The 144,179-nt window shown below is 43.7% G+C and overlaps 4 protein-coding genes and 1 pseudogene across 9 annotated transcripts; 2 read left to right on the top strand and 3 right to left on the bottom strand.

Annotated features, from left to right (window-relative positions):
• Positions 1–732: 732 nt before the first annotated feature.
• Positions 733–2,111, bottom strand: LOC115173232 (DNA-directed RNA polymerase I subunit RPA43; the record flags this gene model as incomplete). The annotated part of the gene is given in 6 exon segments (XM_075074271.1): positions 733–1,122; positions 1,124–1,282; positions 1,520–1,693; positions 1,695–1,723; positions 1,954–1,982; positions 1,985–2,111. Coding segments are annotated over 6 exon segments (834 nt in total), but the record flags the coding sequence as incomplete, so codon positions are not given.
• Positions 2,112–29,174: 27,063 nt separating this feature from the next.
• On the top strand, positions 29,175–66,040 carry snx13 (sorting nexin 13). Of its 5 annotated transcripts, none has more exons than XM_029732373.1 (27): positions 29,175–29,339; positions 47,340–47,452; positions 47,636–47,738; positions 47,861–47,950; positions 48,511–48,632; positions 48,724–48,845; positions 48,972–49,076; positions 49,722–49,810; positions 51,727–51,810; positions 51,984–52,122; positions 53,905–53,993; positions 54,127–54,226; positions 55,736–55,926; positions 56,070–56,177; positions 56,322–56,454; positions 56,765–56,802; positions 57,103–57,172; positions 57,339–57,452; positions 58,043–58,185; positions 58,677–58,784; positions 58,883–58,993; positions 59,443–59,604; positions 60,696–60,767; positions 60,894–61,039; positions 61,120–61,188; positions 61,273–61,385; positions 61,470–66,040. In XM_029732373.1, exons 1-27 carry the CDS (start codon positions 29,328–29,330, stop codon positions 61,703–61,705), a joined length of 2,982 nt encoding a protein of 993 aa, XP_029588233.1. In that variant the 5' UTR covers positions 29,175–29,327; the 3' UTR covers positions 61,706–66,040. The 5 variants fall into 5 exon arrangements, with proteins under 5 accessions (XP_029588233.1, XP_029588232.1, XP_029588235.1 ...); XM_029732372.1 differs by having other exon boundaries at positions 58,043–58,191; XM_029732375.1 differs by lacking the exon at positions 57,339–57,452.
• A 5,041-nt stretch (positions 66,041–71,081) lies between these two features.
• Positions 71,082–120,871, top strand: LOC115173885 (serine/threonine-protein phosphatase 6 regulatory ankyrin repeat subunit A). 2 transcript variants are annotated; one of them, XM_029732371.1, is made up of 28 exons: positions 71,082–71,286; positions 95,422–95,505; positions 97,696–97,774; positions 100,217–100,287; positions 100,446–100,646; positions 101,203–101,290; positions 101,770–101,912; positions 102,966–103,073; positions 103,150–103,254; positions 103,741–103,819; positions 103,932–104,046; positions 108,913–109,059; positions 109,209–109,277; positions 109,490–109,627; positions 109,703–109,814; positions 109,915–109,941; positions 110,057–110,131; positions 110,276–110,477; positions 110,598–110,685; positions 110,803–110,920; positions 111,254–111,473; positions 111,604–111,691; positions 112,011–112,094; positions 113,452–113,600; positions 113,686–113,768; positions 113,870–113,952; positions 114,097–114,188; positions 119,538–120,871. In XM_029732371.1, exons 1-28 carry the CDS (start codon positions 71,263–71,265, stop codon positions 119,843–119,845), a joined length of 3,180 nt encoding a protein of 1,059 aa, XP_029588231.1. In that variant the 5' UTR covers positions 71,082–71,262; the 3' UTR covers positions 119,846–120,871. The 2 variants fall into 2 exon arrangements, with proteins under 2 accessions (XP_029588231.1, XP_029588230.1); XM_029732370.1 differs by lacking the exon at positions 71,082–71,286 and adding an exon at positions 82,848–83,344.
• An 856-nt stretch (positions 120,872–121,727) lies between these two features.
• Positions 121,728–125,773, bottom strand: LOC115173884 (biotinidase-like; annotated as a pseudogene).
• A 14,795-nt stretch (positions 125,774–140,568) lies between these two features.
• Positions 140,569–143,972, bottom strand: LOC115173883 (biotinidase). Its single transcript, XM_029732369.1, has 6 exons — positions 143,712–143,972; positions 142,842–142,991; positions 142,572–142,738; positions 142,048–142,225; positions 141,322–141,966; positions 140,569–140,879 (listed from the first exon to the last, which is right to left on the bottom strand). The coding sequence occupies exons 1-6, from the start codon at positions 143,949–143,951 to the stop codon at positions 140,613–140,615; spliced, it is 1,647 nt and encodes a 548-aa protein (XP_029588229.1). The 5' UTR covers positions 143,952–143,972; the 3' UTR covers positions 140,569–140,612.
• Positions 143,973–144,179: the final 207 nt, after the last annotated feature.

Below are 144,179 nucleotides of genomic sequence, written 5' to 3'. Positions count from 1 at the left end.
CCCCTCCCTGTATAAACGTCCAGATTGTATAATAATAACTTCCTGGTAAACAATGTGACAAACTGTACAACATGTAACAACACACCCACTCAGGTGACTTGGGGAGGTGTTTTTGAGGACATACAGTACATCCCTCAATGACCAGCCACATCTACAATTATAACTGCTATCTTCTACCACACAAACTCATGAAAGGCACACAACACAGTCACTTCCAAATCCATAATTATTTAACGAATATAAACACTTTTCTCTGCTTTACTGAAGCCTTCAATGTGGCACCTATACAAACGTAGAAGGGCTGGACACTAGCAACATGTTTCCCTCTTTCTGAGACCGTGAGGAAAACGGCATAAAACAACAAACAACCTATCCAAAATGGCATTCTACATAATGCACTACTTTTGGCAAGGGCCAGGCTCTATAGAATAGCCCAATGTGGCCCTGGTCAAAACTAGTGCACTCCATAGGGAATTGGCTTCCATTTCAGATTGAAGATTGACATGTTTAAGACACTGGTTAAGACTTGTTGAACAACCCTACAGCATGTTGATGTGCTCTAGTGATAGCTAGAAGGGTAAAGCTGTAGTTCTAAAATAAATTACTTCTGCAGGTTTCTATAGGAAACAATGTAAACAGCTGTGAGAAGGATCACCCCAACAACATGGGAGTCCTGGGGCTGTGATTAGCTAAACAAACAAAGTCACCAGGTCTACTTAAGGCATTTCCTTATAGTCGTCATCATGGTCATCATCACCATCTTTTAATGTTCATTCAGTTTCACAAAATAATCTTGCTTCAGTCTTTTAGTCAGTGTCACAGTCATATTTATTTTTCTTCTTCTTGGTTTTGGGCGTTTCAGAATCGCCATGGAGACAGGACACGATATCATCTCCCCGTTTTCTCTTCCTGTTTAGCTTGTCACTATGGTAACCGCTGGAGTTTCTCCCCTTCAACTCCACGGGAGACCTCCACTCCACTGCCCTCTCCTCGTCTTTCTGTCGCGTCACATTCTTTTCCTTCTTCTTCTCCTATATGTGGCTGTTAGTGCCGCTGTCCTTTGCTGTTCCAAACACAGCGCCTCCATGCTTGTCGGGTGTTGTTACTGCAGTCTCCTCCTCTGTTTTTCTTTCTCCTCCTCTTGAGTTTCCCAGTGGCGTCGGGCAAGTCCTGGCTTGGTTCCAGATCAGGTTCTAGAGCAGGTTCTGTGTCTGGTTCCTCCAGCTGCTCTGCAGGATCGTTGGGATCAAAACTCTCTCATGCTGTCATCAGCTCCTGAACCCTGAGAGTGAGAAAACACAACACACACACACACACACACACACACACACACACACACACACACACACACACACACACACACACACACACACACACACACACACCACACAACCAGCGCAGGCACACACACACACTTTAGTATTTATTTGGGATACAAGGTCATTTCTTGACTACTAATTCTGTGCAGGCCAGTCCAACATCAATATAGTCCATCTCAGACACACACTCTCTAACCTACTGTTTCCTGTCCATTCGTCCTCTGATCAGCAGAACTCCGACTGTGTCTGAGTCCAGCTGACAGACCTCAAACTCCAGCTCCGCTCCTATTCTGGGCCCTGCCTCCCTCCAGGTCTCCATGGTGACGTGGGCTGGCTTCGGAATACTGGCGTTAAAAGAGCTGTGGATCAGACTCATGACTCACACCAAGCTTATTTACTCTACCCTGGAGAGGAAAGGAAGGGGAGAGAGGGGTAGGGGTAGGGAGAGGGGACGAGGGATGGGAGAGGAGAGAGTTAGCTTCAACTAGGCCTTTCAGAGCAGTGTTTCTGACCCTTTCCATATGCACTATGTTATCATTGTAACTAACTACAACATATCCACACTGCAGACTTCTGTAAGTCACATCTGTTCTGTGTCGATTTCATGTCACACACACAGTTACAAAGCTCTCACCAGTAGTTTCTGTCCTCTCTGGGGGGGGAGATGACAAAGTTGGCTTGTATGTCGAGGTGAATGTATCCGTTATCATCGTAGATGTCTCCATGCTGCCCCAGCACACAGACGTCATCATTGGTCAGAGGCACACCCTTCAGATTGCACAGGTAGACAGATAGGCAGTGTCATATTAATTAGTGCACTGCACACTGTAGCAAACTAATTCAGGTAGGTCCCTCCCCATTTCGACCAGTTTGCTTCTGTTTGGGTCCTAGTGAATATGACCCAGGTGTGTTGTCAGCAGAGAACATTGGGAGTGGTGCATGCCAGATACACAGATATGTGCAAGCCAGTGGCGGCTCCCTCAGAGGAAGAAGGGAAGGCCAATCCTCCTCAGTGAATTCCATTTAAAAAAAAATCCACCTCTGCCCGCCGGTGTAACTGCTAAAGTGCTTGTTGACTGTAGAGGGCAGAGGGCACGAAAAAACCTACTCAGGAGACTGAAAAGATTTGGCATTGGTCCTCAGATCCTCTAAAGGTTCTACAGCTGTACCATCGAGAGCATCCTGACAGGTTGAATCACTGCCTGGTATGGCAACTGCTCGGCCTCCGACCGCAAGGCACTACAGAGGGTAGTGCATACGGCCCAGTACATCACTTGGGCAAAGCTTCCTACCTTCCAGGACCTCTATACCAGGCGGTGTCAGAGGAACGCCCTAAAAATTGTCAAAGACTCCAGCCACCCTAGTCATAGACTGTTCTCTCTGCTACTGCACGGCAAGCGGTACCGGAGCGCCAAGTCTAGGTCCAAGAGGTTTCTTAATTCTACACCCAAGCCATAAGCCTCCTGAACATCTAATCAAATGGCTACCATTCCCCCTCTCTTTTACACCGATGCTATTCTCTGTTATCATCTATGCATAGTCACTTTAATAACTCTACCTACATGTACATATTACCTCAATTACTTCGACCAACCGGTGCCCCGGCACATTAACTCGATACCGGTACCCCCATATATAGTCTCGCTATTGTTATTTTACTGCTGTTCTTTAATTACTTGATACTTTTATTTCTTATTTGTACTGCATTGTTGGTTAGGGGCTCGTAAGTAAGTATTTCACTGTAAGGTGAATACCTGTTGTATTCGGCGCATGTGACTAATACAGTTTGATTTGATTTGGACTTGGTCTTTTACCAAATAGGGCTATCTTCTGTGTACCACCACTACCTTGTCACAACACAACTGATTGTCTCAAACGCATTAAGGATAGAAATTCCACAAATAAACTTTTAACAAAGCACACCTGTTAATTGAAATGCATTCCAGGTGACAACCTCATGAAGCTGGTTGAGAGAATGCCAAGTGTGTGCAAAGCTGTCATCAAGGCAAAGGGTGGCTACTTTGAAGAATTTCAAATATAAATATATTTTAATTTGTATAACACTTTTTTGGTTACTACATAATTCCATGTGTTATTTCATAGTTTTGATGTCTTTGCTTTTATTCTACAATGTAGAAAATAGTAAAAGAAAGAAATATCCTTGAATATGTAGGTGTCCAAACTTTTGACTGGTACTGTATGTTGACTATGACTTTAGATAATATGGTGACAACCATGTAGCGTTTAGCGGTTATGATATGAAGATTTGGCTTGGAAAGGTGCATTCATTCCGGAAAGTTGTATTCAGGGTTGTATTCATTCCGCCGATTCTGTTGAAAAAAAAACATCTATCGATGTTACATTGAGCTGGGTGAATGGAATATGAATGACAGTCATCCAATATGCTGAAATAGAAATAACGCCATGCTCATAAAATAAATTATCGTCCCCCTCATCTTAAACGGCACCGACCACCACTGGTGTGCGCCTGTGCTGGTTAGAAGAACAATAGGCCTATATGTATCGGCAACCACTCATTGTGTTTAGCTGTTATGATCATCAAACTGTTGTGATTCTGTTCTCGTGCTCAGGCACGCAACATCAAGGATATTCTAAATAGTAGCTATTTCGGAAAGATATGCATTTGATCTGCAAAGTAGATCGTATGCTAGCTCTGGTCCAGGGTGTCATTTAGCTGCACTCTCAATAACAAATTGTTCAGGGGAATTTTGTTTAGTGACTGGCATCAATATATAGCCTTGCTACTTTTGTAGCTCACGAAAGTAAAGATTATGCTAGAGTGGCGAACATTTCTCTGTATGCACAGGCTGTCAGTTCTCCAAAATACGAAATAAAGTACTTTTGAGCACTTTGTTTACCTCCAAACTACCTCTGGTGCACATGCATCCGATCTGTAGTACGAGTATTCAGCAGATTCCTGCCCTACCGTTAGGCTTGTTTACACTGAGCTGCCCTGGGGTAGGAACGCCATCATGGTTAGTTGGCTCAAAACAAAAGCAAATTAATTAAGCAAGTGGAGTGATGAGTAGGATACTGTTTTCACATACAAAAGTTATTGCTTTTGATAAAAACACATTATCTGCCTTCCCAAGGAATATTCAACATTTATTTAATGGAAAAGTGATTTGTTGCTGGATGATGCACTTTGTTGATTTGCCTTGTTGATTTTAAATGATACAATGACTGAGGTTAAAGTGCAGACAGTCATCTTTAATTTGGGGGTATTTTCATCCATAGCAGTATGTGTATTAAAGTAGTAAAAAGTTAAGTATTTGGTCCCATATTCATAGCACGCAATGACTACCTCATTTGCACACACTGTATATAGACTTTTTCTCTATTGTGTTATTGACTGTATGTTTGTTTATTCCATGTGTAACTCTGTGTTGTTGTTTGTGTCGCACTGCTTTGCTTTATCTTGGCCAGGTCGCAGTTGTAAATCAGAACTTGTTCTCAACTAGCCTACCTGGTTAAATAAAGGTGAAAAAAATATATATAAATAAAAACTACATCAAGCTTGTGACTCTACAAATGTGTTGGATGCATTTGCTGTTTTTTTTCTTTTTTTTTCTTTTATAGATGACCTGGAGCCAATGGGTTTGGCGACGAATATGAAGCGAGGGCCAGCCAACGAGAGCATACAGGTTGCAGTGGTGGGTAGTCTATGGGGCTTTGGTGACAAAACGGATGGCACTGTGATAGACTGCATCCAATTTGCTGAGGAGAGTGTTGGAGGCTATTTTGTAAATGACATCGCCGAAGTCAAGGATTGTTAGCATAGTCAGTTTTACTAGGGCATGTTAGGCAGCATGAGTGAAGGATGCTTTGTTACGAAATTGGAAGCCGATTCTAGATTTAATTTTGGATTGGAGATGCTTAATGTGAGTCTAGAAGGAGAGTTTACAGTCTAACTAGACACCTAGGTATTTGTAGATGTCCACATATTCTAAGTCAGAACCTTCCAGAGTAGTGATGCTGGACGGGCGGCAGGTGCTGGTAGCGGTTGAAGAGCATGCATTTAGTTTTACTTGCATTTAAGAGCAGTTGGAGGTCATGGAAGGAGAGTTGTATGGCATTGAAGCTCGTCTGGAGGTTAGTTAACACAGTGTCCAAAGAAGGGCCAGAAGTATACAGAATACAGAATGGTAATGTCACGCCCTGACCATAGAGAGCCTTTGGTTCTCTATGGTATAGTAGGTCAGGGCGTGATTGGGGGTGTTCTATGTTGCTTATTTCTATGTTGGTGTGCTTGGTATGGTTCCCAATCAAAGGCAGCTGTTTAGCGTTGTCTCTGATTGGGGATCATATTTAGGCAGCCATTTCCCCACTGTGTTTTGTGGAATCTTGTTTTTGTGTAGGTGCCTATTTGCACTTCACTGTCTTCACGTTTCGTTTGATCATTTATTGTTTTTGTATTTTGCTGAAGTTTCACGTTATAATAAAGATGCTACTCACGCTGTGCCTTGGTCCAATCATTACGACGAACATGACAGAAGATCCCACCACAACAGGACCAAGCAGCGTGCCCAGGAGGAGAGTGTATCCTGGACTTGGGAGGAGATCCTGGATGGGAAGGGATCCTGGACTTGGGAGGAAATCCTGTCAGGACAGGATCGTCTTCCTTGGCAGGAGCGGCAGACGGAAGGTTATGATGGAGGACAGCAATGACGCCGGGGTTCGGGGCCACATAGAAAGCCCAAAAAACAGCCCGAAAATATTTTTTTTTGGGGGGGGGGGGGGGGCACAAGGGGTGGTCGGCGGAGCCGAGGAGTGAACCAGAGCCAGTCTGGGAGAAGAGGGAGAAACTGGAGGAGAGTGAACGGAGAGAATCAGAGACCGTCAGTGAGTTGAGGGAGAATTTGGAGGAGAGAGAAATGACAGTTATTGAATTGGTGGAGGATGCACAACATTTGCCCTAAGGAGCGTGTTATCGGTTTAATGCCACCTGAGTCAGCTCTCCGTACTCGTCCTGAGGAGCGTGCTATCAGTCTGGGGAAAGTTGTGCCGGCTCCACACACCAGGTCTCCAATACGCCTAACCAGCCTTGTACGTCCTGTGCTAGCTCTCCACACTCGCCTTGAGGAGCGTGTCATTTGTCCGGTGCCATGTGTGCCGATCCTACGCACCAGGTCTCCAGTGCGCCTCCACAGCCCAGTACGTCCTGTGCCAGCTCCACGCACCAGACCTCCAGTGCGCCTTCCCAGTCCAGAGCTTCCGGCGACAGTTCCCAGTCCAGAGCTTCCGGTGACAGTTCCCAGTCCAGAGCTTCCGGCGACTTTCCACAGTCCAGAACCTCCTGAGAGGGTCTACAGTCCGGAACCTCCTGAGACGGTCCACAGTCCGGAACCTCCTGAGACGGTCCCCAGTCCAGAGCGTCCGGCCACGGTTCCCAGTCCAGAGCTTCCGGCGACGTTCCACAGTCCGGAACCTCCTGAGACGGTCCACGGTCCGGAACCTCCTGAGACGGTCCACGGTCCGGAACCTCCTGAGACGGTCCACGGTCCGGAACCTCCTGAGACGGTCCATGGCCCGGAACCTCCTGAGACGGTCCACGGTCCGTAACCTCCTGAGACGGTCCACGGACCGGAACCTCCGGCAACGGCCCACGTTCCGGAACCTCCTGAGACGGCCCACGGTCCGGAACCTCCTGAGACGGTCCACGGCCCGGAACCTCCTGAGATGGTCCACGGCCCGGAACCTCCGGTGACGGTCCACGGCCTGGAACCTCCGGCGACGGTCCACGGTCCGGAACCTCCTCAAACCCTTCACACCTGAAATAGCTAAACTACAATTAACCCAGAGACTCAGGAGTAAACCTGCTCTCTGCTGTACTGAATGATCCACTCTGTGAACTGGAGAAAATCAGGTAAATAATAAATATGTGGTGGGCTGAAATAATACATTTGTTTTATACGGTTTACTTTATACACTTTCCATACTGGTTGTGTATGTCCATACTCAGTCTGTTCTTCAGTTTCATTAGCGTGGACCATGATGGAAAGGGCAGGATCAAACCTGGGCTTATGAAATGTAAGTCATCATGACTTCTGTGGAGAGTTAGTATGCATTTTAAGACAAGAAGGAAATGCAGAGTATTAACAGAGGATCAATGCAACTACATTTCGGCTGGAATTCTATCAAACCCGTCTTTGTTACAAACGACTGCACTTTCTATCCTGAAAACATCTTGTGAGGTGAGTCTACCAGGTCGTAGTAAAGGGTTTTGACTCAAACCCATTCTGCCATTTCACCACGAGGAAAAGGGCTACTGCATAGATATTGTGATGGGGCTACAATTGAACTGAGCGCGTGTTGATAAGTTTGTGAGTTTTGTACATTCGTATGAGTTTTATGACATTGTAATATTGATTTTTCTATTCATTTTGTCTTCTCATTCTCATTCAGATGCCAGTGAGCTCACTCTGGACCCAAACACAGCACATACAGTAAATACCTCTCTCTTTCTGAGGGAAACAGACGAGTGACACGGATGTGGATGCAGCAGCCCTATCCTGATCACCCAAAGAGATTGAAGGTCTGGCTACAGGTGCTGTGTGGACAGGGTCTGACTGGGCAGTTACTGGGAGGCAAATTGGATTGGGAGAAGGGCTTATATAGGAGTGGCATATCAAGGAATCAACAGGAGAGGAATTGATGAAGACCATTTGCTTGGATACAATGACAGGTCCTGGAGTCTGAACTGAGATGATGACAGTTACTTTGCCAGGCACAATGGGAAGAGTACTGCCATACATGTCCCCCACTCACACTCCAACTCTCTTGGAATGGATCTGGACAGACCAGCTGGCTAACTGTCCTCTGAAAAACTGACCCACCTGCACACATTCCACTCCACATTCACTGAGCCCCTCTACCAAGGGTTTGGATTGAATCTTCTCTGACTTTGTGCCATGCTTGAAATTCATTCAAATAAACTCAAATGTAACAGAGTGACATGATATAATTTCCACTTACTGTCAGAAGAGGAGTGGTGTGTTTTCCCATGCGCGGTTGGATGTACAGCTGTTCCCTTTCCTCGATGTCAAGGGGTAGGCAACCCTGGTCCTGGAGGGCCGCAGGCACTTCGTGTTTTTGATTTAACTGACCTGGAAGTCCAGGTGTGTTGAATTTAAGCAATCACTGAACTGATCAATTTGCTCAGTTGGCCAGGGCTTCGTTCTGTACATAAAAACAGAACAGAACATTCAATTGAACGGAAACGGGGGTGTAAGGAATGACTAGTTCACGCCCCGGCACTAAGCCACACCCCTGCACACCCACTGAATGGAGCAAACGTATCTCAAAGTCTGTTCAAGAACGTACAAGAACGTTTTGGGAAAACATGTCATTCAGTACAAATTGTGCCCAACATAGCAAGCGTTCAAGCAAACTGAATGCACCCCTGGTGTGGAAGCTAGTTAGAACAGAATCCTGCAGTACCTGCGCCACTCCGGGAACAGGGTTGCCTACCCCTGTTCTCTTTAGTGGGTGGGATGATCAAACTATTCTGCTTGTACAAAATGTTATGCTGTTTCCAAATGAAACAAAATACCTTTCTCTTGTTAAAGCTTTTATAATTGATTTGTTTGTCTATGTGCTCATGTGCAAAAGAGACATTGACCTCAGCATGACTCCCTGTCAAAATAAAAAGTTGAATAAAAAAATGTAGTCAGTTTCATTTGAACCATTCATTTGAATTATTAGATGGCAGCGTCCTGTATAGAATATGACTCCAGCTTGGCTCTATTTTAAAACATTAGTCCTGTTACTGTGTATGCCCTCGCTCTGGATTAGAGCAGTAGGTAAATTACTTAAATATAAATTCAAACATGCAATTATTTCTATTTCAGAAAATAATTATAAAAATTTAATAATTACACTCTACAAAACTAGAAATGCATTTAGAAATGGACCCATTCTTCACTGTTGTACATCAATAAATACATAGTTATTTCAGAATCCCAGGAGAAAAAAAGGAGTATAACTTTGTATAAACTTGTGGATACAAAAACTGATACTTCATCTGTTTCCAATCCCCATGGGGGGAAATAGTGTAGAGGTCACTTGGTGCAGTCTGCCAGTCTGTGTAAACACTTGGTGCAGTCTGCCAGTCTGTGTAAACACTTGGTGCAGTCTGCCAGTCTGTGTAAACACTTGGTGCAGTCTGCCAGTCTGTGTAAACACTTGGTGCAGTCTGCCAGTCTGTGTAAACACTTGGTGCAGTCTGCCAGTCTGTGTAAACACTTGGTGCAGTCTGCCAGTCTGTGTAAACACTTGGTGCAGTCTGCCAGTCTGTGTAAACACTTAGTTAATTGGTTAATTAAATCATCATCGTAACAGTAGGTAGCCTACCTTGTTACCGCATGGCCAGTTTGAGCGTCTGCATCTTGCTGAGTTTGTCTGAGGGCAGCGCAGGGAGGATCTATCGTGGTGAGGCGAAGGCCTGGTTGAGTGACTGGGTCCTCTGTCGCTCCCATACGTTGGCCATGACACACTGACTCTGCACATCCTCCATAGATCTGGGTGGGCTGCTCACGCTGCTGACATCCCTCCCATCACTTCTGTCACTTCATCTCCTCCTCTTCCATCTCTTCTTCACAGGGTTGCAGCTTTTCCGGTTCCCCTCTTCTTCCTCTTTGTCCTGCACCCTCGGTCTTCTTCAGCTTGCCCACTGTTTTCTGGTGCCTCTCCAGGGCCTCCGGTGTTGATCTGTCTCCTCCTCGCTGTTCCCAATGCTGTAAACCGGAGACTGACAACCCAATGGGGAAAGCATCAAGTCCCCAAACATCACCTGATCACTAACCCTTAATCCCTGACCAATGTACTTAGACCCTGACCCAGGTCACAGCATTGGTACACAGCCCCTGGTAACCTAGTGGATCCTTTCCCTTTAACAGAGGAGTAAAGATCTGTATTTTTCTCTCTCTCTCTCTCACTCCCTACTTCTTTTCTCTCTCTTTCCCTTCCCCTCTCTCTTTTTCTTTCTTTCACTCTCCCATACAGCTTTGTCCCTTTCAGAGAGGAGTGTAGATAGTTAACGTTGATCCAGTCTGGCGCCAGCTCCGTGCATCAAGGAGGGGATTCTCTGCCAGTTGGAGGTCTTTATAACAGTGAAGCGTGCCGCGCGGAAATTTTGGGGAGCGGTGTGATTGGGTGAGATCATAATGTGACAGCAGGAGGGGGTGGGTGGGTGGGAGGAGCAGGAGGAACATTTCCGTTATAAGAAACTAATCTCGCTCATGGTCCATTATGCCTTCTGAGCCAAAAACACCAGAGTGCCCAGAAATTATTTCAGAATGTTTTATGTTTTACCAATGCATAGTTGCACATGGGAAGTTTGGGAAAGACTGATTTTAGAAAGTAAAAAGTGCATATTTTGATGTATTCAAAGCTGGCAAGGTTAATAGGAGAGATGTAGCGGTGCTTGTCAAATCTTCCTCTGTGGGTTCTACACTAGGGCACAAATGCGCAATTTGGTGTTTCCAAAAGACCATTCAAATTAATTGGATTTCTTTAAGCAAATCAGTCAGGTTTAATTTGTACAATTTACCTTAACTCTTGTAAAGGTCATGAAAACAGTCATAGCCAAATGATAAGTATAGTTATTTGCAGATAATAGATGTAGCCTTCCAGCTAGCACATAACGTTCTGAGAACCATATGTTTCTTAGAGCTTGGTGAAAGCGTCATTGTCCTAGGGTTATTTTGCATACAACTCCACAATGTTCTGGGAATGATGCAGGATACCCAGCTAGCACATCAGGTTCTGAAAACTATATGTTTCTTAGGTGGGAATTTCAGCACTTAAGCATTACGTTTTCTACAGGTTTCCTCATGGTTCTATTTAAAGTCATGTTCTCAGAACATTCAGAGAACGTTAAGAAACAACCTTCTTCTGTAGGAATTTCAGTAGATCAGCATAACATTTTCTGCAGGCTCTCAGAACATTAGGAAAACTCCATAAAAACCACGAGAAAACATTAGTAAAGTTTAAAGAAAATTTGAATCATTTTATTTAAAAACACACATTTCCTTCTCAGCGTCAACAAAACTCTCTCAACCCTTGTTAAGTGTGTTCAGATGTGTTGGCCGCACCCACTAATTGGCCACACCTGGGCCTGCATCCATGAAGCGTCTCAGAGTAGAAAATTGGTCGTAAGTGCTGAGAATAGAGACATTTTACACCTACTCTTATGGGTAAAAATAAAAGCTAAGCCTCTTTAGTCATAAGCGTCTCACCTAGTCAACAGATATTTAGGACACCTCAGGAGATGTCCTAACCAGTAACGAGTTACCAGCAGGTGTCTTGAAAATAGAAAAATGCAGCAAGTCAGTGGTTGCTGCGCCACATGAAATTGCTTTGGAGTTGTTAAAATAACTGTTTGATATTTGTATATCATCAATCCATAATCTAGATTAGAACTACGTTACAGTATATCATGCTATCCAAGATGGCGCTGCAGTAGGACGTGTGTATCTGTCTTTGTCTTATCCAGTGTCTTATCCTGTGTCTTATCCTGTGTCTTATCCTGTGTCTTATCCTGTGTAAATAGCCCGTCTTTTTAGTATATATCTTAATTTCACTTTCTATTTACGAACTAAATATTCTTTCCTACAACCCGCCTCACCCAATGTGGTATGGATCTGCTATTTTTATTCCTTATAACTAGGACTTCCATCGGGAGCTAGCCAGCTAACTAGCTACTAGTCTTTGTTAGCCACAACTAGCGGTCCTCGCCTTTTTTCCCCGTCATCAGCCAGCCTTAGCTCGGACAACACTTGCCAGTCTGCACAGCACGATATCAACCCAGAGCATATCGCACTACTTCTCTGTACCATATCACCGGATTCCTGCCGCTCTGGATCATTACACCGGATCATTACTCCGGATAATTGCAGCTAGCTAGCTGAAACGAGTGACTACTGTTAGCTAACACCTCTGTCCCGAAGAAAGCACCAGCTAGCCTTGAGCTAGCCTCAAGCTAGGCCCATATACCAGCTAATTCTAGGGCTACAATACCTCCTTTGCCAATTGGCCTGGACCCTTTATTGTTGACACGGAGCCCCGCCGATCCATCATGACTGGACTGCCGACATGATGGCCCGATGTGGTCTCAACAGGCTATTCTGTTACGATGACGCCGAAGAACCATCTACTAGCCCCGGCCCGCTAGCTTTTCTGAACGCTGTGTCCCCTGCTCGCCTAGCGTAGTAGTGACTACCGAACAGCACCCTGACTCACCTATTGCTGCTCTTTTGACCCTATGATCACTCGGCTACACAGCTGATGCCCCCTGGACTGTTTCAATAACACCTCATTTTGTTTACCTGTTGGCCCCAGCCTCGAACTCAGGTCCTGTATGTACCTAACTGACCCGATTTGCCCATTCTTCGCCATTTATCCGTTGTTGTCTTAGCTCTCCTGATCAACACCTGTGATTGCTTTATTCCTCTCTCTAATGTCAATATTCCTTGTCTACTGCTGTCTTGGCTAGTTTTTACTGTTTTATTTCACTGTAAAGCCTTCCGTCCAGCTCAAAATGCCTTAGATAGCTCTTTCATACCACCCCACACACATGCGAAGACCTCACCTGGCTTAACTGGTGCCTCCAGAGACGAAACCACTCTCAACATCACTCAACGCCTTAATTTACGTACACTGTACTCACATCCTACCATACCCTTGTCTGTACATTATGCCTTGAATCTATTCTACCACACCCAGAAATCTGCTCCTTTTATTCTCTGTCCCCAACACACTAGACGACCAGTTCTTATAGCCTTTAGCTGTACCCTTACCCTTATCCTATTCCTCCACTGTTCCTTTGGTGATGAAGAGGTTAACCCAGGCCCTGTAGCCCCCAGTTCCACTCCTATTCCCCAGGCGCTATCATTTGTGACTTCTGTAACCGTAAAAGCCTTGGTTTCATGCATGTTAACATCAGAAGCCTCCTCCCTAAGTTTGATTTATTCACTGCTTTAGCACACTTAGCCAACCCTGATGTCCTAGCCGTGTCTGAATCCTGGCTTAAGAAGGCCACCAAAAATTATGAAATTTCCATCCCCAACTACAACATTTTCCACCAAGATAGAACTGCCAAGATAGAACTGTAGCTCAGTTGGTAGAGCATGGTGTTTGCAACACCAGGGTTGTGGGTTCGATTCCCACGGGGGGGCCAGCACAGGAAAAGAAATGTATGAAAAAATGTATGAAATTGTATGAAATGTATGCATTCACTACTGTAAGTCGCTCTGGATAAGAGCGTCTGCTAAATGACGTAAATGTAAATGAGTTGCAATCTACTGCAGAGATAGCCTGCAGAGTTCTGTCATGCTATCCAGGTCTGTGCCTAACAGTTCAAGCTTCTACTTTTAAAAATCCACCTTTCCAGAAATCAGTCTCTCACCGTTTTCACTTGTTATAGACCCCCCTCAGCCCCCAGCTGTGCCCTGGACACCATATGTGAATTACTTGGCCATCCCTACCCAAATCCAGATGTTGGGTGAAGGAGAAATGGGGGAGGCTTGGGCAAGTTGCTGTGGGGGGTGCAGAGCTGTTGACCGGGTTAGGGATGGCCAGGTGGAAAGCATGGTCAGCCGTAGAAAAATGCTTATTGAAATTCTCGATTATCGTAGATGATGTTCTGAAAGAGCTGCAAAATCTGGACCCCTACAAATCAGTTGGGCTAGACAATCTGGACCCTCTCTTTCTAAAATTATCCACCGCAATTGTTGCAACCCCTATTACTAGCCTGTTCAACCTCTCTTTCGTATCGTCTGAGATCCCTAAAGATTGGAAACCTGCGGCGGTCATCCCCCTCTTCTTAAATGGGGGAGACACTCTAGACCCAAACTGTTATAGACCTATATCTATCCTACCCTGCCTTTCTAAAGTCTTCGACAGCCAAATTAACAAACAGATCACCTACCATTTCGAATCACACCGTACCTTCTCCACTATGCAATCTGGTTTCAGAGCTGGTCATGGGTGCACCTTAGCCACGCTCAAGGTCCTAAATGATATCATAACCGCCATCGATAAGAGACATTACTGTGCAGCCGTAGTCATCGAAATGGCTAAGGCTTTCGACTCCGTCAGTCACAACATTCTTATTGGCAGACTCTACAGCCTTGGTTTCTCAAATGACTGCCTCGCCTGGTTCACCAACCACTTCTCTGAGTGTTCAGAGTGTCAAATCGGAGGGCCTGTTGTCCGGACCTCTGGCAGTCTCTATGGGGGTGCCACAGGGTTCAATTCTCGGGCCAACTCTCTTCTCTGTATACATCAATGATGTCGATCTTGCTGCTGGTGATTCTTTGATCCACCTCTACGCAGACGACACCATTCTGTATACTTCTGGCCCTTCTTTGGACACTGTGTTAACTAACCTCCAGATCAGCTTCAATGCCATACAACTCTCCTTCCGTGGCCTCCAACTGCTCTTAAATGCAAGTAAAACTAAATGCATGCTCTTCAACCGATCGCTGCCCGCACCCGCCCGCCCGCCTAGCATCACTACTCTGGATGGTTCTGACTTAGAATATGTGGACAACTACAAATACCTAGGTGTCTGGTTAGACTGTAAACTCTCCTTCCAGACTCATATTAAGCATCTCTAATCCAAAATTACATCTAGAATCGGCTTCCTATTTCGCAACAAAGCCTCCTTCACTCATGCTGCCATATCCTCGTAAAACTGACTATCCTACCGATCCTTGTCATTTACAAAATAGCCTCCAACACTCTACTCAGCCAATTGGATGCAGTCTATCACAGTGCCACCCGTTTTGTCACCAAAGCCCCATTACTACCCACCACTGCGACCTGTATGCTCTCATTGGCTGGCCCTCACTTCATATTTGTTGCCAATCCCACTGGCTCCAGGTCATCTATAAGTCTTTGTTAGGTAAAGCCCCGCTAGTATCTCTACTTGCACATTCATCTTCTGCACATCTATTACTCCAGTGTTTAATTACTGAAGGCATGTAGGGCTTATGTTACTATGGATTGTGTTCAATGAGAATGATAGACCTTTCAAACATTGAATGCAAGATTATCAGCAAGTGACTTGATACCTACTGTGCCAAAACTATCCAGAGTTGTTAAACGGGAGTGACAAGTGTGTTGATATAATGGTAATATTGTCAAAATTCTGCTTTTAACAACCATGATGTGAGGCAGTTTGGAACTCAGTAGGAAGTGTTGCAACAGAGGACAGGAGATTGTTATGTGCTATGCGCTTCAGCACTTGGCGGTCATGTTCTGTGAGCTTGTGTGGCCTACTACTTCGCTAGCAGGGCAGAAATTTGGTGCCATGTTGAATGTCACTGAGCTCTTCAGTAAGGCCATTCTACTGCCAATGTTTGTCTATCGAGATTGCATGGCTGTGTGCTCGATTTTATACACCTGTAAACAACGGGTGTGGCTGAAATTGCTAAATCCACTAATTTGAAGGGGTGTTCACATACTTTTGTATATAGAGTGTATTAGGCAAGAATTAAGCGTAGGCAAAGAGATTGTGTTAGGCGAAAATTATATCAAACGTTTTACCATTGCAACATTTGATGTACAGTCACATTCACTGTGGTTGTCTGAAGCGTGCTATAGAGCTCACAGCTGGCAATGCCTTACCCATCATTCAATGTTTTACCTCAAATTATCGTGATTACCAGCTGAGATAAACTTTAATGAGTTGATTTTACTCCTGGCTCAAAGTTTGTCTGGGCAGTGTCTTAACATCATCTTAAAACCTACTCTGAGCTGGGAGTTGTTTTGTTATTGTCGTAAAACAGGTTTTAAAAGGATTGCTAGGACCTTTTCTGAGATGCTTTGTCGATACCGGCCCAGGATGGAATTATGTGATCCTTCCTTAACCCATGGGAATTCCCACCTAGCTTACTACTTTAAATGGTGAAAGTCCTCAATGGCGCTGCCCATGCTAAAACTGACTTATGGGCACTAGTCCTCTATCTATCGCTATGGTTTAAACCCTTTTTGTCTGTGTTGACATGACGCTTCACAGGCCAGCTTTTTGTGTCTCCAGTTTCAGGTTGTGTGTGTGTTGTGGTGGGGATGGAGGAGAACCACACAACAGGAGCAGAGACAGAAATAGCTCTGTATCTCCTGAGGAAGGAGGAGATCATTTATCCTCTCCCCCTCACCCACCCAGTCTCAAATCCTTCACCATCCTTCCCTTCCCCCGTCTCCTTTTCCCCCCTGCCACTTTCTCCATCTTTCTGTCTCTCTCTCTCTGCTCCCTCTCTCTATCTTTGCCTCAGTTCTACAGACACACACTGGTAGGAAAGACCAGTCTGTAGTCATTAGTTAGAGATGACCACTGTCTAAACAGCTCAGCAGTCTGTGGGTCAATAAATCAAATCAAGTCAAATTTTATACGCCACATGCGCTGAAAACATCAGGTGTAGACCTTACAGTGAAATGCTTACTTACAAGCCCTTAACCAACAAGGCAGTTTTAAGAAAAATAAGTGTTAAGTAAGAAATAGGTATGTAAAAAATAACAAATAATTAAAGAGCAGCAGTAAAATAACAGCAGCGAGGCTATATACAGGGGGTACCGGTACAGAGTCATTGTGCTGGGATACAGGTTAGTTGAGGTAATTGAGGTAATATGTACATGTAGGTAGAGTTAAAGTGACTATGGATAATAAACAGAGAGAGACTGATACAGACTGATGGTCAGGTTAAAATGTGCTTTTCAAGTGGATTAATATAAATCTATGTGTGTGTGTCCTTGGGTTTTTATTTCTTATTTAAGACCAATATTTACCCAGCAGCCCCAGGGTGAGATTACCTCATATCTTAGTACAGCTGTGCTTTCACAGCATTTCCACGACTACCACCGGAATGTCATCGTTTACCCTCCTACCAGGACAACAGAGAGAGAGAGAGAGAGAGAGAGAGAGGAGAGAGAGAGAGAGGAGAGAGAGAGAGAGAGAGAGAGAGAGAGAGAGAGAGAGAGAGAGAGAGAGAGAGAGAGAGAGAGAGAGAGAGAGAGAGAGAGAGAGAGAGAGAGAGAGAGTGTGTGTGAGAGAGAGAGGTGTGGGGCAGGTCTTGGGGAAGGGGTTAGAGATTAAGGAGAACCACTAAACTTTGCTGTTTAGTGCTGACATACATGCACCTGAACACACACACACAATGGTGGAAAAAGTACCCAAATGTCATACTGTAGTAAAAGTAAAGATACCTTCATAGAAAATGACGCAAGTAAAAGTCACCCAGTAAAATACTACTTGAGTAGTATTTGGTTTTAAAGATACTTAAGTATCAAAAGTAAATGTAATTGCTAAAATATACTTAAATATTAAAAGTAAAAGTAAAATTTTAAATAATTTCAAATTACTTATATTAAGCAAACCAGACGGCATCATTTTATAGTTTTTAAAAATTGATGGATAGCCAGGGGATGACCAGGGATGGCAGTAGGGATGACCAGGGATGTTCTCTTGATAAGTGTGTGAATTGGACCATTTTACTAGTCTGACAAGCATTCAAAATGTAATTGGTACTTCTGGGTGTCAGGGAAAATGTATGGAGTAAAAAGTACATTATTTTCTTAGGAATGTAGTGAAGTAAAAGTAAAAGTAGTCAAAAATATAAATAGTAAGGTAAGATACCCCCAAAATTACAGATTGTACCCTTTTTTCCAATTTTCGCTTAAAATGACATACCCAAATCTAACTGCCTGTAGCTCGGGACCTGAAGCAAGGATATGCATGTTCTTGATACCATTTGAAAGGAAACACTTTGAAGCTTGTGGAAATGTGAATTGAATGTAGGAGAATATAACACATTAGATCCAGTAAAAGATAATACAAACCAAAAAACGTCTTTAAATTTTTTTTCCGTAATCTTTGAAATGAAAGATAAATGCCATACTTTCAGATAGGAGTATAGGTGTAATTTAGATTTTGGCCACCAGATGGCAGCAGTGTATGTGTGCAAAGTTTTAGACTGATCCAGCGAAGAATTACATTACTTCACAATATTTTGCCAGGAGTTTGCCCAAATGTGCCGAATTGGTCAATTTATACATTTTCAGGTACATAACTATAGAGAACAAACAAAAATGCTATGGTAATGCAAAATTTAAGTTTACACACTCCCAGGAATGTCATACATGATGGATCATTAGCTTATACACTAACTTTCACACATCTAGATGGCCAGGCGGGGTGGGTGGGGAGCCAGAGACATTCCTACATTTTATCTCTGGGACCCTCAGAATGACAAATTAGAGCAAGATTACTGAATGTATGTACATTATTTACCTTCAGAGGTGAATGTATCAAACCAATTGCTGTGATAAAAGTTTTTTTGTTGTTGTGCACTCTCCTCAAACAATAGCATGGTATTTTGTCACTGTAATAACTACTGTTAATTGGACACTGCAGTTAGATTAACAATAATTTAAGCTTTCTGCCGATATGTCCTGGAAAGTTGGCTGACGTATACAATGTCATTCTAGTCACATTAGTGAAAATTAGCAACAACCGTCCTGGTTTGGGGACACCCATCCCGTAGAGGTTAAGTAGTGCTTTCAATTATTTTTACTTAAGTACTTTACACCACCCCACACACACACACACAGTTGTAATGTTGCTCCCCCAGACCCAGACTGTATGGCTTTTCTGGGACTGTGGTATGGATGATGTTGCTTCTTTAGTATGAAGTGTTGTGAGTTTTGTGAAGAGGGTTGTGAGTTTGCACCCCAGGTCATGATGAAATTTCCCACAGTGTTCCAGTGTGAGTAAGGTCCATTCCCGAGGACCCCTAGTTAAACCTTGGCCTTCTCTCTTTCTCTCCTCTCCTTCTGTACTTCTCTCCTCCTCTCCTGTCTTACTCTGGCCTCTCCTCTCCACATCTGGTCTCCTCTCCTCCTTTGGTCTATTCTCCCTATTTCCTCCTCTCCCTCTCCTCCACTCCTCTCTTCCTTTCATTCTCTCCTTCTCTCCACCTCTTATCCTCTCCTCCTCCTCTCCTCTTCCCTGGCTTCCCATCCAGGCCCATACTGTTGTGTGGACACTGTCCTCCTACCATGGGAACGAGCAGCTATTTACACTAATTTGCAACAGAAAGCCTTGTGGAGGATAGCGACAGTTGGGAATGTACCATTTGGTGTCTTTCCCTCTCTGGCCTGTGTAAGTGGTAGAAGTGTCATTATTTAGCCTATGAAGCGAAGGAGAGAGAGGAGAGCAAACAGGACTGAATGACCCTCGGGTTGGACTGGCTCTCCTCTTCACTACCTCATTAAAGCTTGAAGCGTTCAGACGAACAACACATCAAATGGTGGGCCCGACCTTAGGCTACTACTCTCCTATCCTACCCAGCTCAGTTCACTTCCATGGAGACTAGCTCACAGTTAACTTCTGAAATGGACTCCGTTTAGAAGTATAAGGACATGAAAGGCGTGGCGCTGGGGGAGAGGAGAGAAGGGATTTATTAAAACAGCAGGACAGATGACGGTTGGCGGTTGGACTCGAGCCAAAGAGGAACTCGGAACGCACCCATTCGCAGCCTGACAGGATTTGGAAACCTCAGGTGGGGAGTGGACTAGACAGCTATTCAAAAATCATAACAAGAACATTAAACAAGATTGGTGTGTCTTTCATCCAATATTTTGGCTAAAAGATTTTACTACACTTTTTAAATTAAACTCATGATCCTTTGGCCCCAAATGCCTACATAGGATTTGAAAATCTGGAATAATGGTAGGAGGATTGATGTCTTCCACCACAACCAAGGCAGGCGACTGTGTCCGGTTATCATCAGGCTTAAAGTGAATGGTGTTGGAGCGTTTACCTTCATGGAGCCAGACCCTAATCTAGTCACGGCTCAGATTATAGATTATTGTGCTTGACTGAGTTCCTAAAGTAACAGGACTATATATTCATTAAATGAACTCTCCCTCCAGACAGAGAGGCTGCTGAAGCCTTGAAGACTCTTGAGTAGGTGTGTGTGAGGTGAGTGCGTGTGTGTGTGTGTGTGCGTGTGTGTGTGTGTGTGTGTGTGCGTGCGTGCTTGTGTGTGTGTGTGTTTGTGTGTTATAAATGGAGAGGCAGGGCCGTCTTGGGGACTCGGCACTGTATGACTTTGTCAGTGATATAAACCTCATGGAGATTCACCCAAAGTCCACTTCGGGTTCAAAACAGCTCATGGACAGCTTTCTCCCAGCCACTGGCTACCGGGGCCGGTACTACAACCTCTCCTATGTTAACGGGAGCCACCGGGAAACAGGTACAAGCGAGGGGGAACAAACCAGACATGGACATCCCCTGCATGAGATGGCCACAGAGAGCACATCTGCCTACACCTACTACAGCCCAGGCTCTTTCTCACACACATCTCACACACACACCTCAGACACACACACCGGGCGGTCGAAGCGGAGGCGTGTGATCAATGTGGGCCAGCGTCAGGCGGCGAACGTCCGGGAGAGGAAGAGGATGTTCAGTCTCAACGAGGCATTTGACGAGCTGCGGAGAAAAGTGCCGACCTTTGCTTATGAGAAGAGGCTGTCACGCATCGAGACGCTCCGCCTCGCCATCGTTTACATCTCCTTCATGACGGACCTGTTAGAGAACACCTGACATGATCAGGATCACATAGATCCATCAGGGTGATCAGAGCCAGGTCAACTAATCAGACTGGTGAGTTTGATTGATGCTTCACCTCGGGCATCGTTTACAACTCCTTCATGACGGACCTGTCAGAGAACACCTGACCTGATCTATCAGGGTGATCAGAACCAGATTGATTGATTAATTGGTTAATTGATCAGATATTCAGTTCATGGCGGACCTATACTGGTAAACAGCTGATCAGGATCTATCTGAGTGATCAGATATCAGATTGATTACATCGATTATATCATATGTATTTATGGAATATAAAGTTTTAGAATGGGGCTATGGTTGTAAACATATATACATTTAATAATATCAAGTAGCTATTTATGCTGTTTTTATAGTGTTGTAGAAATTTGTTATTAACATTATTCCAAGTGAAATGATGTGTGCCGGAGCAACAAAAAAAACACTTGTTTTGTTTTAATAGGTAAAACTGGGTTGATTTTCATGGATTTAATTATAATGGGAAATCAAAGAGATTAGAAAACTTAACTGATGTTATAAAAAAATATGTGCGTTAGGGGAGGGAACAGGATCCAACCCAACGAGGTTAGTCTGTGCATAATAAGGGGATCCAGATAGGGACAGATTTACTTCTCATGTTTATGTATCTATCGAGGTGCTAATATTATGAGAGGGTTTCAGGGTAGAGATAAAAATGTTGGGTAGGAGAGTGATTAGAGATATTTACCCAGAGGAGGCTGGTGGGAGGAGCTATAGGAGGACGGGCTCATTGGAATGGCTGGCATGGAATCAATGGAACAGTATCAAACACATCAAACATATGGAAACCACGTGTTTGACTCCGTTCCATATATACCACTCCAGCCATTACAATAAGCACATTCTCCTATAATCCTCCCACCAGCCTCCTCTGGATTTACCACTTAGGGAAAAGTTACCTCGTCAGACCCCACTGTGTGTGTGTGTGTGTGTGTGTGTGTGTGTGTGTGTGTGTGTGTGTGTGTGTGTGTGTGTGTGTGTGTGTGTGTGTGTGTGTGTGTGTGTGTGTGTGTGGAATTCCCGGGTCAGCGACTTAGCCCTCCCTCCTCCTTTTATAGGAGAGAGTTCGCCACCTAATGGCCAATACAGTTCCTTTAGAAAGTATCACACCCCTTGACTTTTTCCATATTTTGTTGTGTTTCAGCGTAAATTTAAAATTGATTACATTTAGATTTTTTTGGTCCCTGGTCTACACACAATACCCCAAAATGTCAAAATGGAATTATGTTTTTTCAAAATGTTTACAAATTAATAAAAAATGAAAAGTTGAAATGTCTTGAGTCAATAAGTATTCAACCCCTTTGTTATGGCAAGGCTAAAAAAGTTCAGGAGTAAAACTTTGCTTAAGAAGTCACATAATAAGTTGCATTGACTAAAAGAGTGTTTAACATGATTTTTTAATGACTACCTCATCTCTTTACCAAACACATACAATTATCTGTAAGGTCCCTCAGTCGAGCAGTGAATTTCAAACACAGATTCTACCCCAAAGACCAGGGAGGTTATGGGTATGCTTGTAATCGTTAAGGACTGGGGAGTTTTCCAGGATAAAAAAGAAACGGGATGGAGCTAATCACATGCAAAATCCTAGAGGCAAACTTCAGTCTGCTTACCAACAAACACTGGGAGATGAATTCACCTTTCAGCAGGACAATAACCTAAAACACTAGGCCAAATCTACACTGGAGTTAATTACCAAGAAGACAGTGAATGTTTCTGAGTGGCCGAGTTACAGTTTTGACTTAAATCTACTTGAACATCTATGGCAAGATCTGAAAATGGTTGACTAGCAATAATCAACAACACATTTTACAGAGCTTGAAGAACTTTGCTAAGAATAATGGGCAAATGTTGCACATGTGTGTGTGTGTGTGTGTGTGTGTGTGTGTGTGTGTGTGTGTGTGTGTGTGTGTGTGTGTGTGTGTGTGTGTGTGTGTGTGTGTGTGTGTGTATGAGTGTATGAGTGTGTGTGTGCGCGCGCTCACGTGGGTTAACTCTCTGTGCCTTTCTCCTCCACGCACCTCCAATGTTTGCCATCCACCGCATCAGTGACCTGCTGTGAGCTTGGAACCGCCCTGGAACTCCCTTGGCCGACTTGCTTTTTAACCTGATCCACTCTGCCGGGGTCCCAGAAGGGGGGTCAGAATCACTTAGCCGCATACCTTAGAACTAAGCAAAATAAACAGCCAAACTTAGGCTATGGAAAAATTGCTGTTTACCCTCCTCTGTTCCTATAGAAATGGCTGATATTCTCCCTGGCTTGTCTTTTAGTACAATGGTGCAGAATAGGTCATATCCAAAAGATAAGCACATTTGGTTCCTTGGAAGTTGTGGGAACGTAAGTGTTTGGTTTCTCATTTGTTCTGGGAACAAAGCTACACGTTTCCTGACCAGTGAACCCTAACATTTTGAGAACGAAAGTGAAAATGTCACCTGTTCTGGGAATTTTTAGGTTACAGGGAGGTTCTGATTCCCTGAAAGTTCTCCTGGAAGGTTTTATTAACTTTCTGAGAATGGAAATTATAGGTTATTTGAAAGTAATTAAATAAAGTTCTGAGAGCATGTTTAAATAAGACTTTTAATAACACTGCTAGCTTAGTTTGGGCTAAATTTTTTGAACTCCAATCACAGATAGAACACATGGAAATGAATTTTCTCAGGCATTAATCATGCAAACATTTATTGTGGCACGGCATCAGTGAGAATCAAATCAATGATCTCCTGTTCTCTATCCATGGAATCAGTCCACTATGCCACCAGGATGGAGCTAGCATTGCATGTTTGTTTTTTTACTCATACAAAGCTGTTTATTTTAGTCTATTCAAACAGACCCCATTTCAAAGGAAACAAGTCCTCATTAAGATCAGGGCCCGTATCAGGGCCCAAAGCATCTCAGAAAAGGTCCTAAGAATCCTGTTAAAACCTCTTTTAAGACAAAAAAACTCCCAGCTCAGAGTCGGATTTAGGATGATGAAGACACTGCTCAGACAAAATTAGAGCTAGGAGTAAATCAACTCCTAAAAGTTTATGTCAGCTGATAATCACGACAGATTGAGGTACGGCAAAGGAAAGATAGGGATGACGCTCACTGACATTGTTGCAAATGATTGGGAATAACCAGTTGCCAGCTGTGAAGTCTAAATAGCACGCTTCATACAACGCAGTGAATTTCACTGTAGATAAATGTTGTAATGTTTCTCCTCCCAGTGTGTGTCTGTAAAACTGAAGGAAAGATAGAGAGAGGGAGCAAAGAGAGAGACACAGAAAGATGGAGAAAGTGGCGGGAGGTAGAGAGGAAAAGACAGAAAGAAAAAGATAAATATTGAGTTTCCTAAACCCTCCCCTGCTTTCTGAGTTAGATCGGTGTGTGTGTGTGTGAGCTGCAGACTGCTGTGTGTCAGCAGAAGTCTTAGGGGGTGGGGGGGGGGGAATGGTGAACGATTTGAGACTGGGAGGGTGAGAGGAAAAATTATCTCCCTCTTCCTCGTGAGATTCAGAGCCATTTCTCTCTCTGCTCCTGTTGTGTGGTTCTTCTCCATTCTCAGAATAACACACAAAGCCTGAAACTGGAGACACAAAAAGCTGGCCTGTGAAGTCAACTCAGATGAAAAAAAAACGACATTTGTTCTCCTCTGTTTTTCTCCACCTATATATTGTGACGCTCCTTGTAGAGAGGAGACCAAAGTGCAGCGTGGTAAGTGCTCATGATTACATTTTATTTATACTCAGAACACTAAACTAACAAACTAACAAACAAACAAACAAACAAACAAACAAACAAACAAACAAACAAACAAACAAACAGTCACTTTCTGCAGGCGTTCATTGAGCTGTACAAAAACAAAATCCCACAACTGAAGGAGGGAAAAAGGGCTGCCTAAGTATGATTCCCAATCAGAGACAACGATAGACAGCTGCCTCTGATTAGGAACCATACTCGGCCAAACACAAAGATATACAAAAACTAGATTGCCCACCCCACATCACACCCTGACCTAACCAAACTAGAGGAAATAAAACGTCTCTCTAAGGTCAGGGCGTGACACATATTCTCTTCCTCTCTTTCTCTTCTTTTTTCCTCTCCTTCATATTGCTTTATATCCTGCTACGGCAACCATCCTGTTTTCAATAAAAGTATTCAAAGAAAAAGAGAAGCCTGATTTTAATAAAGTAAAGGCTTGCAGGGTTATCCCTGCACTGTGCTCCATTCAGACTCAGCTGAGATTGTCCTAATATTGTCCTGAGGTTATCCTAACATTGTCCTGAGGTTGTCCTAAAAAACATTCCCCAAACAATCCCTGAAGATTTGTGGTATTCCTACACACAGCGCCCCCGGGCCTCTTACCAGTTTTTTTCATATATCTATGAAGGGCAAGTTTATTATTTTTAATTACAGATTTTTACCTTGTCAGCTCAGGGATTTGAACCTGCAACCATTCAGTTACTGGCTCAACGCTCTAACCACTAGGGTACCTGCCACCCCAAGACAATTTGAGGTAAAACAAAGATCAGGATGACGCTTATTGACATTGTTACAAATGATGGGAAATAACCAATCACGGTAAGGCATCGCCAGCTGTGAACTCTATAGCATGCTTCAGACAACCACAGTGAATGTGACTGTACATCAAATGTTGCAATGGAAAAACGTTTGATGTCATTTTTGCTTGACACGATCACTTTGCCTACTCTTAATTATTATCTGATATGTTGCCATGCATAACCTTTTTTTTAACCAATTGTGATGTTTGTTACAAGCGGAATTTGGACAATATTACAGTTATATCAACACACTCAACACTCCCGATTTAACAACTCTAAATTGCTTTGACACAGTAGGCATCAAGTCACTTGCCAATAATGCTGCATAAAACGTTTCAAAAGTCTATCATTTTCATCAAACTCAATCAAAGTTAACAGAACCCCTAGATGCCTTCATTTGCCAAATGTATAAGCATGAGGTGTCCTAAATATCTGTCGACTAGGTAGGACTCTTATGACTAAAGAGGCTTCATGCATTGTTTTGTTTTTTTTACCAATAAGAGTATGAGTAAAATGTCTCTATTCTCAGCACTTAAGACAAATGTTATACTCTGAGACGCTTTGTGGATACGGACCCAGGTCACCAGGAGGGATCAGCCAAAGAATTATACTTGTGAGGAAATATTCCATAACTCCAGGTAGCAGTAAATCACCAACCTTGGCTTTATACCTGTGCAAACAACACACTCTAGGTGGCAGTGTGCACCCTTTTAGTTTGTTTGACAACTCATAGAAATAGTAGAAGAACAGAATTGGAGACGGACTCATTACAGTTCCACAGTATGAGTCGTAATACCCATAAAACCTAACGGTCAAACAGGGAAATGGTTTCAATCATTTTTTCACCATAAAATTTTCCCATAGGGGATTTTAGAAACACTTCAAATAAGGGCTGTATTTCGTTTAGACTGACCCTGGTGTGATGTTTTGATAACTGTGCAAATCTCTCTAGGATATGGGGACTTTTATCAATGTATTCGCCTGTATTTACCCCCCCCCAAAAGAAAATGTAAATACTAATTAGTTGCTAATGTGGGTGTCATAAAGAACTACAAATGCCATGATGATCTGGACCAGACTGCTGAATCGAGGCAAAGATAAGAATCTCTGGGTTAACTATCTAATGTTAGCTAAATGTAGTAATTAATAAATTGGCTAGATTTCTTTAAATTGACAATTCTGTGAACTGTCTTGTGCAAGTTGTAAATTGACAGAATACCTGTTAGCAAAGGTGTCAGCTAGAGATTATGTGCAGGAGCTTATAGGGATTTGTAGTTTTGCATGACATCTACTTTGACGCTAATTAGTGTGTGGCTTACCTCCCTGATGCTGGCAGCAGAGCCTGGGACTATATTCAACTCTACCCCTGCTTACTGTGTGACCCTGCTGGGGCCCTGCCCACTTGGAAAGAGGTAAGCATCCTCACTCTATTAATTCAATTAAATTGAAATGGCATTATTGGCATGGGAAAAATATGTTTACATTGCCAAAGCAGGTGAAATAGATAATAAACAAAAGTGAAATAAACAATAAAAAATTAACAGTTAACATTACACTCACAAAGGTTCCAAAGGAATAGAGGCATTTAACATGTAATATTATGTATATATACAGTGTTGTAACAATGTGCATATAGTTAAAGTACAAAAGTGATAATAAATAAACATAAATATGGGTTGTATTGACAATGGTGTTTGTTCTTCACTGGTTGCCCTTTTCTTGTGGCAGCAGGTCACAAATCTTGCTGCTGTGATGGCACACGGTGGTATTTCACCCAATACGTATGGGAGTTTATCAAAATTGGATTGGTTTAAAAAAAAATTGTGGGTCTGGGTAATCTGAGGGAAATATGTGTCTCTAATATGGTCATACATTTAGGAGGAGGTTAGGAAGTGCAGCTCAGTTTCCACCTCATTTTGTGGGAAGTGTGCACATAGCCTGTATTCTCTTGAGAGCCAGGTTGGCCTACGGCAGCCTCTCTCAATAGCAAGGCTATGCTCACTGACTGTGTACATAGTGAAAGCTTTCCTTAATTTTGGATCAGTCACAGTGGTCAGGTATTCTGCCACTGTGTACTCTCTGTTTAGGGCCAAATAGCATTCTAGTTTTCTCTGTTTTTTTGTTAATACTTTCCAATGTGTCAAGAAACTGTCTTTTTGTTTTCTCATGATTTGGTTGGGTCTAATTGTGTTGCGCATCTCCCTGTCTCTGTGATCTCTCTCTCTCTCTGACTCTCTCTCTCAATTCAATTCAATTCAAGGGCTTTATTAGCATGGGAAACATATGTTAACTTTGCCAAAGCAAGTGAAGTAGATAATAAACAAAAAGTGAAATAAACCATAAAAATGATCAGTAAACATTACACTCACAGAAGTTCCAAAATAATAACTGTATTTCAAATGTCATATTATGTCTATATACAGTGTTGTAGCAATGTGCAAATAGTTGAAGTACAAAATGGAAAATAAATTAACATAAATATGGGTTGTATTTACAATGGTGTTTGTTCTTCACTGGTTGCCCTTTTCTTGGGGCAACAGGTCACACATCTTGCTGCTGTGGATATTAGAGATAGATATGGGAGTTTATCAAAATTGGGTTTGTTTTTAAATTCTTTGTGGATTTGTGTAATCTGAGGGAAATATGTGTCTCTAATATGGTCATACATTGGCAGGAGGTCAGGAGGTGCAGCTCAGTTTTTCCTTCATTTTGGGTCAGTCACAGTGGTCAGGTATTCTGCCACTGTGTACTCTCTGTTTAGGGCCAAATAGCATTTTAGTTTGCTCTGTTTTTTTGTAAACTCTTTCCAATGTGTTAAGTAATTATATTTTTGTTTTGTCATGATTTGGTTGGGTCTAATTATGTTGCTGTCCTAGGGCTCTGTTTGTGTTTTGTGAACAGAGCCCCAGGACCAGCTTGCTTAGGGAACTCTTCTCCAGGTTCATCTCTCTGTAAGTGATGGCTTTGTTATGGAAGGTTTGGGAATCGCTTCCTTTTAGGTGGTGCTAGAATTTAACAGCTCTTTTCTGGACTCTCTCCTCTCTCTCTCTAGTGCCAGCATACAAAGGTGTAAGGTATAGCCAATGTTACCAGTGGCACCCTGAATAATGCATCTATGTGGTAACTGGTCAGTCACTGGTCAATCATGTGATTCTCTCTCTCTGCAGGTTAGATGGCTAGTTGTCAACAGAGGCTGGTAATATGTTTGATACGGTTCCATTTCTGCCATTACAATGAGCCCATCCTGCTATAGCTCCCACCTGCCTCCTCTGGCTGTCAACCACGTGTCAATCATGCACTTGATAGTTATTTGTAACTTTAATTGATTTTATGTTGAGAGAGAGATAGGCTTTACTACATTTTCTTAGGCAGCTGTCATGTATGCAGTCCATCAAACAATGCTGTGGGCCCGCCTATCTTCAAAACAGTAGCAAACAATCTATGTTAACTTTCCCCACCGAATATAACATACAATCATAAATGTTGATTATGTGTTTCAGAGAAAGTATTTGGCTCAGTCGCAATTGTTAAAGTAGTAGATGAGAATGTTTGTAGAATTCAACAACACTTAGTCACGGGTGTGTTGCTTGCATCGTAACAATTTTCAGCCAATCAGAGAGCGACGTCGAGAAAAGGGGTGCCGGAGACGTAAAGCTTGTGCAACATGGCGACTCTCCGAAGAGACTACGGAGAGTGGAGATACAACCGCTTTTAAACCAGAAAATCCATATATTTGTGCCTTGTACAATGTGGCGGGTTTAGCCCAAGCTACGACATCTACAACATTGTAAACGATGTTTGCAGAGGTAAGTTCATACTCGCTTCAAGGCGAGTCTATAGTTTGTTTTCCGCGCTGGGCAGTGACAGCGTTGAGTGACAGCAGCCAAACAGCTAGCTAACCGTTTAGCATCCGACCACAGGTAAACATTGGACGATGCGCACCTACAGGCTTGTCTGTTTTGGAAAAAAAACAAAAAAACTCCTTGCTCTGTCAGTTAGTCCAGGATTAGATGGCTAATACGATGAGCTGAAGTTATCCTTGGTGACAATACCGTGCTGGAATTAGCTCTCTGGCTAGGTGGAATAACCAACGTTATGCGTTTACATTATTATGAGTAACGACGTTGCTAACAGGAGAATCTCTTCAGCTCAACTGATTCAGGTGAGAATGGAATGGGCGCGTCCCAAAGTAGTTATTAACTAGCTGGCTAGTTAGGTGGTGGCTAGCCCATTCAATAGTACATTCTTGGGCTAGGTGGCTAGCAACATCGATGTCAATTGCTCCATTTGCTTCCTAGCAATATAACTTAGCCTGCTAAATACTAGTAACGTTAGCTAACTTTAGTAACGTTAATTAGTAACGTTAACTAATGTTATAGCACAACCTTATCAGAGTTCGCTAACTAGCTATGTGTCTTTCTGATTTGACATATTTGACTAACTTACTAGCTATCTAAGTAGTTACTTGTTACTGCTCTGCCCTGTTCTATGTGTAACATTAGCCATCCATTTTGATGTTAGGCAGCTACATTTTGGTAAATACGTGACGTTTAGTCCGTCTGCCCCATCATTACATTATCTGGCTTACACCTGGAACTGTCACCAGTCAAGTTTCTGGTACCTTCTGTCAGAAATTCTGTTATGTAGGCTAGCTATGTGTTCCAATTATGCCTATGTGGTTGCAACTACATTTCCTATGGTGTTATTTAATTTAGCTAACTAGCTACATGCAAAGTAGCTACAGTTCTCATCAAAGTGGTAATAAGTAAGAGTTTCTATCCAGCCCCACTTCCTGTTCCTTTAAATGGGGCTAGTCAAGTTTCTATCCAGATCAGACCAGTGTCTGAAATGGATGTGTGAAGAACATATGACTGCCTGTCATGTGGAATTGGGAGTTGTGTTAGTTCAGCAGTACTTCTCATTACTCTAATCTGTATTGTCTCAACTGACAGTGTTTTCCATTCCAAGGGTTTTATCTAAAGATAATGCTCTACGCCCATTGAACCTGGTCTGTTTGACTAGACTACTTACCGGTAATGTAGTTATAACTGCTTATAAAGCAACTCTCTCTATATAGGCCTCTACAGTTCTCTGGTAATTAGGCCTACCTACCAGGTCAATATCCAACAGTTTTACCCTAGTATCAAAGCCCTTCCTATGTTGGAGACCTATGGTGTGTTGCTCTCTGCCCAGGGTGGTAGGCCTAATCTAATGTTAGACTATATCTCCTAGGTCTCTGCTGGGAGAGGTATTTTATAGCTCTACTGCTTATAGTCAGTCACTATCCTAATATATGTATGTATGTATGCATGTATGTATGTGTGTGTGTGTGTATATATATATTAGGCAAGTCAGTTCAGAACAAATTCATATTTACAATGATGTCCTACCGGGGAACAGTGGGTTAACTGCCTTGTTCAGGGGCAGTTCAACGGCAGATTTGTACCTTGGCAGCTGGAGGATTCGATCCAGCAACCTTTCATTTACTGGCCCAATGCTGTAAATAGTAGTCTACCTGCTGCCCCCTAACTCTGAATACTAGCAGGTCTATATGACCTCACTGGGGTAAGTTTAAGTTGTGGCTGACATGGCACATTGTCTCCAGTTAATCTGGTATGTTATGGAAGAAAGAGGGCATTGTGTTGTGCTAGATATCACACCCTAGTATAAAACAGTATTCTTGTCTCTAACCTTTAGAGTTAACCAGTCACAACCTGAACACAACCTGGAGCACAGTAGCCAGCCTGACTGAAGGGAGCTGGCTGTTGTGGAGTAACTGGTCTTACAGTGTAATATGCACCCTCAAGGATATGTGTTTCTCTCACAGCTAAATCTCATTAGTATGTCTTAATCAAGGCTTAGTGACAGGAAGGCGTCAGTCCATCAGAACTGCTCCGCCACGCACGCACACGCGTCCTGCATCAGTCGAAGGTCACCCTAATAGGGAACTTTAACTGGCCCAGGTCACAGTGCAATTCTATGGGAGCAGGAGGAGCACGGAGCCCAGTATCCATCATACTGAGGCCCCCCAGCCCCGCTCAGCCCAGCTCCCTCACTCCCCTCTGGGAGATCCACTCACTTTCTCAGAGGAGAGCTTTAATGTGCTGAGCTAATCCTTCAACTACTAACCCCTCACTCATTAAACCCTAACCCCTCACCCAATGTCAGTAACTCCTGACTGTTTTTGGGGCCAATGGGGCTGTGCTGCTGACAAAGTTGAAACATATATTCGCTAACCCCTGACCTCTTATCCAGAAGAGGACTGGCCACCCCTCAGAGCCTGATTCCTCTCTAAGTTTCTTCCTACATTCCTGCCTTTCCAGGGAGTCTTTCATAGCCACTGTGCTTCTGTATCGGCATTGCTTGCTGTTTGTGGTTTTAGGCTGGGTATCTGTATAGCAGTTTGTGACAACTGCTGATGTAAAAAGGGCTTCATAAAATACATTTGATTGATTCCCCCCTTACCCCTCAGTCACTGCCATTGGTCACAGGGGCTGTGGTAAGGGAGGGAAGTGAAACCTGTATGCCTGCCTCACTGACATACTGGGCATGGGCTGACTTCATGTGGCAGGGAGTTGTGCAATGTCCTACATGTCCTACTTTTTTTAGGGAGTCTACAAGGAATGCTTTGTGCTGCTTCAGTCTGGAACCCTCAGCTCTTGTCCTGTGATAGTTTGTGTTTGTGAACACCTGTGTCATCCTCTCCAGTCTCCACTAGTCTGTAGTCTAGTCTGGTACAGTAGTATACTGGAGAGTGGAGGCTCTCTAAGCCAGTGGAGGAGTGGGTCAGCTAGCTCAGTCTGTAAGTAGTAGAAGTTAACCCTGTAGTGGTTTAATAAGCCCTGTCATCCTCTAGCTCAGGGTTTCTTAAACTATGGGTCGGGAGCCAAAGTGGGCCCTGGGAACTTGAGGTGGGTTGCGAGTTATGAGAATACATCTAGATTTGCACACTATTTCATCTTTGGGTCATCGGAGGACGATTAAGGTCCCGGGAGGACTGTCAGGTTGAATGATGGACATTATACAGTGGAGTGTATGAGAGACTGGACAGCCAGGCATGACTACAGGCAGCTATAGGGCAGACTCTTCGCAGCTGTCTGAGGCTATGGTGGGCAGAGAGGAGTTTTATTAAAACGTCTGACCCCTTTCTGTTGGAATGCTTTTCCTGAACCTTCTTGCTACCGTACATTATCACAGAAGACAAGCATAATTTGTGACGTGTTGTTTTGTTGTGGCTGGTGAGCTGTCGTTTTGTATTCTCTCCCACTAGTCTCTGTCTGTTTCTCTGTTTCTCTGTCTCTCTGTCTCTCTGTCACTCTGTCACTCTGTCACTCTGTCACTCTGTCACTCTGTCACTCTGTCTGTCTGTCTGTCTGTCTGTCTGTCTGTCTGTCTGTCTGTCTGTCTGTCTGTCTGTCTGTCTGTCTGTCTGTCTGTCTGTCTGTCTGTCTGTCTGTCTGTCTGTCTGTCTGTCTGTCTGTCTGTCTGTCTGTCTGTCTGTGTCTTTCTTTCACCCTGATAAGGTTAGCCTCTATCAAAGTAGAGGGGGCTAGCCAGTAGCCATATCATAACTTGGCCTACCTGTCTGTCCCTATATTCAGACAGTGATTGTTCCCTGGCGGCTCCACTGTGACGCTGGTGCTCTGATAACCCTAGCCCAGGCCCGCTCATATGGGCCCTCTAACACCGTGTGTGTGTCGAGTCAAGGACGTCTGCTAGCAGCCAGGCACCTCGTGAATGAGGAGAGGCCTCCTTATCCCTGCTGTTGTTAGTAGTATAAAGACCCTGATTGACTGAATACCAGGCGGGTCTAACAATCAAGTGTGTGCGGTATAATGTTCATTCCTCAGTCAGGGTGTCTGAGTAACATTCTGTAGGTTGTGTCTCAGATGATACCTGGCTAGTATGCTGCTTCTCACTAGAGCTAGTCTAGGGAAGAATTTGTGATTTAGCCTGAAATATAGGCCTAGATGTGACAGCCCATCCTCTTAGCTACTGTAGTATATGTATGGTACAGCGCATGCTAGTGTTTCTAAATCCCCCTGTTTGTAATAATGTAATGTAATAGGCTGTGTAACACAGAGGTCAATAACCTGCAGTAGTCAGTCAGTGCCATGTGTTGTTGTTTGGCCATGATGACTCTGTTGTTTACTCTCAGGTGAATGTGTTAGCAGCAAGGGACTGACAAGCCTGTTCGATTATGTGAGCGAGGGGAAACGCTATGTGTGTGTATTGTGCACTTGTACAGTGTGCAACTTTGCACACTAATATGTGTGTGTGTGTGTTGGTGATATAAAGTTGTGTAAGGGATAGCCCGGCTCTATCCAGCGTGGTTGATTGGAACAGATGGTGTATGTTAAATCTGTGTAAGCTGGAATGATTCAGAGTATGCTGCTGCTAGTTCCAGCCTAGTGTGACACTTATAGCTGTAATACTGCTGCACTACTCAACACCATCACCCTGACCCCTGGAAAGGTCAAGACATATCCAGTGTGTGTGTGTGTCCTTATAGCTGTAATACTGCTGCAGTACTCAACACCATCACCCTGACCCCTGGAAAGGTCAAGACATATCCAGTGTGTGTGTGTCCTTATAGCTGTAATACTGCTGCAGTACTCAACACCATCACCCTGACCCCTGGAAAGGTCAAGACATATCCAGTGTGTGTGTGTCCTTATAGCTGTAATACTGCTGCAGTACTCAAAACCACCATCAGCTTTTACACAGAAGCGTGAGTGACCTGACCTCTGGAAATGTGCTCTCCCCTCAATCTTAGCTAGCTAGTTAGTTATACTGTATCTAAACGAAATCTGGCAAGGTAACAATGATGACAAAAGCTTTTCCTACTAATTATTTGCCTCCTTCTGAAATGTCATTGTGTTTCCAAGCCACAGTAATGCACTTTTCACTAAATCTTCATCAGCACTAGTGATGCACCGATATGACATTTTTGGCCAATACCGATATCCAATATTTTTCTTGCCAAAAAAAAAACTATACCGATATTTAAAATGTTAGCGTCCTTTTAAGCATTCTAGTACAGTTAAATAGTTGAAACACACATACTGACCAAAAAGTTATTTTGTTGCCATTTACGTATGTCCCCATTACCAGAAAAACAAAATCAAAACCTATTTCTTTCACTTACTTGCTGTGCTGTTTCGTTGTTCATTTGTTTAGTCTCAACCAGGATTTTGTCATACATGTCAAACAGTTAAGTTTCAGCTCTGTCTGTCCGTGGCCTCTCATCCTCTGTGCACACTGTCACTGTGTCCATTTCCATCTTGTCCAGCTGTCTAACATTTCACGTACACCCTGTTCCTTGTCTGCGTCCAGGTAGCGGTCCTTGTACCTAGCATCGAGCATGGTGTCGACACAGTAGAGGCTCAGAGAGAATGCCACCGAATCGCTTGTTCACAGGCTCTAGTAGAGTACTTTTCCAAGTTAACTCCACGGTCTGTGTTGGCATTTTTGTTGAGCAGGTGTTTCAATGCCATGACAGGGTATCACGTCTGATGCAGTTGAGCTTATTTCTCCAGTCAGTTGTTCGAATGGACCTAGGAGTGTTCATGTTTCAAACATGTTCTCAAATGCCATTGAAATGGCAGTAGCGGTATGAGAAACCAGCATTCTTGAGCATGCAATACGGCTTTCCTCAGTACGAAATCCTCGTCGACCCACTGTGCTGTCAGACTCATGCTCATGGGGCTGACATCGCTGGTCCAAATGTCAGTCGTAAAGCTAATAGCAGTGACGCCCATAGCAAGTAGCTCATGGATGTGAGTTTCAACAATACTGTGTAACTCCGGTAGGGCAACATCTGAAAAATATTGCCTACTTGGTAGTGTGTACCGGGGCTCGAGGTGCCCGACCAGTCGGCAAAAGCCAACAGCCACGACAGAGAACGTTTGATTGTCAAAGGCAATGAATTCCATTATCTTGGCATTCATGGATTTCGCATTTGAGTTGTCTCGCTGAAATGTTCTTACTCTTTTTCAAATGACTGCTCGACTTGTTGACTGCTCGATCCACACAGCAGACATTGTGGGCTAGATTAGGAATGCTGTGTTGCACGTGTAGCGCTATATACGGGTCGGCAGGTAGCCTAGTGGTTAGAGCGTTGGACTAGTAACCGAAAGGTTACAAGATGGAATCCCTGAGCTGACAAGGTAAAAATCGGTTGTTCTGCCCCTGAACAAGGTAGTTAACCCACTATTCCTATGCCATCATTGAAAATAAGAATTTGTTCTCAACTAACTTGCCTAGTTAAATAAATAAATGCCTACGTTTATATATGTATGCATGTCAGCTTTGACATGGGTTTTGCACATTGGCGTTTAACTAGACATCGGGCAGATGCCGATTTTGGCATTTTTAGCGAACATCGGCTGATTCCGATATGCTTACCGATATATCGTGCATCCCAAATCAGCACCCATTGAGACTAAATGCTCAGCTGGACATCAGTCCTAAAACAAAATTTCAAAACAATGTTGTGAAGAAATGTGCAACCCATGAATAGGATTAATACTAGGGCCTATTGTTGCTATGAATGAGGAGTGGCCATGTTTCAACACATCCTAGAACACTGTTGCTATGGTTCTGACAAACTGAGTCATGTTCCCAACTAGTCTAGTAAGTGTCTGCTGCTCTCTAGTCGGGTCATGGCTAGAAGGGATATAGCTTTTGTTAAATTGAAGTCACAATTTTTTGTTGTTACATTTTAACTAACCCTTTTCCTAACATGAACCTATTTTCCTAACCTGCTATGTTAGTTCTAACCTGCTACGAAAAGTCAAATCTGACAAAGGCTGTATCCCATCCAGTCAAAACCCTGTAGTTGGACTGGTTCTACCAAAGATATAACTAACCCAAGAGTTTGTCTGGGTCATTTTCAATGGAGCAAATGAAGCAAAGTGGGCAGAACAAGCAAGGAGGTGGCCAGAGTCAAACACGAGCTAGTGAGATCCTAGTATGTATTTGGATATTTCCGGTAGGGAACGCCTTCTCTGTAAAGTATGCAAATTCTCCCTCCTTGTAAACAACACGATTTCAGAATTTTTTGTGAAGGGTCACGCCTACAAAACTTATTGTACTCTGTTTGTAACAGATTGTAGTTTTGGGAATAGAAAACTGTATTGAGGTTGGGCTTTTCTTCGATGAGAAAATCTGCAGAATGTCGGCCCAGTTTCATCTCGCTCCATACTCTCCCACTGCAGGCCACTGGGCTTCCTCTCCTCATCATATTTGGTGGGTAGTGGAAATTCTAACCGGATGCTTCAGATTTATACATCCGGTGAAACATCTGGCTCCTTGTTTTACCATCTCTCCTCAACGATGGGCTCTGGTCATTCCTGAAAAAGATTAAAGCCAACTGAAGTTAATGTCGGTGGTTTGATTGGCTGCTGGGAACTGATATACGATTGGCTCTGGTCATCCCATCATATGTCACTGATATTAGATTGGTCCAGCATGTTATGTGACGGGCTAATCGTACGTGTCTGATATAATACGATTGGTAGTGTCTCGTCAACCAACTACCTATCTAACTGTAGTATGTATGTTGGTTACTGATATACAGGTTTGCACTTGTCTATTGTTATGTATCAGAGTGAGAAAACAATACCTAAACTCAGCAAAAAAAGAAACTTCCCTTTTTCAGTACCCTGTCTTTCAAAGATAATTCGTAAAAATCAATTTTAAAGGGTTTAAACACTGTTTCCCATGCTTGTTCAATGAACCATAAACAATTAATGAACATGCACCTGTGGAACGGTCGTTAAGACACAGCTTACAGACGGTAGGCAATTAAGGTCAGTTATGAAATCTTAGGACACTAAAGAGGCCTTTCTACTGACTCTGAAAAACACCAAAAGAAAGATGCCCAGGGTCCCTGCTCATCTGCGTGAACGTGCCTTAGGCATACTACAAGGAGGCATGAGGACTGCAGATGTGGCCAGGGCAATGAATTGCAATGTCTGTACTGTGAGACGTCTAAGACCACGCTACAGGGAGACAGGATGGACAGCTGATCGTCCTCGCAGTGGCAGACCACGTGTAACAACACCTGCACAGGATTAGTCCATCTGAACATCACACCTGCGGGACAGGTACAGGATGGCAACAACAACTGCCCGAGTTACACCAGGAACGCACAATCCCTCCATCAGTGCTCAGACTGTCCGCAATAGGCTGAGAGAGGCTGGACTGAGGTATTGTAGGCCTGTTGTAAGGCATGTCCTCACCGGCATCAACGTCACCTATGGGCACAAACCCACCGTTGCTGGACCAGACAGGACTGGCAAAAAGTGCTCTTCACTGACAAGTCACGGTTTTGTCTCACCAGGGGCGATGGTCGGATTCGCGTTTATTGTTGAAAGAATGAGCGTTACACCGAGGCTTGTACTCTGGAGCGGGATCGATTTGGAGGTGGAGGGTCCATCATGGTCTGGGGCGGTGTGTCACAGCATCATCAGACTGTGCTTGTTGTCATTGCAGGCAATCTCAACGCAGTGTGTTACAGGGAAGGCATCCTCCTCCCTCATGTGGTACCCTTCCTGCAGGCTCATCCTGACATGACCCTCCAGCATCACAATGCCACAGGAATGTCAATGTTCTGCCATGGCCAGCGACGAGCCCATTGAGTACGTCTGGGACCTGTTGGATCGGATGGTGAGGGCTAGGGTCATTTCCCCCAGAAATGTCCGGGAACTTGCAGGTGCCTTGATGGAAGAGTGGGATAACATCTCATAGCAAGAACTGGCAAATCTGGTGCAGTTCATGAGGAGGAGATGCACTGCAGTACTTAATGCAGCTGGTGGCCACACCAGATACTGACTGTTACTTTTGATTTTGACCCCCCCTCCCTTTGTTCAGGGACACATTATTCCATTTCTGCTAGTCACGTGTCTGTGGAACTTGTTCAGTTTATGTTTCAGTTGTTGAATATTATGTTCATACAAATATTTACACATCTTAAGTTTGTTGAAAATAAACGCAGTTGACAGTGAGAGGACATTTGTTTTTTTGCTGAGTTTGTCTTTATAAAACTTCCTCCTGTATTGATGGTTCTCAGCCCCTTTATCTATCTAATGCAGATGAGCTGATAGACATACAGCTCACAGTGTTATCCTGATCACTATCAGCAGCATGGTGACTCTACAGTGAGAGGGATCAGCAGCAGGGTGGCTCTACAGTGAGAGGGATCAGCAGCAGGGTAACTCTACAGTGAGCAGGGTGACTACAGTGAGAGGGATCAGCAGCAGGGTGACTCTACATTGAGAGGGATCAGCAGCAGGGTGACTACTGAGAGGTATCAGCAGCAGGGTGACTCTACAGTGAGAGGGATCAGCAGCAGGGTGACTCTACAGGGAGAGGGATCAGCAGCAGGGTGACTCTACAGGGAGAGGGATCAGCAGCAGGGTGACTCTACAGGGAGAGGGATCAGCAGCAGGGTGACTACAGGGAGAGGGATCAGCAGCAGGGTGACTCTACAGTGAGAGGGATCAGCAGCAGGGTGACTCTACAGTGAGAGGGATCAGCAGCAGGGTGGCTCTACAGTGAGAGGGATCAGCAGCAGGGTGGCTCTACAGTGAGAGGGATCAGCAGCAGGGTGGCTCTACAGTGAGAGGGATCAGCAGCAGGGTGGCTCTACAGTGAGAGGGATCAGCAGCAGGGTGGCTCTACAGTGAGAGGGATCAGCAGCAGGGTAACTCTACAGTGAGCAGGGGGACTCTACAGTGAGAGGGATCAGCAGCAGGGTGACTCTACAGTGAGCAGGGGGACTCTACAGTGAGAGGGATCAGCAGCAGGGTGACTCTGAATCAGATCATGGACAGATCACTTTCTTTTTATTTCTTTATTCCCCTGGGGTCCTCCTTCCTTTCACACAATACTTTATAGCAGAGCTCTCTGAACCTGTTCCTGGAGACCTACCGTCCCAGGGCTCTACACTGAACTCTTTTACAAGGAGCATGTGTGCCCCAAAGTTGAAAAATGTGGGCACACACAAATAAATGAGATTCTCCCCATGGCCTAATTCTCCCTTCCTTCCTGCACCTGGAGTGCCCGCTTCCTTGAGTGACGCACACACTCACACACACAGTACCATTCTCACCTCACCTATTGCGATCTTCCTTCCTGCACCTGGAGTGCCACATTCCACCTGAGTGCCCCCTCTGTGACTGTCACACTCCTCTGTGGGTGGACACACACCTGCCTCACCCATATCACTTCACCTAGCACTCCTGGAACCTTTAGCTCTCACAGCAAACATCTGAAGAATGTAAACAAATGAACTGTGATCTAGACCCTGGTAGACAATCCTCATGCAAAATAGATTCCGGACCAGCTTTAGCTGTTAACCTGGCTGTCTTTCAAGTAGCCTGAAGAATCCCTCAGATGTAGGCTAATGACCTGAGGTAATGAATAAACCCATTGTATCTTGTTCGCCTATGTGATGTGTGTCAGTGTTGGCTGGAGACTGGGTTACGTACAGAGTCTGCTAGCATAAGCTTGCTAGTGTTAGCCTGCATTTAGGCTGTGTAAGACTTCAGGATGCAGTGAGAAAGCTAGCATAGCATTAGCAGTTAGCTTGTAAGCATGAAACTGGTTCACCGGTAGCTAAGCGACTTACCCTAGAAAGGTTATGTGGGAAGTGGAATCCCGTGGCGCGTTATTCAAATACCTTAGAAATGCTATTACTTCAATTTCTCAAACAAATGACTATTTTACACCATTTTAAAGACAAGACTCTCGTTAATCTAACCACACTGTCCGATTTCAAAAAGGCTTTACAACGAAAGCAAAACATTAGATTATGTCAGCAGAGTACCCAGCCAGAAATAATCAGACACCCATTTTTCAAGCTAGCATATAATGTCACATAAACCCAAACCACAGCTAAATGCAGCACTAACCTTTGATGATCTTCATCAGATGACAATCCTAGGACATAATGTTATACAATACATGCATGTTTTGTTCAATCAAGTTCATATTTATATCAAAAACCAGCTTTTTACATCAAATCAAATCAAATTTATTTATATAGCCCTTCGTATATCAGCTGAAATCTCAAAGTGTTGTACAGAAACCCAGCCTAAAACCCCAAACAGCAAGCAATGCATGTGAAAGAGGCACGGTGGCTAGGAAAAACTCCCTAGGAAAAACTCCCTAGAAAGGCCAAAAACCTAGGAAGAAACCTAGAGAGGAACCAGGCTATGAGGGGTGGCCAGTCCTCTTCTGGCTGTGCCGGGTGGATATTATAACAGAACATGGTCAAGATGTTAAAATGTTCATAAATGACCAGCATGGTCAAATAATAATAATCATTGTAGTTGTCGAGGGTGCAACAAGCACGTCCGGTGAACAGGTCAGGGTTCCGTAGCCGCAGGCAGAATAGTTGAAACTGGAGCAGCAGCATGGCCAGGTGGACTGGGGACAGCAAGGAGTCATCATGCCAGGTAGTCCTGAGGCATGGTCCTAGGGCTCAGGTCCTCCGAGAGAAAGAAAGAAAGAAAGAAAGAAAGAAAGAGAGAAAGAGAGAATTAGAGAGAGCATATTTAAATTCACACAGGACACCGGATAAGACAAGAGAATACTCCAGATGAAACAGACTGACCCTAGCCCCCCGGCACATAAACTACTGCAGCATAAATACTAGAGGCTGAGACAGGAGGGATCAGAAGACACTGTGGCCCCATCCGATGATACCCCCGGACAGGGCCAAACAGGCAGGATATAACCCCACCCACTTTGCCAAAGCACAGCCCCCACACCACTAGAGGGATGTCTACAACCACCATTAGCATGTGACGTTCAGAACTAGCATACCCACCGCAAACTTCCGGTGAATTTACTAAATTACTCACGATAAACGTTCACAAAAAACATAACAATTATTTTAAGAATTATAGATACAGAACTCCTTTATGCAATCGCTATGTCCGATTTTAAAATAGCTTTTCGGTGAAAGCGCATTTTGCAATATTCTGAGTAGATAGCCCAGCCATCACGGGCTAGCTATTTAGACACCCACCAAGTTTAGCCCTCACCAAAGTCAGATTTACTATAAGAAAAATGTGATTACCTTTGCTGTTCTACGTCAGAATGCACTCCCAGGACTTCTACTTCAATAGCAAATGTTGGTTTGGTTCAAAATAATCCATAGTTATGTTCAAATATCCTCTGTTTTGTTCGTGCGTTCAAGACACTATCCGAAGGGTAAAGAAGGGTGACGCGCCCGACGCGTTTCGTGACAAAAAAAATCTAAATATTCTATTACCGTACTTCGAAGCATGTCAACCGCTGTTTAAAATCAATTTTTATGCCATTTTTCTTGTAAAAAAGCGATAATATTCCGACCGGGAAACCCTGTTTTAGTTCAAAGACAGAGAAAATAAAAACATGGGGTCGCCTCGTCCACGCGCCTCAGTCTCATTGTACTCTGATCGACCACTTACCAAAGGCGCTAATGTTTTTCAGCCAGGGGCTCCAAAGACATCATTCAGCTTTTTCCCACCTTCTGAGAGCCTATGGGAGCCGTAGGAAGTGTCACGTTACAGCAGAGATCCTCAGTTTTCAATAAAGAGAGTCGAGAAGCCCAAGAAATTGTCAGACAGGCCACTTCCTGTAAGGAATCTTCTCAGGTTTTTGCCTGCCATATGAGTTCTGTTATACTCACAGACACCATTCAAACAGTTTTAGAAACTTTAGGGTGTTTTCTATCCAAAGCCAATAATTATATGCATATTCTAGTTTCTGGGCAGTAGTAATAACCAGATTAAATCGGGTACGTTTTTTATCCAGCCGTGCAAATACTGCCCCCTAGCCCCCAACAGGTTAACTCCAACATATCTTCTGCAGAGGTCCAATGCAGCCGTTTTTTATTTTTTTTTATCTCAATATCAAATCATTTCTGGTTAACAATTAAGTACATTACAGTGATTGTTTTAAATTAAAATGGTCAAAAAGTAACAAAATAGCTTCTTAGCAAAGAGCAATTTCTCAAGCAAGAATTTTGCTAGGTCTGTCTGGGAGTGGTCTGAGTGGGGAGGGGAAAACTGAACTAGCTGTTATTGGCAGAGAGATTTGAAACTCTTTTTCTTATTGGTCTATTAACCTCTCTTGGCTATGTGGGACGTGACCGTCCCACCTGCGGGACATACTCCCAACAGCCAGTGAAACATACGACTATTTTACACCATTTTAAAGATACACTTCTCCTTAATGCAACCACATTGTCCGATTTCAAAAAGGCTTTACAGCGAAAGCAAAACATTAGATTATGTTAGGACACCACCTAAACAAGAAAAGCCACACAGCCATTTTCCTAGCATGGAGAGGCGTCACAAAAAACAGAAATACAGCTAAAATTAAGCACTAACCTTTGATCTTCATCAGATGACACTCATAGGACATCATGTTACACAATATGTATGTTTTGTTTGATCAAGTTCATATTTATATCCAAAAACAGCATTTTACATTGGCGCGTGATGTTCAGAAAATGTTTGCCTCCCAAAACTTCCGGTGAATGTGCACATTAATTTACAGAAATACTCATCATAAACGTTGACAAAATATATAACAATTATTTAAAGAATTATAGATATACTACTTCTTAATGCAACCGCTGTGTCAGATTTCTAAATAACTTTACGGAGAAAGCACATTGTTCAATATTCTGAGTACAGAGTTCAGCCATCAATACAAGCTATACAGTTACCCGCCAAGTTCTGGCATCAACAAAACTCTAAATTAGTGTTAAATCTTTCCTTACCTTTGCTGATCCTCGGCGGAATGCACTCGCAGGACTCCCACTTCCACAAGAAATGTTCATTTGTTCGATAAAGTCCATTATTTATGTCCAAATACCTCCGTTTTGTTGGCGCGTCCAGAACACCATTCCAAAGGCACGATGCGGGAGCGCAAATCAATAGACGAAAAGCTTAAAAGTTCCATTACCGCTTGTAGAAACATATCAAAAGATGTTTACAATCAATCCTTAGGGTGCTTTTAACATAAATAATCGACAATATTCCAACCGGACAATAGCGTATTCATTACAGAAGAAAAATAAAAAATGCTAGTGGATGCGCATGAAGTAACTACATGACCTCAGACAGTCCACTGCTTGAACCGGCTGTTATTCCCTCAAAATTCACCATAGAAGCCTCAAACAACTTTCTAAAGACTGTTGACATCTAGTTGGAAGCCTTAGGAAGTGCAAAATGACCCCTAAGTCACTGTAGTTTGGAAAGGGAATTCATTGAAAATCTGAGGCTGTAGTTTTTTTTTTAAACTTCCTGGTTGGATTTTTCTCAGGTTTTTGCCTGCCATTTGAGTTCTGTTATACTCAGACGTCATTCAAACAGTTTTAGAAACGTCAGAGTGTTTCTATCCAAATCTACTAATAATATGCATATTCTAGTTTCTGGGCCCGAGTAATAGGCAGTTAAATTTGGAGAGGTTTTTCATCCGGCCGTGAAAATACTGCCCCATACCCAAGAGAAATTAACTAGTCACCAGGCAGGCCAAAAACTCCATCCCACCAAAACAGGCTCAAATTTCAGGCGGTCTTTTCAAACAGATCTTACACTAAAAGGGCATTATCATAATTGTCACAATTTCACAGTATTCTTCCAACCTCAGTGTGGAAATATACATATTAAAAAACACTGGCAAATCATGTTTTTTGACTGCATTGGGCCTTTAAGTTGTGATGCGCCCAGAAGAGTGTGCCGCCAATACTAGTAAAAATGTATATTTTTATGCTTACCTTGTATCTGTTTGTCTGTAACTGCAAGCTTTTATTTGGGGGCTGAAATCTGTAGTAGTCTGTCAAATTGCGCCACCTAATCCACAGTTTTCCAATGGAGTAGGAAGTTGGCAACTTCAAACATGCAGTAACTCAATACTTATAAAAGTATAAAAAATATCCATTCTTTAATCCTTACTGTGTACCTGTGCTTGTCCTGATTGCTATAGAGTTGTCTGTTTTGAATCGATAGTTTTTGATAAATAGCGTTCTCTTCTTCCCCTGCCAAATCAAAAACATCTGATTTTGATGGGGTCCTCCTCCTCTGCTAACAAACAAGAGGTTGCGTAAAATGCTACTTTTGTCAAAAACTACGGATTTCAGCACCCAAAGTGAAGCTTGCAGTTACACAGGACAAACCTAGAGAAGGAAAACATTAAATAATGGACAGCCTTACAATTATTGACTGATAGTGACTCGATGTAGTTGGCGGTACATTCTTCTGGGCGAATCACAACTTCTCTCCGTAGAAGACATTATACACCGAGTGTACAAAACATTAGCAACACCTGCTCTTTCCATGACACAGACTGCCCAGGTGAATCCAGGTGGAAGCTATGATCCCTTATTGATGTCACATGTTAAATCCACTTCAATCAGTGTAGATGAAGAGGAGGAGACAGGTTAAAGAAGGATTTTTATGCCTTGAGACAATTGAGACATGGATTGTGTGTGTGTGTGCCATTTCATAGAGTGAATAGGCAAGACAAAATATTTAAGTGCCTTTTGAACAGGGTGTGGTAGTAGGTGCCAGTTACACCGGTTTAATTGTGTCAAGAACTGCAACGCTGCTGGGTTTTTCACACTAAACAGTTTCCTGGGCCAGCTACACTGTGGAATGCTTTCGATGCCTTGTAGAGTCTATGCCCTGACAAATTGAAGCTGTTCTGAGGGTAAAAGAAGGGTGTGCAACTCAATATTAGGAAAGTGTTCCTAATGTTTTGTACACTCAGTGTATATGTCAAACAGCCTAGTCTACATGGGTGATACCTAGTCAGTTTTAAAACTGAATGCCTTCAACTGAAATGTCATTCGCATTTACTTCTTAGCTAGGTCACAGATTGCAATGCAAGTGCTAGCATTAGCAGTTAGCTTGCTAGCATTAGGCTTGTAGGCTGTGTGAGATCAGGTTAGGATGCAGTGAGAGAGCTAGCGATGTTAGCAGTGAGGTCAGCAGTTAGTTTATCTTTTTCCTGCTCTGACAATAACAGGAAACCTGAGGATGAGAAACTCTCTTCCTCTCGCTTTCTCTCGATCTGACTTTCTGTAGTGTTTTATATTTGATTTAACCTTTATTTAACTAGGCAAGTCAGTTAACAAATTGTTATTTACAATGACGGCCTTCCCCGGCCAAACCTGGATGACGCTGGGCTAATTGTGCGCCGCCCTATGGGACTCCCAATCACGGCCGGATGTAATATAATCTGAATTTGAACCAGGGACTGTAGTGACGCCTCTCGCACTGAGATGCAGTGCCTTAGACCGCCACAGTTCAAATGTGAAATTAGTTGGGTGATTGCTATACGTTAACCTGTTATGGCTTGATCCCGTTAGCGGGATCGATATGACGACAGCCAGTGAAAGTGCACGGCGGCAAATTCAAAACAACAAAAATCTCATAATAAAAATTCTCAAACATACAAGTATTATACACCATTTTAAAGATAAGATTCTCCTTAATCTAACCACAGTGTCCGCTTTCAAAAAGGCTTTACGGCGAAAGCAAAACATTGGATTATGTTAGGACAGCACCAAAACACGAAAAATCACACAGCCATTTTCCAAGCAAGCAGAGGCATCACAAAAACCAGAAAGTCAGCTAAAATCAATTACTAACCTTTGATGATCTTCATCAGATGACACTCCCAGGACTCAATGTTACAAAATACATGTATGTTTTGTTCGATAAAGTTCATATTTATATCCATAAACCCCATTTTACATTGGCGCGTGATGTTCAAAAAATGTATTCCCACCAAAACTTACGGTGAATGAGCACATCAATTTACAAAAATACTCATAATTAACGTTGATTAAATTTACAACAGTTATTGAAAGAATTATAGATATACTACTCCTTAATGCTACCGCTGTGTCAGATTTTAAAATAGCTTTTCGGCGAAAGCACATTTGTCAATATTCTGAGTACAGAGCTCAACTATCAAAGCAAGCTATACAGATACCAGCAAAGTTCTGGAGTCAACTAAACTCAGAATTAGTATTATAAATATACCCTTACCTTTGCTGATCTTGGTCGGAATGCACTACCAGGACTCCTACTTCCACAAGAAATTTTATTTTTGTTTGAAATACTCCATATTTATGTCCAAATACCTCCGTTTTGTTCGTGCGTACAGATCACTATCCAAAGGCATAACGCGTGTGCGTAAAATAAGAGACAAAAAGTCAAATAGTTCCATTACCATTCGTAGAAACATGTCAAACAATGTTTACAATCAATCCTTAGGGTCTTTTTAAAATAAAACGTTGATAATATTCCAACCGGACAATAGCGTATTCATTACAGAGGAAAAAGGAGAGGCGCGCCAATGTGCCAGCGCAGTAAACAACTCACTGCTCCCAGGCAGTCCACTGATAGACTGAGCTCCTATTCTCTGCCCAGTAACAGGAGACGCATGAAAGACGTTTCTAAAGGGTGTTGACAGCCAATGGAAGCCTTAGGAAGTGCAAAATGACCCCACAGACACTGTAGTTTGAACAGGGATTAGATAGAACTACAAATCACTTCCTGGTTGGATTTTTTTGTCAGGTTTTTGCCTGCCATATGAGTTCTGTTATACTCACAGACATCATTCAACCAGTTTTAGAAACTTCAGAGTGTTTTCTATCAAAATCTACTAATAATATGCATATCTTAGTTTCTGGGAGTGAGTAGGAGGCAGTTTACTCTGGGCTCGTCAATCATCCAAGCGACTCATTACTGCCACCATCCATAAGAAGTTAACCCCCTCCCTCCCCCCTCCAGGCCAGTCTGTCTGTTTGGGGATGGGGGGGTCTAGGAGTGGTGCTGTTCCTCATCACTTTCGGACCCTTCGCTATCTTCTACCTGGCCTTCTATATCTGCTGCGTTGTAGGCGGGTAAGTGTGCAAAACCTGTTTGAAGTTAAGTCATTTATAGATGTTTATGTGAAATGATCTGTCTTGGTTGTATCCCAGCTTTCAATAGGTTTTTACTGAGATTACTAATGAATCTGGTTTACCTGTCTTCTTCCTCTCCTCCTCCTCCCCCCCTTCCACTCTTCTCCCTCTCTCCTCCTCCAGTGGTTTTGCGGTCACTCTGTTGTTTGGGAAGACTAACTCAGAGAGACATCTAGAGAAGTGTGAACACTCCTACCTGCCAGCCACGCAAACGGGTATACTGAAGGTATGAAACACACACATGCACACACTCACCAACACACACGCAAACAAATAATGACTCTCTCTCCTCTCCCCTCCCCCTTCATCTCTTTCTTTATCCCCCCCCCCATCTTTCTTTCCCCCCAGACGTTGGATGAGATGAGGTTGGAGCAGAAGCCTATAAAGATAGACAGGAGACTGACTGGCTCCAACTACATAGACGAGCCTCTGCAACAGGTAAGTAACAGATGGATGAAGGATGGGCAGATGAAAACAAACGGAGAGGGAGCACAGTGCTGACACACAGATACTTTCTGTTTACTGGGTTCTGTCTATACAACTATGATTGAAGCTAAGTCACCAGTTTTAGTCTGCAACTATCTCAATGTAGACATTTATGTCTCTTTAGCAAAGGGGTGTGTTTGTATTTCTGACTGTCTTAGTGGATGTTTATGTATGTGTCTTCCCTCTGTTAGTCCTAGAGAATGATAGCTGTGACTGAAATGTCTCCACTAAAGTGCTAGTTAGTTGCTATAGCAGCCAGATAAAGTGAGAACATGTCATTAAGTAGCCTAATTAGATCATGACCTGCCTGGATCAGCAGCCCCACTGTCTCTTTGCAGACGTCACTGTGTGTGTGTGTGTGTGTGTGTGTGTGTGTGTGTGGTCCTGCATGGTTTATCTCCCTCTTGTGTTCTGTATGGCCACTGTGGGTTTAATGAAAATGGACTTCTCACCTACAATAATGACTGGCCAGTTTCTCTCACTCAAACACTCTCTCTCTTCCTCCTCTCCAGGTCATCCAGTTTGCATTGAGAGATTATATTCAGTATTGGTATTACACTCTGAGTGAGGATGAGTCTTTCCTGCTGGAAATCAGACAGACTGTCCAGAATGCTCTGGTCCAGTTCTCTACACGGTAACATTCTATTACTACTATATTACTGGTGATTTACTGCTCTTCCTTACTTCTCTCTAACTAGTGTGTTGTTATTATTATTATAATACAGGTCTAAAGAGGTGGACTGGCAGCCTTATTTCACCACCAGACTGGTGGATGACTTTGCTACTCACCTCCGAGTCTTCAGAAAGGCCCAGGACAGACTGGAGCGCAGGGATGACAATAAACAAAGTACGAATACACACACACCGACAGACATGCACTCTCCCTCTCTCTGACATGATGATTGTGGTGATGTTGATGAAGGTGATGATGATGATGATGATGATGATGAAGGTGGTGGTGATGTGTTTCTAGGGGACTTGTCAGAGGAGATGGTGGAGTCATTCTTTGAGGCGGAGGTAGAGATGGAGAGGAACGTCTGCAGAGACGTGGTCTGCACCTCCCTGAAGGATGAAGAAGGTAGACACACTTCCCATTAGAGCGAGGAAGGTTCACACGCTGCACCTCAACAAGAAAGTTGAAGCAACTTCGAGCCTGTGTGTGTGTATGTGTGTGTGTGTGTATGTATGTGTATATATATATATATATACACACACACACACACACACACACACACACACACACTGAGTGAACAAAACATTAAGAACACCTGCTCTTTCCATGAGACTGACCAGGTGAATCCAGGTGGAAGCTGTGATCCCTTATTGATGTTACCTGTTAATTCCACTTCCATCAGTGTAGATGAAGGAAGGACAAAATATTTAAGTGCCTTTGAACGGGGTATGGTAGTAGGTGCCAGGCACACTGGTTTGTTTTTCATGCTCAACCGTTTCCCGTGTGTATCAAGAATGGTCCACCACCCAAAGGACATCCAGCCAACTTGACACAACTGTGGGAAGCATTGAATCAACATGGGCCAGCATCCCTGTGGAACGCTTTCTACACCTTGTACAGTCCATGCCCTGATGAATTGAGGCTGTTCTGAGGGCAAAAGGGGGGTTGCAACTCAATCTTAGCAAGGTGTTCCTAATGTTTGGTATACTTGGTGTACATCATAATGTTGACATTCAGGTACTGACGTCTCTGTGTGTGTCTCTGTGTCAGGGTTCCTAAGGGACTTGTGTGAGGTGCTGCTCTACCTTTTACTACCTCCTGGAGACTTCCACAACAAGAACATGAGATACTTCCTTAGGGTGAGACACACACACACACACACACACACACACACACACACACACACACACACACACACACACACACACACACACACACACACACACACATTGGTGAAAATCTGATATCAACTTTGGAGGGGACAATTACATGAAATTTTCTCAAGAGCAATTCCTGAGGGGGACACCAAAAGTAGTGCTGTAACACAGCCTACATTGTAATATGGTAAATGTATATTGAGGAACCAAAGAAATAAGGTGTTTGCCGTACTCCTAACTACCGGTACCCAAAACTACACAACTAATCACAACAGCAATACCATTGCCTTTAACAAATCTTAGTTCAGTCACCAGTTTAAGTTGAGAGTGGGGGTATCCATGGCATTTTCCAATTATGTTCCTATTTTACAAGTCAAAAAAATTGAGAACCTTTCATAATGTTGCCAAACAAAGACTCAACAAACTTACCTGAGACTCCCTGTCTCTGCCAGTCTGTCCCTGCATATCTGTCCCCAACTCTGCTGTCTGTGTGCCATCTGTTGCCTGCTCTGCCTAATGACATCATTGTGAAACATTTCCATTAGAATTTAATTTCTTTCTTATGAACATTTTATCAACTAGTCTTTGAGATATTAGGCTACTAGGGTTGTTACTATGCGTTTTGGTGTACTGAAAAATACTCTGATGTCCGTCTTTTATTTTTCTGCCATTTTTCTACCTGGTTGGCTGGCTGGCTACACACACAGTGTGTAGGTTATTTACAGTAGGAGATGGGCTTCTATCATCTTCTATCATTCTATTTGGGCTTCGATCTAAAAGGTAGCTAGCAAATGAGAAACGGATTAAAATGACGAGTTGACAGCTGTATTAGTTCACCATTTACACAACATATGCTGCAACCTTTTGTAATTTTAATAGTTTGTTTCATATTGGCTGGCTTCCAACAATAGCTGAATTTGCAAAGCTAGCGAGCACCAATTCCGTTTCAGTGGTGTTTGCTATAATCTTTGCTACCCGGGTTAAATAAAGGTGAAATAAAATAAATAAATAAAAGTTCACTTGCGACAATTTAGCTTTTGCAACGAGACCATTAAATATATTTAAGACCATGGTAGAAGAGAGTGTAGTTCAGTTTGGATTTCAGTTTATCGCTAACCTTATCACAGGGACTTTGAAGCACTAACTTACATCATCTGCATGCTGATTCCATCTTTGGCGACGCCACATAAATGGAATAGGTACTAGCTAGCTTAATAGTTTAAAATTTGCGCGCTAGCTCTGCATATTCAGCTAGTGTGTGTGCGCGATTGACTGGATTAACCTCACGTCAGTTACGTTCATTGAGTGCCTTTCAGACAGTAGATACGACCTCTCTGTTACCTAGCAAGCTAAGGAACTGGCAGTGGATCAAACCATTGTGAGGCAAAGGGTGGGGGGGGTTGCAATCTTTTGAGACTTAAAAACGCGCTATTAAGTGTCTATAATCAGCACAATTGCTTTCATTGCGTATTATTAATATTATTTAAATTACATAGTTATGTTTCAGTGATATATTGGGGGGGACAAATCATATTTTTCCCAGGATGGGGGGGGTCGTGTCCCCCCCGTCCCCCCCCGGGATTTCCGCCCCTACACACACACACACACACACACACACTCAAGCAGACATGCACAAGACAAGCACACACTCACACTGTGACACAAACACACACTGAAACACACAAACCAACATGAAATTGAGTGTGATGTGTGGTCCTGAGTGGCTCAGTCAGTAGAGCATGGCACTTGCAACACCAAGGGTTGTGTGTTCGATACCCGCTGGGGCCACCCATACATAAATATCTATGCATGCATGAATGTAAGTGGATAAAAGCTGTCTACTAAATGGCATAAAGTCATATTTTATGTGATGTAATTTGATTGTGTCCATGTCCCAGGAGATTCTGGCGCGAGGTGTTCTCCTTCCCCTGGTCAACCAGCTGAGTGATCCTGATTACATCAACCAGTTTGTTATCTGGATGGTCAGTATCAGTAATCACATTGATAATCAATATCATTATCAATATTACCACTTGATCAACCAGTTGTATAAGGTTAGTAGAGATCAATAACTTTCAACAATACAACTGATATAAATGTTACATAAGTGCGTGTGTATGCCTGCATGCGTGTTTGTGTGTGTATATGTGTGTAGATCCGGGACTCTAGCTGTAACTACGAGGCATTTATGAACATCTTGAAGCTGACAGACAAAGTGTCTGAGCTGGAGGCTGTTAAAGACAAGGCCCTGGAGGAACTACAGTACCTACGATCACTGGATACCGCAGGAGACGGTACACACACGCACACAGACATGCATGACACCACACTTTTACCATGAAGTAAACTCAGCAAAAAAAGAAATGTCCCTTTTTTCAGGACCCTGTCTTTCAAAGATAATTCGTAAAAATCAAAATAACTTCACAGATCTTCATTGTAAAAGGTTTAAACACTGTTTCCCATGCTTGTTCAATGAACCATAAACAATTAATGAACATGCACCTGTGGAACGGTCGTTAAGACACTAACAGCTTACAGACGGTAGGCAATTAAGGTCAGTTATGAAATCTTAGGACACTAAAGAGGCCTTTCTACTGGGGTGGCAGGGTAGCCTAGTGATTAGAGCAGTGGACTAGTAACCGAAAGGTTGCGAGTTCGAATCCCCGTCGTTCTGCCCCTAGGCCGTCATTGAAAATACAAATTTGTTCTTAAGTAAAGGTAAAAATAAAATGAACTCTGAAACTTTTAAAGGTAAAAATAAAGTAAACTCTGAAAAACGCCCAGGGTCCCTGCTCATCTGCGTGAACGTGCCTTAAGCATGCTGCAAGGAGGACTGGTCACCATAGCAATAGAGGACTGCAGATGTGGCCAGGGCAATAAATTGCAATGTCCGTACTGTGAGACGCCTAAGACAGCTCTACAGGGAGACAGGACGGACAGCTGATCGTCCTCGCAGTGGCAGACCACGTGTAACAACACCTGCACAGGATCGGTACATCCGAACATCACACCTGCGGGACAGGTACAGGATGGTAACAACAACTGCCCTCCATCAGTGCTCAGACCGTCCGAAATAGGCTGAGAGAGGCTGGACTGAGGGCTTGTAAGGCAGGTCCTCACCAGACATCATTGGCAACAACGTCGTTGGCAACAACGTCGCCTTTGGGCACAAACCCACCATCGCTGGACCAGACAGGACTGGAAAAAAGTGCTCTTCACTGACGAGTCACATTTTTGTTTTCACCAGGGGTGATGGTCGGATTTACGTTTATCGTTGAAGGAATGAGCGTTACAACAAGGCCTGTACTCTGGAGCGGGATCGATTTGGAGGAGGATCATGGGTCTGGGGCGGTGTGTCACAGCATCATCGGACTGAGCTTGTTGTTATTGCAGGCAATCTCAACGCTGTGTGTTACAGGGAAGACATCCTCCTTCCTCATGTGGTACCCTTCCTGCAGGCTCATCCTGACATGACCCTCCAGCATGACAATGCCACCAGCCATACTGCTCGTTCTGTGCGTGATTTCCTGCAAGACAGGAATGTCAATGTTCTGCCATGGCCAGCGAAGAGCCCGGATCTCAATCCCCTCACCCTCCGATCGTGAGGGCTAGGGCCATTCCCCCCCAGAAATGTCCGGGAACTTGCAGGTACCTTGGTGGAAGAGTGGGGTAACATCTCACAGCAAGAACTGGCAAATCTGGTGCAGTCCATGAGGAGGATATGCACTGCAGTACTTAATGCAGCTGGTGGCCACACCAGATACTGACTGTTACTTCTGATTTTGACCCCCCTCCCTCCTTGTTCAGGGACACATTATTCCATTTCTGTTAGTCACATGTCTGTGGACCTTGTTCAGTTTGTCTCAGTTGTTGAATCTTATGTTCGTACAAATATCTACACATGTTAAGTTTACTGAAAATAAACACAGTTGACAGTGAGAGGACATTTTTTTGTTGTTGCTGAGTTTATACATACAATCCCTCAAAAATATATATTAATCTCTCATTCCACTCTCCTCTCATCTCCCTCTCCCTCCCTCCATCCCATTCCTTCCCTCTTTCTCTCCCTCTCTCAGATATCAATGTTATAAAGAATCAGATCAACAGTCTGTTGTTTGTGAAGAAGGTCTGTGAGACCAGGATACAGAGACTACAGTCAGGGAAGGTCAGACATGGGCTATTATGGAGAGTTTGATGATCAGTGAAAATGAGTTAAACACACACTTACTAAACCTCTTTCTCTCTCGTTCTCACGCTTTCTATCTCTCCTTATCTACATCTCTCTATTTCTGCTGTAGGAAGTAGATACTCTAAAACTAGCAGCTAATTTCGGCAAGCTGTGCATCATACCGCTGGAACACATCCTCGTTCACAACATCGCCTTGCAGTTCTTTATGGGTTAGTACTGTACCACACACACAACACTGTCATGCAAGCCGAGTTGTTTTTATATTTTATTTAACCTTTATTTGTTTTATTTCACCTTTATTTAACAAGGTAGGCCAGTTGAGAGCAAGTTGTCATTTACAACTGCGACCTGGCCAAGATAAAGCAAAGCAGTGCGACACAAACAACAACACAGAGTTACACATGGAATAAACAAACATACAGTCAATAACACAGTAGAAAATCTGTAATACAGTCTGTGAAGTAAGGAGGTAAGGCAATAAATAGGCCATAGTGGCGAAGTAATTACAATTTAGCAATTAACACTGGAGTGATAGACGTGCAGATGAGGATGTGCAAGTAGAAATACTGGTGTGCAAAAGAGCAGAAAACAAAAACAAATATAGGGATGAGGTAGGTAGTTGGTTGGATGAGCTATTTACAGATGGGCTGTGTACAGCTGCAACGATCGGTAAGCTGCTCTGACAGCTGATGCTTGAAGTTAGTGAGGGAGATATGACTCCAGCGATTTTTGCAATTCGTTCCAGTCATTGGCGGCAGAGAACTGGAAGGAAAGGCGGCCAAAGTAGGTGTTGGCTTTGGGGATGACCAGTGAGATATACCTGCTGGAGCGCGTGCTACGGGGTGGGTGTTGTTATGGTGACCAGTGAGCTGAGATAAGGCGGGGCCTTACCTAGCAAAGACTTATAGATGACCTGGAGCCAGTTGGTTTGGCGACGAATATGTAGCGAGGGCCAGCCAACGAGAGCATACAGGTCGCAGTGGTGGGTAGTCTATGGGGCTTTGGTGACAAAACAGATGGCACTGTGATAGACTGCGTCCAATTTGCCGAGTAGAGTGTTGGAGGCTATTTTGTAAATGACATCGCCGAATTCAAGGATCGGTAGGATAGTCAGTTTTACTAGGGTATGTTTGGCAGCATTAGTGAAGCAGGCTTTGTTGCGAAATAGGAAGCCGATTCTAGATTAAATTTTGGATTAGAGATGCTTAATATGAGTCTGGAAGGAGAGTTTACAGTCTAGCCAGACACCTAGGTATTTGTAGTTGTCCACATATTCCAAGTCAGAACGTCCAGAGTAGTGATGCTAGGCGGATGGGCGGGTGCGGGCAGCGATCAGTTGAAGAGCATGCATTTAGTTTTACTAGCGTTTAAGAGCAGTTGGAGGCCATGGAAGGAGTGTTGTGTGGCATTGAAGCTCGTTTGGAGGTTTGTTAACACAGTGTCCAACCAGGCAAGTCAATTAAGAACAAATTCTTATTTACAATGACTGCCTGGCAAGAGTCAAATGGTCTCCGGTGGGGACGTGGGTTGGGGGAAAAAACTATCTAAGACAAAACGGACAACACAGACAGAAGACACTGGAAAAACCACATACAACAGCAAACAAACTGTGTGTGTGTGTGTGTGTGTGAAGGCATGTGTGTGCCTGACAGTGGAGGGCTACAGAGGAACATCCTCACCCCTTACCTCTGACCTTTGACCTCTACCCTCTCCTGTAGACTACATGCAGGCGGCTGGAGCCCAGGCAGAGCTGTTCTTCTGGCTGACAGTAGAGGGCTACAGAGTAACAGCCCAGCAACAACTAGAGGTGATGGAGGGATGGCAGAAGGATGGAAAGAAGGGAGGTTCCACTAAAGGACTGCTGAAGGCTGCAGCACTAGGGGTCTATGAACAGTACCTGTCTGATAAGGTAACACACACGCTTTCACAACATACACATACACTTTCGCAACACGCGCTCAAACCCACACATTTTCTTAAACTTTTGTCCACCTTTCTTTTTCTCTCTCTCTCTCGCTCTCCCTTTCTCCCTCTTCCCCTCTCTCTCTCCAGGCGTCCCCCAGGGTGCAGGTAGATGAGGTGTCTGTAGTCAAACTGAGAGAGAAGCTACAAAAGGAAGGCGACCCCACGCCAGAGATATTCGACGACATCCAGAGAAAAGTGTGTTTTTGTTAGTCTGATTAAAAACGTTATCAATTGTCGGAGACTGTAACAGCTAGCAAGCATATTTGAGACCTTTGTACTCAATGCTTCGTTGTGGATCCAAATAAAGTATTCCCATGTGTTCTGGTGTGTGTGTTGCAGGTGTATGACATGATGCTTCGTGATGAGAGGTACTACCCGTCGTTCAGACAGAGTCCCCTCTACATCAGGATGTTAGCTGAACTGGACATGCTGAAAGAACCCTCTTATAGAGGATCAGATGACGGAGATGGAGGTTAGTACGGTCTGTCTGTGCATTGTAAGCATAGCTTAACCCTAACCCAGGGGTGAGAGGAGGGCCGAGTGTCTGCAGGTTTTTGCTTCTCCCCTGTTTTACCAATGAAGGTAATTGATTAGTTAGGAACTCCCCTCACCTGGTTGTCTAGGTCTTAGTTGGACACCTATTGAAAATAAATAACAAAACCAACAGGACACACGGCCCTCCGTGGAATGAGTTTCACACCCCTGGCCTAACCCATTCCCCATGACTTTGAAGAGAAACTGTTGTCCTATATCTCAAACTATTTCTCTCTCTTACTCTACAGAATCGTTCAACGGTTCTCCAACAGGAAGCATTAATCTAGTAAGTCCCTGAGACACACCAGCGCTCAGTGCAGTCATTAAATACAGCCCTAGTCACGGTACTGTCTGTTAGAACCGGTGTTATTGGACCTCTAGTGGTGTTCGCTACCCTGCTATAGAGTTAAGATTTAACAACTGTTAGGAAATGGTTGACTTTTACTGCGGTCGAAGTAGCAGTGTCGCTGCTGTTGATTGGCTGTTAGTACAGGGATTAACAGTATCACAGGTGTTGATTGGATGTTAGTCCAGAGATTGGCAGTATCTCTGGTTCTTATTGGTTGTTTCTCTCCACTGTTTACAGTCTCTGGATGACCTTTCGAATTCCTGCCATGACGACAATATACAGCTACACGCCTTCATCTCTGACACAGGTACTCACACACTTGAATTCAGACTTGTGATATCCAGTCAGATGAGTGTGTTGTCTGTGGTGGGATGTGATGTTTTGTTATCTAGTGTGCTACTGAAAGTTAACCAACTACCATTGTCCTCTCACTTGCATGTGTGACTACTGACTACTAACGTGGTTTCATTCAGATATGTGTGGGTACAACAGTAGTGGCCTTAAAAACGTTACCCTGTCAAAATGCCTTGATGCTGTAAGGAGCCTAGATGCAGTGTTGTCTCCTAACACTACAAGACGGCAGTCCAGTGAGTTCCATTATTTATGGCATGGAAGATGTATCTTGGATGATAAAATAGAAAGCATGTTTTGACATTTGATGAATGTTTTTGATTGATTTTGGCTGGGCAGGGTGGGCAAGATTTTACAGCGGTGCGACGGATAACTTTTTTATGGCCAGAACTGTGTGTGTGCCTTTTTGAACTACTGACCACTCCCCCGACTAGCCCCCTCCTCCCCTCTCCATCACCCTTTGACCTGTAACCTCATCTCCTCCTCATCTCCTCCTCATCTCCTCACGTTAACCATCAACTTGTATCACTCATGTTACCATCTCATGTTGCTGCTACTTTTCTTTTTACACTTTCATTATTTCATCACCTTTACCATTTCTTCTCTTTTTCCTTCACTTATTCCTTTGCTACTTTTTGTCATCTGTCCTCATTCCCCTTCTCTGTCTCTGTCTGTGCACTTCCTGTTTCTCCTGCCTCCCTTCCCTATCCCTCTCCTCCTCCTCCTCTCCTGCCTCCTCTTCCCCCTGGGCTCTGTGTATCAGTAGCTGATGCTTGTCTCCCCGGGGCTGGGTTGGGTATGGGGTTGGGGCTGCTGGGTGCTACAGGGGTGTGTAACGACCACGGCAAGACCTACGCCCTCTACGCCATCACCGTGTGCCGCCGTAACCACGACGGCAGCGAGGACTCCTGGAAAACCTACCGCCGCTACTCCGACTTCCACGACTTCCACATGAGGATCACGGAGCAGGTAAAGGTAAATATATGTGTTCCTATAACAAAGTCCTTCTGACTTCTAAGGTGTGTACATAGATATGGAAAGATGGCATACCTTCTATCCTTGCAATTGTATCTTCTGTGACAGCATCTCCATTTTAAAGTTGTTTGTTTATTCTACTTCTAAGAGTGCATTGGCAGTTTGTAAATAAACTGAAAAGGTGCATAACACCACCTAATGTGCTGGAGTGCATATAGTCTGAACAGGTATAAAGCCAAGGTTGGTGATTTACTGTCTCCTGCACTTATGGAATTTTGCTTACCTGGATGAAATGATATGATCCTGCCTTAACCCATAGCAAGTCCCACCCAGTCGACTACTTCAAAGTGGTGGAAGCCTCAATGGTGCTGCCCATGCTAAAAACAGACTTTGGTCCAAGTGCCCCCTCCACCCATCTCTATGGATGTGTGTTTTACCTCCATTTTGGGAACCTGGCATGTATGTGTGTGTTTGATATATTCCAGTTTGAGAACTTGACGTCGATCCTGAAGCTGCCAGGGAAGAAGACGTTCAACAACATGGACAGAGACTTCCTGGAGAAGAGGAAAAAAGATCTCAACGCTTACCTACAGGTAGGAGTGTGTGTAGTTGTTTCTTTAGTATACCTGTTTTACGTGGCTATGACCATTCCTCTCTTCTCTCTCTCTCTCTCTCTGTGTGTGTGTGTTAGCTGCTGCTGAATCCAGAGATGGTGAAGGCCTGTCCTACTCTCGTCCCCTATGTCTATGACTTCCTGGAGAATAAGCAATACAGCAAGGGCAAGGGAGACTTCGCACGCAAGGTACACACGCACGCACACACACATGGCAGATAGCCTATCGGTTAAGAGCTTTGGGCCAGAAACTGAAAGGTCACTGGTTTGAGTCCCCGAGCCGACTAAGTGAAACATCTGTCAACGTGTCCTTGAGCAAGGGACTTAACCCTAATTGCTCCTGTAAGCAGACACTCTTGCTCTGGGTAAGAGTGTCTGCTAAATGATATATTTTTTTATATATAAAAACACACTCCCGTTGCCCAGCTGTACATACTCAAGTGGCTTAGTTACGGCATCGCTCACTACACTCACCTGTCGCGTGTTTGTCTGTGTGTGTCCCATTTACATTATTTAGAAGATGCTCTTATACAGTAGTTAGTGAATACATTTTCATACTGGTCCCCCATGGGAATCGAACCCACAACCCTGGCGTTGCGAGCGTCATTCTTTACCAACTGAGCCACATGTCTCAACAGATGGATACGTTTGTGAACCCGCTGCGTAGCTCGATGCGTAACGTGTCCAACGCTGTGAAGAGACTGCCAGACAGTCTGGCTGAAGGAATGAACACTGCTGCTGACAACATGGGACGCATGTCAGAGAAACTGGGACAGGACATCAAACAGTCCATGTTCAAGGTAAGGACTCTACCTATTAGGGATGTGACAAATGGAAAACATTTCTTAACGTTTAAACTGAAAAAATCATATTGGTTTTCCATTTAAAACGGTAAGAAAATGCACATAATTCCACGCGATGCAGCTGTGCTGCTGCCAGCAACAGTTTAGGTCTCATGGTGCGTCCCTCTCAGATGGTGAAGCATTGCAACGTACTACCATTACTGTCCCTCAATTCCACCTTACAAAGTTTACATTTCCTTCTCATTTAACTTGGCAAAGTATTGCCCTACAGGGTTTCGCTGCCGTCGCTTGTCTTTCTCTACCATTTTTCCAAATGATGAAGTAGTGGAGTGTCGACTCCAAAAGAACTCCTTGCACGTCGACTCCCATTTCTGAGTGTCAAGATTCAGAATTTTTGGAACAGAGGAGACTTAGTTGCCATACTTCTGAAAACAGAAACACTTGCATCTTTCATAGCGAGCTAGCGAGGAACGGAGAGAGAGGGGAGGGGCACAGTCTAGGCGGGTCGGCCACCAGGCAGAAAGTCAGAACCGTGCACTAGGCCTATCTGCCAATCAAAAACTGTATCTCGCAATTTCTTGGCTTGCAACGTCTCACAACGTCAGTAAAGCAGGGCCTATCATCGATGAATAGGCTAGGATACTGAGATGAGTGAGATGCAACACTTGGCTCTCACAGTGTCTGCGAATGTGCACAGATTCGCTTCACGCTGTTCAGTGTGGTTGCCAGGGCACCAAAACAGCGGAGAAGTTGAGCCTCGTGCTTCAACGATCTTAGTTGTTGCGGAAATTGACCCACTATGCTGTTTACTTTCTGCATCTATGTAAGGGTTTTTCTTAACGTTAAGGATCCCAATTAAACATTTAAACGTTCACAGGCCTACTACCTATACTACAACCTTAATATAACCGACATTGGACGCATGTCTGAGAAACTGGGGCAACATCAAACAGTCCATGTTCAACAGTCTTGCTACACTCTCTAACCTTAAAAGTCCAACCAGACTGACCATGTACTAATTATACTTAGACTATATATCAACTTATATCAACTATACATCTGACTATACTCTACTGTCTGATGTCCAGGTGCCTCCACTGCTCCCCAAGTCTGACGTTGACCCAGAGCACTGCCGAGTCTCGGCCCAGCTGGACGACAACGTGAGTACCACACCCCGACTAGCACACGGTCCCACCCGTTTATAGGCCCTCTCCTCTGAAACATGATCAATTAGTGAAAGCAATATAGTGGTATAACGTTTACATTGGGAGGTGTGTGTTTTCCAGGTGGATGATAACATCCCTCTGCGTGTGATGCTGCTGCTGATGGATGAGGTGTTTGACCTGAAGGAGAGGAACCAGTGGCTTCGCAGGAACATCAAGAACCTTCTGCAGCAACTCATCAGAGCCACATACGGAGACACTATCAACAGGTACTGTACACACACACACACACACACCAGTGCCACATACAGAGATCTGACTGTATTGTCTGCCCCTCTGGTCTCTGCAGGAAGATCGTTGATCATGTGGACTTCATGACAGCTCCAGAACAGGTGGCAGACTACGTCAAGAAGTTCAGGTGACAGACACACACACACGCACTATTAGATCGCTGTGTGTGATTGGTTAGAAGGTAACTCTCTGTGGTCCCGTCCCTGTGCAGGGATTCATACTGGCCCAACGGAATCCTAGCAGAGTCTCCGCCCCGCCGGGACAAGAACATCCGCATGAGGACACGGGTCGCCGCCAAGACCAACCTATTGGGAATCATGCCAGGTAATGCACACAAACACACACACACACAGACTGAACACACTTGTTCACTATTAATCCATCATTTCTCACTCTATCCTCCTCTAGATGAGTTGAAGCACATCATAGGGGCGGATACGACTCGTAAAGGCATCCTTCGTGTGTTTGACATGTTCCAACACGGACCAATGAATCGTCGGCTGGTCTACGTGCTCCTAGAAGGATTCCTGGAGACCATGTTCCCTCAGTACAAGTTCCCAGAGCTGTTTGTCAAACTGCACTCCCGTTCGCCGCGCACAGCTAGATACACACAGAAACTTAAGAGCACCTCCCTGAAGAGGTGACAGGAGACTGGGATTGGGCAGTGTACTTGGTGACACACACACTCGCTCACACGCCGTGAGAGAACGGAGGGAGGTGGGGAGGGTGTGTATGTGTGCTGGTGAGAAGAGGTGTGCGTGTCCTTCTTTCTATGTCAGAGGTGCTTTTTGGGCCATCCGAGCACTTAACTCTTCCTCCTCTGCCCTACATGCCTCTCACACTCTCCTCTCCTGTGCACAGTTTAGAGACCTCATTTGGGTTTTATTTTATTTTTGTACTTTTTATTTCCTACTAAACTATTTTATTGTAGATGTGTGGTCAGACTGACAGCTGCTCTGATATACACAGCAGCTGATCTCCGTTACTGATACCAGAGAGCAGAGCTATGGATAGAGAAATACATGGGTCGTTCCATGTAATGAGTCCCTTTTGGGTAGTGTTTCCCAAACTCGGTCCTGGGTTCACAACTCGGTCCTGGGTTCACAGTTTTTTTTGCCCTAGCACTACACAGCTGATTTCAAGTAATCAAAGCTTGATGATGAGTTTATTAATCATCTTTGTAGTGCTAGGGCAAAAACCCAAACATGCGGGACCCCCTTTAAGGTCCCAAGGACCAAGTTTGGGGAAACGCTGGGTTAGAGTAATTTGGTGGGAAAGAAATGTAGATTTAATGAAGAGCATATTTTCAACCTAATAAAAAGCATAGTTTCCCATCTCAAGAGGTTAAAGAAAAAAATAACTGGCCGGCAGGTAGCCTAGCAGTTAAGAGCATTGGGCAAGTAACCGAAAGGCCGCTGGTTGGAATCCCCGAGCCGACTAGGTGAAAAATCTGTCGGTGCCTTTAAGGGCAATTAACCATAATTGTTCCTGTAAGTCGCTCTGGATAAGGGTGTCTGCTAAATGACTAAAATGAAGAAACAAAAATGCTAAATGTAAGTGCCAGATAAAGTAACAGGGTTGACCGTAACAGGGTTGACCGTAACAGGGTTGACCGTAACAGGGTGACGATTTCATCTTAAATCAGCCATAAATCCCTTGTGACCGAGGGAATGGAAGGCTCTTGTGTGCAACAGGGAGGGGCAATTTAATACCAGCTTCACAAAAAACAATTAATTGTTAAAACACTTTTTGCCTTTCTATCTATGAGTAACGGGGTTGATGTGTTATGCTCAACCCACTTATTTTTCCACCACAAATCAAGAGAAAATGGCAAAAAAAAGAGTATAACCAGCTCATCTGCTTTTACATTATCATTTTACTGTTAAATGTTACATTTTTCATTTGAATTAAAAAAAAAAGGAATAGGATAGTTCATTTAACAGGGTTTACCTGAATGAATTACATTAAATAAATACTCTTCACAAATTACATTGTCAAAGCAACAATATAACTTAGTCTTCACAGTGATGGTGAAAACTTGGAGACATTTTTGGGTTAACATCTTCCTGGAAGTCACAGAGAGTGCACAGAGGGACATGGCAAAATGCAGAATTGTGGCACTTTAGCAAGTCTATTCATATTAAAAATCAAATGTGTTGAATTGTCCATGTGGTCACTTCATTTAATATAACAGGCTTTTAAAGATGCACTATGCAGAAATCGATCTGCCATTTCCTGGTTACGAAAATTCTAGTAGTTCACCTAATTTCAGTTTATGACGAAACAAGCAAGTACAGGGAAGAGAATCATTGTACTATGTAAACCGCCCTGAAATAGCTTTTCGATAACCCAAAATATTGTATTTTCAGCTGTTTGACGCTGGTGTACAAAAAAAAACGAAAGTAAAAGTTGCTAAATGAAACTTAAGACCGTGAAGCATAGAAATAACCCACAGAACATATATACTGCTTCTAAGACTTGCTTTCAATGAGTGACAGATCTATAACTCATATTTCTGTGTGAATTTGGCCAGGTCGCCCAAAAAGTAACATATTGCAGCTATAAAAATCAATATTGCCTCACAATTTCTACAAAAAATATCAAAGGGATGCAAAAGGGACTCATTTCGTAGAACGACCCACAAAGGTTGAATGGCAAATGTTGTGTATATACTGTACCTGTACATAGAAATAGAATGAATAGATTCTTTTTCTACGGGTATATATATGGGTCTGACTTATACTGTAAGCTTTTAAACAGCAGGAGACAGATGAGGAAATAGAGACAGAGAATGGGCCTGCAGTGTCAACCACATCCGGTTCTGCAAGGCGTGTGTTTTTTCACGTTTTTGTTATTTTGTGTTTTTTTTACACAATGTGACATCATCCATGCCTGCCATAATCCTTTCGGACACAAGGAGGCAGGGTTTGGCCTAAAGGCCATTTCCCCTTTTTAATGCACCGGTCAGTAGCCATGACAACCAAAGCCCTAGCTGTTTGTGTGTCTGTGTGTAGACAGGCAGGATAGAGACAGCTCTAGTCTACTCACTGTGCTTCCTATTGTTAATCATGTGAAAGAAGAAGAAACCAGAATGCACAGCTCAACTGCTCTCTCTAGAGCTGAGACCTGGGTAAATATGAAATATGAATGGCACCCCATTCTAGTGCACTGCTTTTGGACAGACGGAGCCTAATAGTAGTCCACTTTTATATTAGGAATATGGTGCCATTTTGGACGGAGCCAGAATGAAATGAAACAGGCCAGACTGTGTGAATGTTGCCGTCTGTAGAGGTGACTGTCTGTCGGGTGTTTTCGCATACACAGGTATGCCTATTAGAATGTACTCTGTGGGTCCTGTCTGTCTGTCTGTCTGTGTTAGGTCTTTTAGAGGTTTGTGTGTGTTTCTGTGCGTTTGAGTGTGTAGCAGTAAGATGCAGCCCTCCCCAGTCAGACACTGTGCCAGTGTGAGCTTTAGTGAAGCAGCCTTAATACAGACCAAGAGACCATGCTATAGTAACGCTCTCACACACACACTCGCAGCAACACCGTTACAAAGAGAAAACCCACTGATATCCTTACTTAATCACACTTTTATTGTCATTCATTTTGTGCAATATTTTTCTTTAATGCATGTGTATTTGAATAACTGTATATTGTATAAAATGTAAACTAAAATGTTTTGAAAAATTGTAGAAAAGGTGAAAGAATTATCCCCCTTCCCCAAAGAAAAAAAGTATTCTAACCCCAACAACCTACATTCCGATGTTAAAAAAAAAAAAAAAAAAATGTATTTAGACTTGTTTTATAAGTCTGTGTTTTTTGGGGGGTTTTCTCACTCCTGATGAATCTGTGGTTTCCGTGCTGATATGTCAGTAGCAGGAAAGAGGAGTGATCCAGCCAGGCTAAAGCCTCTGGATGGGAATTGCATCCTGTTATATGAACCAATGACAGGAGAGACTTTGTCATCTGACCAATCGAATTGCAGGAATACTGTGTTCCTGTGAACCAATAGAATCACTGCTGAAGAGCACTTACTACCGGAGTTCTTCCATTGGCCGAACAGAGCTCCATTCCACTGCTGCCATTGGATGGAACTGTCTCTCGTCTGCTGTGATTGGCTGGCAATGAGCAGCTCTTGACTGTGATTGACAGCGTGAGGACATTAACTCTGAGCTGTGACACCTTTTTAAATGGAGGTGGATATTTGTCCCCAGACTGGAAAGTTGACCAGGGGAACCCCATAGGACTTCACCTTAAAAGCCTCCACACTCTCCTCCCGTTCAAGACGGCTTGGCTGTTGATGTTTTTTAATCCCTTGGGGACAGGTTTTCATAGCATTTACCCCACATCAACATGATCCTGTGTTGTATAAATCATGAAATGAATGGGAACAGTATCTAATGGGTGAACACAATGAGACAACACAGCCTCATGTAGATTTTGATGAAACTTTGCTGTGAAAAACTGGGATCTCCTAGTACATTATGAATCTATGATAATGAACCGTGTGCATATCTGTGTACAGTACGTGTCTATAGTGTGCCTAAATGTCTGTCAACTCTATTTTCATATTTTTCTTTAACAAAAGACAAAGATCAAACAGAATGTAATTTTAGACTGAAAAGAACTCAAGACTCTAGAACCAGAGAAATCGAAAGATTTTAGAGCCAGGGGTGGGTTCTAGACTCTAGAACCAGGGGTGGCCAACCCTCTTCCTGGAGAACTACTGGCTTTTGCTTCAACCCTGCTCTGTTCTAATACACCCAATTTAGCCAATCAAGGTCTCGATGAGGAGCAGCTGAACCAGGTGTGTTAGAGCAGGGCTGGAGCAAAATCCTGCACAGGAGGGTAGCTCTCCAAGAGCAGAGTTGGAGACCCCTACTCTGTGGTGTTTCTTGCATCATGCTTACCAAACTATTCCTTTGGAGACGCTGAACTCCGATCAGTATAACACTAATAATAAAATTGTAACTAACTGACCACTGTGTGGTACGTGTTGCTCTTCAGTGATCTCTCTCTCTCCTTCAGAGTCCCTTGCATCCTCCCACTCTGTCTCCCTTTTCTCCCTCACTCTTTTCCTCTCTCTGCAACCACACACTCCAGCTAGAGTTTGCAGGAGCTGCTGTTAGCAGCTTAACACGGTTTAGGAGATGTAGATTTGTAAAAACATTCACACTCACCAGCTTAGCAGCAGTCTAGCCTAAGATGGCTGCAGGGCTTAGAGTAGCTGTAGGGCATCTCTCACTTACATACAACACGAATGATGCGTTCAAAACAACTGGGAACTAAGGGGGGAAAATTGTTCCGACTAGGAAAAATAGTTTTGAACGGTCATCCAACTCGGAATTCTAATTCGAAAATTCAGGCATCTTTCTGGAGCTCCGACCTGAAGATCACTGACGTCATGATTTGACCTTGTTTTTTTCCAGAGTTCCCAGTTGTCTTGAAAGCACCAAAATACACTCCCCTTGGCAGCTGATTTGTAGCCAGTGCTATGTCATGACTTCTGTCGCTGCAAGGTGGCGTCCTTTCATCTTCAGTGGACCATACTGTACTAATCTGTCTGGTCTATAGACTTTAATCCGATAGCTCCTGGGTATCTCATATCTGAGCCACATTATTCACTGATATATATTTGATAAGGACTGTCCCCAGGTCGGGGAGACTCTTCAGGCAAAAGGTCAGAGGTAGCCTATCCAGTGACAGCACAAGCTATTAATAACAGTCATTATAGGGACAGACTGCATGTCAATCAACCACCCTGAGCAGGGCCAGTTCCAGGCATAAGTGACATGAGGTCACTTAGGGCCCCCAGCCACTAGGGAACTCAGTCGGGCCTCAAACTTACTATTGAGAGTAGGGATAGTAGAATACACTAAGAATACAATAAATGTGGTTGTGCATCAGCAGTTTTTCTCTGGTTATTACAGTCACTGGCAGTCACTCATTTAGCCATGTCAGCTAATCATTTTTAGATTGGTAGTTAGTCTAGCCAGCTATCTAAACTTGTAATTTTGGCCAAATACCGACCTGGCCTTCATGGGGCCCACATTGATTTTGTTAGTCATTCTCACTCAGATACTATTTTAACATTGCATAAGTCATTACATTTGTAGAATTGCAGGAAATTAGCTGTAAAGCTGCAATGTGTAACTTTTTGGGTGAACCTGACCAAATTCACATAGAAATAAATGTGTTTCATTCACATTGAAAGCAAGTCTAAGAAGTTGTAGATATGTTCTATGTGTGCTATTTTTGTTTATAGATCTTTTACTTTTGGTTTTCTACACCAGCTTCAAACAGCTGAAAATACAATATTTTTGGTTATGGAAAATATATTTCACAGCCGTTCGGATGGTACAATGATTCTCTACACTGTACTTGCTTGTTTTGTCACAAACTGAAATTAGGCGAACTATTCAAATTTCAGCAACCAGGAAATGGGAGAGCAATTTCTGCATAGTGCATCTTTAAAACTGCAAACATGCAAAATGGGTAGAATTTCAGGAAATGTGTTATAAAATTACATTTTTTCTCCGCTCCATGACAAAATGTGTAGAATCGCAGAAAACGTGCTTTAAAACTGCAACATTTTCTCTACGCTTGATCGCAAAATGTGTAGAATTGCAGGAAATGTACTTGAAACAAAAAAATATATCTCCACTGTCAAGAGGGTGGCCACTAAAATGTTTAGCTGCGAGGTGGGGGGGGCCAACCAAATCTCGCTTATGGCGCCCAGAAGGCTATAACTGGCCCTGACCACGAGACTGTATCTACTTTACTGATGCATTATGCAGTACCAGTCAAAAGTTTGGACACACCTACAGTGAGGGAAAAAAGTATTTGATCCCCTGCTGATTTTGTACGTTTGCCCACTGACAAAGAAAGGATCAGTCTATAATTTTAATAGTAGGTTTATTTGAACAGTGAGAGACAGAATAACAACAAAAAACTCCAGAAAAACGCATGTCAAAAATATTATAAAATAATTTGCATTTTAATGAGGGAAATAAGTATTTGACCCCTCTGCAAAACATGACTTAGTACTTGGTGGCAAAACCCTTGTTGGCAATCACAGAGGTCAGACGTTTCTTGTAGTTGGCCACCAGGTTTGCACACATCTCAGGAGGGAATTTGTCCCACTCCTCTTTGCAGATCTTCTCCAAGTCATTAAGGTTTCGAGACTGACGTTTGGCAACTCGAACCTTCAGCTCCCTCCACAGATTTTCTATGGGATTAAGGTCTGGAGACTGGCTAGGCCACTCCAGGACCTTAATGTGCTTCTTCTTGAGCCACTACTTTGTTGCCTTGGCCGTGTGTTTTGGGTCATTGTCATGCTGGAATACCTATCCACGACCCATTTTCAATGCCCTGGCTGAGGGAAGGAGGTTCTCACCCAAGATTTGACGGTACATGGCCCCATCCATCGTCCCTTTGATGCGGTGAAGTTGTCATGTCCCCTTAGCAGAAAAACACCCCCAAAGCATAATGTTTCCACCTCCATGTTTGACGGTGGAGATGGTGTTCTTGGGGTCATAGGCAGCATTCCTCCTCCTCCAAACACGTTGAGTTGATGTCAAAGAGCTCCATTTTGGTCTCATCTGACCACAACACTTTCACCAGTTGTCCTCTGAGTCATTCAGATGTTCATTGGCAAACTTCAGACGGGCATGTATATGTATTCTTGAGCAGGGGGACCTTGCGGGCGCTGCAGGATTTCAGTCCTTCACGGCATAGTGTGTTACCAATTGTTTTCTTGGTGACTATGGTCCCAGCTGCCTTGAGATCATTGATAAGATCCTCCGTGTAGTTCTGGGCTGATTCCTCGCCATTCTCATGATCATTGCAACTCCACGAGGTGAGATCTTGCATGGAGCCCCAGGCCGAGGGATATTGACAGTTCTTTTGTGTTTCTTCCATTTGCAAATAATCGTACCAAATGTTGTCACCTTCTCACCAAGCTGCTTGGCGATGGTCTTGTAGCCCATTCCAGCCTTGTGTAGGTCTACAATCTTGTCCCTGACATCCTTGGAGAGCTCTTTGGTCTTTGCCATGGTGGAGAGTTTGGATTCTGATTGATTGATTGCTTCTGTGGACAGGTGTCTTTTTTACAGGTAACAAGCTGCGGTTAGGAGCACTCCCTTTAAGAGTGTGCTCCTAGTCTCAGCTCGTTACCTGTATAAAAGACACCCGGGAGCCAGAAATCTTTCTGATTGAGAGGGGGTCAAATACTTATTTCCCTCATTAAAATGCAAATCAATTTATAACATTTCTGACATGCGTTTTTCTGGATATTTTTGTTGTTATTCTGTCTCTCACTGTTCAAATAAACCTACCATTAAAATTATAGACTGATCCTTTCTTTGTCAGTGGGCAAATGTACAAAATCAGCAGGGGATCAAATACTTTTTCCCCCCACTGTACTTATTCAAGGGTTTTTCTTTATTTTTACTATTTTCTACATTGTGGAATAATACTGTAAACATCAAAACTATGAAATAAGAAATATGGAATCTTGTGGCAACTAAAAAAGTGTTAAATCCAAATATATTTTATATGTGAGATTCTTCACAGTAGCCACCCTTTGACTTGATGACAGCTTTGCACACTCTTGGCATTCTCTCAACCAGCTTCATGAGGTAGTTTTGTTTTGCCGCAGAGCACCAGTCTATGGCCCGTGACATGAACCGTCAAAAGCGGTGAGGGAGGAGCGCCCATCTCAAATCAAGCAAGAATCTGCTGCTTGGAAGTCTTCAACAAGGCAGCATAGTGCATGGTCTAGAAATATACATCTCTTCTCCATACAATATATGTTTGAATTTTCAAACTAGTTTTCATTGGGAAGTATAGTAATATTGTATTGTATCAAAAGCAATATCACTTTTACATGTGAAAACACATACACATAATCATACTCATTACTCCACACGTACTTAGTTACGTCACTTTTGTTTTGAGCCGACTTTGCTTACCTGGGCACCCAGCTTTATCGAATCCCCTTGACAGGTTGTAGGGTTTTTATTTCACAAGATCTCCTCAAAAGTAGTTATTAGAATTGCTGTGTAGAGATACTAGCTACAGTTAACGTTTACAGTTGAACTAATCTATTTCATAATGATTAATAGTGGGAGTTTTCAATCAATTGTCAAATCTGAGAAATGCACATACAGTAGACCTATGACCACGGGCGCAACATTGGTTTTAGAAGTGGGGGCAAATAACTATATATATAGTTTTTTTTATCCAGTTCTGTTACACTCTAAACATCCGCCCGCTCGGTGAGGTCCGCCTGGTCCTAAAGCACACCCATGCCTCGTGTTGTATCCCATTCCAATGATAAACCTGGGGGGACAAAAACGCAATTTCATAATGTGGGGGACATGTCGTCCCCGTTCCCATCCCCAGTGAAAGTTGCTCCCCTGCGCCTGTCTATCCCACATTTTTATTCTAGGTCCGTTATGTCAAATATTTTCTAAATGGATTTTCTCAATGAAACAACGGAAGGAGTTATATTACACTAGCTGGGGCTTGTCAGGGCTGAACCTTGAAATTGCCCGTCACCATCCGGGAAAGCAGGGAGGAATGCCCTTCTCAAAATCTGGTTTGGTCATGTTGTCAACAAGGCATCATTGTGCATTGTCCAGAAACATACAACATCTCTTTTCCATAAAATAATGTTTGAATTTTCAAGCTAGTTTTCCTTGGGAAGGCAGATAAAAGTATTTTTGTCAAAACCAATCACTTTTGCATGTGAAAACAGAATCCTACTCATCACTCCACATGCTTTTTTGCGTCACTGTAGTTTTGAGTCGACATCGCAGTCGGCCAGAGCGGGGCACTCGGCTCACGCCCTGGAGGCAGGCATGCAGCCTGGTTCCAAAACGAATGCAATCACTTCTCACCCGGTTTAAACTCCACACACTTGGTAACCCGGGACAGATAAACGAATCCCTCATTCGCAATGCTCATCTGCAGCTGGCTAACCAGCATCGTTATTACTGCTGGGGGGAACTAGCCTCTAGCCAATCAATAGTCTTCTTACTAGCGGCTGTTATGTTGTTGGGTTTGTTTGGTTTCTTGCGTTTCTGTCTTTGGAAGGAGAGAGCGTGATGCAAACGGGACTATAACGGGCCATAACCCTCAGCAGCCGGTTAGCTAGACACGCCGGTAAAACTAAGACATCGGCGAACCAAGAAAAACGATGGTTCTAAAGATTCGAGACCAGGTAGGTTGAGGGCTAATTAGCTATTAGTAACTATCCGAGCTAACGTTACTTAAAGAAACAGCTTGTCGTTTAGCTAAATTAGCCTACATTTGGGTCGTTTGCATAAAGTACAAACGACTCGAAACTCTTATAATTAGCTAGCTATATATTTAGCCGAAGTTAAAGCCTGGTAGATATGCAAGTTATATTGCTTTAGCCAACTTATTTTTGACAGAAAATGACTTTGTCAAAGCATAGCTACATGTAAAGTCACCTGGCGTCATGACAGATAACTCTCAGCTGGTCAGCAACAGGTGTAAAGTCCAAAAGGGGTGTTTGCACGTGAGTGTATCCAAAGGTCCTTGACACTCTACAAGTTGTTTAGTGTACTGCCTACTCAAGAGTATGCACCCTCTGTCTGCCAATATCCTTCCAATATACACACACTTGCCTTAACACTCCCTGTCTGTTGTAGTCGGCTAGTCTATTCTCCAGTTCCTAGGGTGTTTTGATTCTTCTGAAATGTGTTCTTAGGGATACACACACCAGTGTCAATTTCAGCATGTAAATCTTGGTGGGCCAAACTCAACAACAACAAAAATATCGATGCATGCCAGCAAAGCCACAACACTAACGGTGACAAACAGCGCCCACAAACTGTTCGTTAAAGCTTATTTACTGCCTTATAAAAAAACAAAGCTGATTTACCAGACTTCAAATCACATTTTATTGGTCACATACACATGGTTAGCAGATGTTTTTGCGAGTGTAGTGAAATGCTTCTGCTTCTAGATCTGACAGTGCAGCAGTATCTAACAGGCAATATCTAACAAATTCCACAACAAAACCTAATACACACAATCTAGTAAAGGAATGGGATGAGAATATATAAAATATATGGATGAGCAGTGACAGAGCGGCTAAGATGCAATAGATAGTATAGAATAGATAATGCAGGATACAGTATATACATATCTCGCATTACTTATCTCATATGTAAACTTTCTTAAAGTGGTATTATTAAAGTGCCAAGTGTTCCATTTATTAAAGTGGCCAATGATATCAACTCTGTAGGTGGGCAGCTGCCTCTCTGTGCTAGTGATGGCTGTTTAACAATCTGATGGCCTTGAGATAGAAGCTGTTTTTCAATCTCTGTCCCAGCTTTGATGCACCTGTACTGACCTCGCCTTCTGGGTGGAAGCGGGGTGAACAGGCAGTAGTTCGGGTGGATATTGTCCTTAATGATCTTTTTTGCCTTCCCATGACATCGGGTGTTGTAGGTGTCCTGGAGAGCAGGTAGTTTGCTCCCAGTTATGTGTTGTGCAGACCTCACTACCCTCTGGAGAGCCCTGCGGTTGTGGGCGGTGCAGTTGCCGTACCAGGCGGTGATACAGCCCTACAGGATGCTCTTGATTGTGCACCTGTAAAAGTTAGAGGGTTTTCGGTGACAAGCCACATTTTGTTCAGCCTCCTGAGGTTGAAGAGGCACTGTTGCGCCTTCTTCACCACACTGTCTGTGTGCATGGACCATTTCAGTTTGTCGGTGATATGTACACCGAGGAACTTTCCAGCTTCTCTACTGCTGTCCCGTCGATGTGGATAGACTTGCTTAAACAATTGTGGTTTCTACTGACTATTGCATAAGTGGACAACGAGCGCATAAGAGGCAATCTGTAATTTTGATTAGAAACTGGGTGGTTCACTCCCTGAATGCTGATTGACTGAACGCCGTGGTATATCAGACCGAATACCACTGATATGACAAAACATGTATTTATACCCCTGTAATTGTGTTGGTAACCAGTTTATAATAGCAATAAGGCTCCTTGGGGGTTTGTGGTATATGGCCAATATACCATGGCCAAGGGCTGTATCCAGGCACTCCGTGTTGCGTCATGCATAAGAACAGCCCTTAGCCATGGTATATTGCCCATATACCCACACCCCCTCGGGCCTTATTGCTTAATTAAGGCATTAATGAGCTAGGACGGATGTAGTCAATATAACTATTTGTTCAGCACTTTTGAAATGTACAGCGACAGAATTCAGAACATGGGCTGTTCTTACAGTATTCTCCTTGTACATCAAGTCAGAACCATAGGATAAATAAAGGGGGCATATAAACGGACAATGAAAGCTCTTACAATATTCAATGATTACATTTCTCTAAAACAGGATATAGGCTACATGTGCACCACCAAGTCAGAACAGTAGGCTAAATTGTGTGGGGGAAGGGATTTTTTTGTTGTAGGGTGAGGCACATGGGCTACGAACAGCTTACTACACAGCATATTACATCATTTTTGCAGCAGCATACATGACATTTTTGGACTCACCTTGATGTACTGTATTCACTTCAACAGGAAGGTAGCGCGGTGGTCCTTCGTGGGCAAATTTGGTCATCAAACTTTGTCATCAAAGTCTGGCATTCTCCGGATTTATGGTGCTTTCAAGACAACTGGGAACTCTGGGGAAATAAACAAGGTTCAATCATGAGGTCAGTGATCTTCAGGTCGGAGCTCTAGAAAGAGGCCTGAATTCCCAACTTGGAATACCGAGTTGGATGACTGTATTTTTTTTCCAGAGTTCCCTATTGTCTTGAACTCACTGAAATCTGAGAATTCCCAGTTCTGAGTTTCCAGTTGTTTTGAATGCGGCAGAAGTCATGCTGGATTGACAGCATGGCCAATGTTCAATGTTTATCCTTTGAAGCTTGGAAAAGAGACCCTTAAACCCAGACGTGGACCTCACACCCACTCCACTGAATAGCAGACTAGGGATTGCTTTGCGAGTCTTGCAGTTAGCCACTGATTCCTTCCAAACCACTCATTGTTGAATTTGCCATTTCGTACTGATACGTTTTTATCTATAATTTCTCTTCATGAAATGATTTGCCAGTAGATTGTCGACTTGATTCATGATGATGACTGCTAGCTTGGTAGCTAAGATTTTGAAAGTATGACGTTGACATGATCAGTCCAATCAAAGCTACGGTAGATATACCGTGATTTCATGTCATTTTATCTGTGCCCAATGACCTTGAGCCTTCTTGGATGGGCACTTCTAATATAACTCTATGGCAGCACCCAAGGGGCTTGAATTTTCTAGCTCTACCTGTAAATTTTGCAGTGACGTAATGTCTCCATGACTGACAGAACACTGAGCCAATCACGGCGCAACTAGAGAGCATTACCAATCCCCTGACTCAAATGTACAGTAAATGTAAACATTCAGAAATGAACAGTAAACTCACAAAAGTTTCAAAAGAAAATAAACAATACAAATGTGACCAATCGGCTCGATTCGGTCTTACGTAGCAAAATTTGAAATTGTGTTTTTTTACATTGGACAAAAGTTGAGACTCTAGAAAATGGTATATCATACACTACAGTTGAGGAACCATAGGAAAGTAATTATGCTTTGAAAGTTGATAAACTTTTAAACCCACTTTTGAGAAAATGGCCCTGGAATGTTTTGGTATACCTACTGGAGAGCTCTTTGTCTACATCCATTCAGCATCGTTCACACCCTGTTAAGCCTTATCCCCACCCATCTCTTTAAGGGTTCACGTGAGGCCATGTGCTAAACAGAGCGAGTACTGTAGTGTACTAAACAACCAAATATTTCAAGACTAAAGGCAGTTGTTGCAGTGACATCATGAACGCTCACAACCATGGATGAACGATTCTCCCTCTATCATGGGTGCCATGGTTTCCCTTAGTTTGAAGATGTATAAAACACCTGTCTCCAGATTACAACAGCCTTCTAGTGTGTTCCCTTTTCAAATCCCTCTGCATATTTGCAATCAAACGCCCACATTTTTTCCATCTCCTTAGCTATCATACTCTGCTTTGAGTCTTCTTTGGTATGACGCTACAAGCTTGGCACGTGCAATTGGGGATTTTCTCTCATTCTTCTTTGCAGATCTTCTCAAGCTCTGTCAGGTTGGATGGGGAGCATTGCTGCACAGCTGTTTTCAGGTCTCTCCAGAGATGTTCGATCAGGTTTAAGTCCGGGCTCTGGCTGGGCCACTCAAGGACATTCAGAGACTTGTCCCGAAGCCACTGCTGTGTTGTCTTGGCTGTGTGCTTAGGGTTGTTGTCCTGTTGGAAGGTGAACGTTCGCCCCAGGCTGAGGTCCTGAGCACTCTGGAGCAGGTTTTCATCAAGGATCTCTCTGTACTTTACTCTGTTCATTTCTCCCTCGATCCTGACTAGTCTCCCAGTCCCTGTTGCTGAAAAACATCCCCACAGCATGATGCTGCCACCACCACGCTTCACCGTAGGGATGGTGCCAGGTTTACTCTAGACGTGCGTGCCTTTCCAAATACAGACAGGATCTGTGCCTTTCCAAATCATGTCCAATAAATTGAATTTACCACAGGTTGACTCGAAGTTGTAGAAACTAGAGGTCGACCGATTAATCGGAATGGCCGATTAATTAGGGACGATTTCAAGTTTTGATAACAATCGGTAATCGGTATTTTGGGCCACCGATTTGGCCCCCAAAAATGTGGTATTCATTTTTTTAAATCATTTATATATATATATATATATATATATATATATATATATATATATATATATATATATATATATATATATATATATATATATATATATATATATATATATATATATAAATATAATATATTTTTTTTACACCTTTATTTAACTAGGCAAGTCAGATTAAGAACACATTCTTATTTTCAATGACGGCATAGGAACGGGGGTTAACTGCCTTGTTCAGGGGGGATTTGTTTTTGCAACCTTCCGGTTACTAGTCCAACGCTCTAACCACCTGCCTTACATTGCACTCCATGAGGAGCCTGCATGGCAGGCTGACTACCTGTTACGCGAGGGCAGCAAGAAGCCAAGGTAAGTTGTTAGCTAGCATTAAACTTATCTTATAAAAAAACGATCAATCTTAACATAATCACTAGTTAACTACACATGGTTGATGATATTACTAGTTTATCTAACGTGTCCTGCGTTGCATATAATCGATGTGGTGCCTGTTAATTTCTCATTGAATCACAGCCTACTTCGACAAACGGGTGTTGATTTTAACAAGCGCATTTGCGAAAAAAGCACTGTCGTTGCACCAATGTACCTAACCATAAACATCAATGCCTTTCTTTAAAACCAATACACAAGTATATATTTTTAAACCTGCATATTTAGTTAATATTGCCTGCTAACATGAAATTGTGTCACTTATCTTGCGTTCATTGCACGCAGTCAGGGTATATGCAACAGTTTGGGCCACCTGGCTCGTTGCGAACTAATTTGCCAGAATTCTACGTAATTATGACATAACATTGAAGGTTGTGCAATGTAACAGGAATATTTAGACTTAGGGATGCCACCCGTTAGATAAAATACGGAACAGAAAAAACTTGTTTTCAAGATGATAGTTTCCGGATTCGACCATGTTAATGACCTAAGGTTCGTATTTCTGTGTGTTATTATGTTATAATTAAGTCTATGATTTGATATTTGAAAGAGCAGTCTGACTGAGCGGTGGTAGGCACCAGCAGGCTCGTAAGCATTCATTCAAACAGCACTTTCCTGCGTTTTGCCAGCAGGTCTTCGCTGTGCTTCAAGCTGTTTATGACTTCAAGCCGGGTGGGTATAATTTGTGGAACGTTCCAACAGGAATCTATTCCAAAAACGTCCTAAATAACAAGGTTGCCAAAATACAACGCATACAAAGTTGTATAGCGGCAGAATAAGATACCGGGTAGGGAGTGGTCTATTTCATTGCGTTTTTCACTCATCACGTTTATTCGGAAAAATGTCTGTCCTCACTCTGGTTGCCTATGGACAAACATTAAGAATAAGCTACGTGGTGAGTTGATGCCTATTCGGCAGCTAGTTAGCTAGGTTTGTATGCGTTGCTACTTTGTATGCGTTGTTGGTTGGCAACCTTTTACTTTACGTTTTTTGGAACAGATTCCTGTTGGAACGTTCCACAAATTATACCCACCCCTTCAAGACTATCAACTCCCAAGATTAGGCTGGTGTAACCGATGTGAAATGGCTAGCTAGTTAGCGGGTGCGCGCTAATAGCGTTTCAAACGTCACTCGCTCTGAGACTTGGGAGTGGTTGTTCCCCTTGCTCTGCATGGGTAACGCTGCTTTGAGAGGTGGCTGTTGTCGATGTGTTCTTGGTTCGAGCCCAGGTAGTAGCGAGGAGAGGGACGGAAGCTATACTGTTACACTGGCAATACTATAGTGCCTATAAGAACATCCAATAGTCAAAGGTATATGAAATACAAATTGTATAGAGAGAAATAGTCCTATAATTCCTATAATAACTACAACCTAAAACTTCTTACCTGGGAATATTGAAGACTCATGTTAAAAGGAACCATCAGCTTTCATATGTTCCCATGTTCTGAGCAAGGCACTTAAACGTTAGCTTTTTTACATGGCACATATTGCACTTTTACTTTCTTCTCCAACACTTTGTTTTGCATTATTTAAACCAAATTGAACATGTTTCATTATTTATTTGAGGCTAAATTGATTTTATTGATGTATTTTTTTAAGTTAAAATAAGTTGTTCATTCAGTATTGTTGTAATTGTCATTATTACAAGTAAATACATCTTCAAAAATCGGCCGACTAATCGGTATCGGCCCTTTTTGCCCTTTTTTTTCTGTAGTTCGTTCAGTGTAGTTGGAGAATCCAGTGGGTTCTGGTAGTCTTTAATAGCTAATTCTAAGTTTTGTAAATGATCATGTATATATATGTGTTTGTTCTTTGTTACAGAGCCAAAAATATTTGAGAAGTGATTAATCCGTACATCTTCATTTTGTTTGTTTAGTGTGTTCCAATAACATTGAGCTGATTTCTGACATGCTGTTCCTTATTTTTTTCATATTGTATTTCTGTGCTGTTTGTGTTGAGTTCTTAGTGCCTTCAGAAAGTATTCCTACCCCTTGACTTATTCCACATTTTGTGTTATAGCCTGAATTCAAATTAGATTACATAGATTTGTATCACCCATATACACACACTACACTGACAAAGTGGAAACATGTTTTTATAAATGTATTCACTCCCCTTTGCTATGACACTCACTCCAAATTGAGCTCAGGTGCATCCAATTATTTTTGTTATCATCCTTGATGTCACTACAATTTGATTGGAGTCCACCTGTGGCCAATTCAATTGTTTGGACATGATTTAGGTCCCACAGTTGACAGTGCATGTCAGCAGAAACTATACCATGAAGTCCAAGGAACTGTCTGTAGATTTCTGAGATAGAATTGTGATGAGGCATATATCTGGGGAAGGGTATAAAACTTTTTCTAGAGTGGAACTACCCAGACTCTGCCTAAAGCTTGCCGTCCGAACAAACTGAGCAACCGGGCAAGAAGGACCTTAGTCATGTTGTTGACCAAGAACCCAATGACCACTCTGACAGAAATACAGAGATCCTTGGCTGAGATGGGAGAACCTGTCAGAAGGACAACAGTCTCTACAGCACCTCACCAATCTGGGCTTTATGGGAGTGGCCAGATGGAATCCAGTGCTGAGAAAAAGGCACATGACATCACGCCTGGAGTTTGCAAAAAAAAAGGCATGTGAAAGACCGATGATAAAGCAAAAGATTCTATGATCTGATGAGACAAAAATGTAACTCTTTGGCCTGAATAAAAAACACTATGTCTGGAGAGAACCAGGCACAGCTCATCACCCATCTACACCATCCCTACCGTGAAGTATTGTGGTGGCAGCATCATGCTATGGTGATTCTTTTCAGCGGCAGGGACTGGGAGACTGGTAAGGATAGACGGAACAATGAATGGAGCCTAATATAGGCAAATCCTTGATTAGAACCTGCTTCAGAGTGCAAACAACCTGGGAGACTGGAATGTAAATCTTTGCCCAAGGTCAATGACCCCAAACATACACCCAAAGCAATACTGGAATGGCTTCAGAACAAGGATGTGAAAGTCCTTGAGTGGCCCAGCTAAAGCCCAGACTTAAATCCCTTTGAAAATCTGTGGAAAGACTTGAAAATTGCTGTTTACCGCCGCTCTCCATCTAACTTAACCCCCCTAGATTTGATGTCTGCGCCCCTGCGGAAATTGAGTTGGCATAATCAGAAAATCCCCATAAAAATATATTAGTTTAAGCTAGAGATCTGATGCGTCTCAATCCGCCGATGTCGCACTTCCGCATCTACGGTAAAAGGTGTCAGAACTAGAACGGTGTTTGTCAGACCATGAGACATCCCGAAAATCGTTCTTCGCGCAAAATCGTCTGTAGCGTCCGAACGGTTTGGCCTACAAACTACACTGAACAAAAATACAAACACTATGTAAAGTTTTGGTTTCATTAGCTGAAATGAAAGATCCCAGGAATGTTACGTATGCACGAAAATATAAGGTGCTTCAACAAAGTACTGAGTAAAGGGTCTGAATACTTATGTACATGGTAGATTTCAGATTTATATTTTTAATACGTTTGCAAAAAATGTGAATAACCTGTTTTTGGTTATTCATTGTGGGGTATTGGTGTGTAGATTGAGGGGGGGGGAACTATGTAATACATTTTAGAATAAGGCTGTAACAACAAAATGTGTAAAAAGTCAAGAATTCTGAATGCTTTCTGAATTTTATACAGGACGGACTTGAGAACAAACTTCCTTATTAGATCATTTTTTGGGGACTATCTGTTATTCAATGCGTTTGTATGGGCTAATAGCAGTAAGAAGAAATACACATTTTCATCAAATAATATGCAAATGTATATATATTTTGATACTTCAAGGGGTCTTAAAATTCTAAATCAAATAGTAAAATTATCCTTGGTATGACCTTAAAACAATTCCATATAGCTTAGTAGAACCCTTCCCCTGGCGTAGACAGGGTTTAGACTGTTTAGTGCCAAAAATAAGGATGTATGTGTGTGTGTGTGTGTGTGTGTGTGTGTGTGTGTGTGTGTGTGTGTGTGTGTGTGACACACACACACACACACACACACAGTACCAGTCAAAAGTTTGGACACACCTACTCATTCAAGGGTTTTTCTTTATTTGACTATTTTCTGCATTGTAGAATAATAGTGTAGACATCAAAACTACGAAATAACACATATGGAATCATGTAGTATCCAAAAAAGTGTTAAATATATCTAAATTAGCCACCCTTTGACTTTATGACTGCTTTGCACACTCTTGGCAATCTCTCAACCAGCTTCATGAAGTTGTCACCTGGAATGCTTTTACAACAGTCTTGGAGTTCCTACATATGCTGAGTACTTGTTGGCTCCTTTTCCTTCATTCTGTGGTCCAACTCATCCCAAACCATCTCAATTGGGTTGAGGTCAGGTGATTGTGGAGGCCAGGTCATCTGATGCAGCACTCCATCACTCTCCTTTTTGGTCAAATAGCCCTTATACAGCCTGAAGGTGTGTTTTGGGGTCATTGTCCTGTTGAATAACAAATGATAGTCTCGCTAAGCACATATCAGATTGGATGGTGTGTCGCTGCAGTAGCCATACTGGTAGCCATACTGGTTAAGTGTGCTTTGAATTCTAAATAAATCACTGACAGTGTCACCAGCAAAGCATCATCACGCTTCCTCCTCCATGCTTCACCATGGGAACCACACATGTGGTTTGTCAGTTTTCAAGCCTCAAAGCGCAAACCCAAATTGTATTGATTGATGCAGGACTGTGTGTGGATGTGTTCACATGAGGCTGGAGCTGGTTGTCCCTATGTTACTGAATACCAATTCTTACCCGTTGCCGTGGGTGTGTAGGCCTTGGATGCTCACACCTACCCAAACACACCCATGTGTGAATGAGTCTTACATTACAAACACACACAGATTCCTGTGAGCAGGGTTAGAGGAAAATCAGGGTAAGCATGCCTGTTCTCTCTCTCTCTCTCTCTCTCTCTCACACACACACACACACACACACACACACACACACACACACACACACACACATCTCTTTACCTAAGTATTCACACCTCTTTGCTATGAAAATCCAAATTGGGCTCAGGTGCATCCTATTTCTTTTGATCATCCGTGGGATGTTACTATATGTCAGTACACCCTTATGGGACAATGTTTCCCAGAAAGACATGTTCTGTGGTTCTTCTAACTGGTGCTGTTTTTCTGTAAACGGACCAAATCTGGTGCTGATAGCCCCTCCGATGTCTACCATAGAGACAGACTGGGGACACAGACTGGTCATATGATTTAGATCTGCTCTATTGCAAGTCTTCCAACACACACACACAAAGCAAAGCGGGAGAATGCATGCACACACGCGCACACACTGATTTAATGGGGTTTTGTGGCTAGGCTAGAATGCTCCTCTAGGCTCTCAGGCTCTGCCTCCCATATGAAAACAGTTACAACAGACACACACACACACACACGCTGCTCTAGTTGTCTTGCCAGTTTGTTCCAGTTTTTATAATGAGGGAATAGGGGAAGCTCAGCCACCAATGCACCAATGGGGTTACTGGCATACACACACACATATACACACACACACACACACACACACTGGCATACACTTCTCTTTAAGTTCTGTGAGCGGGATAAAGCCTCTCTTCTCCTAATGGAGAACACAGCAGAGCCTTTGTGCCTGAATAAAAACACCAACCAGTACAGGCCACTACAAACCAGCAGTACAGATGCTATGGACCAGACCAGTGCAGACATAATTACAGACCAGTTCAGGCCCCTACAGTCTTATAGACCACTACAAAGCAACATAGACACAGCAACATAGACACCATTAAGGACCAGTGCAGACCACTATAGAACAATACAGACTTATATAGTACAGACCACTATAGAACAATACAGACTTATATAGTACAGACCACTATAGAACAATACAGACTTATATAGTACAGACCACTATAGAACAATACAGACTTATATAGTACAGACCACTATAGAACAATACAGACTTATATAGTACAGACCACTATAGAACAATACAGACTTATATAGTACAGACCACTATAGAACAATAGACTTATATAGTACAGACCACTATAGAACAATGCAGACTTATATAGTGCAGACCACTATAGAACAATACAGACTTATATAGTACAGACCACTATAGAACAGTACAGACTTCTACAGTGTAGACCAGTACTGCTGCACCAGATCCAGGATGTGACCTTTTTGTCAGTGCTTGTCTGTCTGGACTGAGAACAAGAGGATAGCTATGCTGCTGAGCTACCTACCTACTGCTAGCTGTCCCCTCACTCTCCCCTCCCCCTTTCACCATACCCCATCCCCTCTTTTTCTCTCTCTCTCTCGCCCCCTCCCCCTTCTCTCTCTCATCTCTCTCTCTCTCTCTCTATCGCTCTGAAAGCGCTGGTTTCAGCAGCTTTCTGAATAGAGCAACAAATGCACACAAATACACACAGCTCCGGCTCACAGCATTGTCCGCACTAATCATAGGGCCTCTGTGTGTGTGTGTGTGTGTATGTATGTGAGCGTGTGTGTTTGGCTACAGCAGCACAGGCGGCAGTAAGGATATGTAGCTTCCTGTGTGCTAGCCAGGCAGATCAGTCTGCCGCATGCCGCTGCTGCCATTATACTGAGGAATCCCTAGCCACTGTGTGTCGCGAGAGAGAGTGTGTGTGAGGGAGAGGGAGCTGCCTGACTGCCAGACTGCTGTAGCTCGGGAACAGTGGAGGACATCGAGAGGACAGAGCTGCTTTCAGCTTGGATTATATTACACCCCAGGAGCTGCACTGTTACAGTGGGGGGGCTGGTGTGTGGAGAGGGGGTACAGTGTGTTTTTAAGAGAACGAGGGCAGTTGGAACTACAGAGCCGTGTGTGTATGTGAGCGGTACAATGTGTGTGTCTGTATAAGGGGGGTACGTTGTATGTGTGTGTTAACGATGCGGTCGGAGCGTGCGAGCCGTGTGTGTATCGTGGTGCTGGAGGAGGAGGAGGAAGATGAACATATCTCTCCTCCTCGTCCCTCTCCTCCTCACCCCTCTCCCCTCCTTCACCCCAAACCCTCTCCGGACCGCAAGTCCCATCATGCCGTATGTCGCAGAGCTCAGGAAGACAAGGTGAGACTGAGGGACCACCTCCGCTGTTTTGGTTGGCTGTGGATTAGCCTAATGTTTTTGCCAGGGTTAGAGATGCATTTAGCTTGTGAATGTTTTCAATAGAATAATTGATTGTCCTCGAGAGGGAATCTGTCATGCACAATTTAAATAGCACCGGCAAAACAATACAGATGCGTATACTGCACAGCACACACAATATAAGGTTGAATGTTGCTAATAGTGAACTATGCACCAAGCCTTTAGCTAGTGTTTGGTTATGGCTAGTGTTATAATGGTTCAAACATCCTAACTGGTAGTGATAAGGAAGATACTGGCTGCCAGTAGCAGATTTACATTTGTAGTTTTGACATGGGCCTAACATTTTGCATAGTCCTCTGCATAATGAACTACATTTGTTAAAAGAGACCCAACCAATGTGGCTGCAGATCCGGTATGGAGTTTTAGATAAGAGGTTAGAACCTGCCTCTAAAGATTTCCCGGACACAGATGAAGCCTAGTCCTGGACTAAAAAACTCTTTAAATGGGGACTCCATTGACTAGTCCATATAGCTTTCGATGGGAAGTTAGAGAATTGCCTATTAGAGAGAAGAATAGGAGTGTTGTTGGTTCTTGTCTTGTAGTCAGTCAGTGTCATAATTATAATGGCCTGTACAGACAGATACTAACATGCCTCACTGTTGTATTGTTATTTATAGGCGAGAAAATGATAGCTATGCTTTGATTTAAATAACCCCATGTTAAACATTGGTGGTGTGTGTGTGTGTGTGGGGGGGGGGGGGGGCACATCTGTGTACTAATCACAGTCAGTATCAGGCATCACCATGCTCTCCCACACCCGCAAAAGGAGGGAGTGAGAGATGAATGGATGGAGGAGATTCATTCACCCTTTCTCTCAATAAGGACTCCTCAGACAGAAGCCTTCATTCCTCTTCTACACTCCTTCTCTCCTCAGACCAGCTGGAGTCTGACAGACCAGGTGGCCAGGTTGTGTTTTAACCCCTTACAGCCTGGCTGGCTTTCTGTTGCAGACACAGGTGGCAAACGGAGTGATACGGCTAATGTGTGTGTGTGGAGGGGGGACCTTTCAGAGAGTGCGTGTCAGGCATGTGTGTGTTTGTGAGTGAATTCTTTTGGGCTATGCAGCTGCCAGTGTCATAAAACTGACCCCCTTCCCATATACACTGACTGACCCCCCCCCCCCCCCCCCCCGCGCCTGTACTCCTGTTATGCCAGACACCTGAGAAGAGGGGGGAGGCAGTGCTGACTGGCAGAGTTGGTTTTAGGATCAGAATGGATTGAGGGGGTTTATAGGAAAAACATGGGGACTGTGGTCCAGTATGCTGTTTGATACACACAAACTCACTACTGTAGCCCAGAATAAAGCTGCTATAGGGCAATTCCACTGTAACGGAATGATGCTTTGACTCAATGTTCACTTTAAAATGTATTCCAAACCAAAACCATTGATTTCAAAGTTTAACAAGCCATACAACTCCATGCACAAGGACTACTTTGAACAATTTACACAGAATTTAACAAAAACACATTTACTGGAAGAACGTTTGGTAACAAAGTTTGGTAACAAAATTAGGGTAATCTCCCTAATTTTTTTATGTGACCAGGTTTGCCAAAAACTCTGTTCCGAATTAAGATGGAAAGATACAGTGCCTTCAGAAAGTGTTTATACCACTTGACGTATTCCATATTTTGTTGTTACAGCCTGAATTCAAAATGGATTACATTTAAAGCAATTGCACAATGCTCATAATGAAAAAGTGAAAACATGTTTTTAGAACATTTTGCAAATGTATTAAAAATTAAATACAGAAATATCTAATTTACGTAAGTATTCACATCCCTGAGCCAATAAATGTTACAATAACATTTGGCCACAATTTACAGCTGTGAGTCTTTCTGGGTAAGTCTCTAAGAGCTTTGAAGACCTGGATTGTACAAAATTTGCACATTATTCTTTAAAAAATTGTTCAAGCCCTATCAATGTCATCTTTGTAAGCAGCTCCAGTGTATATTTGGCTTTGTGTTTTAGTTTATTGTCCTGCTGAAAGGTGAATTTGTCTCCCAGTGTCTGTTGGAAAGCAGACCGAACCAGGTTTTCCTCTAGGATTTTGCCTGTGCTTAGCTCTATTCCGTTTCTTTTTATCCCAAAAAACTCCCTAGTCCTAGCCGATGACAAGCATACCCATAACATGATGCAGCCACCACCATGCTTGAATATAGAATACCAGTCAAAAGTTTAGACACACCTACTCATTTAAGGGTTTTTCTTTATTTGTACTATTTTCTACATTGTAGAATAATAGTGAAGACATCAAAACTATGAAATAACACATATTGAATCATGTAGTAACCAAAAAATTGTTCAACAAATCAAAATAGATTTTACATTTGAGATTCTTCAAAGTAGCCACCCTTTGCCTTGAAGACAGCTTTGCACACTCTCTTGGCATTCTCTCAACCAGCTTTGTGAGGAATGCTTTTCCAACAGTCTTGAAGGAGTTCCCACATATGCTGAGCACTTGTTGGCTGCTTTTCCTTCACTCTGCGATCCAACTCATCCCAAACCATCTCAATTGGGTTGAGGTCAGGTGATAGTGGGGGTCAGGTCATCTGATGTACCACTCCTTCTTGGTCACCACTCCATCACTGTCCTTCTTGGTCAAATAGCCCTTACACAGCCTGGAGGTGTGTTTTTGGGGTCATTGTCCTGTTGAAAAACAAATGATAGTCCCACTAAGCGCAAATCAGATTGGATGGCGTGTCGCTGCAGAATGCTGTGTTTTTTTTCCTTGAATTCTAAATAAATCACTGATAGTGTCACCAGCAAAGTACCATCACACCACCACCTCCATGCTTCACGGTGGGAACCACACATGCGGAGATGATCCGTTCACCTACTCTGCATCTCACAAAGACACTGCGGGTGGAACCAAAAATCTCCTCAAATTTGGACTCATCAGACCAAAGGACAGATTTCCACCAGGTCTAATGTCCATTGCTTGTGTTTCTTGGCCCAAGCAAGTCTCTTCTTATTGGTGTCCTTTAGTTGTGGTTTCTTTGCATCAATTCGACCATGAAGGCCTGATTCACACAGTCTCCTCTGAACAGTTGATGTTGTCTGTTACTTGAACTCCGTGAAGCATTTATTTGGCCTGCGAGGTGCAGTTATCTTCTGCAGCAGCGGTAGCTCTGGGTCTTCCTTTCCTGTGGCGGTCCTCATGAGAGCCAGTTTCATCATAGCACTTGATGGTTTTTGTGACTGCACTTGAAGAAAGTTCTTAATGTTCCGGATTGACTGACCTTCATGTCTTAAAGTAACGATGGACTCTCGTTTCTCTTTGCTTATTTGAGCTGTTGTTGTCATAATATGCTTTGACCAGCAGACGACAGAAAGAGGGGTAAAAAACTGTTATGAGCTGAACATAACAGTATTCCAGTGGACTGTAGCTGATAACCCAACTGTGGTTTGTGACTACTATGATTTCCCATTGTAGCTAATTCAATTGCAGTAATTCCGTTACTGATTTGTTACAGAATTACGAGTTTTATTCACTTAATAATTCATAAACAAACTTGATATCAGTCAAAACTATAACTAATTATTAAGTCTACCTTGTTACTTCTGTGAACTTTTTTTATTCTACCTCATGAGGGAGAGAAATTAGAAAATGTCTTAAAGATACAGTACATTTGGAAAGTATTCAGACCCCTTGACTTTTTCCACATTTTGTTAGTCTTCTGAAATGTATTAATTTTTTTTTAAATCCTCTATCTTCACACAATACCCCTTGATGACAAAGCGAAAACAGGTTTTTGAAATGTGTGCAAATTTAAAATAAATAAATAATAATAATACCTTATTGACATACAGTTGAAGTCGGAAGTTTACACACTTAGGTTAGAGTCATTAAAACTCGTTTTTCAACCACTCCACAAATTTCTTGTTAACAAACTATAGTTTTGGCAAGTCGGTTAGGACATCTACTTTGTGCATGACACAAGTAATTTTTCCAACAATTGCTTACAGACAGATTATTTCACTTATAACTCACTGTATCACAATTCCAGTGGGTCAGAAGTTTACATACACTAAGTTGACTGTGCCTTTAAACAGCTTGGAGAATTCCAGAAAATGATGTCATGGCTTTAGAAGCTTCTGATTGGCTAATTGACATCATTTGAGTCAATTGGAGGTGTTCCTGTGGATGTATTTCAAGGCCTACCTTCTAACTCTTTAACTCAAATCAAAAGAAATCAGCCAAGACCTCAGAAAATAATTGTAGACCTCCACAAGTCTGGTTCATCCTTGGGAGCAATTTCCAAATGCCTGAAGGTACCACATTCATCTGTACAAACAATAGTACGCAAGTATAAACACCATGGGACCACGCAGCCATCATACCGCTCAGGAAGGAGACGCGTTCTGTCTCCTAGAGATGAACGTACTTTGGTGCGAAAAGTGCAAATCAATCCCAGAACAACAGCAAAGGACCTTGTGAAGATGCTGGAGGAAACGAGTACAAAGATATCTATAACCACAGTAAAACAAGTCCAATATCGACATAACCTGAAAGGCAGCTCACCAAGGAAGAAGCCACTGCTCCAAAACCGCCATAATAAAAGCTAGACTACGGTTTGCAACTGCACATAGGGACAAAGATTGTACTTTTTGGAGAAATGTCCTCTGGTTTGATGAAACAAAAATAGAACTGTTTGGCCATAATGACCATCATTTATGTTTGGAGGAAAAAGGGGGAGGCTTGCAAGCCGAAGAACACCATCCTAACCGTGAAGCACGGGGGTGGCAGCATCATGTTGTGGGGGTGCTTTGCTGCAGGAGGGACTGGTGCACTTCACAAAATAGATGGCATGATGAGAAAGGAAAATTACGTGGATATATTGAAGCAACATCTCAAGACATCGGTCAGGAAGTTAAAGGTTGGTCGCAAATGGGTCTTCCAAATGGACAATGACCACAAGCATACTTCCGAAGTTGTGGCAAAATGGCTTAAGGACAACAAAGTCAAGGTATTGGAGTGGGCATCACAAAGCCCTGACCTCAATCCCATGGGCAGTACTGAAAAAGCGTGTGCAAGCAAGGAGGCCTACAAACCTGACTCAGTTTCACCAGCTCTGTCATGAGGAATGGGCCAAAATTCACCCAACTTATTGTGGGAAGCTTGTGGAAGGTTACCTGAAACGTTTGGCCCAAGTTAAACAATTTAAAGGCAATGCTACCAAATAGAGGTGGACCGATTTTTTTTATTTTTTTTTATTTTTTTGTATTTTTTATTTGTATTTTTGATATTGTATTTTTTTTTTTTTTTGATTTAGATTTTTTTGATTTTTTTTGATTTTTTTTTTTTGATTTAAAAAAAAAAAATTAATGATTTTTCAACACCGATACCGATTTTAAAAATAATTGTAAAAAGCAGATACCGATTTAATCAGCTTTTTAAAAAATATATTTGTAATAATGACAATACTGAATGAACAATGAACACTTATTTTAACTTATTAATATAATACATCAATAAAATCAATTTAGTCTCAAATAAATAATGAAACATGTTCAATTTGGTTTAAATAATGCAAAAACAAAGTGTTGAAGAAAGTAAAAGTGCAATATGTGCCAGGTAAAAAAGCTAACGTTTCAGTTCCTTGCTCAGAACATATGAAAGCTGGTTCTTCCTGTTAACATGAGTCTTCAATATTCCCAGGTAAGAAGTTTTAGGTTGTAGTTATTATAGGACTATTTATCTCTATATCATTTTGTATTTGATATACCTTTTGACTATTGGATGTTCTAATAGGTACTTTAGTATTGCCAGCCTAATCTCGGGAGTTGATAGGCTTGAAGTCATAAACAGCGCAATGCTTGAAGCATTGCGAAGAGCTGCTGGCAAATGCAGGAAAGTGCTGTTTGAATGAATGCTTACGAGCCTGCTGCTGCCAACCACCGCTCAGTCAGACTGCTCTATCAAATCATAGACTTCATTATAATATAATAACACACAGAAATACGAGCCTTAGTTTCCTGGATTTGACCATATTAATGACCTATCATTTAGAAAACAAAACGTTTATTCTTTCAGTGAAATATAGAACCATTCCGTATTTTATTTAATGGGTGGCATCCATAAGTCTAAATATTTCTGTTACATTGCACAACCTTCAATGCTATGTCATAATTACGTAAAATTCTGGCAAATTAGTTCGCAACGATCCAGGCGGCCCAAACTGTTGCATATACCCTGACTCTGTGTGCAATAAACGCAAGTGAAGTGACACAATTTCCCTAGTTAATATTGCCTGCTAACATGAATTTCTTTTAACTAAATATGCAGGTTTAACAAAATATACTTCTGTGTATTGATTTTAAGAAAGGCATTGATGTTAATGGTTAGGTACATTCGTGCAACGATTGTGCTTTTTTTTCGCAAATGCGCTTTTGTTAAATCATCCCCCGTTTGGCGAAGTTGGCTGTCTTTGTTAAGAAGAAATAGTCTTCACACAGTTCGCAACGAGCCAGGCGGCCCAAACTGCTGCATATACCCTGACTCTGTTGCACAGAATACAAGAGAAGTGACACAATTTCCCTAGTTAAAATAAATTCATGTTAGCAGGCATTATTAACAAAAAATGCGGGTTTAAAAATATATACTTGTGTACTGATTTTAAGAAAGGCGTTGATGTTTATGGTTAGGCACACATTGGTGCAACGAGAATGCTTTTTTCGCGAATGCACTTGTTAAATCACCCGTTTGGCGAAGTAGGCTTTGATTCAATGATAAATTAACAGGCACCGCATCGATTATATGCAACGCAGGACAAGCTAGATAAACTAGTAATATCATCAACCATGTGTAGTTACTAGTGATTATGTTAAGATTGATAGTTTTTTATAAGATATGTTTAATGCTAGCTAGCACCTTACCTTGGCTCCTTGCTGCACTCGCATAACAGGTAGTCAGCCTGCCACGCAGTCTCCTCGTGGAGTGCAATGTAATCGGCCATGATTGGTGTCCAAAAATGGCGATTTACCGATTTTTATGAAAACTTGAAATCGGCCCTAATTAATCGGCCATTCCGATTAATCGGTCGACCTCTACTACCAAATATTAATTGAGTGTATTAAAACTTCTGACCCACTGGGAATGTGATGAAAGAAATAAAAGCTGATATAAATCATTCTCTCTGCTATTATTCTGACATTTCACATTCTTAAAATAAAGTGGTGATCCTAACTGACCTAAGACAGGGAATTTTTACTAGGATTAAATGTCAGGAATTGTGAAAAACTGAGTTTAAATCTATTTAGCTAAGCTGTATGTAAACATCTGACTTAAACTGTAAGTATTCAGAACCTTTGCAATGAGACTCGAAATTGAGCTTAGGTGCATCCTGTTTCCATTGATCGTCCTTGCAATGTTTCTACAACTTGATTTGAGTCCACCTGTGGTAAATTCAATTGATTGGACATGATTTGGAAAGGAACGCACCTTTCTATATAAGGTCCCACCATTGACTGCATTTCAGAGAAATAAACAAGCCATGAGGTGGAAGGAATTGTCCGTAGAGCTCCGAGACAGGATTGTTTCGAAGCACAGATCTGGGGAAGGATACCAAAAAATGTCTGCAGCATTGAAGGTCCCCAAGAATACAGTGGCCTCCATCATTCTTAAATGGAAGAAGTTTGGAACCACCAAGACTTTTCCTAGAGCTGGCCGCCCAGCCAAACTGAGCAATCAGGGGAGGATGGCCTTGGTCTGGAGTGGACCAAGAACCCAATGGTCACTCTGACAGAGCTCTAGAGTTTCTCTCTGGAGAGGGGCGAACCTTCCAGAAGGACAACCATCTCTGCAGCACTCCACCAATCTGGCCTTTTATGGTAGAGTGGCCAAACAGAAGCCACTCCTCAGTAAAAGGCACATGACAACCCGCTTGGAGTTTGCCAAAAGGCAACTAAAGGACTCTGTCCATGAGAAAAAAGATTATCTGTTCTGATGAACTCTTTGGCCTGAATACCAAGAGTCACATCTGCTGGAAACCTGGCACCATCCCTACGGTGAAGCGTGGTGGCAGCAACATGCTGTGGGGATGATTTTCAGCGGAAGGGACTGGGAGACTAGTCAGGATCGAGGGAAAGATGAACGGAGCAAACTACAGAGAGATCCTTGATGAAAACCTGCTCCAGAGCCCTCAGGACCTCAGACTGGGGCGAAGGTTCACCTTCCAGCAGGACAACGACCCTAAGCACCCAACCAAGACAACTCATGAGTGGCTTCGGGACAAGTCTCCAAATGTCCTTGAGTGGCCCAGCCAGAGCCCAGACTTGAACTCGAACGAACATCTCTGGAGAGACCTGAAAATAGCTGTGCAGCGACGCTCCCCATCCAACCTGACAGAGTTTGAGAGGCTCTGCAGAGAAGAATGGAATTAACTCCCCAAGTACTGGTGTGCCAAGCTTGTAGCATCATACCCATAGCACTCAAGGCTGTAATCGCTGCCAAAGGTGCTTCAACAAAGCACTGAGTAAATGGTCTGAATACTTAGGTAAATATATTTTAAAAATTATTTTTGCCAAAAAAATCTAAAAACCTGTTTGCTTTATCATTATGGGGTATTATGTGTGGATTGTTGAGGGGAAAAAACTATTTAATCCATTTTAGAATAAGGCTGTAACGTAACAATGTGGAAAAAGTCAAGGGGTCTGAATACTTTCAGAATGCACTGTACAATAACAAAGTATGTGGATGTCGAACATCTCATTCCAAAATCATGGGCAGTAATATGGAGTTAGTCCCCCTTTGCTGCTGTAACAGCCTCCACTTTTCTGACATTGCTGCAGGGACTTGCTTCCATTCAGCCACAGGCATTAGTGAGTTTGGGCACTGATCTTGCGTTCCAATTAATCCCAAACGTGTTCGATGGGGTTGAAGTCAGGGCTCTGTGCATGCCAGCTAAGTTCCTCTACACAGATCTCGACAAACAGTTTCTGTGTGGACCTCACTTTGTGCACAGGGGAATTGTCATGCTGAAACAGGAAAGGGCTTTCCCAAAACTGTTGCCACAAAGTTGGAAGCACAGAATTGTCTAGAATTTCATAGCGTTAAGATTTCCCTTCACTGGAACTAAGGGGCCTAGCCCGAACCATGAAAAACAGCCCCAGACCATTGTTCCTCCTCCACCAAACTTTACAGTTGGCACTATGCATTCAGGCAGGTAGCGTTCTCCTGGCGTTCGCCAAACCCAGATTAGTCCGTCTGACTGCCAGATGGTGAATCGTGATTAATCACTCCAGAAAACCTGTTTCCACTGCTCCAGAGTCAAATGGCGGTGATCTTTACACCACTATCCGATGCTCGGCATTGTGCATGGTGATCTCAGGCTTGTATGAGGCTGCTCAGCCATGGAAACCCATTTCATGAAGCTCCCAATGAAGCAGTTCTTGTGCTGACGTTGCTTCCAGAGGCATTTTGGAACTTGGTAATGAGTATTGCAGACGATTTTTAAGTGCATTCGCACTCGGTGGTCCTGTTCTGTGAGCTTGTGTTGCCTACCACTTCGCGGCTGAGCCGTTGTTGCTCCTAGATGTTTCCACTTCACAATAACAACACTTACAGTTGACTTGTTGGAAAGGTGGCATCCTATGGCATTGCCACGTTGAAAATCACTGAGCTCTTCATTACGGGCCATTCTACTGCCAATGTTTGTCTATGGAGATTGCATGGGGGTGTTCTCGATTTTATACCCTGTCAGCAACAGGTGTGGCTGGAATAGCCGAATCCACTAATTTAAATGCGTGTCCACGTACTTTTGGCCATGTGGTTTATGTGGGTTACTGGTAACGGAAAGGGGCAAGGCAATGTTTCTTAAACAGAAGGATAATAATTTTCCCAAACTATACTGAACAAAAATATAAACGCAACATGCAACAATTTCAAAGATTTTACTGAGTTACAGTTCATATAAGGAAATCAGTCAATTGAAATTCATTAGGCCCTAATCTATGGATTTATATGACTGGGAATACAGATATGCATCGGTTGGTCACAGATGCCTTAAAAAAAAAAAAAAGTAGGGGTGTGGATCAGAAAATCTGTCAGTATCTGGTGTGACCAGCATTTGCCTCATGCAGCGCGACACATCTCCTTCACATAGAGTTCATCAGGCAGTCGATTGTGGCCTGTAGAATGTTGTCCCACTCCTCTTCAGTGGTTGTGTAAAGTTGCTGGATATTGGCAGGAATTGGAACACGCTGTCGTACACGTCGATCTAGAGCATCCCAAAAATGCTCAATGGGTGAGTATGCAGGCCATGGAAAAACCTTGACATTTTCAGCATCCAGGAATTGTGTACAGGTCCTTGCAACGTGTAGCTGTGCTTTTTCATGCTAAAACAGGTGATTTCAGTGGCTGAATGGCACAACAATGAGCCTCAGGATCTCGTCACAGTATCTCTGTGCATTCAAATTGCCATCGATAAAATGCACTTGTTTGTGCACTCTGTTCACAACGTTGACATCAGCAAACTGCTCGCCCACGTGATGCCATACACGTAGTCTGCGGTTGTGAGGCCGGTTGGACGTACTGCCAAATTCTCTAAAACGACGGAAGCGGCTTATGGTAGAGAAATTAACATTAAATTCTCTGGCAACAGCTCTGGTGGACATTCCTGCAGTCAGCATGCCGATTGCACGCTCTGTGGCATTGTGTTGTGTGACCAAACAGATTTTAGAGTGGCCTTTTATTGTCCCCCGCACAAGGTGTAATGATCATGCTGTTTAATCAGTGTCTTGATGGATTATCTTGGCAAAGGAGAAATGCTCATATGTATGTAAACAAATTTGTGCATATCATTTGAGAGAAAAAGCTTTTTGTGTGGAACATTTCTGGGATCTTTTATTTCAGCTCATAAAAAATGGGACCAACACTTTACATGTTGCGTTTATATTTTTGTTTAGTGTAAATATAATTGTTGATATTCATTGCCAGGGGTCTTTTTTTATGCCTTTTTAATACTTATTCTGGTAGATGTTGTCTAAGACCACTGTTTGACCAGAAATCAAAGCCTATGCTTATAACTGTGGGAAATGGTTGAACATATTTTACATGCCTTAATATCTCAAATATAGACTCTTAGCTTTTTGCTCCTATGACCTTCAGATGTTGATGCTCATGGGTCCTTTTAGATGAGAAAGCCCTGACGTAATCGTCAGCATGTAACCAAACTGTAGTAACGTTAGCAAGCAGGATGTTAACAGGTTCTGTCTTGTTAGTCATCTAGCCAAGTCATTCAGAGGAAAATTATCTAACACCTTTCCATCTCTCTCTGTTTTTCTCGCTATCTATTCTTTCCATTGTTTGCTCTTGTTGTCTCTCTCTCTCTCTCACCCACTCACTCACTCAAATTCAATCTGCTTTAATGACATGAATGATAGTCAATGTTGCCAAGGTGAAGTGATGCACCTAAATATTATGACAACAACAGCGACAACAATAATAGTAGCTATAATACTAAATAATCCAAAATAAATACATATATTTTTTCACAGACACACAGTGACTGATAGTTCTCTCTGTGTCCTCCCATACAGCCCTCTCTGCTGAAAGCCATCTTCAGTGTGGACCCTAATGAGTTCTCTGTGTCCTCCCATACAGCCCTCTCTGCTGAAAGCCATCTTCAGTGTGGACCCTAATGAGTTCTCTCTGTGTCCTCCCATACAGCCCTCTCTGCTGAAAGCCATCTTCAGTGTGGACCCTAATGAGTTCTCTCTGTGTCCTCCCATACAGCCCTCTCTGCTGAAAGCCATCTTCAGTGTGGACCCTAATGAGTTCTCTCTGTGTCCTCCCATACAGCCCTCTCTGCTGAAAGCCATCTTCAGTGTGGACCCTAATGAGTTCTCTCTGTGTCCTCCCATACAGCCCTCTCTGCTGAAAGCCATCTTCAGTGTGGACCCTAATGAGTTCTCTCTGTGTCCTCCCATACAGCCCTCTCTGCTGAAAGCCATCTTCAGTGTGGACCCTAATGAGTTCTCTCTGTGTCCTCCCATACAGCCCTCTCTGCTGAAAGCCATCTTCAGTGTGGACCCTAATGAAGTCCGCTCCCTCATATTCAAGAAGGAGGATGTCAACGTGCAGGTAACATTACTGTACACACACAGACAGGAGTCAGCCAGTCCATAAGTATCTCTTGCTCTGAATTGCTTGCAAATCCATCAACTCCTCATCTCCTCTTCACCCTTCATCTGCAATGATTGTCAAAGACTTGACAGGTGGAAGCTCATCATTAGGCTGGCTTTCCTGGTCAGTTCTCATCATTAGGCTGGCTTTCCTGGTCAGTTCTCATCATTAGGCTGGCTTTCCTGGTCAGTTCTCATCATTAGGCTGGCTTTCCTGGTCAGTTCTCATCATTAGGCTGGCTTTCCTGGTCAGTTCTCATCATTAGGCTGGCTTTCCTGGTCAATTCTTTCAGACCAGTGCATTGAAGGACAGGAAGAGAGGACAGCGTTTTTAGACAATTGAGGAATAGCCAATGTGTCTGTACTCTCGGTGTCTTACTAAATCAATGTTGAGAGGCCAGAGTCTTTCAGAGTCTTTCAGCCAATCAATCAGGAACTAACCTGCCCTTACCTTTCTTCTTTTCAACTCCCTTTCTGTTCAGCCCCGTCATCCCTCCCTCTCACCCCCCCGTCATCCCTCCCTCTCACCCCCGCGCCCTCTCTCTCTCCCTCTCACCCCCCCGTCATCCCTCCCTCTCACCCCCGCGCCCTCTCTCTTTCCCTCTCACTCCCCCGTCATCCCTCCCTCTCACCCCCGCGCCCTCTCTCTCTCCCTCTCACCCCCCCGTCATCCCTCCCTCTCACCCCCGCGCCCTCTCTCTTTCCCTCTCACTCCCCCGTCATCCCTCCCTCTCACCCCCGCGCCCTCTCTCTCTCCCTCTCTCCCTGCCGTCTTTTCTCTCTCTCCCAACCCCTCTCTATCTACTCCCCCCGTCTCTATATTGCTGGGGTCATCAGAGACATTTTGGTCTGATGTTTGAGTCAGCAGTTTTCAGTCTGACCTATTACAGGCCTCCCTCTCCATCATGTGACTTTGTTTACGACCTACGGTACTCCCCTGATTGCCCTCTGCTGCATGGAGAGAACAAGAGATGGAGGGAAGCAGAGAAAGAGAGAGGGAGGGAGTTAGACTGGGGGGTTAGAGAGAGGAATGGGCAAGGGATAGAGATGCAGAGAAAGAGAAGAGGGCGGCAGGCAAGTAATGGAGAAATGCAGAGAACGAGGAAGAGGGGGAGGGCATGGAAGGGAGGGAGAGAGAGAGCTGGAATTGATTGTTCCGTCCATCCAGATTGACTAGCGTGGTTAGTTAGTTCTACAGAGAGGACCTGCTTTGTATGGTGAGACAGACGGTAAAACATCCTCATTACAGAAATGAAGAGGGGTACTCTTGTAGTCACTCATCGGTCACTCTCACACCAGCGAGACACACACAGGACCACTGGTCGATAGGCCACCCCCCAGGGAGAGCAGAGGGAATGTGAGAGCAGTGGGAGGAGAGAAATCCCTCCATCATCCTGCCTTTATTACCTTGTTCCCTGGCTCCCTGGTGGCCTGACAGAAGACTGGCCAAAACTACACACACTGACCAATGATTGGCCACAACAATCTAACACACTGTCAACCTTTCCTTTCTGAGTTAATTGCAGGTGAAAATGAAGATGCTCTCTTAAACAGTTGATTGTGACATCTTTGGGCGGTTTCCCGTATACCAATTAAACCTTGTGCTGGATAACAAAGAAATGTCAATGGAGACTCTCCATTGAGCTAGATTCTTTTGTCCAGGACTAGTCTTAATCTGTGTCCGGGAAAGCTGCCCAAAGATGTTGGGTAAGAGGAGTGGAGGAGTGATGCTGTCATTAGTCTAGTGAGATCCCTGCCAAGTACAGTAGTAGTTGACCCAGCTGCCCTGCAGTGTCTACCAGACTCCTGGAAATGAGGAGAGAGGGGAACAGGGAGAGAGGGGAACAGGGAGAGAGGGGAACAGGGAGAGAGGGGAACAGGGAGAGGGGGGAAGTCAAGTCATCCACTTGGTTGTGATCCAGGAAGCTACCCTGTCACACTTGGCTGGCTGCGCTGTTGTGTGGGACATAGTTGTGCTCCCTCTTGTCTACTGGCAGCATAGTGAGAAGGTGTGTGTGTGTGTGTGTGTGTGTGTGTGTTCAAGTTTATTATGAACATTGACGCTAGTTTGAAATGAGATGTACCTCCCTCCTAAAATGAACATAAAAGGTGTGTGTGTGACATTTGTTTCTGCTCTGGTCTCTACCAGGACAGTGAGAAAAGGACCCCGCTCCACGCTGCAGCCTACCTAGGAGACGCTGACATCATCGAACTCCTCATCCTCTCAGGTACACATCTCACCTGTCTGCCTGTCTGCCTGTTGTACTGTACCTGTCTGCCTGTTGTACTGTACCTGTCTGCCTGTTGTACTGTACCTGTCTGCCTGTTGTACTGTACCTGTCTGCCTGTTGTACTATACTTGTCTGCCTGTTGTACTGTACCTGTCTGCCTGTTGTACTGTACCTGTCTGCCTGTTGTACTGTACCTGTCTGCCTGTTGTACTGTACCTGTCTGCCTGTTGTACTGTACCTGTCTGCCTGTTGTACTGTACCTGTCTGCCTGTTGTACTATACCTGTCTGCCTGTTGTACTGTACCTGTCTGCCTGTTGTACTGTACCTGTCTGCCTGTTGTACTGTACCTGTCTGCCTGTTGTACTGTACCGGTCTGCCTGTTGTACTGTACCGGTCTGCCTGTTGTACTGTACCGGTCTGCCTGTTGTACTGTACCGGTCTGCCTGTTGTACTGTACCGGTCTGCCTGTTGTACTGTACCGGTCTGCCTGTTATACTGTACCGGTCTGCCTGTTATACTGTACCGGTCTGCCTGTTATACTGTACCGGTCTGCCTGTTATACTGTACCGGTCTGCCTGTTGTACTGTGTCTGTCTGCCTGTTGTACTGTGTCTGTCTGCCTGTTGTACTGTGTCTGTCTGCCTGTTGTACTGTGTCTGTCTGCCTGTTGTACTGTGTCTGTCTGCCTGTTGTACTGTGTCTGTCTGCCTGTTGTACTGTGTCTGTCTGCCTGTTGTACTGTGTCTGTCTGCCTGTTGTACTGTGTCTGTCTGCCTGTTGTACTGTGTCTGTCTGCCTGTTGTACTGTGTCTGTCTGCCTGTTGTGTCTGTCTGCCTATTGTACCTGTCTGCCTGTTATGTTGTACCTGTCTGCCTGTTGTACTGTACCTGTCTGCCTGTTGTACCTGTACCTGTCTGCTTGTTATACCTGTACCTGTCTGCTTGTTGTACCTGTACCTGTCTGCCTGTTGTACCTGTCTGCCTGTCTGCCTGTTGTACCTGTCTGCCTGTTGTACCTGTCTGCCTGTTGTACCTGTCTGCCTGTTGTACCTGTCTGCTTGTTGTACCTGTCTGCCTGTTATGTTGTACCTGTCTGCCTGTTGTACTGTGTCTGTCTGCCTGTTATACTGTGTCTGTCTGCCTGTTATGTTGTGTCTGTCTGCCTGTTGTACTGTGTCTGTCTGCCTGTTGTACTGTGTCTGTCTGCCTGTTGTACTGTGTCTGTCTGCCTGTTATGTTGTGTCTGTCTGCCTATTGTACCTGTCTGCCTGTTATGTTGTACCTGTCTGCCTGTTGTACTGTACCTGTCTGCCTGTTGTACCTGTACCTGTCTGCTTGTTATACCTGTACCTGTCTGCTTGTTGTACCTGTACCTGTCTGCCTGTTGTACCTGTACCTGTCTGCCTGTTGTACCTGTCTGCCTGTTGTACCTGTCTGCCTGTTGTACCTGTCTGCCTGTTATGTTGTACCTGTCTGCCTGTTATGTTGTACCTGTCTGCCTGTTGTACTGTACCTGTCTGCCTGTTGTACTGTACCTGTCTGCCTGTTGTACTGTACCTGTCTGCCTGTTATACCTGTACCTGTCTGCCTGTTGTACCTGTCTGCCTGTTGTACCTGTACCTGTCTGCCTGTTGTACCTGTACCTGTCTGCCTGTTGTACCTGTACCTGTCTGCCTGTTGTACCTGTCTGCCTGTTGTACCTGTCTGCCTGTTATGTTGTACCTGTTGTACTGTACCTGTCTGCCTGTTATACTGTACCTGTCTGCCTGTTATACTGTGCCTGTTATGTTGTACCTGTCTGCCTGTTATGTTGTACCTGTCTGCCTGTTGTACTGTACCTGTCTGCCTGTTGTACTGTACCTGTCTGCCTGTTGTACTGTACCTGTTTGCTTGTTGTACCTGTCTGCCTGTTATGTTGTACCTGTCTGTGTGTTATATTGTGCCTGTTATACCTGTGCCTGTTATACCTGTACCTGTCTGCCTGTTATACCTGTACCTGTCTGCCTGTTTGTTGTACCTGTCTGCCTGTTTGTTGTACCTGTCTGCCTGTTTGTTGTACCTGTCTGCCTGTTTGTTGTACCTGTCTGCCTGTTTGTTGTACCTGTCTGCCTGTTTGTTGTACCTGTCTGCCTGTTATGTTGTACCTGTCTGCCTGTTGTACTGTACCTGTCTGCCTGTTATACCTGTACCTGAATTTGGTCACAGCAGCCAATGTTGACATCAGCCATTGATGGAGAGGAAATAATAGGGAGAGAGATGTGGAGGATGTTTCCCTGTGTGTTGTGATGGAACAGTATCAGGTGATGCCATGGTCTATTTTAACCCCTTACACACATGGGCCTCTCAAAGGATCATGGGGGTTTCCCCTAGTAGCTCGTGGGTCCCCACCCACTCTCTGTCAGAGGAAAGGTAACCTTTTCTCTCCCTGTGTTTTTTTAGGAGCCAGAGTAAATGCTAAAGACAATAAGTGGTTAACTCCTCTTCACCGAGCTGTTGCCTCCTGCAGCGAGGTAACACAGACTGTCACTCACACCACACACACACCTTCATCAATGCTCTTTCTCTAGATCATGCTGCATCAGTCTTGTTGAAACAGTGATTATGTCAACTCTCTTTCTCTCTGTGTGTGTGTGTGTGTGTGTGTGTGTGTGTGTGTGTGTGCACGCAGGATGCAGTGTGTATGTTGATAAAACACAGTGCTGATGTGAACGCGCGGGATAAGAACTGGCAGACTCCTCTCCATGTTGCTGCCAACAACAAGGCTATCCGCGTTGCCGAGGCCCTCGTCCCATTGCTTAGCAACGTCAATGTGTCGGACCGGGGTGGACGTACCGCCCTGCACCATGCTGCCTTCAGCGGACACCTGGAGGTAACACACACACATTCACACAGCCCTGCACCATGCTGCCTTCAGCGGACACCTGGAGGTAACACACACACATTCACACAGCCCTGCACCATGCTGCCTTCAGCGGACACCTGGAGGTAACACACACACATTCACACAGCCCTGCACCATGCTGCCTTCAGCGGACACCTGGAGGTAACACACACACATTCACACAGCCCTGCACCATGCTGCCTTCAGCGGACACCTGGAGGTAACACACACACATTCACACAGCCCTGCACCATGCTGCCTTCAGCGGACACCTGGAGGTAACACACACACATTCACACAGCCCTGCACCATGCTGCCTTCAGCGGACACCTGGAGGTAACACACACACATTCACACAGCCCTGCACCATGCTGCCTTCAGCGGACACCTGGAGGTAACACACACACATTCACACAGCCCTGCACCATGCTGCCTTCAGCGGACACCTGGAGGTAACACACACACATTCACAGACAAATTAGTTGCCGTTTCATGAGGCTAGTATGACTTCGTGTGTGTGTGTGTGTGTGTGTGTGGGTCTCAGATGGTGAAGCTGCTTCTCTCCAGAGGAGCTAACATCGACGCCTTTGATAAGAAAGACAGGCGAGCCATCCACTGGGCTGCCTACATGGGTAAGAGATATAGACTTTACAGGGATTATAATGTTAAAACGCTTGTATCAATACATTTTGATTTGATGATTAGATTTTTTCTACAAACAAAATGATATGAAATAGTATGCTAACAAATGTTATGAAATGGTATGCTAACAAATGTTATGAAATGGTATGCTAACAAATGTTATGAAATGGTATGCTAACAAATGTTATGAAATGGTATGCTAACAAAATGGTATGAAATGGTATGCTAACAAAATGGTATGCTAACAAAATGTTATGAAATGGTATGCTAACAAAATGTTATGAAATGGTATGCTAACAAAATGGTATGAAATGGTATGCTAACAAAATGGTATGAAAAGGTATGCTAACAAATGTTATGAAATGGTATGCTAACAAAATGGTGTGAAATAGTATGCTAACAAAATGTTCTCTTCCCCTTTCTCCCTCCCTTTCTTCCTCTCTTCCTCTCTCTCTACATCTCCCTCCAGGTCATATGGAGGTGGTGAGGTTGTTGGTGTCGAGTGGAGCAGAGATAGACTGTAAAGATAAGAACTCTTATACTCCTCTACATGCCGCTGCCTCGAGTGGGATGACTACCACTGTCCAATACCTGCTGGGGCTGGGTGTACAGGTACACACACATCATTCAATACCTGCTGGGTGTACAGGTACACACACATCATTCAATACCTGCTGGGTGTACAGGTACACACACATCATTCAATACCTGCTGGGTGTACAGGTACACACACATCATTCAATACCTGCTGGGTGTACAGGTACACACACATCATTCAATACCTGCTGGGTGTACAGGTACACACACATCATTCAATACCTGCTGGGGCTGGGTGTACATTGTTTATTGAGATACACAAACTAACTGCTGCTCGCTCCCTCTCTCCCCCGCCCTCGCTCCCTCTCCCCCCCGCCCTCTCTCCCTCGCTCCCTCTCCCCCCCGCCCTCGCTCCCTCGCTCCCTCTCCCCCCCGCCCTCGCTCCCTCTCCCCCCGCCCTCTCTCCCCCCGCCCTCTCTCCCCCCGCCCTCTCTCTCTCCCTCTCTCCCCCCGCCCTCGCTCCCTCTCCCCCTGCCCTCGCTCCCTCTCCCCCTGCCCTCGCTCCCTCTCCCCCCGTCCCTCGCTCCCTTTCCCCCCGCCCTCGCTCCCTTTCCCCCCCGCCCTCGCTCCCTCTCCCCCGCCCTCGCTCCCTTTCCCCCCCGCCCTCGCTCCCTTTCCCCCCCGCCCTCGCTCCCTCTCCCCCGCCCTCGCTCCCCCGCCCTCGCTCCCCCGCCCTCGCTCCCTCTCCCCCGCCCTCGCTCCCTCTTCCCTCGCTCCCTCTCCCCCCCGCCCTCGCTCCCTCTTCCCTCGCTCCCTCTCCCCCCGCCCTCGCTCCCTCTCCCCTCGCTCCCTCTCCCCCCGCCCTCGCTGCCTCTCCCCCCGCCCCTCGCTGCCTCTCCCCCCGCCCTCGCTGCCTCTCCCCCCGCCCTCGCTGCCTCTCCCCCCGCCCTCGCTCTATCTCCCTCCGCCCTCGCTCCATCTCCCCCCGCCCTCGCTCCCTCTCCCCCCCCGCCCTCGCTCCCTCTCGCTCCCTCTCCCCCCGCCCTCGCTCCCTCTCGCTCCCTCTCCCCCCGCCCTCGCTCCCTCTCCCCGCCCGCTCCCTCCCTCTCTCTCCCTGAATCTCTCTAGATAAACCAGGGTAATATTTATGGTAACTCTGCTCTCCATATGGCCAGTTATAATGGCCAGGATGTGGTGGTCAACGAACTCATAGAGGCTGGAGCCTCCATCAACCAGGTACACATTTGTTGGTGTGTGTGTTGGTGTACGTGTGTTGGTGTGTATATTGTATCTTTATCTCTCTCTCTAACAGGTGAATGAGAGGGGTCTGTCTGCGCTGCACTTCTCAGCCTGTTCCCGCCAGGGGGCGCTGTGTCTGGAACTACTGCTTGGGAACGGAGCTAACGTCAACATCAGGGTACACACACACACTGCTCCTAGGCCCACAGGGTAGTAGTGGGACATATGGTGTGGGGTGTGAATAGGAAGGTTTATAGCACAGGGAACATCACCCAGTCCTGATCTGAATAGGAAGGTTTATAACACAGGGGACATCACCCAGTCCTGATCTGAATAGGAAGGTTTATAACACAGGGGACATCACCCAGTCCTGATCTGAATAGGAAGGTTCATAACACAGGGAACATCACCCAGTCCTGATCTGAATAGGGAGGTTTATAACACAGGGGACATCACCCAGTCCTGATCTGAATAGGAAGGTTTATAACACAGGGAACATCACCCAGTCCTGATCTGAATAGGAAGGTTTATAGCACAGGGGACATCACCCAGTCCTGATCTGAATAGGAAGGTTTATAACACAGGGAACATCACAGCTAATAGTTAATTCTTTTGACAAACAGAATGAAATGTCTTGCTTTCTTTCTCTCTTTCCCCCCTCCAGAGTAAGGATGGAAAGACCCCTCTCCACATGGCAGCGGTCCATGGAAGGTTCTCTCGTTCTCAGGCTGTCATTCAAAACGGTGAGGCCCGCCCCAAAACACCACACACACACTCACTGCTATTGGTCTATTAATATTTCAAACACCCTACTATTTGCTCTTTGTGTGTGTGTGTGTGTGTGTGTGTGTGTAGGTGCGGAGGTGGACTGTGAGGATAAAAATGGGAACTCTCCCCTTCACATCGCTGCTCGCTACGGACACCAGTTACTGATCAACACTCTGCTCACACACGGAGCCAACACCGCCAAGTAAGACACACAACACACACACACATATATACACTGAGTGGTCAGTTTATTAGGTTCACCCATCTCTTATTGTGTCGGACCTCCCTGTAGCCATGAAAAGATTAACCTGGTCAGCAACAATGTTCAGATACACTGTGGTGTTCAAACATTGCTCAGTTGGTACCAAGGGACCTAACGTGTGCCAGGAAACTATTCCCCACACCATTACACCACCAACACCAGCCTGTACCGTTGACACCAGGCCAAATGGGTCCATGGACTCATGCTGCTTAAGCCAAATTCTCACTCTGCCTGTCAGCATGATTCATCAGGAAACGGGATTCATCGGAACAGGCAATGTTTTTCTACTCCTCAATTGTAGGAAGGGTTTTAACAGCCTGATCAATACACAACTGCACTCTAAAATGTTACGTTTTGTCACACAACACAATGCCACAGATGTCTCAGGTTTAGAAGGAGCGTACAATTGGCATGCTGACTACAGGATTAACCACCAGAACTGTTGCCAGAGAATTTAATGGGAATTTCTCTACCATAAGCCGCCTTCAACGCCAGTTTAGAGAATCTGGCAGTATATCCAACCGGCCTCACAACCGCAGACCAAGTGTAACCACGCCAGCCCAGGACCTCCACATCCGGCTTCTTCACCTGCGAGATTGTCTTGAGACCAGCCAATCGGACAACTGATGAAACTGAGGAGTATTTCTGTCTGTAATACAGCCCTTTTTTGGGGAGGAAAAACAAATTCTGATTGGCTGGGCCTGGCTCTCCAGTGGGTGGGCTTAGCTCCCAAGTGGGTGAGCCTATGCCCTCCCAGGCCCACACATGGCTGCACCCCGGCCCAGTCATGTGAATTCCATAGATTAGGGCCTAATACATTTTATTTCAATTGACTGATTTGCTTCTATGAACTGTAACTCATTAAAATTGTTGCATTCTGTGTTTATATTTCTGTTAAGTGTATATACAGTGCATTCAGAAAGTGTTCAGACCCCTTGACCTTTTCCACATTTTGTTACGGTACAGCCTTAATTCTAAAATGGATTAAAGTTTTTTTCCCTCATCAATCTACACACAATAACCCACAATGACAAAGCAAAAACAGGTTTTTACACATTTCAGCAAATAAAATAAGAAATGATATCACATTTACATAAGTATTCAGAACCTTTACTCAATACTTTTTTGAAACACCTTTGGCAGAGATTACAGCCTCGAGTCTTCGTGGGTATGATGCTACAAGCCTGGCACACATGTATTTGGGGAGTTTCTCCATTCTTCTCTGCAGATCCTCTCAAGCTCTGTCAGGTTGGATGGGGAGCATCGCTGCACAGCTATTTTCAGGTCTCTCCAGATATGTTAGATCGAGTTCAAGTCCGGGCTCTGGCTGGGCCGCTCAAGGACATTTGGAGACTTGACCTGAAGCCACTCCTGCGTTGTCTTGGCTGTGTGCATAGGGTCGCTGTCCTGTTGGAAGGTGAACCTTCGCCCCAGTCTGAGGGCTCTGGAGCAGGTTTTCATGAAGGATCACTCAGTACTTAGCTCCATTCATCTTTCCCTTGATCCTGACTAGTCTCCCAGTCCCTTCTGCTGAAAAACATCCCACAGCATGATGCTGCCACCACCATGCTTCACTGTAGGGATGGTGCCAGGTTTCCTCTAGACGCTTGGCATTCAGGCCAAAGAGTTCAATCTTGGTTTCATCAGACCAGATAATCTTGTTTCTCGTGGTCTTTGAGTCCTTTAGGTGCCTTTTGGCAAACTCCAAGAGGGCTGTGATGTGCCTTTTTTACTGAGGAGTGGCTTCCGTCTGGCCACTACCATAAAGGCCAGATTGGTGGAGTGCTACAGAGATGGTTGTCCTTCTGGAAGGTTCTCCCATCTTCACAGAGGGTCTCTGGAGCTCTATCAGAGTGACCATCGGGTTCTTGGACACCTCCCTGACCAAGGCCCTTCTCCCCCGATTGCTCAGTCCAGCTCTAGGAAGAGTCTTAGTGGATCCAAACTTCTTATATTTAAGAATGATGGAGGCCACTGTTCTTGGGGACCTTCAGAAATGTTTTGGTACCTTTCTTTAGATCTGTGCCTCGACACAATCCTGTCTCGGAGCTCTACGGACAATTCCTTCTACCTCGTGGCTTGGATTTTGCTCTGAAATGCACTGTCAACTGTGGGACCTTATATAGACAGGTGTATGCCTTTCCAAATCATGTCCAATCAACTGAATTTACTACAGGTGGACTCCAATCAAGTTGTAGAAACATCTCAAGGATGACCAATGGAAACAGGATGCACCTGAGCTCAATTTCGAGTCTCACAGCAAAGGGTCTGAATTCTTACGGAAATAAGGTATTTCTGTTTTTTATTTTTAATACATTTGCAAACATTTCTATAAACCTGTTTTTGCTTTGTCCTTATGTGTGTAGTTTGAGATTTCTTTTAAAAATCAATTTTAGAATAACGCTGTGATGTAAAAAGGTAAGGGGTCTGAATACTTTCCGAATGCACTGTATATCGATAGATAGATGGATGGATACACACTACCATACAAAAGTTTGGGGTCACTTAGAAATGTCCTTGTTTTTGAAAGAAAAGCACAAAAAAAATCCATTTGAAATAACATAAAATTGATCATAAATACAGTCTAGACATTGTTAATACTGTAAATGACTATTGTAGCTGGAAACGGCTGAACTTGCCTCCCACTCCTCTTTCTATTCTGGTTAGAGCCAGTTTGCGCTGTTCTGTGAAGGGAGTAGTACACAGCGTTGTACGAGATCTTCAGTTTCTTGGCAATTTCTCGCATGGAATAGCCTTCATTTCTCAGAACAAGAATAGACTGACAAGTTTCAGAAGAAAGTCTTTGTTTTTGGCCATTTTGAGCCTGTAATTGAACCCATAAATGCTGATGCTCCAGATACTCAAGTAGTCTAAAGAAGGCCAGTTTTATTGCTTTAATCAGAACAACAGTTTTCAGCTGTGCTAACATAATTGCAAAAGGGTTTTCTAATGATCAATTAGCCTTTTTAAAATGATAAACTTGTATTAGCTAACACAGCTTTCCATTGAAACACAGGAGTAATGTTTGCTGATAATGGGCCCTGTAGATATTCCATAAAAAATCAGCTGTTTCCAGATACAATAGTCAATTACAACATTAACAATGTCTACACTGTATTTCTGATCAATTTCATGTCATTTTAAAATACAAAAAATTTGCTTTTCTTTCAAAAACATGGACATTTCTAAGTGAACCCAAAATTTTGAACGGTAGTTCAAGTTTGGACACACCTACTCATTCCAGGGTTTTTCTTTATTTTTACTCTTTTCTACATTGTAGCATAATAGTGAAGACATCAACGCTATGAAATGACACATATGGAATCATGTAGTAACCAAAAAACTATTTAACAAATCAAAATATATTTTATATTTGGATTCTTCAAAGTAGCCACCCTTTGCCTCTCAACCAGCTACACCTGGAATGCTTTTCCAACAGTCTTGAAGGAGTTCCTACATATACTGAGCACTTGGTGGCTGCTTTTCCTTCACTCTGCGGTCCAACTCATCCCAAACCATCTCAATTGGGTTGAGGTCGGGTGACAGTGGAAGCCAGGTCATCTGATGCAGCACTCCATCACTCTCCTTCTTGGTCAAATAGCCCTTACACAGCTGCCGAGGTGTGTTGGGTCATTGTCCTGTTGAAAAACAAACGATTGTTCCACTAAGTGCAAACCAGATGGGATGGCGTATCGCTTCAGAATGCTGTGGTAAACATGCTAAATAAATCAGACAGTATCACCAGCAAAGCACCATCACACCACCACCTCCATGCTTCATGGTGGGAACCACACATGCGGAGATCATCCGTTCACCTGCTCTGCGTCTCACAAAGACACAGCAGTTGGAACCAAAAATCTCAAATTTGGACTCATCAAACCAAAGGACAGATTTCCACTGGTCTGATGTCCATTGCTCGTGTTTCTTGGCCCAAGCAAGTCTCTTCTTCTTATTGGTGTTCTTTAGTAATGGTTTCTTTGCAGCAATTCAATCATGAAGGCCTGATTCACGCAGTCTCCTCTGAACATGTTGAGATGTGTCTGATAATTGAACTCTTTCAGGCATTTATTTGGGCTACACGTTCTGAGGCTGGTAACTCTAATGAACTTACAGTCAACTCTGGGTCTTCCTTTCCTGAGTCGGTCCCCATGAAAGCCAGTTAAATCATAGTGCCTGATGGTTTTTGTGACTGCACTTGAATAAACTTTAAAAGTTCTTGAAATGTTCCGTATTGACTGACCTTCATGTCTTAAAGTAATGATGGACTGTCATTTCTCTTTGCTTATTTGGGCTGTTCTTGTCATAATATGGACTTGGTCTTTTACCAAATAGGGCCATCTTCTGTATACCACCACAACACAACTGATTGGCTCAAATGTATGAAGAAGGAAAGAAGTTCCACAAATATACTTTTAACAAGGCACATATGTTAATTTAAATGCATTCCAGGTGACAAAGTTGTCATCAAGGCAAAGGGTAGCTACTTTGAAGAATCTCAAATATAAAATATATTTTGATTTGTTTAACACTTTTTTGGTTACTCCATATGTGTTATTTCATAGTTTTGATGTCTACACTATTATTCTACAATGTAGAAAATAGTAAAAATAAAGAAAAACCCTTGAATGAGTAGGTGTGTCCAAACTTTTGACTGGTACTGTATATATACTGTATGTATACACACAGACAGACTTATCACACATGGCGACAACACCGCTAAGTCTACACTCACTTACTAGACGGAATTGGAGACTATCATTGTGACACACACCTGGCTAAGCACCGCTGACGTGATGTTTGTTACAGGCGTGGCGTCCATGGCATGTTCCCCCTCCATCTGGCAGCTCTCAGTGGCTTCTCTGACTGCTGCAGGAAACTGCTCTCCTCAGACTTCCACATAGACACTCCTGACCACTTTGGAAGGACATGTCTACATGCTGCAGCTGCAGGAGGGTGAAACAAGAACTCTTTAAACCCTCCCTTTTTTAGTCTCTCTCTGTCCTTTGCTCTTGGATTTTTAAGTCCTTTCTGCAGTTAGCTGTTCTATCCAATGTTCTACTGTACAATTTAAATTTCTCTCTCGGTCTCCCTCTCTCCATCAGGAACCTGGAGTGTTTGAATCTGTTGTTGAACACAGGAGCAGATTTCAACAGAAAGGACAGGTTTGGAAGGTCAGTGGTTCAGCTTTACATTCAGCCTTTGTGTGTTTGTGCGTACATGCCTGCATAAAGACACTTTTCCATTCTATGCAAAGAAGATGAAGTATTGTTCTTCCTCTTCTCTCCAGGGGTGTATTCATTATGTCGATTCTGTTGCAAAACATTTCTTAAACGGAAGCAAATGGACTCCATGCCTGTTGTAACAGTAACTCTCTTCTCTCCAGGACTCCTCTTCACTATGCCTGTTGTAACAGTAAATCTCAGTGTGTGTTTGCCCTCGTGGGGTCTGGTGCTGGAGTCAACGAGCTGGATGAGAGGGGCTGTTCTCCTCTACACTACGCTGCTGCTGGCACAGAGGGAAAGTTAGTATTTGTTTGTCCTGTCTGTCTGTCTTGCCTGTCCTGTCTGTCCTGTCTGACCCTCTGTGTGTGTGTCAGGTGTGTAGAGTATCTGTTGAGGAGCGATGCCAACCCAGGGATCAGAGACCGACAGGGCTACAACCCAGTCCACTATGCATCGGCATACGGACACACACTTTGCCTTGAACTGGTTAGTACATCCTGCTCGTACATGACCTACCTGGACACCATTACCTACTTCCCACTACAAGTAGTGACTGGGTTTGACATGGTGTCTTCTTGTTTTTCAGATATCCAGGGAGACTCCTCTAGACGTGGTAAGTAGCTGGACTACATTAGTGGTCTGATGACACGGGAGAGGAGTACCCTCTGCTGCTTGTTCTAATGTTCTAGCTTTTTAGAGAATAATAACGAAGGCATTCTGTCTCTCAGCTGATGGAGACATCAGGAACAGACATCCTGAGTGACTCTGATAACCACGCCCTCATCAGCCCCCTTCACCTCGCGGTGAGTCACACACACTCCGCTGCCAGTTAGTCTGTAGATTACTAGAAAAACCTAAATGCTTTACATGGGGCACAATGCAAGGGAGTTTGGGAAGCACTGTGATAAACATATAGATTTGTATTGATTGGTGTGTGTGTTCTCCAGGCGTACCATGGTCACTGTGGCGTGTTGGAGGTGTTGGCTGCCGGTCTGTTGGAGGTGGACATTCGGACCCCTGAGGGCTGGACCCCGCTCTCCCTAGCCTGCTCCAGGGGCCACCAGGAGTGTGTGTCACTGTTACTGCACCACGGAGCTCACACACACACCAAGGATTACACACTGAAGAGGACGGCCTTACATGCTGCAGGTATTATATGTATATGAGAGCCAGCAGGCGCGCCACAGCGCCAGCAGGCGCGCAATGACTACACGCACACACATTGCATACCCATCTTTTTCCCTAACCCTGAGTGTGTGTCTCCTGCAGCGATGAACGGCCACTCTGACTGTCTCCGTCTCCTCATCAACAACACAGACACACACAACTCTGTAGACGTACAAGACGCCAACGGACAGTAAGTGTGTGTGAGAGACTAATGTATTGACTGTGTGAGCTAGCTAACTTTTAGATTTGCCTGATTAATCAATGATGGATTGATTGAGTGATTGGTAAATATATTGATTGTGTGTAGGACCCCTCTGATGCTGGCGGTACTGAGCGGACACACAGAGAGTGTGTATTCTCTACTGAGTAGAGGAGCTGACGTAGAGGCTAAAGACCTCTGGGGCAGGACTGCACTACACCGCGGGGTGAGACACACAAACTCCCTAGTCCCTATACAGTCAAACACACACACACTATATATTCACATACACACACCATACACACAAGCACAAACGCAGAAACACACACACACCATATAGACATACAGTGCATTTGGAAATTATTCGGACCCCTTCACTTTTTCCATATTTAGTTACGTTACAACCTTATTCTAAAATGGATTAAATAGTTTTTTCCCCATATCAATCTACACACAACACCCCATAATGACAAAGTGAAAAACGGAATACTTTCTGAATGCACTGTACACCGTACACACCACACACACACACTTTTAATGATCTGTTTTGTTTCTCCAGGCGGTGTCGGGTCATGAAGAGTGTGTGGAGGCGTTGTTGCAGCGCGGGGCGAGTGTGTGTGTATGTGACCGGGCAGGGCGCTCTCCGCTACACCTGGCAGCAGCTTGCGGACACACCGGGGTGCTGGGAGCACTACTACAGGCTGCTAATGCCTTGCACACACACACACTTCTTACCGACAACCACGGGTACACACCGCTGCACTGGGCCTGCTACAATGGTAAACACACAGCGTTAGAGAATCATCAGATTAATGTTGGTTAACTGATCTGAATGAATGATCAACTAGAATTATATATAGACAATACCGTGATTTGCTCTTGACTGTTTCTCTGTCTCTGTCGCTCCAGGTTATGATGGGTGTGTAGAGTTGTTGTTGGAACAGGACGTGTTCAAGAAGACACAGGGAAACAACTTCAGCCCTCTGCACTGTGCCGTGTAAGCCTCAACTCTCACAACTAATGTCTAGGTTTAAGCTCAGGGTGCTAACACAGTCTTGAGGGTTCGAACCCAGTCAGTCACTCGTGTGCTGAGATTCACAGGTCCTAGTATGTGTATGACCACCTAAATAAATATATGATCACTAAAAAGGTGTAATTTGTGTTACATCGGGTAAATAAAATATTAAATGAGTGTAAAAGTGTGATTGGAAATCATCCAGACAATGACATTGATAGAAGCCTCAATCTATCTGCAATATTAAAGCTGATCTAGCACCTAAAGGAGAAAGAAAGTGTTTCCTCTCTGCTTGTTTCAGTATGAATGACAACGAGGGAGTCGCTGAGATGTTGATCAACTCTCTGGGTTCTGCTATAGTCAACACTACAGACACCAAGGGCAGGTGAGACACATTATTACACGCATATATACACTCACTGGACCGTTTATTAGGTACACCCATCTAGTACTGGCTCGGACCCACCTTTGCCTCCAGAACAGTCTGACTTCTTCGGGGCATGGATTCTACAAGTTGTCGGAAATGTTCCTTGCTCAGTTATTGGTATCAAGGGACCTAACGTGTGCCAGGAAAACATTCCCCACACCATTACACCACCGCCACCAGCCTGTATTAGGCAGGATGGGTCCATGGACAAATCCTGACTCTGCCATCAGCGTGACGCAACAGGGCCCGGGATTTGTCGGACCAGGCGATGTTTTTCCAGTCCTCAATTTTCCAGTGTTGGTGATTGTGTGCCAACTGAAGATGTTTCTTTTTGTTTTTAGCTGATAGGAGTGTAACCCGGTGTGGTCGTCTGCTGCAATAGCCCATCCGTGACAAGGATCGACAAATTGTTTGTTCCGAGATGCCGTTCAGCACACCACTGTTGTACTGCACTGTTATTTGTCAGTTTGTGGCCCTCCTGTTAGCTTGCACGATTCTTGCCATTCTCCTTCGACCTCTTTCATCAACGAGCTGTTTTCACCCACAGGATTGCCGCTGACTGGATGTTTTTTGTTTGTTGCACCATTCTCGGTAAACGATAAACACTGTCGTGCATGAAAAGCCTAGGAGGGCAGCTGTTTCTGAGGTACTGGATCTGGTGCGCCTAGCACCGACGATCATACCACACTCAAAGTCGCTTCAGTCACTTGTTTTGCCCAATTCTAACGTTCAATCAAACAGTAACTGGATGCCTGTCTGCCTGCTTGATATAGCAAGCCAAGGCCATGTGACTCACTGTCTGAAGGAGCGATCCATTTTTGTGAATGGGATGGTGTACCTAATAAACTGTCCAGTAGTGTTTTATTACACACAAGTTATTAAACACACACACTAGTCGTTTGGGGACCCTAAGCGAAATGTTGTACCTAACGGGCAAAACATGTTAGTGCCCCCCCCCCCTTTTTTTTTACTAATTTTGCAATGGGGCAGAGAACATTTAGCAGTTTTATAGTTAATTTCATGAAACTCTACACATTTTGCCATAGGGTTGAGACATTTTTGCAGTTTAAAGCAAATTTCCTGCAATTTTCCAAATGTTGCCATGAATTTTGCCATGATCATGTTAATATGATATCTTAGTGAGAGTAAATAAAATCAATGTGGGCCCCCAGGATGTCAGAGCCCATGGGCACGAGCCCTTCTAAGTTGAGACCCGACTGAGTTTTTTGGGGAGGTGTTGGGAGGTCCGCCCCTACACAGACTCGCAGAACGTGAGGTAGTGTGTGTAACAGTGAATATTGTCACCCTTTTGTAGGTCTCCCCTCCATGCGGCAGCATTCTCGGACCACGTGGAGTGTGTGTCGTTGTTGTTGAGTCACGGAGCTCAGGCGAACACCTCCGACACACACACACGGACCACGCCGCTGATGATGGCAGCTCACAACGGACAGACCAACGCTGTGGGTCAGTACACACTCTCTACCCTTCTCCTCTCCTCCCCTCTACCTATCCCTCACGCCTTACCTCTTCTTGTGTCTCTCTCATATAGAGGTGTTGGTGAGCAGTGCTAAGGCAGACCTCACACTACAGGATACTAACAAGAACACAGCTCTTCACCTGGCATGTAGCAAGGTAATACTCACACATGCACCATATATTGTTAATCAAATGACTGTTTGTTAAATGTTTCACCCTCTCTATCCCTCTCTCCTCTATCCCTCTCTCACCATCAGGGCCATGAGACCAGTGCGTTGTTGATACTAGAGAAGATATCAGACAGAAACTTTATCAACTGCACCAACACTTCTCTACAGACGTACGTACCCCAAATGATTTTCAGAAATGTAACACACCACAACCCAACATAGTGTTATTAGTGAGCATGTTATTAGGCTAGTATGACTTCACTCTGCAGGTGTGTCTGTCTCTCTCTCCCTCTCTCTCTCGCGGCCTCTCTCAGGCCCCTCCATGTAGCAGCGAGGAATGGTCTGACCGTCGTAGTTCAGGAGCTGCTGGGGAAAGGAGCCAGTGTTCTAGCGGTGGATGAGAACGGTCAGTATCATAATACTGTTACACACACATCCTCAAACTCTCATACAAGCACACATACTGACACGCAAGCATACACACACAGGCCCGGTCCTGGCCAGTATGCTGCACAAGGCCAGACACCAAAAAATTCCAACCCTCCTCTTATCCCTGCAAAGTAGAATAGTAGCCTAGACTATAGCCTACAGAAGGGTTCAACTAGATTCAGCCGCGGCCTGATTTATTTTCTTGAGCGGATGGTCAGGGAGCCAGAACATAATTACAAATCATTTGTAAACTGTAAATTGACCGCAAGAAGCCCAAACAGATATATTTTATTAGACACAATAATTTCAAACCTTGCTGACATGTGTTTATGACATATCTCTCTCTTATGTGTTATACTTTGGAACAGTTTTCCAAAATAAAAAATGCTCAGAGAACTTGGGGGGCCAAAAAAATCACCCGCGGGTCAAATTCGGCCCCCAGGCCGTCAGTTGGGGAACCCTGGCCTTCAGTGTCAGCCCAAAATGCACTTTTATGAATGCACATCCATGCATTCATTACCATTTGTAAAACATGCAGTTGCATTGGCTTTATAGTCCTGATACTTGACAGACTTAAGACTAATAATTTTTGCTATTCAAACTCTGAAAATCAGCTACCGCTAAACTTCCCTTAAATTTTATACATTTGCCAAAATGATATAATTACTCATCTATACATAAATAAATAAAATACTTCACCAGAGAGCATGACTTAGCCAGAGGCTCATTAGCTTCTTTAACAAAATTGCTGTGTATTGTTTCAAATCACCAGCGGGCGAGCCTATGCCGAGTTGGAAAGGCCATAAATGTGGGCCGCGTGCGTGGCAATAGACCTAGCTCATTGAGTTGTAGCTGTTGGTGACAAGGATCTGAAATATAATTTTTTTAATAAAAATGTGAAATGTTGAGACGAGGAAGGGGAGGGGTGTGTAGCGAAGATATAGGCGAGTCTCTCTCCAGAATGTACTCACCCGTCTCCCGACAATTATTGCGCATGCCGGAGCACGCATAATAGGGGGGAATTGGGAATACATGGGACACTTTTTGCATTTCCCTCTTCTGTAACCTGTTTCGACATCTATCCAACATATTAGCCCAACACATGATACATTTCTGAAATCCTCAAGATGTCTCCTAATCACACAAAAATGACAAATGTTTATCATATTTACAGACTGCATGACACACCCGTTTGTGTACGCTGAACCAAAACCATATTTTCAGTTTGCATTTGATAAACTAGGACAGCAGGTTAGATAAACTGGGACAGTCCTAATTGTACCCCAATGATAATTCAATTTTGTGTGATTTAGGAAACATCTTGAGGATTTCAGAAATGTACAAAATATAAACATTAGATTGGCAACTTATTTTATTTTGATGCACCAGTACATAGAACGCACATACATCACCATTTTTACAACTTTAACATCGAAACAGGGAAAAAGGCTATGTGACTGATCTATGTGCTTTGAGGGTGAGCTCCCTGTTTGAAGATTGCTCTGCCACCCTCTGTCACACCAATGAAGTAATGTGATTTCTCTGCAAAGGCTTAGTAACAATAGTTTTGATTTTCAGAACAAGAAATAAACATGTCAGATTAAGCTGTCCCAGTTTATATGATGTCCCACGTTTTCTGAGTTGACCCTACCTGGCCTGCTGCAGGAAAGCGCCCATTTGGGGATGTCAGATTTTTAGTCTTAAAGCTGCACTATGCAGAAATTTCTCTGCCGTTTCCTTGTTGCTAAAATTCAAATAGTTTGCCTAATTTCTGTTTGTGACAAAATAAGCACGTATTGTCTAAAGAATAATTGTACCAGCTAAGCCGCTGTGAAATATGTTTTTCATAACCAAAAATATGTATTTTCAGCTGTTTGAAGCTGGTGTAGAAAACTGAAAGTTAAAGATGCAAAAACTAAATTTAAGAATGGGAAGCACAGAAATAGCACACACACAAAATATCTACTGCTTCTTAGACTTGCTTTCAATGAAGAATGACAGATCTATAACTCACCTTTATGTGAATTTGGTGGTTGCCCAAAAAGTTACATACTGCAGCTATAATTCACCACCACAGTAAGTCGTCTTTATTTTTTATCCATTGTGAACGATAATAGTTCCTCACAAATCATTTTTCCAGCCAACCTTTTTATGCGCGTAAAGTACATCTTGGATAAAAAATGACATGACAGACAGGCCCGATGGAAACAGAAAATATGTCAGTAAACTTTCCAAATGTCGACAAAACAAAATGCCCTAGACAAGGTGGGATGTTTTTGTGTCGGTAAAATGCATTATGTGTTAAATATCGGCGGAAACTCTAGGCACAAATATTGCTATAATAACCCATCATATTGATGTGAACTTGGAGTCATGCGATGACAAGTTGTGTGGTCCTCCCACATAGGCCGGGGAAAGTGCAAGGTGATGAGCTTGATGCTCCTTTCCAATAAATATTGAGGGTCTTATTCTACTGACATGATCATCGATGCTTGGCTCCCATTTGACAAATAAAAATAATTTAGCTCTTTTGTCTATAATAATGTAATCATGTAGGCTATACCCGCACTGTGTCTAATCTCATCATGTAGGATATACCCGCACTGTGTCTAATCTCATCATGTAGGCTATACCCGCACTGTATCTAATCTCATCATGTAAGATATACCCGCACTGTGTCTAATCTCATCATGTAGGAAAAACCCGCACTGTGTCTAATCTCATCATGTAGGATATACCCACACTGTGTCTAATCTCATCATGTAGGATATACCCGCACTGTGTCTAATCTCATCATGTAGGCTATACCCGCACTGTGTCTAATCTCATCATGTAGGATAGACCCGCACTGTGTCTAATCTCATCATGTAGGATAGACCCGCACTGTGTCTAATCTCATCATGTAGGATAGACCCGCACTGTGTCTAATCTCATCATGTAGGATAGACCCGCACTGTGTCTAATCTCATCATGTAGGATAGACCCGCACTGTGTCTAATCTCATCATGTAGGATAGACCCGCACTGTGTCTAATCTCATCATGTAGGATAGACCCGCACTGTGTCTAATCTCATCATGTAGGATAGACCCGCACTGCGTCTAATCTCATCATGTAGGATATACCCGCACTGCGTCTAATCTCATCATGTAGGATATACCCGCACTGCGTCTAATCTCATCATGTAGGATAGACCCGCACTGCGTCTAATCTCATCATGTAGGATAGACCCGCACTGCGTCTAATCTCATCGTGTAGGATATACCCGCACTGTCTAATCTCATCGTGTAGGATATACCCGCACTGTGTCTAATCTCATCGTGTAGGATATACCCGCACTGTGTCTAATCTCATCGTGTAGGCTATACCTGCACTGTGTCTAATCTCATCGTGTAGGCTATACCTGCACTGTGTCTAATCTCATCATGTAGGATATACCCGCACTGTGTCTAATCTCATCATGTAGGATAGACCCGCACTGCGTCTAATCTCATCATGTAGGATATACCCGCACTGTGTCTAATCTCATGTAGGATATACCCACACTGTGTCTAATCTCATCATGTAAGATATACCCGCACTGTGTCTAATCTCATGTAGGATATACCCGCACTGTGTCTAATCTCATCATGTAAGATATACCCGCACTGTGTCCGTGAGTTGTTGGCTAGAGTGCACGTGCCAATACCAGAGTGGGCACACTCACTATATAACACAACATGTTTTGTGAGTAAACCATCAGTAGAGTCAAATGTGATGGAAACCCATTTAACTTTCTAATGTTTTATTCGGTACATGGGAATTTAACTGCAAAAGGTATTTTTATGTGCACTGTCATCAGTCTTTTATCCGCAACAAGTCAATTTGATGGAAACGATTGTGTGGTGGGAAAATGCGCTCATTTCTTTTGCCTTTGTAAATTTGAGCATATTCGCATGAAAATCGGTCTCTAATATATGAAAAAGAATATCCAACACTCTCCCCCTCGATAATCACCAAGCCTCCGTGTGAAAGAGCAAAATGTCACGCTCGGAGGATCCCAAATATCCAGTGGAAACGTCATAAAATACCTGAAAACTTATCCTTTGCCCAAAAACAGCTGTGTCCGTCCCAAGCTCACTGGTGCAAGAAACTCTTTGGGCCCAGCTAGTTGTTGCGAGTTCGCTATAGTGACCCCTTCAGGACAGACCCAGTTGATTGATTCTATACAATGTTGCACTTTACTAGCAAATGCTCAAATCAAGACCGATAGAAAGGGAGGCTGACAGGCAGAGTAGAGAGTTGAATGCGATTGAAAGAACCTGCATTTTCATCAGGATATTTACTAATGTTTTTATTTGTCAGCTTTATGTATTTTTACTTAGTTGGCAATGAAAGTTATAGGCCTACAGCACTGTTGCATTGACCTATAGGCAATCTATGAGTTCCATGTGCTCATTTCTTTAGCCGCCAATAGCTCACGGTGTATCAGTGTGTCCATATATATGACAGAGGCTGGTGCTCTCGCATTAGTTGAATTTTAGATTTGTATTTTTATTCATTGTATTATTAACCACGTGACAATGATTTTGAGAAACAAAACGTTATTATTGAAAGGAAACTGTTCCAGCTTTATCAAGCATCGCATTATATTGGAAAATGCGGTTTGTATTTTTCTCAGCCATGGTCAGCTTATAAATTGATGAATAGAGCTAAAAACTTGAAATCGCTAATTATCATGATTAGCTATTGGATTGGAGAAACACATGATGTAGGCCTAAAGTTTCTCATGACATTGTCATAAATTTGGTCTGTCTGTAAGCTACAGAAAAGGCCACCGAGGCTATATGTTATTTGTACCGTATAGGCTAGGCCAGGGTTTCCCAACCTTCTCTTCAGGCCACTCCAGACATTTCACATTTTTGTTTTAACCCTAAACTGGAAAACCTGATTCATTTAATCAACTAATCAAAGGCTTTGACTAATTGAATCGGGTGTGCCAGTTTAGGGTTAAAACCAAAATGTGAAACGTCTGGGGGGCCGAGGAGAGGGTTGGGAAACCCTGGACGAGACTACATGGTATGTTAGATGACATTGACAGAGCATTGTTGGCGCAGCATCTCCAACTGCACCATGGGGAGACGCAATGGGCAAGATACATATTTTGCGCCCCTGCCTTTGGCAAAGTGGGTACTGCTTATCATGGCTCTGCATCAGCACTCACTTTAATAGCCCATATGCCACTGGGTGGGAAGTTTTCATTGTTTTGGGGCAGAGTTATGTGAGGTGTTATGCACACACATTCCCTCTCTCTCACACACTCGTCCTCTTTCTCTCTCTCCCCCCTAGGTTATACTCCAGCCCTGTCCTGTGCACCTAACAGAGATGTAGCCGACTGTCTTGCTCTCATTCTTAACTCCATGCTGCCCGCCTCTCCCCTGGTCTCCATAGCAACACGTCCTGCTTCCCCTCGTGTCACGATGGCAACTCTACAATCTGTCAATCACTACTCCAATCACCAATCAAAAGGAGTAGCATTTGAGTCCCCTCCCCCTCTAAGGACTGACCACACCTCCTACTGCAGGCAGGACCGCCTACTCTGCGTTTCCCCCGATGACGATAACGAGTTTAACGACTCTGATTCTGAGACCTACTGAAGACACGCCTACCTTGAATATACCACCTCTTTGGCAGGATTTTAGGACTCCACTCTCTGAACCACTCACTCCACGACATTCTGTCCTCTCGTCCCTTACCAAGAAGAGGTTTAATACTAAAGTAAAATGAGGACTGGCGTCTTCTGGACTGAGTGGCAAGGGTGGGTAGCTCCGGTCCTCTAGGGTTGGTCCTTGTTACCAAACATCTGCCCTATGACAATGAAAGGGCTGGGGCTGTACGTATGGAGAGAGCAGAGGGACAATCCTAGCCAAACGGACCAACAGACTTTACATCTCTAATTTCTTCTGTATCTCCAGAGCTCTTCCTTTAGGGGTTTTCTTCTAGCCTGGGTACCAGTGTGTTATAGCCTGGGTACCAGTCTGTTATAGCCTGGGTACCAGTCTGTTATAGCCTGGGTACCAGTCTGTTATAGCCTGGGTACCAGTCTGTTATAGCCTGGGTACCAGTCTGTTATAGCCTGGGTACCAGTCTGTTATAGCCTGGGTACCAGTCTGTTATAGCCTGGGTACCAGTGTGTTTAGTGAATATTCCACTCCTTGTACTCTGTGTCATATGCCAAAGCTGTTTAGCATGACAGGAGTGGAATGATAGCTAAACAGACTAGTACCCAGACTAGTTTTATTCTAGTTAAGTTTAATTTATTATAATGGACAGAGACAGAACTTATCATTGTTCACCTAATGCGGAGTCAATACTGAATCAAGTCACTGAATCTCACAGAAGAGTTATAATACTAGTTACTACTGTCTGATTCATAGAGTTGATTCCTCCAGGAGAGGAGTTAGTAGTGAGTTAGTAAGGCCTCAGTCACTAAGGTATCGTCAGTCTTAACACTTCACACCCTGAATGTTTCTACACTACCTGAGAAAGGAAACATGAGTGTGCATGTGTGAAATGTTGCCTTTTCCAGGGGAGAGAAGTCAAGACAAAATATGGACTTAATATGGTGCAATGTTCTTAATAATGACTGATAACGAATAAAACAATGATTGATTATTTTGAAATGCTTGAGTTCTCCAAATGATGGTGGGAATAGATGAAGCACATGTAAGGAATAGAGGGTGCGTCCCAATCTCTCCTTCTGAAGTGTGCACTTGTTCACTTTCCTTCAACAATTTGTAAGGAAATACCTAAACCAAGCCAATGCTTTTAGTTGTGCACACTTCAGGACCAAGGGTGTCATGTAGAGCACTAGGTGGCATTATGTATTCAACTATATTATAGGGAACAGTCATGATGTATTCAACTACATTTGAAGTCAGAAGTTTACATGCACTTAGGTTGGAGTCATTAACTTGTTTTTCAACCACTCCACAAATATCTTGTTAACAAACTATAGTTTTGGCAAGTTGGTTAGGACATCTACTTTGTACATGACACAAGTAATTTTTCCAACAATTGTTTACAGACAGATTATTTCACTTAGAATTCACTGCATCACAATTCCAGTGGGTCAGAAGTTTACATACAGTAAGTTGACTGTGCCTTTAAACAGCTTGTAAAATTCCAGAAAATGATGTCATGGCTTTAGAAGCTGCTGATAAGCTAATTGACATAATCTGAGTCAATTGGAGGTGTACCTATGGATGTATTTCAAGGCCTACCTTCAAACTCAGTGCCTCTTTGCTTGACATCATGGGAAAATCAGAAGAAATCAGCCAAGACCTCAGGAAAAAAAATGTAGACCTCAACAAGTCTGGTTCATCCTTGGGAGCAATTTCCAAACGCCTGAAGGTACCATGTTCATCTGTACAAACAATAGTACGCAAGTATAAACACCATGGGACCACGCAGCCGTCATACCGCTCAGGAAGGAGACGCGTTCTGTCTCCTAGAGAACAAAGAGGTTGGAGAACATTTATTTTATTGTTCTCTCTCGCACTCACACACCCTAGTCCTGGTCGTACACCCTGCCGTAGAGACATGCGGTCACCAGTCCGACAGACATCCCTGAGTGTTCCATGGTCACTCGACCATCGGTGGTCTTCTCGATCCGGTCGGGTTTATCTACAACCATGCTGCTACCTAGCAACGACGGGTAAACGTAACGCGTTCCGAACTTCCCCTCCAACCGGAAGTTCACTCTAGACTCTGCCTCCTCCACTCCCTTTCCACAGGAGCTGACCTCTGACCCCGAGCACCGGACCAACGCACACACCTGGAGGGTGAAGGGTTAATCATTAATGCCATGAGCAAACTAGATGACAAATCTGTCGATACCCCCTTGAGCAAGGCACTTAACCCTAATTGCTCCTGTAAGTCGCTCTGGATAAGAACATCTGCTAAATGACTAAAATGTAAATGTAAGATCACAGCTGTAGTAAATAAAAAAACATTGCATGTATACATAAACACAGGATCCCTACCAGTTCCAAATGTAAGTTGTAATCAGGGTTGGGGTCAATTTCATTCAGAAAGTAAATATTCCAATTCTACATTTCCTCATTAAGAAGCATTGAAGAGATTTGGAATTTACATTTCAGTGTACTTCCTGAATTGACTGAAATGTAAATGGAATTGACCCTAACCCTGGTTGTAATGCATGCATGTAATGTAAATGTTTCTCCCTACCTGCAAGGTGAAGTGTCCGGCAAACGTGTGATTGCCAGCGAACACCCCAAGAGCATAGAGCTCCGTATTGTATTGCCACCCTGTGTGGACCGTTGGTATTGCAGGTGGCAGCAGCGCAGACGTCACACAAAGTCAGCTGGCCCTCTGAATCAAGCAGCAACCTGAAGAAGAACAGGTCACCCATCATAGAGGCATTGAAAGGGGGAGGGAGTGGGAGAGAGGGAAGGAACGGCGGCAGAGGGAGGTTCACCCTCTCCTCCTATCTCCCCCTGCCCCTTTGCCTCACCCTCTTCTCCTATCTGCTCCTTTTCCTCGCCCTTTCCTCCTTTCTCCCCCTGCCTCTTTGCATGCTTCTGTGTTGCCAGCCAGTCACTATCCAGTACAGGTATCCTCAACACCAGCAGCTTCCCCTCCTCTGGCCCCCCAGGGTGATGGAAGGCGTGGTGATAGATGGAAGTACTAGGGGTGAAGATGCCGCTGCCCGTCATAGCCTTGCTGTCATGCTTGAGGTTAGCCGCCAGCAGAGTGACGTTAGCTCCCAGACTGACCGCTCTCTGGATCTGAACCGCTGTTAGTAGAGGAAGCAGATTCATCCAGGCTGTGGGGAAGATCATCTGTCTTATGCCCTGAGAGAGATGAAGATAAACATTAAGACTTTTGATCAATTCATATGCATCCATAATGAAACATTGTGCGACTTTGTGTACCTTCTCCAGTAGTCTGACAGTAGGGTCATGAAACAGGATGTCAAAGCAGGTGAACACTCCAAACCGTCCGGCGAACGGCGTGTCAAAGGTCACCACCTCTAGTCTGGGCGGGGTATCGAATTCCTTCTCGAAGAACAGGTTTTGTTTGTGGTAACGAGCCGCCAGGGAACCATCAGACCTGCAGTGAATGGGAAAACCAAATGTATTTTCATCTATATAACCCAAATCCTTGTAAAAGTAATACAATTACTATACAAATAAAATAAATTCCTGTAGAAAATGGTTGCTGGTAGGGTGCGCTTAGGATGAAAAGCAAAAACATAATTTCAAGTCCCTCCTGTATAACTAAAAAGGTTTTGGAAATCAATGAAAATCAATTCCCCTATTCCAAGAGAACCTCTGGAGGTTTAGAATACCTGTAGTGCTCCCTGTACAATAAATTATTTTCTCACAGGATCAAGAAACGTGTTTAAAACCAAAACAACCCATTTACTACCAACCTGAAGACTACATCAGTGTTGAACTGCCAGCGCCCATCGGGGGGGCAGGGGGTTTGAGAGGGGTCAAGGTGGGGATGAGAGGTCAGAGGGCAGGGCTGGAGGTCAGGCATGTTGGCCACCAGGTATAGTTGGTGACGTCGAGCCATGCAGCTCAAACTCTGGAGGACCTGACAGAGAACAGGGCAGAACACACATTAACAGACATTTGATGACATTAGACATGGATCCACAGTGGTAAGTAAAGGTGTGTGTACACGTGCGTGCGTATACCTCAGTGTGATTGTGTCTGTCAGGCTGTGTACAGGGGTTCCAGTCCTCAGTCAGTGGGTCAGGGATGGTCTCAAGGTAACCAGAGATGGACAGACGACTGAAGTTGAACCCATGGATACCGTCCTCTGGAAATATACTGCTCAAAAAAATAAAGGGAACACTTAAACAACACATCCTAGATCTGAATGATAGAAATAATCTTATTAAATACTTTTTTCTTTACATAGTTGAATGTGCTGACAACAAAATCACACAAAAATAATCAATGGAAATCCAATTTATCAACCCATGGAGGTCTGGATTTGGAGTCACACTCAAAATTAAAGTGGAAAACCACACTACAGGCTGATCCAACTTTGATGTAATGTCCTTAAAACAAGTCAAAATGAGGCTCAGTAGTGTGTGTGGCCTCCACGTGCCTGTATGACCTCCCTACAACGCCTGGGCATGCTCCTGATGAGGTGGCGGATGGTCTCCTGAGGGATCTCCTCCCAGACCTGGACTAAAGCATCCGCCAACTCCTGGACAGTCTGTGGTGCAACGTGGCGTTGGTGGATGGAGCGAGACATGATGTCCCAGAGGTGCTCAATTGGATTTAGGTCTGGGGAACGGGCGGGCCAGTCCATAGCATCAATGCCTTCCTCTTGCAGGAACTGCTGACATACTCCAGCCACATGAGGTCTAGCATTGTCTTGCATTAGGAGGAACCCAGGGCCAACCGCACCAGCATATGGTCTCACAAGGGGTCTGAGGATCTCATCTCGGTACCTAATGGCAGTCAGGCTACCTCTGGCGAGCACATGGAGGGCTGTGCGGCCCCCCAAAGAAATGCCACCCCACACCATGACTGACCCACCGCCAAACCGGTCATGCTGGAGGATGTTGCAGGCAGCAGAACGTTCTCCACGGCGTCTCCAGACTCTGTCACGTCTGTCACGTGCTCAGTGTGAACCTGCTTTCATCTGTGAAGAGCACAGGGCGCCAGTGGCGAATTTGCCAATCTTGGTGTTCTCTGGCAAATGCCAAACGTCCTGCACGGTGTTGGGCTGTAAGCACAACCCCCACCTGTGGACGTTGGGCCCTCATACCACCCTCATGGAGTCTGTTTCTGACCGTTTGAGCAGACACATGCACATTTGTGGCTTGCTGGAGGTCATTTTGCAGGGCTCTGGCAGTGCTTCTCCTGCTCCTCCTTGCACAAAGGCGGAGGTAGCGGTCCTGCTGCTGGGTTGTTGCCCTCCTACGGCCTCCTCCACGTCTCCTGATGTACTGGCCTGTCTCCTGGTAGCGCCTCCATGCTCTGGACACTACGCTGACAGACACAGCAAACCGTCTTGCCACAGCTCGCATTGATGTGCCATCCTGGATGAGCTGCACTACCTGAGCCACTTGTGTGGGTTGTAGACTCCGTCTCATGCTACCACTAGAGTGAAAGCACCAAAACATCAGCCAGGAAGCATAGGAACTGAGAAGTGGTCTGTGGTCCCCACCTGCAGAACCACTCCTTTATTGGGGGTGTCTTGCTTATTGCCTATAATTTCCACCTGTTGTCTATTCCATTTGCACAACAGCATGTGAAATGTATTGTCAATCAGTGTTGCTTCCTAAGTGGACAGTTTGATTTCACAGAAGTGTGATTGACTTGGAGTTACATTGTGTTGTTTAAGTGTTCCCTTTATTTTTTTGAGCAGTGTACAATGATCTGAGCCCCCTGGAAGAGAGATGTGGAGGTTGTTTCTCTGTGTGTTATGAAGGAACAAGGTATACCTTACCTGTTCTGCTGCCCGCGCGGCCTGCTCCTTATAGACCTTCAAGTTCCTCATCATGTGCTCGAGCGCCGCGGCTAGGGACAGAGGCACGTGCGGCTCTGGGTTCAGAATCACCTGATGCTCGTAGACTGCGGCCACGCAGGATGGACAAGAAGTCCCGTCTGTCCTGTCCCCAGCCCGGGTTAACGTTACCGGGGACAGATAGAGAACAGCAACCACCACTGTCAGGAGGACACGGAGGGACATGGCGGAATGACCAGTGCCCAGGAACTTCTGACTTTATAGAGTGAGGACAGATGAGTTCAACGATTCGTTGAACAAATAAACTGAAATAAATATGCAACAGCTTCAAAAATGTTACTGAGTTACAGTTCATAGAAGGAAATCAGTCAATGAAAAGAAATCAATTAGGCCCTAATCTATGGATTTCACATGACTAGGCAGAGGTTCTGCCATAGGAGGGCATATGTCCACCCACGTGGGAGCCAGGTCCACCCACTGGGAAGCCAGGCCCAGCCAATCAGAATGGTTTTCCCCCCACAAAAGGGCATTATTACAGACAGAAATACACCTCAGAACCCCCATCAGCACCCCCCTTCAGACAATCCAGCAGGTGAAGAAGCTAGATGTGGAGGTCCTGGGCTGGTGTGGTTACACATGGTCTGCAGTTGTGAGGCTGGTTGGATGTACTGCCAAATTCTGTAAAACAATGTTGGCTGGTCTGAGGGCGTGTTCTCCTGTCAGCCCATGCAGTACTGCAGCATGACCGCTATGGGGCAGCAGCTCACTATAAATATCATGGGGATAGTTAGAGGATGCAACATTGTATCTGCCCATTATGGCGTCTGAGAGCATGATGTCGAGGTGACTAGTATGGGCTATCTCCCTGAAGTTCCTTTTAGGTTCACTCACGCATGGGTACAGCCAGAGGTGCAGTTGTTAGCTAGTAAGAAATGTGAATCACTTTGATAGATAGCTATGCTGCACTTCAACGACTTATTCACAGTTAGCACATATCTTCGCTGTCAATAAAATGTATTTGGCATCACTCAAATGGTAGGGAGGGCAGGCAGGCAAGTTCCCATTCAGTTGTCAAAATGTGGGTTGGGACCAATGATGTGTATACACCCTGGATGACTGACAGGGGGCGCTCTATTGAAGCCACCACGCACCCATCTTGGCACTCCTCAATTGTACAAAATATTTTGGATGCTATATAAACAGTAGTGTTGCGTGGGTAAAATCACTGGGGAAGCCATGGCAGACATTTTTTTTATATTACAACCTACTGTATGTGTTGTGATAATTGTGAAGTTCACCTGTGGTAAATTCAATTGATTGGACATGATTTGGAAAGGCACACACCTGTCTATATAAGGTCCCACAATTGACAGTGCATGTCAGAGCAAAAACCAAGGAATTGTCCGTAGAGCGCCGAGACAGGATTGTGTCGAGGCACAGATCTGGGGAAGGGTACCAAAAAATGTCTAAAGCATTGAAGGTCCCCAAGAACACACATTCTTAAATTGAAGAAGTTTGGAACCACCAAGACTCTTCCTAGAGCTGGGTGCCCAGCCAAACTGAGACATCGGAGAAGGGCCTTGGTCATGGAGGTGATCAAGAACCTGATGGTCACTCAGACAGAGCTCCAGAGTTCCTCTGTGGAGATGGGAGAAACTTCCAGGACAACCATCTCTGCAGGACTCCACCAATCAGGCCTTTATGGTAGAGTGGCCAGACGGAAGCCACTCCTCAGTAAAAGGCAGATGACAAACAATTTAATCAATTTTAGAATAAGACTGTAACGTAACAAAATGTGGGAAAAGTCAAGGGGTCTGAATACTTAACGAATGCACTGTGTCTGTTACCATTCCACTTTTTCTACTCCAGTTGTTACCCCGAGCCCGTTCTCCCCAATTAAGGTGCCACCAACCTCCTGTGTTTTGGTGTAACAGTAGCATTATAGGCCTACTATAATATGGTATTATATTCGGTTGTGTTATGTCCCTTAATGTTGATGATGTGGTTGTTACTGACAAGAAGCACATGGCTGAGCTCTTTAATCACCACTTCATTAAGTCAGGATTCCTATTTGACTCAGCCATGGCTCCTTAACCATCCAACATTTCCTAATCTCCCACCCCTTTTAATGCGACTAGCCCCGACGCTCCTCCCTCTTTTTCTCCTGCCCTGCTACAAAGTTTCTCCCTGCAGGCAGTCACTGAATCTGAGGTGCTAAAGGAGCTCCTTGAACGTGACCCCAGCAACCATCACTCCTGTGTTCCAATGGCACGTTGTGTTAGCTAATCCAAGTTTTTCATTTTAAAAGGCTAATTGATCATTAGAAAACCCTTTTGCAATTATGTTAGCACAGCCGAAAACTGTTGTTCGGCTTAAAGAAGCAATATAACTGGCCTTCTTTTCACTAGTTGAGTATCTGGAGCATCAGCATTTATGGATTCGATTACAGGTTCAAAATGGCCAGAAACAAATACATTTCTTCTGAAACTCGTCAGTCTATTCTTGTTCTGAGAAATGAAGGCAATTCCATGCGAGAAATTGCCAAGAAACTGAAGATCTTGTACAACGCTGTGTACTACTAGAATAGAAGGAGGAGTGGGAGGCCCCAGTGCACAACTGAGCAAGAAGACAAGTACATTAGAGTGTCTAGTTTGAGAAACAGACGCCTCACAGGTCCTCAACTGGCAGCTTCATTAAATAGTACCAGCAAAACACCGCAAAAAAATCCAGCTACAATAGTCATTTACAACATTAACAATGTCTACACTATATTTCTGATCAATTTTATTTTATTTTAATGGACAAAAAAATGCATTTCTAAGTGACCCCAAACTTTTGAACGGTAGTGTATATATGTATACAGTGAGGGAAAAAAGTATTTGATCCCCTGCTGATTTTGTATGTTTGCCCACTGACAAATAAATTATCAGTCTATAATTTTAATGATAGGTTTATTTGAACAGTGAGGGGCAGAATAACAACAAAAAAATCCAGAAAAATGCATGTCAAAAATGTTATAAAATGATTTGCATTTTAATGAGGGAAATAAGTATTTGACCCCTCTGCAAAACATGACTTAGTACTTGGTGGCAAAACCCTTGTTGGCAATCACAGAGGTCAGACGTTTCTTGTAGTTGGCAACCATGTTTGCACACATCTCAGGAGAGATTTTGTCCCACTCCTCTTTGCCACAGATTTTCTATGGGATTAAGGTCTGGAGACTGGCTAGGCCACTCCAGGACCTTAATGTAATTCTTCTTGAGCCACTCCTTTGTTGCCTTGGCCGTGTGTTTTGGGTCATTGTCATGCTGGAATACCCATCCACGACCCATTTTCAATGCCCTGGATGAGGGAAGGAGGTTCTCACCCAAGATTTGACGGTACATGGCCCCGTCCATCGTCCCTTTGATGCGGTGAAGTTGTCATGTCCCCTTAGCAGAAAAACACCCCCAAAGCATAATGTTTCCACCTCCATGTTTGGCGGTGGGGAGGGTGTTCTTGGGGTCATAGGCAGCATTCCTCCTCCTCCAAACACAGCGAGTTGAGTTGATAGCAAAGAGCTCCATTTTGGTCTCATCTGACCACAACACTTTCACTCAGTTGTCCTCTGAATCATTCAGATGTTCATTGGAAAACTTCAGACGGGCATGTATATGTGCTTTCTTGAGCAGGGGGACCTTGCGGGCGCTGCAGGATTTCAGTCCTTCACGGCGTAGTGCGTTACCAATTGTTTTCTTGGTGACTATGGTCCCAGCTGCCTTGAGATCATTGACAAGATCATCCCATGTAGTTCTGAGGCTGATTCCTCACCGTTCTCATGATCATTGCAACTCCATGAGGTGAGATCTTGCATGGAGCCCCAGGCCGAGGGAGATTTGACCGTTATTTTGTGTTTCTTCCATTTGCGAATAATCGCACCAACTGTTGTCACCTTCTCACCGAGCTGCTTGCCGATGGTCTTGTAGCCCATTCCAGCCTTGTCCCTGACATCCTTGGAGAGCTCTTTGGTCTTGGCCATGGTGGAGAGTTTGGAATCTGATTGATTGCTTCTGTGGACAGGTGCTTTTTATACAGGTAACAAGCTGAGATTAGGAGCATTCCCTTTAAGAGTGTGCGCCTAATCTCAGCTCGTTACCTGTATAAAAGACACCTGGGAGCCAGAAATCTTTCTGATTGAGAGGTGGTCAAATACTTATTTCCCTCATTAAAATGCAAATCAATTTATAACATTTTTGACATGCGTTTTTCTGGATTTTTTGGTTGTTATTCTTTCACTGTTCAAATAAACCTACCATTAAAGTTATAGACTGATCATTTCTTTGTCAGTGGGCAAACGTACAAAATCAGCAGGGGATCAAATACTTTTTCCCTCACTGTATATACACATACATATATACATACACATAGATGTACGTAAGTGGTGTAAAAAGTATTAAGAGAAATTAATAGTATAATGGGTTACTAGATTTGATAAAGTAACAATGTATGAATGTATAATGAGTACTAGAGTTTAAGTTGCTAGGTAGAGACTTATTGTGGGCAGAGCACGCCATCAATTTTTTTTATTTTACCTTAATTTAACTAGGCAAGTCAGTTAAGAACAAATTCTTATTTTCAATGACGGCCTAGGAACAGTGGGTTAACTGCCTTGTTCAGGGGCAGAATGACAGATTATTACCTTGTCAGCTCAGGGATTTGATCTTGCAACAAGTCCAACGCTCTAACCACTAGGCTACCTGCCACTCCATCTATAGGGGACTGATAGACAGTGCCAGCCCAGTTATAGTGAAAGTTGATCACAGAAATGTTTTCTCTTCCCTTCTGAATTGACCGGTGCATTTTATAAATTTGCGCATTACATGTTCATCTTAAAATAGTAGACATTTAATAAGTGTGAAGTAGAAAGTGAATATCCAACAGAAATTGATAATAAATATTAAGAGTAACATTGTTAGGGTAGACTAATATGAAAACAATGCCTTCCAATATGGAAAAAGTTATCATGTTTGTTTTGTTTAAAACCTTACAATAGGGGTGAAAGCAGAACATTTTGAGAGTCATCCGTGTGTATTAGCAGTAGTGATTGAGAGGGTCTTAAGAGTCCTAGTTTAAGGAAACATATGGAGACTAGTGAACATAACAAAGTGAATGGTAATATTAGTGGCTTTCAGATAGCACTCTAATAATGCAATGTCTTTGTAACTTGAATAAGTAAATGTTTTAATACAAGGTCACATGATGAACAGAGGGATTGAGCAATGTTTGGGTTAGAGATAAGTTTCCTGTGGACAAATAGATAGCCACCAGTACTCAATGAACTCAAACAGACTGTAAAGGACACAGTATGAACATTTAGGACAGAGGTATGAATAATTAAATAAGAGATGATTTTGACCATTTGCAATTATTATTACTCAAATCTATAGTTTGGGTAGCACCAAGGATTTAAGCAAGAAGGTAATGTCATCTAAAACAATCTGTTTCCATTACATGGAACTGTGTCCAGAATTGAAGTAAATCCAAGTAAATGTTTTTGTACCGAATATTGAGCTGATAAGCCAGCCAGCACAGAATTTTCTAGCAGATTTGTTAAACAGCAGATTTTATATTTTGACTAGTTGATGTCACAAGATCATATGTCAATGCAACAGGTAAAATTGATAAGATTACAAGAGAGGGGCTCTGGGATTGTTTACTTTAGAAGGTGCCTATTCCACTTGACGGGACACCGTATGTGATCAAATCAAATCAAATGTTATTTGTCACATGCGCCGAATACAACAGGTGTAGACTTTACCGTGAAATGTTTACTTACAAGCCCTTAACCAACAACGCAGTTCAAGAAAGAGTTAAGAAAATATTTACAAAAAATAAAAAGTGAAAATAATAATAATAAAGTAACACAATAAAATAATTATAACGAGGCTATATACAGGGGGTACCTGTACCAAGTCGATGTGAAGGGGCACAGGTTAGGCGAGGTAATTTGTACATGTAGGTATGGGTAAAGTGACCGTGCATAGATAATAAACAACGAGTAGCAGCATTATAAAAACAGGGGGGTTCAATGTAAACAGTCCGAGTGGCCATTTGATTAATTGTTCAGCAATCTTATGGCTTGAGGAAGAAGCTGTTAAGGAGCCTTTTGGTCCTAGACTTTGTCGCTCCGCTGATGCACTTATTGATGAAGCCGGTGACTGAGGTGGTATACTCTTCAATGTCAATGGATGAATTATGGAACATATTCCAGTCTGTGCTAGCAAAACAATGCTAGCATCTGCGTCATCTGACTACTTCCGTATTGAGCGAGGCACTGGTACTTCCTGCTTTAGTTTTTGCTTGTAAGCAGGAATATGGGATACAATTAAGTTAAGATGGAGTTATCAAGGGTTGTCATTTTTATTTGATTTGTTATTTTGATTCAACCGGAAGTGTTGTTTTTTGGAGACTCATGAATCACGATCTGAGTCATGTGTCCAAAGGAGGATAAGGAGTTTTATATGAAGAAGTGTATTGTTGTTGCTGTTTTGTTTTTGTCTTGCTTCAATACAAATCTCACCAGATTGTGTCTACTGGATGATCAGGATTTCTCTCTAAGGATTAGCCCTCTAACTCTACGGTGAGATAGCCAAGATGATAGGGGAGTATAAACCAATTTGCAAAAATGGTTTCAACTGTGTGTTGTTATTCTCCTTGGCATTTGTCTTAGACATTTGTATTAAGAATATTTGTAGAAGTAATAATTTGTCATACAGTGAATAGTTTGTCTGGATTTCCTGAATCAGAAATGCCCTAAACTAAACAGTTTTTCTGGTCTGTCCTCTCTCGAGGTTATGGCGAAGGTGACCCAGATGGTATCTAACGCAAGGAAGGAATAATTTGACCAAGAACAGTGTGAACCTCACCCCCTCTAACTGGCTGAAGTAATGGCGACTATGGTCCTTCACCACTTCTACCGTGAGACCTGAGTCTGAGCCAGCAACCTGTACACAGCATCCAGTCAAAGCTGTCAACTGCCTTTTCTCTCATGTGCGCAACATGAGTCCACGTGGATTGAGCATGGAGAGAGATCCCGTCCAACCTTCTCTCATGCTACTGGTGTACTGGTAGGGAAATGGACAAGACATAACAGACCATAAAGGACAGTGGCGGCTCATGTGAGAGATTTGTCTGCTTGGGAAAAATCAGATTATTCCCCAGATATTGAAATCGGGACATTATCAAGGGCCATCCACTTTGAACATGAGCCATTGGGAGGACAAACGTAACTACTATCTGAAGAAGAAAATGAAGAAACGCCAGAAGAATGAGTGCTGTGATGGAAAGGGAGAAAGGGGATACCTAGTCAGTTGTACAACTGAATGTATTCAACTGAAATGTGTCTTCCATTTAACACAACCCCTCTGAATCAGAGAGGTGCAAGTGGTCAATCATGCCCGTAATTGATTCAGACTTGTCCAAAATGGCTTATTTGGGGTATCTGCTTGATTGTGGAGTTCTGCACACTGCAAAATGTATTGTAATTTAGACCCAAAAATTCATTGAAATCAGTGCTGCTTCAGATGAGGGAGGACAATTTTTTTAATCATAAGCATGGCCTTATTTCTAATAAAGCATATTGAATGACTGTCATTCATATTCCATTCACCCAGTTAAATGTAACAGCGATAGGTTGAGGCTACTACATGATACTCAGATTGTCCCTATAACCATCATGAGGTTGCTACAACCTAGCCTATGAATGAAAGTTTACAACGTAGGTGCACATAGGTAGAGAGACACAGCCTACATCATTGTCACCATATTAGCTAAAGTAACGTCATAGTTAGCATAGCTAATATAACTAATGTGTTAGTAAACGAGCTACAATCATGCAGTAACGTTACAGTGTACAGTCAGTTAGCAGTTACATCGGCGGCCCTGGTGGCAATAAATTAGTAAAACCAAAATCTTCCCTTGACTTGGAAGAGTTCCAGTGTTGTGTTGGATAGCCAGCTAGCTAACATAGCATCCCTCTGTTTGAGCAGGATGTTTCAGTAGGATAAACTAGCTAGCTGCATTTGCTAGCTAAGTGAAACTGAAACTGAAGAAAATGACAAAATCGCTCTCTATTTCGCCTTCATTTAGGAATAAAATAATTTGTTTAAAACTGTTAAACTATTTTCTTTCTCTTCGAGTCAACTACTCACCACATTTGATGCACTGCAGTGCTAGATAGGTGAAGCTTATGCTTTCAGTACTAGATTAATTCTCTGGTCCTTTGATTGGGTGGACAACGTCAGTTCATGCTGTAAGAGCTCTGATTAGGTTGGAGGATGTCCTCCGGAAGTTGTCATAATTACTGTGTAAGTCTATAGAGGGGGTTGAACCATCAGCCTCCTAGGTTTTGTATTGAAGTTAATGTAGTCAGAGGAAGATGGGAGCTAGCTGTTCTCCGACTACAACATGGTGCTACCCTACAGAGTGCTGTTGAGGCTACGGTAGACCTTTGCAAAATAGTGAGTTTTAATCAATTATTTGGCGACGTGATTATATTTAGCATTGTTTTATCTAAAAAGGATAACTTTTTAAATGTTTTAAACATTTTATTTTATGAAATTCACTGAGGAGGATGGTCCTCTGCTGATTGATATACCGATCTGTCATTAACATGCCACTCACGACAAAAGCTCCAGCTGAAATGTCATTGCAGAATCCATAAATTAAATTGTGTAATAAAGCATATGTGTAACTGTATGAAGCAAAGGTCTTAAGTTAAAACATTCTACTGCAATGGTTTTACAAGATAGATTGTACAACCCAGAGTGAAGGGTTTGAACGGATGAAATGTCTGGTTTTATGTGTTTATTTTGTTTACTACCCGGAATGAAGGGTTTGAAAGTGTCTGGTTTTATGCGTTGATTTGGTTTACTTACTTCTTTGATAGTTTAAGTAATAACCAAATGAATAAAATGTAATGATAATTATCACAGAGTGAATGATAACAGGAGGGAATGTGATGTAAAACTTTGTTTGTACTTTTCTAATAACAAATTTCTGTGTTCATGCAAGTGACTGATTGAATGTTCCTGGGAGGAATCCTCACTATCAGTAGAGCAATTTGGCAATATGCCCAGAACCTTGTTTTGAAAACAAAAGGGATATCTCAGTTTTAAGGTCTCAGCTTGGAGAGAGGAAGCCTTATGAGGTATTGGTCGGTCACATGCATAAACCAAACATTAATGATGAATTCATTATGAATAATGAATAAGCTAAGTCATGCAACTATAACTTGTCTGTGTAAGCAGCATATAAGAGATCTAACGGGACTACCCCGTCGGAGCTCCAGACAGATGTGTATTATGGTGCATCAAGTTTGTTGGAACCTCTCAAGTTAACTGACAATAAAGAATGATTCATTTAAGCTTGACTTTGAGAGTCCCTGTGTAGAATTTCCATGACAAGATTGATAGTGAAATGTTATAATGTTGAAATAATAGGATGATGATGGGATGTTGAATGTTTAAGATGTCACTGGAGTAATAAGTTAGGTTAGAGTGAAATAAGAATTGAGTGAAATTAGAATATTAAAGGTTGTGTCGTGACGTGACTACCATTAAAGTGATGACGGCTATTTTATCAAATCAATGAACTATGTTTAATTATTACGTGATTAAATTAATAATGTAACAATTAACTCCTTAGTAACTTGGAGCACCACATAAAAAATGGTTTAATGAGTTACCGTTCCCAATTAACTCAAGAATATATCAGAATATATCATTATCATACCAGTCATCCATTAATCTTTATTCACATCCATTAATCATATCAGTCTTATTCTGAACGTTGCAAAATTATTGGATACAGTTGAAGTCGGAAGTTTACATACACCTTAGCCAAATACATTTAAACTCAGTTTTTCACAATTCCTGACATTTAATCCTAGTAGAAATTCCCTGTTTTAGGTCAGTTAGGATCACCACTTTATTTTAAGAATGTGAAATGTCAGAATAATAGTAGAGAGAATGATTTATTTCAGCTTTTATTTCTTTCATCACATTCCCAGTGGGTCAGAAGTTTACATACACTCAATTAGTATTTGGTAGCATTGCCTTTAAATGGTTTAACTTGGGTCAAACGTTTCGGGTGGCCTTCCACAAGCTTCCCACAATAAGTTGGGTGAATTTTGGCCCATTCCTCCTGACAGAACTAGCGTAACGGAGTCAGGTTTGTAGGCCTCCTTGCTCGCACACACTTTTTCAGTTCTGCCCACAAATTTTCTATAGGATTGAGGTCAGGGCTTTGTGATGGCCACTCCAATACCTTGACTTTGTTGTCCTTAAGCCATTTTGCCACAACTTTGGAAGTCGCTTGGGGTCGTTGTCCATTTGGAAGACCCATTTGTGACCATGCTTTAACTTCCTGACTGATGTCTTGAGATATTGCTTCAATATATCCACAAAATGTTCCTACCTCATGATGCCATCTATATTGTAAAGTGCACCATCCCCCTCCTGCAGCAAAGCACCACCACAACATGATGCTACCACCCCCGTGCTTCAAGGTTGGGATGGTGTTCTTCAGTTTGCAAGCCTTCCCCTTTTTCCTCCAAACATAATGATGATCATTATTGCCAAACTGTTCTATTTTTGTTTCATCAGACCAGAGGACATTTCTCCAAAAAGTAAAATTTTTGTCCCCAAACCGTAGTCTGGCTTTTTTATGGTGGTTTTAGAGCAGTGGCTTCTTCCTTGCTGAGCGGCCTTTCAGGTTATGTCGATATAGGACTTGTTTTACTGTGGATATAGATACTTTTGTACCTGTTTCCTACAGCATCTTCACACGGTCCTTTGCTGTTGTTCTGGGATTGATTTGCACTTTTCACATGAAATTACGTTAATCTCTAGGAGACAGAACGCATCTCCTTCCTGAGCGGTATGACAGCTGCGTGGTCCCATGGTGTTTATACTTGCGTACTATTGTTTGTACACATGAACGTGGTACCTTCAGGCGTTTGGAAATTGCTCCCAAGGATGAACCAGACTTGTGGAGGTCTACATTTTTTTCCTGAGGTCTTGGCTGATTTCTTCTGATTTTCCCATGATGTCAAGCAAAGAGGCACTGAGTTTGAAGGTAGGCCTTGAAATACATCCAGAGGTACACCTCCAATTGACTCAAATGATGTCAATTAGCCTATCAGAAGCTTCTAAAGCCATGACATCATTTTCTGGAATTTTCCAAGCTGTTTAAAGGGCACAGTCAACTTAGTGTATGTAAACTTCTGACCCACTGGAATTGTGATACAGTTGAGTTATAAGTGAAATAATCTGTCTGTAAACAATTGTTGAAAAAATTACTTGTGTCATAGTTTGTTAACAAGAAATTTTTGGAGTGGTTGAAAAAATAGTTTTAATTACTCCAACCTAAGTGTATTTAAACTTCCGACTTCAACTATATATATATATATACATACAGTGGGGGGGAAAGTATTTGATCCCCTGCTGATTTTGTACGTTTGCCCACTGATAAAGAAATGATCAGTCTATAATTTTAATGGTAGGTTTATTTGAACAGTGAGAGACAGAATAACAACAAAAATATCCAGAAAAATGCATGTCAAAAATGTTATAAATTGATTTGCATTTTAATGAGGGAAATAAGTATTTGACCCCCTCTCAATCAGAAAGATTTCTGGCTCCCAGGTGTCTTTTATACAGGTAACGAGCTGAGATTAGGAGCACACTCTTAAAGGGAGTGCTCCTAACCGCAACTTGTTACCTGTAAAAAAGACACCTGTCCACAGAAGCAATCAATCAATCAGATTCCAAACTCTCCACCATGGCCAAGACCAAAGAGCTCTCCAAGGATGTCAGGGACAAGATTGTAGACCTACACAAGGCTGGAATGGGCTACAAGACCATCGCCAAGCAGCTTGGTGAGAAGGTGACAACATTTGTTGCGATTATTTGCAAATGGAAGAAACACAAAAGAACTGTCAATATCCCTCGGCCTGGGGCTCCATGCAAGATCTCACCTCGTGGGGTTGCAATGATCATGAGAACGGTGAGGAATCAGCCCAGAACTACACGGGAGGATCTTGTCAATGATCTCAAGGCAGCTGGGACCATGGTCACCAAGAAAACAATTGGTAACACACTACGCCGTGAAGGACTGAAATCCTGCAGCGACCGCAAGGTCCCCCTGCTCAAGAATACACATACATGCCCGTCTAAAGTTTGCCAATGAACATCTGAATGATTCAGAGGACAACTGGTGAAAGTGTTGTGGTCAGATGAGACCAAAATGGAGCTCTTTGGCATCAACTCAACTCGCCGTGTTTGGAGGAGGAGGAATGCTGCCTATGACCCCAAGAACATCATCTCCACCGTCAAACATGGAGGTGGAAACATTATGCTTTGGGGGTGTTTTTCTGCTAAGGGGACAGGACAACTTCACAGCATCATTTGACGGGGCCATGTACTGTCAAATCTTGGGTGAGAACCTCCTTCCCTCAGCCAGGGCCTTGAAAATGGGTCGTGGATGGGTATTCCAGCATGACAATGACCCAAAACACACGGCCAAGGCAACAAAGGAGTGGCTCAAGAAGAAGCACATTAAGGTCCTGGAGTGGCCTAGCCAGTCTCCAGACCTTAATCCCATAGAAAATCTGTGGAGGGAGCTGAAGGTTCGAGTTGCCAAACGTCAGCCTCGAAACCTTAATGACTTGGAGAAGATCTGCAAAGAGGAGTGGGACAAAATCCCTCCTGAGATGTGTGCAAACCTGGTGGCCAACTACAAGAAACGTTTGACCTCTGTGATTGCCAACAAGGGTTTTGCCACCAAGTACTAAGTCATGTTTTGCAGAGGGGTCAAATACTTATTTCCCTCATTAAAATGCAAATCATTTTATAATGTTTTTGACATGTGTTTTTCTGGATTTTTTTGTTGTTATTCTGTCTCTCACTGTTCAAATAAACCTACCATTAAAATTATAGACTGATAATTTCTTTGTCAGTGGGCAAACGTACAAAATCAGCAGGGGATTAAATACTTTTTTCCCCCCACTGTATATATACTGCTCAAAAAAATAAAGGGAACACTTAAACAACACGTCCTAGATCTGAATGAAAGAAATAATCTTATTAAATACTTTTTTCTTTACATAGTTGAATGTGCTGACAACAAAATCACACAAAAATAATCAATGGAAATCCAATTTATCAACCCATGGAGGTCTGGATTTGGAGTCACACTCAAAATTAAAGTAGGAAACCACACTACAGGCTGATCCAACTTTGATGTAATGTCCTTAAAACAAGTGAAAATGAGGATCAGTAGTGTGTGTGGCCTCCACGTGCCTGTATGACCTCCCTACAACGCCTGGGCATGCTCCTGATGAGGTGGCGGATGGTCTCCTGAGGGATTTCCTCCCGGACCTGGACTAAAGCATCCGCCAACTACGAGACAGTCTGTGGTGCAACGTGGCGTTGGTGGATGGAGCGAGACATGATGTCCCAGAGGTGCTCAATTGGATTCAGGTCTGGGGAACGGGCGGGCCAGTCCATAGCATCAATGCCTTCCTCTTGCAGGAACTGCTGACACACTCCAGCCACATGAGGTCTAGCATTGTCTTGCATTAGGAGGAACCCAGGGCCAACCGCACCAGCATATGGTCTCACAAGGGGTCTGAGGATCTCATCTCGGTACCTAATGGCAGTCAGGCTACCTCTGGCGAGCACATGGAGGGCTGTGCGGCCCCCCAAAGAAATGCCACCCCACACCATGACTGACCGACCGCCAAACCGGTCATGCTGGAGGATGTTGCAGGCAGCAGAACGTTCTCCACGGCGTCTCCAGACTCTGTCACGTCTGTCACGTGCTCAGTGTGAACCTGCTTTCATCTGTGAAGAGCACAGGGTGCCAGTGGCGAATTTGCCAATCTTGGTGTTCTCTGGCAAATGCCAAACGTCCTGCACGGTGTTGGGCTGTAAGCATAACCCCCACCTGTGGACGTCGGGCCCTCATACCACCCTCATGGAGTCTGTTTCTGACCGTTTGAGCAGACACATGCACATTTGTGGCCTGCTGGAGGTCATTTTGCAGGGCTCTGGCAGTGCTTCTCCTGCTCCTCCTTGCACAAAGGCGGAGGTAGCGGTCCTGCTGCTGGGTTGTTACCCTCCTACGTCCTCCTCCACGTCTCCTGATGTACTGGCCTGTCTCCTGGTAGCGCCTCCATGCTCTGGACACTACGCTGACAGACACAGCAAACCTTCTTGCCACAGCTCGCATTGATGTGCTATCCTGGATGAGCTGCACTACCTGAGCCACTTGTGTGGATTGTAGACTCCGTCTCATGCTACCACTAGAGTGAAAGCACCGCCAGCATTCAAAAGTGACCAAAACATCAGCCAGGAAGCATAAGAACTGAGAAGTGGTCTGTGGCCCCCACCTGCAGAACCACTCCTTTATTGGGGGTGTCTTGCTAATTGCCTATAATTTCCACCTGTTGTCTATTCCATTTGCACAACAGCATGTGAAATTTATTGTCAATCAGTGTTGCTTCCTAAGTGGACAGTTTGATTTCACAGAAGTGTGATTAACTTGGAGTTACATTGTGTTGTTTAAGTGTTCCCTTTATTTTTTTGAGCAATGTATATATATATATATATATATATTTTTTTTTAAGTGAATCACATTTTTATTTGGCGTACCCCTATACCCCAGTTTGGGAATAGCTGCTTTAGATGATACAGAAACGGTACAGAGAACAAAGAGGTTGGAGAACATTTATTTACTTTATTTTCTCTCTTTCGCTCTCGCTCTCTCTCTCACACTTACACACACACACACACACACACACACACACACACACACACACACACACACACACACACACACACACACACACACACACACACACACACCCTAGTCCTGGTCGTACACCCTGCCGTAGAGACATGCGGTCACCAGTCCGACAGACATCCCTGAGTGTTCCATGGTCACTCGACCATCGGTGGTCTTCTCGATCCGGTCGGGTTTATCTACAACCATGCCGCTACCTAGCAACGACGGGTAAACGTAACGCGTTCCGAACTTCCCCTCCAACCGGAAGTCCACTCTAGACTCTGCCTCCTCCACTCCCTTTCCACAGGAGCTGACCTCTGACCCCGAGCACCGGACCAACGCACACACCTGGAGGGTGAAGGGTTAATCATTAATTATTGATACCATGAGACGACTACGAGAAAAATCTGTCAATGTGCCCTTGAGCAAGGCACTAATTGCTAATTGCATCTGTAAGTAGCTCTGGATAAGAGCATCTGCTAAATGACTAAAACTGAAAGGAACTTGTAGACTGGTAGACTTAAATAAAAAATGTAAAACATTGCAAGTATGCACAAGGCAGGATCCCTACTAGTTCCAAATGTAAGCTGTAATCAGTGTTGGGGTCAATTCCCTTTCAATTCCAGTCAATTCAGATAGTAAACCAAATTCTGAATTTTCCTCATTAAGAAGCATTGAAGAAAATTGGAATTTGAATTTCAGTGTACTTCCTAAATTGACTGAAATTTAAATGGAATTGACCCTAACCCTGGTTGTACTGCATGCGTGTAATGTAAATGTTTCTCCCTACCTGCAAGGCGAAGTGTCCGTCAGCCGTGTGATTGCCAGCGAATGCCCCTAGAGCATAGAGCTCCGTATTGCCACCCTGTGGGGACCGTCGGTACTGCAGGTGGCAGCAGAGAGGACCGTCACACACAGTCAGCTGGCCCTCTGAACCATGCAGCAGGACGAAGGAGAACGGGTCACACATCATAGAGGAGATGAAGTGAGAGGGGGATGGGGATGGGGAAGGATTGGGAGAGCGGGTAGGAAGAGAAGCAGAGAGAGGTTCACCGTCACCTTCTCCTCCTGTCTCCCCCTGCCCCTTTGCCTCACCCTCTTCTCCTATCTGCTCCTTTTCCTCGCCCTTTCCTCCTTTCTCCTCCTGCCTCTTTGCCTGCTTCTGTGTTGCCAGCCAGTCACTGTCCAGTACAGGTATCCTCAACACCAGCAGCTTCCCCTCCTCTGGCCCCCCAGGGTGATGGAAGGCGTGGTGATAGATGGAAGTACTAGGGGTGAAGATGCCGCTGCCCGTCATAGCCTTGCTGTCATGCCTGAGGTTAGCCGCCAGCAGAGTGACGTTAGCTCCCAGACTGACCGCTCTCTGGATCTGAACCGCTGTTAGTAGAGGAAGCAGATTCATCCAGGCTGTGGGGAAGATCATCTGTCTTATGCCCTGAGAGAGATGAAGATAAACATTAAGACTTTTGATCAATTCATATGCATCCATAATGAAACATTGTGCGACTTTGTGTACCTTCTCCAGTAGTCTGACAGTAGGGTCATGAAACAGGATGTCAAAGCAGGTGAACACTCCAAACCGTCCGGCGAACGGCGTGTCAAAGGTCACCACCTCTAGTCTGGGCGGGGTATCGAATTCCTTCTCGAAGTACAGGTTTTGTTTGTGGTAGCGAGCCGCCAGGGAACCATCAGACCTGCAGTGAATGGGAAAACCAAATGTATTTTCATCTATATAACCCAAATCCTTGTAAAAGTAATACAATTATTCATTTAAAAAATATATTTTTTAAGACCTATAGAGAATGGTTGATGGTTGAGAATGGTTGAAAGCTCTTCTTAACAATAAAGCAAAAACATGATTCCAAGTCACTTCTGTATAACTCTAAAAAGATTTAGGAAATCAATACAAATGCAATATCATGTAATTCCCCCTATTCCAAGAGAAGTTTGGAGTACCTGAAGCTCTCCCTGTACAATGCATTATTTTCTCACAGGATCAAGAAACGTGTTTAAAACAGAAACAACCCATTTACCACCAACCTGAAGACTACATCAGTGTTGAACTGCCAGCGCCCATCGGGGGGGCAGGGGGTTTGAGAGGGGTCAAGGTGGGGATGAGAGGTCAGAGGGCAGGGCTGGAGGTCAGGCATGTTGGCCACCAGGTATAGTTGGTGACGTCGAGCCATGCAGCTCAAACTCTGGAGGACCTGACAGAGAACAGGGCAGAACACACATTAACAGACATTTGATGACATTAGACATGGATCCACAGTGGTAAGTAAAGGTGTGTGTACACGTGCGTGCGTATACCTCAGTGTGATTGTGTCTGTCAGGCTGTGTACAGGGGTTCCAGTCCTCAGTCAGTGGGTCAGGGATGGTCTCAAGGTAACCAGAGATGGACAGACGACTGAAGTTGAACCCATGGATACCGTCCTCTGGAAATACAATGATCTGAGCCCCCTGGAAGAGAGAGTCAGAGAGAGTGTCTATGTTTGCTTTGGCAATGTACAACACTTTCCATGCCAATAAAGCCTTTTGAATTAGAAAGAAAGAAAGAGAGAGAGAGAGAGAGAGACAGAGAGAGAGAGACAGAGAGAGAGAGAGAGACAGAGAGAGAGAGAGAGAGACAGAGAGAGACAGAGAGAGAGAGAGACAGAGACAGAGAGAGAGAGACAGAGAGAGACAGAGAGAGACAGAGAGAGAGAGAGAGAGAGAGAGACAGAGAGAGAGAGACAGAGAGAGAAAGAGAGAGAGAGAGAGAGAGAGAGAGAGAGAGAGAGAGAGAGACAGAGAGACAGAGAGACAGAGAGAGAGAGAGACAGAGAGAGACAGAGAGAGAGAGACAGAGAGAGAGAGAGAGACAGAGAGAGACAGAGAGAGAGAGAGAGAGAGAGAGAGAGAGAGAGAGAGACAGAGACAGAGAGATGTGGAGGTTGTTTCTCTATGCGTGTTCTGATGGAACAGTAACAGGTGATAGAAAGGGGTAAATGGAGCTGTAAAGCTATTAACTCAAGAACTTCAGATTGATGTTTATCCTCCTTGCCAAAGGCAAGTTTTATCCAGTCCTCAAGAGCTTATCTGCAGGGTGTGCGGGCTTTGTTCCAGCCCTGCATTAACAAATCTAGTTATATTAGCTGAAAGAGAAGACCATCTCCCGGTCCCTCCCACAGGTGTACCTACCTGTTCTGCTGCCCGCGCGGCCTGCTCCTCATAGACCTTCAGGTTCCTCATCATGTGCTCGAGCGCCGCGGCCCGGGACAGAGGCACGTGCGGCTCTGGGTTCAAAATCACCCGGTGCTCGTAGACTGCTGCCACGTAAGATGGACCGGGAGTCCCCTCTGTCCTGTCCCCAGCCCGGGTTAACGTTACCGGGGACAGATAGAGAACAGCAACCACCACTGTCAGGACATGGAGGGACATGGCGGAATGACCAGTGCCCAGGAACTTCTGACTTATTATAGAGGACCGATGAGTTCAACGAGTTCAATGGTCACTGTCCAAATTCTCAACATTTGTACCTGGAGGCTGGTCATCTCTCCTCATCCTTAGGGTTACAGCAGTTCACAACACACTCTCCATTCGCTAACAGTTTTACATACACACACACAGAGAATACCACATGCACATTCACTCACACACAAACTCAAG

Source organism: Salmo trutta, chromosome 34, assembly GCF_901001165.1.
Source record: "Salmo trutta chromosome 34, fSalTru1.1, whole genome shotgun sequence".
NCBI lineage: Eukaryota > Metazoa > Chordata > Actinopteri > Salmoniformes > Salmonidae > Salmo > Salmo trutta.
The sequence above is the reverse complement of the archived record's forward strand: the minus strand, read 5'-3'. Positions and strand labels throughout refer to the sequence as shown.

Coding starts and splice junctions, on each gene's coding strand:
- LOC115173885 (XM_029732370.1), top strand. CDS start 83,153: ATGTGTGTGTTAACGATGCGGTCGGAGCGTGCGAGCCGTGTGTGTATC. Junction 109,278..109,489: donor AGAAAGGACAGGTTTGGAAG/GTCAGTGGTTCA, acceptor TCTTCTCTCCAG/GACTCCTCTTCACTATGCCT. Junction 111,692..112,010: donor AGCCCTCTGCACTGTGCCGT/GTAAGCCTCAAC, acceptor TGCTTGTTTCAG/TATGAATGACAACGAGGGAG.
- LOC115173883 (XM_029732369.1), bottom strand. CDS start 143,951: ATGTCCCTCCATGTCCTGACAGTGGTGGTTGCTGTTCTCTATCTGTCC. Junction 142,739..142,841: donor ACAGACACAATCACACTGAG/GTATACGCACGC, acceptor GTTCTCTGTCAG/GTCCTCCAGAGTTTGAGCTG. Junction 141,967..142,047: donor CTGTCAGACTACTGGAGAAG/GTACACAAAGTC, acceptor CATCTCTCTCAG/GGCATAAGACAGATGATCTT.
- snx13 (XM_029732372.1), top strand. Junction 48,633..48,723: donor CTGGTCCAGTTCTCTACACG/GTAACATTCTAT, acceptor ATTATAATACAG/GTCTAAAGAGGTGGACTGGC. Junction 52,123..53,904: donor ACTGGATACCGCAGGAGACG/GTACACACACGC, acceptor TCCCTCTCTCAG/ATATCAATGTTATAAAGAAT.